The 127,419-nt window shown below is 36.4% G+C and overlaps 3 protein-coding genes across 3 annotated transcripts in view; 2 read left to right on the top strand and 1 right to left on the bottom strand.

Moving 5' to 3' along the window:
* The first annotated feature begins 8,459 nt into the window (after nucleotides 1–8,459).
* Nucleotides 8,460–44,163, top strand: LOC137401885 (PAN2-PAN3 deadenylation complex subunit pan3-like). Its single transcript, XM_068088358.1, has 15 exons — nucleotides 8,460–8,596; nucleotides 14,292–14,369; nucleotides 15,095–15,218; nucleotides 15,309–15,416; nucleotides 16,303–16,530; nucleotides 18,648–18,710; nucleotides 19,587–19,743; nucleotides 20,296–20,445; nucleotides 21,557–21,670; nucleotides 24,928–25,074; nucleotides 38,728–38,969; nucleotides 39,058–39,200; nucleotides 40,205–40,417; nucleotides 42,636–42,774; nucleotides 43,392–44,163. Exons 3-15 carry the CDS (start codon nucleotides 15,114–15,116, stop codon nucleotides 43,533–43,535), a joined length of 1,953 nt encoding a protein of 650 aa, XP_067944459.1. The 5' UTR covers nucleotides 8,460–8,596; nucleotides 14,292–14,369; nucleotides 15,095–15,113; the 3' UTR covers nucleotides 43,536–44,163.
* Nucleotides 44,164–47,461: 3,298 nt separating this feature from the next.
* Nucleotides 47,462–123,485, bottom strand: LOC137401884 (rho GTPase-activating protein 26-like). Its single transcript, XM_068088357.1, has 22 exons — nucleotides 123,227–123,485; nucleotides 107,227–107,322; nucleotides 103,096–103,157; nucleotides 100,773–100,844; nucleotides 100,389–100,493; nucleotides 96,007–96,117; nucleotides 91,329–91,371; nucleotides 89,799–89,860; nucleotides 85,097–85,159; nucleotides 84,850–84,925; nucleotides 83,385–83,494; nucleotides 82,039–82,136; nucleotides 78,922–79,036; nucleotides 78,477–78,618; nucleotides 78,226–78,375; nucleotides 75,755–75,860; nucleotides 67,514–67,673; nucleotides 67,115–67,421; nucleotides 62,072–62,266; nucleotides 58,967–59,042; nucleotides 48,561–48,679; nucleotides 47,462–48,362 (listed from the first exon to the last, which is right to left on the bottom strand). Exons 1-22 carry the CDS (start codon nucleotides 123,378–123,380, stop codon nucleotides 48,271–48,273), a joined length of 2,514 nt encoding a protein of 837 aa, XP_067944458.1. The 5' UTR covers nucleotides 123,381–123,485; the 3' UTR covers nucleotides 47,462–48,270.
* A 3,880-nt stretch (nucleotides 123,486–127,365) lies between these two features.
* The window catches only part of LOC137402551 (uncharacterized), a 1,981-nt gene continuing 1,927 nt past the window's right edge, over nucleotides 127,366–127,419 (top strand). The window contains exon 1 of the mRNA XM_068089054.1: nucleotides 127,366–127,419. This exon is cut by the window's right edge and continues 64 nt beyond it. Within this exon, the coding sequence (XP_067945155.1) occupies nucleotides 127,366–127,419 (54 nt within the window).

Here is a 127,419-nt window from a genome sequence, read left to right as displayed (position 1 = left end):
GAGGGGTTGTCAGAACGGCACATGAAGCAATCAATTACATGGGCCTGGTCGCTGCCCATGTAACTGTAGAAGATACTAAGAAGCAGCTGGCCTAGATGCAAATCACTGGCGGAAAACCACTACTCACTATGTACTATGCAATTGACCAAACCGAAGAGCTGACACAGAAGCAGTTGGAACTGAGAGGCCAAGAGCTCCTGCAGCTGCACCAAATTAAATCCTTCCTCAGGCTACAATCGAATGGAGTGCTAGAGACTTGGACTCCAGTACTCCATTCAATTGTGGCCTGTAGAACTATGGTCAGCCTCAAGAGTGCTTAGTTTAACCACGGGCCATCAGGGAGGCCATCGTCTGGCTGACTCACACCCTCGCTCACTCTGGGGTGGGAAGGAAAATCAGCCGGTTGTTGCTGACCTGGTACTGGCCAGGGATGACAGCCATGGTAGAAAAGCGGATCAGAAGCTATGAAATCTGCCAAGCGGCAAAACGTGGGACACCAAGATGGCCGGCAGCAGACATGAACTCAATGCTGGATGCCTTTGTCAGAAGGTGGCCATGGACTTAGTGGAGTTTATGTCAGAAACATTGAGAGGCAATAAGTGGATCCTGGTACTCATGGACCATTTCACAACATAGCAAGATGTCCCGGCCTTTTTGGAGACCACAGCTCTAGTGTGTTCAACAAATGGTTATTTTGTTGCATGGGCCTGCTGGAGCAGATCTACCCTGCCCAAGAGACAAAGTTTCAAAGTCTGCTGATGACCGAGCTGTGCCAACTTTGATGGGTGAAGAAAACTCACACAATACACCCTACTACTTCCAAGCCAATGGCATAGTCGAACTCTACAACAGAAAGTAGGGCGACTCCCTCTAAGCACCCCTACTGACCCAAGGTCACGAGGAGTGGGACAGATTGCTCCCTCAGCTGATGTGACTGTATCAAGGTACACTGCATTTGGCCACTGGACAGACAGCGAACATGCTGATGCTCGACCGGGAGTTGCACCTACCCAACCAGCTAGAGTTTATCTCACCACCTACCGAGGCCCAACCCTTGCATGAATATGTAGTGGAAATGCTGAAAAAGCTGGAGAAGGTGCAAACAATCTTACAGGAAGAACAGGTAGCCATCTGACAGGAGGACCAGAAAGAACGTCTGCTATATGCACCAGGAGACTGGGTTTGGTTCTTGAACAAGAGAAGAAAAAGTGGGATAGTCTTAAGCTACAGGCAACATTTTTGGAACCATACCAGGTCATGAAAGCATGGCCGAATTCCACTTGTTTAATAGAAGGCCACGGCAAGCCTCCAGTACAGAGTGAGAGCTAGCTGAAGCCTTTTCATGTTTGCTCGGAGGAGCTTAGATCACCATTGAACTCTGGAGAGGGCCTAACATGAAAAGGCCAGAGCCAAGAGGTTCGGGCTGAGTGTAAAGTCGAGCTAGAATTAGCAAGATGAAGAGCATAGGCATCCACCAAACCTGACTTTAGTAAAAAGGTCGAGGTCTGGCTGAAGGAGCTCTGAAAATAGCTAGAAGAACATAAGTGCTAAGTTCTGCGAGAACCCCTTCAGCCATTGAGTTTCTTGCCAGCCTAGTCTTTTACCCTGGAGCAAAAGACACCTATAGTCACCCAGCATAATCTTCCACTGGCTCAGCCTACTCGGTGACCCGACCGTTATGAGGAATAGGCGTGGCTATCAGCAGTGGCAACCAATCTGGCGAAGCACAAGTATAAGAATACAGAGGCCGAATATAAGAAGAAGGAAGCTGGAGAGATTCATTGCTTCTGCACTGGCCCAACACAGCTGTGACCCAGCTCTGTTTCAGAGGCACAGCAGTTTTCTTATTGCAGCTACAATTACCAACATACTTTCCTGCTATACTGTCAACATGGATAAATCAAGTGAGGTCACTCTTTTGCTGAAATGCTAAACCTATTAGAGTTTATGCACACAAGAAAAGAAGAGCGTTTGGTGGGCTTGTTGAGCTCGAATAAGGAGTCTCCGCCAGTTTGTGGGAGCACGGGCCCAGCTATCTCAGGTGACACAGAGTGCTATGGCCAGGTTGCCTCCTTGGGCAAATCTGTTTCACACAGAGACACTCAGGTTGAGTCTCGTCTGGTTGACACTCTGTCTGTAATAGATAAATCAATACCTGCTCGAATCGTAACCTTTAAAACGATGTTAAGTAGCCAGCCATCAAAGATACCCATGGGAATTTACAAGCGCCTCTAGTAGGTTGGAGGAAGTAGAGAGAGCTGAGTTGGCCAAGCTGACTCGCATCTTTAGTTTATCAAAGATCGAGCTTGTTCAGTTGCCAAGCCCTGCTCCCAAAACACTTCAGAACCTGTACATCAGATTGGAGAAACTACCCACAGAGCCGAGGAAAGGCATCATCTTTACCGAGCGCTATATCAGTGGTAATACATTGGATCAAGTAAATGAGGCCTTATGGGAGCCTAGCACCTATGTCGAGTCACCACCAATGCTTGCAGGAACCACTAGCACGTTATCCAGCACTTTGCCATCTGTGTGTGCCTTGCCAATATCAACATGTTTCGTGTGACCAAATCATGTCACACCAACGAACTTACACAGATGCTGAGTCCAAGGAACATGATCTAATTAGTTGCATGAGTCTGCTGCAAACCCTTTGTCGGGGCTAAAAATTGGTCGATTGACCTCGTGATAAGGCCATGCACTCCCACACTGAACATGGCTGACTGCGCCCTTAGAGAGCCAGTGGCCCAGTAAACTTTGGCAAGCCGGCTGACCCAAGTTTGACCAAAAAGATTGATACCTTAGCCCTAGCCAATTTGGGGAACCCATGTTGCTGTTGTACGGCTGAGCCCGCCTGGATTTCTATAGCCTTGAGCTTCCAGAGAGTCCCCTAGGAAGAGGCCTGCACAGGCCCAACCGGAGCCACCTTCGACCAAGCTGAGAACAGACCTAGCCACGAAGCCAGCTACATGGGCTGAGTCTCAGGCTGGCGATTGACTCACCTCCTCGGAGCTACCACAGCTTATAAACCTATCTATCACTAGCAGAAGGATAAAGCTTGCCTGCTGTTGAAGGACAGTTTGCACTAGCAGACATTGGCTCTCTGAACAGCTAGCTTGATTCAGGCTTGCTGGCTGAAAGGAGACAACCATGCTTTCACCGTGTCAGAAGTCTAATGCCTCAAGCACAGAGCCAGACAGCACCGGCTCTGGTCACCGCTACTCTCGCCTCTCAGTGCTGAGTGGACTGCCCCAAGGGCCTTCACTGGGGGAGAGTGTAACGGCATAGCGCTGTGACCAGGGCCAGTGAGGCCGATCAAGTGACCAATGCCACAGCCGAACCGAGTCTTATTATCACAGTAGGAGATTTGGCCACTGAAGAGCTGGCACTCCGCGCCCTGCTACACAAAGAGAACATTGTAGAAACAATAAAGAAAGGGGGAGCCTATCATACACATTTGATATAAAATGAACTGTTAATCCTTTCACTGGAGAAATGACATTTTTCATTTTTGGTCGAAGTTTATAAAGCCGTCTCCTAGTAACAATAAATAAGCATATGGAGTAAGTTCAAAATAATGTCGTCAAGATATATATCAATGAATTGCGATATTAAACAAATATCTGAAAAGCATTTATTTTTGCTACAAGCCAAACAAATTCCATGATTCCATGATTCCATGATTTTCATGATTCCATCGCAAGAATTTAAAAAGAAAAAACCACTTAGCAAGTAATTCAGCATTCAAAACGAAAAAATAAACTTATATTTGATTTTGCGTTTGACTGATCGATAAAATATTAATTTACATGATAGTAGCAATGTCAACTCTAAAAACTTTGAATATATGAAGACAAGTCATGGTTATGGTAGCGAGGAAGATGTTAATGCTATATCCACTTGTGCTGTTGTTGTGAATACTGCAAAGTGCTTCATAACTGCAAGTCCAATGTAAGCAACACCAGTACTACTAATACAGAGGATACTACCACTGAGAGATCAGAATATGACACATATATAATCACACAGGTTTTTAATAGTTGGAGAAATGTTCCTGACTTAGGTGGTGACAAGCCCTCATCGCTCTACAATTTTTCCTCTCACTCAGGGCTCAACTTTACACCACTTGCTGATACTCCAACATAAGAGTATTTTGATTACTTCTTCCTTCCTACTAAGCAAGGTACTTCTTATTGAGTAATTTGTAGAAGCTTATAGTAGCAGAATTAACAAGTATTACGAGTATACACATACAAAGATGGTAGTTCCGCAGCCACAGTCTAAACTGCATTTATAGAAAGTGTTAGAGTGTAGCGATGAAAGGCAATTACTTGACTGTGTCTAAACAAGAATTTTTGAAAAGCTTCAAACGAAGTAACTTATTTTAATAAAAAGCGTTTTATCCAAAATTGTCCAGTAAATATCAGCTCAAGCCATGTATGTCCATGGAATACCAACTTTTTTGAATTGCCAACAAAAAATTACTTGACTTTTAAACGTTTTTTGGAAACTTTTGCTCAGCAAAAAGGTTAACATACATGTATATTCAGGATAGCTAGGGCAGTCTCTCTGCGCGATTGTTTCCTGTTGCATACATTGATTTCATATAGTCTTGTGATTAACACACTCGGTGTATTTATTTTTGCATTTTTGTGGAGAGTAAAGGGAATTTACTGTTTTCTCTACTTTATATGTAGCATCTAGAGAGGAGTAAAAATACTACATGATATACGTGATGCTGATATGCATGTCACTTTTGCGGATGTCACTAAAGGGACCATCTCTCTCCCCCACCATGAACTTGAATTCTATCCAGCTGTCTCCCACATCAAAAGTTTTAGGTATTACCATTGCCCATCAACTCTTTGTAAAACAGCACTGCTTCAGTATAAGAAGTCTAACACAGCGATTCAATAGGCTGAAACCATTAATCTATTCTGGCCTCAACTGTGAAACTGCCAGGAGAATATTTACTCAAGTTATATTGCCAAAAGCACTTTATGGGGCCTCACTCTGGGACATCAATCCCAAAATCTTGCTCTACCTCCATACAACGAGCTCCTTTTAGGAGTCCGTTACAACCCACCTAGCGACTCCCTACACCTACTGATTAAATTAACATCTCTCCAATTAAACTATTATACATGAAGGAAAGAATGATGATTGTGAGAGGATTGGTAAAACCTAACCAATTGGATGAGCTCACTAACACCCAAAAAAAGCCCAATAATAGCAGCTATTATAACAGACATCAGAAAACTAATTCATCGTTCAGTGTAACTCAAAGACGTATCCCTAAATGATATATCAAAAATAAAAGTCAACAATTGTGTAAAAAAAGAATGAAAACGACAATGGACAGCTGTAATCAGAAAATGGAACATACCCATACGGCCTTCTCTCAAATCTACACTCCGATCATGTGTTTAAACAACCAATAAAACTGAACACCAAAAGAGAAAATCTTGGAGCTTTATGTGACCTGTTAACGGGCCAAAGCAGACTCCAATTATTCCAATTCAGACCAGGATTAGGTTACAGTCCAACTGCACTTGTTTAAAAGACGATGAATCCGCTCACTATAACCTCCATATTACAAAGATGCTAGATCTCATACACAGCCAACAGAAAATAGTTGGGACTCCATAATTGACTTCCTGCAAGTCACCCATTGTCTCATGTTCACATAACAACAGATGATAATATTATAGCCTTGGTCAGGCCTTAACTTGACCAACACTGACACTTTACGGCATCTAGGGTCATCTGACGTCAGGAAGAGACCAGTGCCGAAGAAATTTGCAGATACTGTCGACCCAAATACTCATGACAATTCTTGTCAAACGCCTAAGACAATCATGTCAAACACTCAATACAATCTTGATTATGGAAAATTTTGCCAAACAGTCAACATTGCCAAACATGAACAATCAAAATAAACACGTCCATTTTAATTGTATATTATATTATCTATTTTTTGCTATATAATATATTACAATCTATTCAGGTCAATATGTACTACAATCGGACTATACAATTTCATTTCATCTTTGCTTGCAAAAAGAGGCTTTTGTTTCATTGTTGTATATCAAATTTTATTTGATCTATAAAGAGTTCATCATCATCATCTACTATATAAACGGCAATCGTTGTCTGTCTGTCTGCGTGTGTATGTGTCCGCCTTATAGAGTACCGTACTTTTCGGACTATTAGCCAATACTAGGTATCTAGGGCGCATTAACGGGAATCTCCGGTTAGTACACGCCTTTATACATAACCTATTCATCGTTTTTACACAAAAATCAGGTCATCTCCGGTTAGAGCGTAGTAATTTACACGCAATTAATATTTACTGCCAACATGTACCGAGAAGGTCGCGTAAACGTTTGTTTCTTGAGGCCACTGGAAAAACGCATTTCTCACCTACTATATTTCCACATTGAAAAGGTAAGTGCTTCTTATTCAATGTTGTATTGTCTATAAATTGCCACACTTTCAATACATAACCCTTTCACTTGCATCCATGTACAAATTTAGCTATCGGCCTACTGCCAGCCATTTTGCCGATATTGCTTCATGATATTTTTTCAATTTGAAACTCCACCTAAAACGTTTGTTTTATCTGTGTAATCACAAAATTCTGAATCGGCTATAATGTTATCAACATAAGTAGTTATTTGTTTTCTAATTCGGACGCCTTTGATCAACTTACACAAAAATGTTCCTTTTTAAGTTGGAAATCCCCAAACAAAGATTAAAATATTAAACTTTAGGCTAATTTTATAGAGAAATCTTAAAACAACACTGTCACTACCATAAAAGTCTTAAAAACCGTTGGTTATGTTATCAACGAATAATAAAATTCAGTTACTAGCAATTGCTGGTAAAGTCGCAAAATGTATCTACGCGGTCAACCATAGAAAACGCATAAATGAGTCTACTTCAGTGAAAGGGTTGAAAACGTTAGATTTGCCACTGTTTGTGATAGTAAACATGTTCATTTCCTTCTGAGTTACTTTTTTTCCAGCTACGAGTACTACAGAACTACAGCTACTACAGAACTTGCACGGGCACTCCGAGGTTGCGATAGGCGACGGTGAGAAGAAAGCGAGCAGTGTATATTACAAAAAAGCACACCACCTCATTCAATTTTAGAAATGCTTGAAACAGTACAATGCCTTCCAAAAAGCCTACTGCCCAAACGCAAGAACAGATTGATTCCCGTAGAGAAAAAGACCAAATTCGCAAAGCAGCAGCTAGATGAGCAGAAACTGCAGAGAAAACACAGCTACGCCTGCAACGAAACTGCTACTGCAGCTGCTAGAAGTGCAGAAACTGCAGAGCAAACACAGCTACGCCTACAACGAAACAGAATAGCAGCTGCTAGAAGAGCAGAAACCGCTGAACAAACACAGGTACATCGAGAGCAGGCCAGAATAGATGCTGCAGCTGGTAGAAGTGCAGAGACTACTGAACCAACCCAGCAGCGACTCAAATGGCTCAGAGCAGCAGCTACATCGGCCAGACGTGCAAAAACCTCCGAGCAGATGCAGCGGCAACAAGAACATGATGCACTAGCAACAACAGCTGCTCGGCGAGCTGAATTTTCAGAACAGATGAAACGGCGACAACAGCAAGATGCACTAACTACAGCAGCTGCTACCAGGTGCCGTGTATGGACAGAAAACTTCGCACTTGACTACAGTCCTGCAACATAGTATAGGGCCGAATTTTTCTATGGGACGAATGTCCAAAAATGCTCCAGGTGTAATGCCTTACGTTGTAAAGGCGAGAGGCCATTTATGTAGTTTATATAGTAGATTTTATTGATAATAAATTTTATCAACACGACCACATTACTGCTGCACAGTTTGTATATACCATGTCAAAACACAGGCTATAGACTAAGAACTGGTGAGTCATGATTAGTGTTTCAAGCATGTAGAAGTCTCAATTCAATAAATGCTGGTGATAGCTAAGCAGTACAATAGCAAAATATTTTCTAGAATTTCTTAAAATATGTAAAACTTTTCAATACTGCCAGTTTGAAGAACTTCAGTTTGCCTAGCAATGTCAATTTCATTATCAGTTCTGTGTACAAAATTAGGACCATTCCGATTTGATTGTTTCGAGACTGATGCATTGTAGACTAGCTGTAAAACCCATTGCATATTTCCATTGGTCTTTCCAACATTATTGACATGTACAACTGCATATGTGTATGCAGTCAGATCAGCACAAAAATTTCAGTAGATTGCATATTTGGAGTTGTTTTACAGTATGAAAGACAACTCTCAATAAAACTATTGCTTTACGTAAATCTGTTCCCGAACACGGGTAATGCAGCTAGTACATTATAAAGCTACTACAAGAACAAAGACTTCAAGAGCAAATAACTCTCGATAGAGTAGTTCAAAGAAAACAATTCTTTCGGAGTTTTGCGCGCGCAAGCTGAGCGTTTCCTGTCAAGTCAAACGCTAACCTGGGAATTTCCACGAAACGTTTTTGCATCTTTTGTTGCAGATCGATGCACAAAATAAACTCAGATCTATACACGTTTGTTCAAAGAACAGTGCACTTATGTTTTAACGATGAAGTATGTTGTAGACGCTCATTTAGTACGCGCAACCTTATAAAGCATTGTGATTAATGTTGTATGATCGTAACTATTTCATTAGGTGCTGGTTGGATTTGAGTTGTTGTGAGGTGCATTTGTTAAAAAGCTGTTTTAATATAGCTCATATATGTATAAAAGCTTAGTCATCAGTTTAAAAAACAACTCTGGAAAAATACCAAACTACGGGTAAAACTCTGAATAACTTAAAATGCCTTAGACAAGTCGTTTCCACTTTATGATTAAAAAAAAGTAAAAATAAGAAGTATATCTGTCGTTTAGGGTTTGATATTGCGATTGAGAAAATTGCATACACAATTTTTAAGTTATGTCATTTGTTTGAAAATTTGTAGTTTTCAAATTAGTTATTTTATTGTGTTTATTAAATTTTATTAAGTTTTATTAAATTTATGTTTTTATGACTTACATTATTTTCAGCTCCAACAATGACTTTGTTCCACATCTTAAGGTTGGAAAGCTTTTCAAGCTATACCAAATGAGTAGGGCAAGTCATTCAGGATGTCATTTGCCTTCAAATCGATTTTAGCTTTTGGTAGTTGCAATATTTGGATTATTTTAATTTTTAGTAATTATCACTATCTATCCATAAAAAATGCAGCAATTAACAGCTAAACCTGCACCACCATATTTGTGAGCTCACTAAATATTCTTGAATGACAGAAAAAATAAATAGTAGTAATTTACACCAACTTTCAAGTTTTGTCGTAAAATTAATTAATGCACACATGTCAGCTGTATATTTGCATTTTGTGTAGCCATTAGGCCTACACAGGATTTGGTTGAATGGACAAAATATCGATATAATCTTAAATTTTTTTAGCTGTTAAATTATCTGTCCTGTTCCGAATGTGTGAACATATTAAATTGTAAACTTGCAGCTAACATAGTTTTGTGGAAGTACAAGTGGCTATTATTAAAAAATATTCGAAGTTTTATCACTCTTTAGTATCAGACTATACTATAAAGTTGCAAAAAGTGTTCAAAAGTAAACAAAATCACGATATTTTCTAGATTCTTTCTAACCGAGCTTGGGTACAAGCTTGATAACCGACAAAAACTAACAAAAATTGTGTTGCCTTTGATTTGCTGGCAAAGGCCCAGTTCTATGGTTTGGAAAAGAAGATGCATTACTATGCAAGCAGAAAGGTAAAACGATAATTTTACCCCTACACAAATAAAAGGGCAGAATTCTCTCTCTCCTTTATGCTGTTGCGTGACATTAAAACCTGTTAACTATAAATCAGTAGAACGTGAAATACTCGAGTTATGTCTGTGAACACCTTAAAACATTGAAAAAATCAATGATTATCAGCATAGCTATAAAGCGCAGGGAGGCTGTTAGTATTAACTACATGCACCAGCTAATTGTTGTTAGTTTTGCTACAAACATACCATCAATCCAAATTGGTGTTCAGTTCATATAAAGATTGTTCACAATTGAACATACTATTGACCACAGGATTGGTAAATATTTTAGAGCGGTAATTACTGCTAGGAAACTCATGGTAAAAACCATGTGAGAAACCTTATACCTTTAACAGATATAAAATATTAGGAAAAAAGACCTTGATATTTTCAACTGATATGAAATGCAGTGTGTAACCTTGATTGGTGAAATGGTGATACTACAAATAAGTCATTCAACATAGAATTTTTCTGTTTGTTTGATATTTAATGACACACTGCTGTTTATACAGAAAATTATTCTGGAAAAAGAGCAATATTGTGACAAACAGCAAAAGTATGAAATTGGCAATAAGACTTAGCTATGGTTCTCCAAGTTAGTAATCAATCTTTTAGATAAGGCTATGCACACTTATCTATTCCAAGCCGGGTATGGATTTCAAGCTGCGCAGCTTTAGACTACTTCCACACTAATTACTTCCACTGGCTAGCAACACCAATATTTGACCCAGAAGCCTAAAATCAAAAAGTGCTTTTTAGCTAACTCAAAAATTCAACCTAAATCATTAATAATCATTATGTAATAAGTCCAGCATGTTGTGAAAGACTAATATTAAGTCTAGCATGCTGTAAAAGACTAATATTAAGTCCAGCATGCTGGGAGAGACTAATATTAAGTCTAGCATGTTGTGAAAGACTAATGTTAAGTCCAGAATGTTATGAAAGACTAATATTAAGTCTAGCATGCTGTGAAAGACTAATATTAAGTCTAGCATGCTGTGAAAGACTAATGTTAAGTCTAGCATGCTGTAAAAGACTAATGTTAAGTCCAGCATGCTGCGAAAGGCTGATGTTATTTTATGTTTACATACCTACATTAAACCTTCCATCCGTAAACTTAAAGCAATCAACAGAAAACTTTGCGCCAGGTTAATTGGCACTAAATACGCCAGAATGACAGAAAAAATGCCTGCCAAAAACTTAAATGCTGACTTAAAATTTTTTGGCCACAGACATGTTTGTTGAAGAAGAGTTATCTGCTCATGGTAATAAGAGTAGACATTTATATTCTGTATATGTGTAGTTCCTGCACTAGCGTTTACTTACTTTTGAAAAGGATTTTTTCAAGTAAATACAAATTTCACAAATTGTTTCTACTTAAATGTAATCTATAGTTCTACGTGCAAGATGTTACATTGTTGATTTTACAGCTGTGCTGTTTTCATGTGGAAAAATAAACACGATGCCTCAAGCATCAAATTTTATTTAAACATCTGTGCTTAATGTTATCACCCGCACTTTAACTTGAAGTTTTTGGCATCTGGTTATTTCCCAGTGATGAAACATAGGGTTATCTTATTATTGTGTATTCATGTTAAGTTTATAAATCTAATTTGAGTCATTAAACCTTATGTATCAAAATCTGTTTCAAATGATTGACAGGAATTTTTTCAAATTATGTTGTTTGTTTCATTGTACTGTATGCATTGCTACATAAGCGATTAGTTCCCATATCGTTCTTTATTGTTCACGAGGAATATTAAAATTCCTCATCTGGTCCATTTATTGTTCACGTGTAGGAATATTCAAATTCCTCATCTGGTCCATTTATTGTTCACGTGTAGGAATATTAAAATTCCTCATCTGGTCCATTTATTTTAAGCTGGAGCATATAGTTCAGATCTACTGTGTGTTTAGAGCTGGCAAGTGCAGACTATTTTGTCGACCAATTGCTTCAAAACGGATTTCAAATGAAAATTAATTTCTATGTCCGGAAAAGTTAATAGATTTTTTTATTGGTGGCTTGTAGCACCGGAAGTTTTATTTTGACACGCGCTAGCTGCTTCATTTTAAAATCAATGGGAGCAAATCTACAAATCGTGACACCTTAAATAAGGTTGTAATTTATGCTAGAAAAATAATTTTGCTTATAAAAAATGGTATTGGGGAAGGTGATTGGTATTGTTGATTATATTAACAGCAAGTAAAGTTGGGAAAGCATCTATATCTTTGCCAGTCTGTTTAAACCTTTTTCGATTTCGATTTTAATAGTGGGCAGTTTACGCGTTCGCAGCCAACCAGTTGAAAGGAGCCCTGATAATCTTACTCTTGTACTCTTTTATCAGTAAAATTGTGGCATTGGTTAGATAGAGTTACTCAGACAGTTGAGCGACTAAATTTTGACTTGGGCACATTTAGTATCAAACTGATAAAATGTCACATATCTGCTTTGGCACTTGTTAGAAATTGATGCATCTGTTAAAGGAGTTTAATTGAGCTTTTTCCATATAAAAGTAAGGACCAACATGCATTGCAAAAAGAATTCTGTCCTCTATTTCTCATTTATAAAGATACCATCTTACTGTACTGCGTCCTATGCCTGCTAGCTATACCAACTTTTGGAACTACAAGCATTTTTAAGTTGGTTTCTTCTCTTAATGGTGTGTGTAATTTGTCTCATCAATTATTAGAAATATAACATTGAGCAACATGAAGATATGGTTATAAAGTTGATTGTGTCAAACAAAATAAATAAAAGCTCAGTTCCTACTCGTTAAGGTATGATGAGGCCCAAATGCGCAGTAGCACTGCAGCTAGTCGAGACGTAGGGCCCACAGGAATTGACACACTCAAACAGCAGGTCTAAATTAATCTAGGCTTAACAAATGGCTTTCAACATTAACTCTAAAACTAGTAAAGGCAGAGGTTTTTGCGTAAGTCTATTGGAAGGCTGTTCCATTGTGATGGGACACTGTTCGATTGTTTTTTTTACTTGAAGCAGTATAAAATAATGGTAAAGGTAGATGGGTTTCTAAAAATCTGGCTTTATAGTGAGAATCTTTTTTGTTTTGTTATCACTTGAAGAAAATTTTGATTGAGCTATCAAGAGAATTTTATACTGGTAAAGTATCAACAGGCAACACAAACGGCTGAACAAACAGGGACCGAGATGAAGTCAGAGGTGGTTTATTAAAGATTATGCGCATTAGACGTTTTTGTGATATTCATTTTTTTTAGATAGCAAAATTGCGCCATCAAAAACTGAACACGGGTCTGTTGTGTCGGTAACATTATAAGGATTCAGAAAGTTGATTTCACAACTAAATCAGTTTTCTTTGTAACCTGTTAATTAGAATTACAACCTAAAGTCATACCTCCACCTGTTGAAAGGGCAATATCACTATTAGTATACTAAGCTATACCTACAGCAGGCAAAAGTTCACATGAGGCATTGCACCTACAACAGGCAATGGCGAATCCAAGCCTTTTGCATGTAAAATTACACATACATCAGTTGAAAGCTAATAATGAGTATTAAAGCTACAAGCATTAACTTACAGTCGTGCATCTCAGAGTGCTCTCAAAAGCTTCTCACTCCTACAACCATAGTGGTTACTCAAGGTGTAGGCTTTACTTTCACAGACACAATATATTCGTCTAGCATTGCAGGATATTTATGATAAATTTAATTATCTACGCTTTCAATATAATATTTGTACTTATTCCACGTCCTAAAATTAATTTTTTCTGAATAGTTCTCATGTAGAATGTACAAGTATACATACTATAAAAAGCTTCCTGAGTAAACTATAGTAAATCCTCATAAGTCGCACATGTGCACCTAGAGTTTTGTTTAAAACTTTGGGGTGTGGCTTATACACGCTGGATACCTGTAATACAAAAAGCAACTTTCAAAGTTTGGGGTGCCACCTAGACATGGTGGCGGCTTATACACAATGATTTACATAAATTCATTTCCAGCTTTGCATTCAGTCAAGTAGGTGACTATCTACCTTTATGCTCCTGATGTATTCGTCAGGTTTTGTCTTGATAAATAATTTCTAACTCGGGTGTTTCTGCTTTATATAGTGCCCTGAAACCTTTGAGCATTAAAACATCCAACTGTATCATCGCTTATCAAAAAACCACGGTCTACTCTTTTAATGCCATTCCGTGTACACCTTTAGCCAATCTTTAGCTTTTGGATGTTTCACTATGTTGCAGGTTTCCTCGTCACCTGATTTGCTAGTAGCTCTTCCCTTCACAAACACTTTCTAGGCATTTTTTCGGTTTTGTCAGTTCTTTCAGACACCACTTATTGATTTTGATATTATTGATTATTGATATTATACACCGCTTATTGATTTTGATGGTTTACAAAACTGTTACTATGTTTCTGTTGCCAAAGCATGCAAAAATGTATTTTTATTAACGAGCAAGTCAATATCGGCAGTTCTTTCATATTTTCCAGACCACAAGTTCTTTTGCAAGCCGCGAGAGCTGCTGATTAGGAGGGAAGTATTGAAGAGTTCAGTTAACAGATGTTATGGTTTGTATTGATGCTTGTTATGTCTTCCATTAACAAATGTTAGTAATAGTTGTCATGCACTTAGTTAACATATGATAGGGTTATAGTAACAGTTATCTTAGCTATCAGATGTTAAAGTTAATATTGATAGTTAGTAGAACTAATGTTAATAGCTGTCATATCATGCCTTTGGTTAACAAAGGTTATATAATAATGATTTTCATTCTTGAGTTGAAGTCTTATCTGGACTAACACTTTAGCCATTCCTTTACCGAAGCACCTCATTAGCTCCTGAACATCAAGTTAATGTGTAGTTGTAGGTCAAATGGAAACAGATTACCTACATGTAACTGCTTGTTGCTGTTACTTGTTTGCATGTCCACTACCTCTTGTTTGTATCAGGCATTAGCAGTTGCTAAAAATCACTGCCTTTTTATCAGTGCTAAAGTCATCCCGTGATGTAGCTGCGTCAACACTTTCAAACTCTACTTGCTTGTATTAAATTAGTAATTACTAGTTTAGTGCCAAAGTAGTACAAACTATATTGGTAGTGTAGCTAAAAGCTTTCAAGGGAAGGTCAAGTAAGTTTAACTGCTGGTTTGGATAATTTTAATATTAGTATCCTAATATAGTGATGTTCTAGTTTTTATTTTAGTTAGTTTTTAGTGATATGCACCTACATATATGCTGTGATGTTGAGGCTGTGATTTTGAGGTTGTGATGTTGAAGCTATGCCATTTTGTTAGACTGGGCTCCATTCCCAAGATGTCCTACAACTTTAGCCCTTCCCCTGTCTTGCCCCATGGCTCAAATGCCATTGGATCAACTATCGCTCAACTTGCCATCAACACCAGCCCACTACTGAGTCAGGTATGATGCCCTTCTTGTTTGAATGAGTTAAGCATACTGCTGTCCAATGTATTGATCACAGTGAATCATCCAATTGCTGGTTTTTTGCAGAGTGATTTGAGTACAGCTGCTCACGAGTTTGTGCCAAAGTCAGGGCCTCTAAATCGAGGAATAGTCCCAGCCGCCCCACAGCTCAGTCGATCAGCTGGACCTGGCAAGGTGAGGCAATATGGGCTATCATTTTTACACCTAATAAAGTTTTCTTTTACCACATTCTACTTTGCTTGTTTTTATAAGGATTCTAGTTGTTAATATATTGACAATATTCAGTGTTATATTCACTCTAGGTTTTCATGTATTAGCAATAACTATTGTTTTAACCACCTTCTCTCATGAATTATTTTGTCAAAGCAACTTCAGTAGTTAGATACTGAAAGTAGTGTTGTCTCCTTTATTTGTATTCAGTCTACACCTTCATTTATAGTCAGTCTACACCTCTATTTATAGTCAGTCTACTCCTCTATTTATAGTCAGTCTACACCTCTATTTATAATCAGTCTACTCTTCTATTTATAGTCAGTCTACTCCTCTATTTATAGTCAGTCTACTCCTCTATTTATAATCAGTCTACTCCTCTATTTATAGTCAGTCTACTCCTCTATTTATAATCAGTCTACTCCTCTATTTATAGTCAGTTTACTCCTCTATTTATAGTCAGTCTACTCCTCTATTTATAGTCAGTTTACTCCTTTATTTATCATCAGTCTACACCTCTATTTATAATCAGTTTACTCCTCTATTTATAGTCAGTCTACTCCTCTATTTATAGTCAGTTTACTCCTCTATTTATAATCAGTTTACTCCTCTATTTATAATCAGTCTACTCCTCTATTTATAGTCAGTTTACTCCTCTATTTATAGTCAGTTTACTCCTCTATTTATAGTCAGTTTACTCCTCTATTTATCGTCAGTCTACTCCTCTATTTATAGTCAGTCTACTCCTCTATTTATAGTCAGTCTACTCCTCTATTTATAGTCAGTTTACTCCTCTATTTATCATCAGTCTACTCCTCTATTTATAGTCAGTCTACTCCTCTATTTGTAGTCAGTTTACTCTTTCTCACGGAGTCAGCCAAACTTTGCTCCTGGCTCTCCACAAGCAGGCCGTGGTCGAAGTAAGATTCAGACCTCACCGACCAGTCATATCTCTCCGAACCATCTGCCTCACTCTGTGGACACATCAGCTCCTTTTCAGCATCGTCGTCACAGAACAGATGCTTCACACGGAACTCTTCAAACCATGTCTACGCAAGCGGAACTCTTGCAGATGGAGGTGAGGCTGTATTAAAAGAATGTTTTTTCTTATTAGCTTTCATTTACTAGATGTGTTCTATTAGCATGGATTTACATGCTTCATCTTTGGAGCCTCAACTTACTAACTTTGACACGGTAATCTTGAATTTCTAGCTTTGTCGCACTAGCTATACGCTGATTGCCTTGACCCACTCGCTTTGACCTTTTTCTTAGATATAAATTTCAATGTTTGGCTGTCTGTCCATCTGTCTGTCCAGCTATAGGGATAAAGTTTTAAGAATGGGAAATATGCTGGGATAGCCATTTATTCAATACACTACACTGTCCAACTGGCTTTACCGTCGAATACATTTGGCACATAGTTAGAGAATATGCCCATCTTTCATGGCTTCACGTGAAACACTGCAGCTAGTGTTATGTGTAAAGCCATGCCAGAAGAAAAATCTGTGAAGCCATACCAGAAGAAAAATGCTTAACCTATAATTATAGCCAACAAGACTATTGCAATTAGTATAGATTTATAGTAGGCACTGCAGCCGTTATGGTATGAATTACACAGAAATAAACACAGTAAACAGAAATAGCGCAGTATATAGAAATAAACGAACACTTTCCTGTAAAAGTTGCTATGGTAGATGTTGCATGTGTTGATTAAAAGTAAGTTTTCTGTACAAATACTTTTTTTATCACTCGTGCAACGCCGGGCATTCACCTAGTATCTCTATATAATAGCTTTGTTTTACAAGTATTCACTAGTGGCGTTCAAAAGTTTAATTTCTTGACTTACTGCTCATAAATAAGCTAAGATTTTCCATTCAGGTGCCCGCTATGTCTACCTGAGTACCTGGCAGTTCATAGTACATGTCAGTTCAGAGTATATGACAGTTCAGAGTACATGACAGTTCAGAGTACATGACAGTTCAGAGTACATTACAGTTCAGAGTGCATGACAGTTCAGAGTGCATGACAGTTCAGAGTATATGTCAGTTCAGAGTATATGATAGTTTAGAGTGCATAACAGTTCAGAGTATATGACAGTTCAGAGTACATGACAGTTCAGAGTATATGACAGTTCAGAGTACATTACAGTTCAGAGTGCGTGACAGTTCAGAGTACATGGCAGTTCAAAGTACATGACAGTTCAGAGCGCATGACAGTTCAGAGTATATGACAGTTCAGAGTATATGATAGTTTAGTGTGCATGACAGTTCAGAGTACATGACCGTTCAGAGTACATGACAGTTCAGAGTATATGACAGTTCAGAGTACATAACAGTTCAGAATGCATGACAGTTCAGAGTGCATGACAGTTCAGAATACATGACAGTTCAGAGTACATGACAGTTCAGAGTGCATGACAGTTCAGAGTATATGACACTTCAGAGTATATGACAGTTTAGAGTGCAGGACAGTTCAGAGTATATGACAGTTCAGAGTATATGACAGTTTAGAGTGCAGGACAGTTCAGAGTATATGACAGTTCAGAGTACATGACAGTTCAGAGTATATGACAGTTCAGAGTACATTACAGTTCAGAGTGCATGACAGTTCAGAATACATGGCAGTTCAAAGTACATGACAGTTCAGAGTGCATGACAGTTCAGAGTATATGTCAGTTCAGAGTATATGATAGTTTAGAGTGCATAACAGTTCAGAGTATATGACAGTTCAGAGTATATGACAGTTCAGAGTACATGACGGTTCAGAGTACATGACAGTTCAGAGTATATGACAGTTCAGAGTATATGACAGTTTAGAGTGCATGACAGTTCAGAGTACATGACAGTTCAGAGTATATGACAGTTTAGAGTACATGACAGTTCAGAGTATATGACAGTTCAGAGTATATGACAGTTCAGAGTATATCACAGTTCAGAGTATATGACGGATCAGAGTATATGACAGTTCAGATTATATCACAGTTCAGAGTATATGACAGTTCAGAGTACATGACAGTTCAGAGTATATGACAGTTCAGAGTGCATGACAGTTCAGAGTATATGACAGTTCAGAGTATATGACAGTTCAGAGTACATGACAGTTCAGATAAGAAGGTTAACCCCGCTTGCTTTTGATATGAATGTTTCTACAGTTGGTGACCTTGGGCTAACGCATCAGCATTTCTTATTCTTGCAGGAGACCCTTGGCACAACTTACTTTTATCCCCAAGAAGACCCGATACAACCCGCCCTCCGACAGGTGATTGGTCTTATGTAAAGATGGTGCCTTATGTTTTACATTTAATGTTTTACATTTTTACATATCAACCTTACTCTCAGAATATTATTTTATAAGGTAATATTGATGACCTTACTCTGAGGGTAAAATCATCAATATTTACCTGCTCTGAGAGTAAGGTCTCTAATATTTACCTGATCTGATAGTAAGGTCTCTAATATTAACCTGATCTGAGAATAAGGTCTTTGATATTTACCTGCTCTGAGAGTAAGGTCTCTAATATTTACCTGCTCCTAATAGTAAGGTCTCTAATATTTACCCGATCTGGGAGTAAGTTCTCTAATAATAACCTGATCTTGGAGTAAGTTCTCTAATAATAACCTGATCTTGGAGTAAGTTCTCTAATATTAACCTTGCTCCGGGAGTAAGGTATTTGATATTTACCCTGTTCTGATAGTAAGGTCTCTAATATTTACCCTGCTCTAATAATAAGGTCTCTAATATTTATCTGCTCTGTGAGTAAGGTCCCCAATATTTACACTGCTCTGCTAGCAAAGTCTCTAATATTTACCTGCTCTGAGAGTAAGGGCTCTAATATTTAACTGCTCTGAGAGTAAGGGTTCTAATATTTACCTGCTCTGAGAGTAAGGGCTTTAATATTTACCTGATCTGGGAGTAAGGTCTCTAATATTAACCTGCTCAGAGAGCAAGGTCTCTGTTACCTTTTATTTTATTTTGTGGATTATCCGCTTTGCTTTCTCAATAAGCTGATATCTTTTGCATTAAATGTTATGGAAATAGTTTGTGTTACGATGTTATATGTTTGCTGTTAAAGATGAGTAAACATGGTTTCTCTCACCCAAGATAAGCTGCTCTCTACCAAAATGTTTGTTATAGACATTTCACAACTGCAGCGCCTACGTAGGCGCGCCAACGCACCTGGCTCACATGAAACAAAGCGCTGAGGTTTCAGGACTTTTTCTCAATGATGATATCAAGGCGAGCCTATTGGAAAGGCAAGGGGCTATCTTGGCTGAAGTCGAAGGTTACTCAGGTCTGTCTATGTTTGCATTAACTGCCCACATACCCTCTAGTACATAACCCTCTATTACATAACCCTCTAGTACATAACTCTCTAGTACATAACCCTCTATTACATAATCCTCTAGTACATAACCCTCTAGTACATAACCCTCTATTACATAACCCTCTAGTACATAACTCTCTAGTACATAACTCTCTAGTACATAACTCTCTAGTACATAACTCTCTAGTACATAACTCTCTAGTACATAACTCTCTAGTACATAACCCTCTAGTACATAACCCTCTAGTACATAACCCTCTAGTACATAACTCTCTAGTACATAACTCTCTAGTGCATAACCCTCTAGTACATAACCCTTTAGCACATAACCCTCTAGTACATAACTCTCTAGTACATAACTCTCTAGTACATAACTCTCTAGTACATAACTCTCTAGTACATAACTCTCTAGTACATAACCCTCTAGTACATAACCCTCTAGTACATAACCCTCTAGTACACTATAACACTAGATATTTGTTTACATGAATATTAATCATTATAAGGTTGTTCTTAAAGATTTACCAGCTGAGGTGGACAGCTACTGCCGGCTGGTGCCACTTGAAGCGACTCCTAGTGAGCTGAGAGACAACTACAACTATACCTGCTCTACATACAAAGCTGTTAATCGAAAAAATGGGCTCACATACTGCTTGCAAAGGATACACGGTGAGGTTTTCGTGTTGGTCACATTTTGTTATTCTTTCATGTTCGTTCCTTGGAATTATAATAGTCGAAGACTGTTTAACATCTTTATGAATATATATATATATAGTGTTAGACTGTTTAATATCCTTATGAATGTATATAGTGTAAAACTGTTTAACATCCTTATGAATGTATATAGTGTAAGACTGTTTAAAATCCTTATGAATGTATATATAGTGGAATAATGTCACTTCCATTATATATTTACACCAGGAGAATGCCCACCATTGCACGGGTATTAAAATTCAGCCTATTAACAGTGACAGGTAATTTAGTTGCTTGGTATTAGCATGACACATTGCTAATGGTTAATTTGAGTAAGCTAGTAATTTGAGTACATACTAATAAGAGCCATGTGAGCAAGCAGCAAATGACGTTGCGCTGTAGGCAGAGCGGTTGGCATATTTTCACCCACATAGCGACATGTATCACCTATTGAATCGATCGATCTCGCTTAGCTTAATTGCCTAGCGAGTGGGAGGTTCCAAGATCAAATCTTCTGCGTTATGGGTTCTTCATTCCAATGTTTTAGTAGTTATAGCTGCACAAACCGAAGTACACACACAAACTTTGGCATTTATATATATAGCTTGTGTGTTGATGTACTATCGTTCAGGTTGCCATATGACTTTCGGCTCTCTTTATTGCAAAAACAAAGGTACTTGAATGTGCTTCCGATCTTTTTAATCTCTAATTTTGAGCCACTTCTGCGTATTGCTCCTAGTTATTCCTGTAGTGTATACACTAAATTCTTTCAATAACTCATGAATATTACACTAAATTCTCTGGCAGCAACCAACAATTCTTGATAATATTGTGTTTATCGTATGTCATGCTGCCAGTTACTTTACCTCACTACAGACATTAACAAGCTTCTCATTTCATTCTCAGGACTTTAATGCTCTATAGATTTGCTTTTATCATCCGTTCTTCTGGTCATGAGGTTGAAGACCTTTGTCATCATTCATGCTTTTAATTCTTTGTCTCAGTGTTTTTCTTTGTTTACTGATTATCCATTCATATGATGATGAGAATGATGACTTGATGTTTTTATGTCTCCGCCACTTGACAGCCTTCAAGTTAACCAGCCAATCAATGGATACAATAGGAAAGTGGAAGGACATAGCTTCCCATGGAGTGGTCCAGCTTCGCCAGGTCTTCACCACGAAAGCCTTTGGTGACAATTGTAAGTACTTAGGGACTTCACTTAGGGACTTCACTTAGGGACTTCACTTAGGGACTTCACTTAGGGACTTCACTTAGGGACTTCACTTAGGGACTTCACTTAGGGACTTCACTTAGGGACTTCACTTAGGGACTTCACTTAGGGACTTCACTTAGGGACTTCACTTAGGGACTTCACTTAGGGACTTCACTTAGGGACTTCACTTAGGGACTTCACTTAGGGACTTCACTTAGGGACTTCACTTCGGGACTTCACTTAGGGACTTCACTCAGGGCCTTCACTCGGGGACTTCACTTGGGGACTTCACTTGGGGACTTTACTTAGGGACTTCACTTAGGGACTTCACTTAGGGACTTCACTTCGGGACTTCACTTAGGGACTTCACTTAGGGACTTCACTTAGGGCCTTCACTCAGGGCCTTCACTCAGGGACTTCACTTAGGGACTTCACTTGGGGACTTCACTTAGGGACTTCACTTAAGGACTTCACTTAGGGACTTCACATAGGGACTTCACATAGGGACTTCACTTAGGGACTTCACTTAGAAACTTCACTTGGGGACTTTACTTAGGGACTTCACTTAGGGACTTCACTTAGGGACTTCACTTAGGGACTTCACTTCGGGACTTCACTTAGGGACTTCACTTAGAGACTTCACTTAGGGCCTTCACTCAGGGCCTTCACTCAGGGACTTCACTTAGGGACTTCACTTAGGGACACTTAACTCCCCTTCATGGCCTAGAATGCAATATTCCTTCAAAATGCAATATTTTCCTTGCATCACGACAAAAACCACAAATTTACTTTTACAGTAATTGTTAAAAGTCTGTTCATTTTGTTTGCATGTTTCATGGGGTAACCAGGTTTAAATTTTGCTCTCGAGTCGCTGCCCAGTTGTTAATATGTTAACATGCAGCAGCATTGAATATGTCACCGCTCTTTAGGGAAAGGTAGTCGATATTCTACTAAGATGTCGTGTCTACTACTATGTCATGCGAGTTTACGTTCAGAATGAGGCGCAAGTCACCTGTAATTCTACTTTCTGTCCTGGTGTGATCAACACAAAACTACCATTCGCATATGGAGCGCTTGGACACGTTAACATGCCACCTCCTACTTAACATATCATGTGAATAGACTACTTAACAGAATAGTGTGAATAGAGTGTATTTTGGGCTGGTTCATTGCACCTACCGGTCATCTAGTTTGTGCACGAATGACTGCCCCCTCTTGCCTGACTCCATATGTGGCAACATAATGGTGTAGATCATTGCTTTTTATTTTATAAGGCAGTTGTGTTTAAAAAAAAAAATTAAACGTCAATGTTCCTTATAAGGCAGTTGTGCTTTCAAAACAAATATTAAACGTCGATGTTCCTTATAAGGCAGTTGTGCTTTCAAAACAAATATTAAACGTCAATGTTCCTTATAAGGCAGTTGTGTTTTCAAAACAAATATTAAACGTCAATGTTCCTTATAAGGCAGTTGTGTTTTCAAAACAAATATTAAACGTCAATGTTCCATATAAGGCAGTTGTGCTTTCAAAACAAATATTAAACGTCAATGTTCCTTATAAGGCAGTTGTGCTTTCAAAACAAATATTAAACGTCAATGTTCCTTATAAGGCAGTTGTGCTTTCAAAACAAATATTAAACGTCGATGTTCCTTATAAGGCAGTTGTGTTTTCAAAACAAATATTAAACGTCAATGTTCCTTATAAGGCAGTTGTGTTTTCAAAACAAATATGTTTTCAAACAAGAGCGGATAACTCCTTACCGGCCCAGCACTATTGTGTACCAACTGCATAGTGTTGGAGGGATCATCTGCACCAACTGTGCTGTTCAAAAGGTTATATTTTACTAACTGTCCACTACGGTTCACGCAATACGAATCGTCCATTACAAATTTCTCATTTCCAATCAATAGAGAAAATAAAAATTCGCAAGTCAGTTATTTTTCAAAAGAACCAAATATTGCCTAGTTTGCACGCGTGTTCTTTGAGCCTTTAGATATAAACATGATATGCGTTAGACATGATATAGCTATAGACATGATATGCATTAAATATGACATAGCTATAGACATGATATGCATTTGACATGATATAGCTATAGACATGATATGCATTAGACATGATATGCATTAGACATGATATAGCTATAGACATGATATGCATTAAATATGACATAGCTATAGACATGATATGCATTAGACATGATATAGCTATAGACATGATATGCATTAGATATGATATAGCTATTGACATGATATGCATTAGATATGATATAGCTATAGACATGATATGCATTAGATATGATATAGCTATAGACATGATATGCATTAGATATGATATAGCTATAGACATAATATGCATTAGACATGATATGCGTTAGATGTGATATAGCTATAGACATGATATGCATTAGATATGATATAGTTATAGACATAATATGCATTAGACATGATATAGCTATAGGCATGATATGCATTAGATGTGATATAGCTATAGACATGATATGCATTAGACATGATATAGCTATTGACATGATATGCATTAGATATGATATAGCTATAGACATGACATGATATGCATTAAATATGATATAGCTATAGACATGATATGCATTAGATATGATATAGCTATAGACATGATATGCATTAGATATGATATAGCTATAGACATGATATGCATTAGATATGATATAGCTATAGACATAATATGCATTAGACATGATATGCGTTAGATGTGATATAGCTATAGACATGATATGCATTAGATATGATATAGTTATAGACATAATATGCATTAGACATGATATAGCTATAGGCATGATATGCATTAGATGTGATATAGCTATAGACATGATATGCATTAGATATGATATAGCTATAGACATGATATGCATTAGATATGATATAGCTATAGACATGATATGCATTAGATATGATATAGCTATAGACATAATATGCATTAGACATGATATGCGTTAGATGTGATATAGCTATAGACATGATATGCATTAGATATGATATAGTTATAGACATAATATGCATTAGACATGATATAGCTATAGGCATGATATGCATTAGACATGATATAGCTATAGGCATGATATGCATTAGATGTGATATAGCTATAGACATGACATGCATTAGACATCATATAGCTATAGATGTGATATGCATTAGACATGATATAGCTAGTGCCTGTATGCGAGTGATATGGTGGAGTTAAATATATGCTTCATTTTCTTTTAGCTCTGGTGTTTGTCTATGACTTTCACCCGTGTTCTGAAGTGATGATATCAAAGCATTTAAACAATGCACTGCGGTCAAGTGCGAGCAATGGCTACTCAAACCCATACAATGTGAATGGAGCTGCTCGACCTTTCAGCGCCGGAAAAGGTTTCTCTATTAGTCATCCTTTTAAGAGCTAGACCTGGGTTAATTTTGCTGGCGCAAAATTAATTTCTGCCAGCTGACAAAAATGCTGAAAGCTGGGAAAAATGAAAAAAATTGGCAGTAATTGGCAATTATTATTTTGCATTATTGTACATAAATTTAATCCAATTATCATAATGCACGCAATAAGCTGAATAGTGCAGTGGTCTCCTGGTGTCCATTCATTCATGAAGTGAAAGTTTATAAATGCCTACTAAATTCGCCATAGCATGTTGTTACACTGCATTTGATATACTAGTTAGTTTGTGTGAGTCAATAGTAAAACATAATCAGTAATACAAGTTTTAAACTCAAGTCTGAGTGAATCTTTTAGAGTGAGAGCTCAAAGCATAGTGTATGTATTATTATTGGGCTTTGAAGTTTCAACTGATGACAAAAACATGGTAACTTGAACGCTGACTGGGGGTGTCTGCAAGTGAATGCAGACTGGGGGGGTGTGCAGGTTAATGCAGATTGGGGGTGTGTGCAGGTGAATTCAGACTGGGGGTGTGTGCAGGTGAATATTCTAACAACCTGAGTGAATGCTTGAATAATACAAATAAAGCATCCACTCATTATTGTTAGAATATTCGCCCCAAACAGACACGTCAAAGTCTCAGATAATGTAATGTGATGAAAATGTTATTGCATTGAATATAAAACTAGTTTGTGCCGATTTTTGCCAGATAGTTTTAGCCACCTGAATTTTTTGACAAATATATTTGTGGTTTATTAGAGCAATCACAAATTTACACTGACACTATGCATGTATTTTCATCAATACAAAGAGGGTGTTACATAATACATTACATAATACGATAAAAACTACATCACCCCTTGATTAATAAATCACAACCAGGGTAATCAGAAAATATTAATAGATTACATACTAGCATAACATACATGTATATCTGAACTGAAAATATAAATCGTCACAACACAAACACGGCTGCAGTAGTGTTCATAAAATTCTCCATATCTTTCTGGAGGTCACCTGTCTCTAATTGGCCTGGTATTGCCCACTCCAGTATTTGCATTGTCATTATCACTGTCACTCTCAGTATCCGAGTCTGCAGTTGTAAATATGCTTTCTTCAAGTCTAACATGCAAGCATCACTGCCTAAAGGTATAAACACACTAGGCGATATTTAGAGCGATATCGCGCTGCGCGGCGCTAGAATTCACCCAGCATGCTCATCCAGAGCGATAACGCTAGACTTTCTCTGCACAACTTTATCGCTAGCGAGATGCATTTCGATTGGTCGGATTTTACCAGAATGCAATTTTATGGCGGGTAATTATTTCTTATCTATGTTCGCCAACGTACAGCAGCGACAATTTGCTATTTTGTTAATATTGAAACATCTTCAGAACGAGCACTGAATTGTTCATAAAATTTAATAATAGCACTCCCAGTCCTGTGCACCATAACAAACAAAAATTACAAAAAAATCCAAGTTGAAAACCAATATTTGGAGTCAATCGTTGCACAGGTTGACCATCTTGAGAATAGTAAATAATTAATACATTAGGCCTGAATATAAAAAACCACTACAAAATAAAATACGTATAAAAATAGTGAAAAATATTACAGTTAAAAATGCAATAATCGTTTTTCTTATGTCTCCTTGTAGTGTAGGCAGTGTACAATCCGTGAAAGTGAGATAGGTTTAATAACAAATGCGTAAGTTGTTTACGTTGTCGCCTAGACGGCGCCATATTGACTGACCTAAATTTATTAACAACTCCGAAGAAACTAATGATACGGAATTTTATTGGCAGTTTGTGGGCGTGCCCATTATATCGCTTGCTAGTGAATCGCTCAAGTGTGTTTATGCACACGCTAGCGATATCTCCGCCCTCCTCATGACGCTCGCGATAAAATCGCCTAGTGTGTTTACACCTTAAAGATGTAGTTGCGTCAAAATTTAAGTTGATCTTAAAAGAAAGCATTTTTTTTTTCTCTATCAGTTGACATGTTGTTTGTTGTGTTACGCGATCGCATTGCCAAGATATTTGAAGATTAAAACCGAAAAAATCTGATCACCGTAAAAACGCTCAGGCCACAAAAACGTGCCCAGCCTCGCCAAAAATGATGTCACGCGTTTGGCAACCTCTCTCTATCTCTCGTATTCACATCGGCTATTTGCGATAAAAGTCTAGTCTTACGCGGCTCTATTGGCATATATCTTATTTTGTATTTGCTCGTGTTGGCTAGAATAAAATTTTAAATCCTGCTACAGATGCATTATTATGAATGTTTAAAAGGCCTCAAATAACGAAAATTGAAAGTTTGTTCTACTCACTTTCTCCAAATGTTGTGTAAACATTTGGGTACCGACTACCAATTCTACCGGTCTACGGTAATTCTGTCTAGTCACTTTATGTAGAACGCGGTCTTTGTATCAGCACAGTTATGCAGCTACCCATATAAACGATATACAGCCTCCCATAAGCCCCGCCCACATTATGTCGCCTATTACCTATTGCCTACGTACTAGTTTCTTACTAGTTATAAGCAAGCCACCTCTTTGAAAAGAATATAGACAGGGATAGAGTTTTAAGGATGAGAAGTCTGCTGCAAACTGGATTTGAACTCACATTCTCTAGTTCTGCGGACACCCATATACCATATCCGATTCACTACAATATTCTGCAAATCATGTTTTGCATTATCTTCAACAATATTATTTTATTATATAATTTTTACAAGCAAAAATATTTTCATCTCGGCATAAAGCTTTTATTAAAAATATTCATCAAGTCGTGGCCACTCACATAGTATTAGCTGATACAATAAGACAAATTCATCTACTGCAACAAACTCAAACAAAACATCATCCAGCACGCATTCAAGTCTCGCTTTCTCCTTTATGGCAGTTTCCACACAATGACAAAGCTTCTTCGGCTGGTGGGACGACATAAACATTCTGTAATCAGTAAAACAAGTAAATGTAAACAAAGTAGATGCAATAAATATGTCATTCATAGATATGTCATTCTAAAGCGTATCTATTGACAGCTTCCAAATCGGGAGTTAAATAGATTGCGAGTGTAATTTTAAAAACGAATAAACATTTAATAAAGGCACAAGTACGCCAAGCCAACGATTCGAAGCTTTGGTTCTGGAAATTAAAGATTTGCAATGATCAATCGATTTTACCCACTTCATACAAGTGAAAATAATTTGTAATCATGACTCTAATTTACCAAAGAAAATTCGAAAAAAATATTATAGCTAGGTAAAACGGCAGATAAGCTATGAAACGATGATTGGAGATAGCAAAGAATTATCATTTTATTAATTAGTATATGTATTTATGACTATAAAAAATATTACATTTACTAAAGTATAGAAGACTAAGTTAATTTACCTCCATTCTGTCTTCTTCTGCAGCAAAACGCTGCTGACGCCTGTCAGCTTTGGCCATAGGCTGTCTACTCTAATCTTTTACTAAAAGTTGCTCAGATAACTCTGAGTAGCGGTCGCTCGAACTTGAAGCCATTTTAAAACTATGTATAACTTAGTAATTGTTGAAACGCGTTGAATCAGTAATGAGAATTAATTCTCTAGCGATGAGACTCTTCGAGACCACAGACAACGCGTTTTACGAGTGATAACATTTATTACGGCCTATATAAAAATTTCGCACGCATGATTGGTTAACGAATCGACCTCATATTTATCGCTTGTGGTTTCGTTTCAGATAACAAGCTTGTGACGTCACGAAATAGCCACCCGCTGGAACGTGAGCTTTTTAAAAGAGGGCCTCATTCAAACGCATATATCTCTGGACAGGGTTGGTCTACAAAGACAATAATGGCATCAAATTGTAGCTGATGTTTTAGCCTTTTATGGGTCCTAATTTCATTTTTGACGCAACTACATCTTTAACTTACGCCACTTGCGGAGTTTATCTTGGCATACTGCGGTGTCCAAACCAGGATGACTGCTGACATACCCATTCGGTTCTCTGCTATAATCCATTACAGGTCATACCTTTGTCTCTTTGTTAGGTTGTGTAGCTGCCAACAATGGAATAATGCCAGTTACAGGTCCATGAAGCGCTTCTCGGTGTGGCTGCAGCCATCCATTGTCTATCCATTGCATAACCTGTTTTTTATGTTCTTCTCTGACGATATCATTTATAGCGTATTCTCCACATATATTGGACAATATAGGCTCTCTACTTAACCATTTCCAAGCAACTGTCCACTTGTGACCATCAAATTGTGCTTTAAAGTCTCTATCATCTATAACTATCGGGGCTGCTTGTCATCATTATGACTGACAGGACTAGCTTTGTTACGTAGCATCACGCCAACTGTTCCTAACTGTCTTGGTCTAAAAAATACACCTCTATTTTTATCTATAGATGCCCCGCCTAGCTTTGCAATGCCATCCATTCCTAGCATCATCTGGCAACCACTTACTAGCTTCGGAGCAATCATACACTGAACCGTAATTTTACAAGAGTGATCCAGTTCTATGTCAAGAGTTGCCTCACCCTTGCATGTAGTGATATGTCCATTTAACATCATTATTTGTCGCTGAGGACCTTTCGGCAGCAATCCTAACTGCTGTCCCCACCGTTGTTGTTAGAGATGCCCCGATTCTAAATTCGCCAGCCGATTCAGATACCGATCCGATATACCGATTCTTATTGAAAAATAATCCGATTCAGATACCGATTCAGATCTTTTGCGTTGCATAGACACTTGTTCATTTTATTTTAGAACATATAAATATTAGAACTGCACAATGGTTGTGTTAATTAAATGATTAACACAATCAATACAAATACACAATTAACTGAGTAGAGCCAATTGCTCTTCAAATAAAATGCAACAGGGGTGATGATCATGAAGTGGCTCCTTACTTCCTTTGTATTGTTTAATATATAACATTACCATAGCAAGTTACTAACATTCAATTTACAGACAAATAAATATTATGACAAGCAACACTTCCTTACCAATTAAATACAACCACAATTATTTTACACTCAACTATGAAGACACTAAGTGAGTCACTAACATAAAACTTGTTTTTACAATGACGCAAGCACTGTGCCGATATAGTTGCGAGCGGCCATTTTGTTAGAACACGTTTCTAGGTAATAGCGATAAAAGCAAAAGTACTATATAATATCTTAGTCTATTTTGTTAGTAATTTTAATATTTATGTAAAATATAAATGACTTTTTATTTAAAAAAAAAATCACAATAATATTTCAGCTTTAGAATGTTAGTAACATATGATTGATATTTTATTGGGACATAAAAGCGGAAAAGTGTTTTCTAAACTAGATAGCGCAGTTTCATGTTGTTGGAAGCATAAACAAGAAAGTGAAGTGCAATATATGCTAGAAAGAATTTGCTTACCACCCCAGCACATCATCACTGAGATATCATCTAACCAATTCTCACCCTATCGCTCGGAAATCATCAACAGCAGACAATCAGCCACCGCAACTAATCCTCGAGTCATTTAACTAGAGCCTCAACTCTCGGCTGGCTTAGTTATAGACTTGCACAGACTATTTTCATACTCATAATAATTATTAAATTATAAATTTTGTTCATTGTACATAATATGTGCTCATGTTAACAATAAATGTATCAAATATTATTTACATGTCGCTGAATCATTTGTTTTCGAATATGCAGGCTGTTGCTAGATTAATTCGAAGTTTAATGGAAGATTAACTGGTTGAGAGTTCAGAGCAGTTATTAATTTTTTATTAATTTTTGTAATCGTTGTCCAGCTCTAATAAATATTAATGTTTTTGTTTGTATTTATTTATGAAAGAAAATATATATATTCACATAATGACATACCATGCATGTAGTAACAAAATAGTTTATTTTTAATTATTTGTAATTAGTAATAGTAATTAATGTTCGTAACTTCGTGGTACAACCCTCTCTCTCTACAAATTTAGAGCAAATCAATGTTTTTTTTATAATTGTTAATGATTCGAGTCTTTCAGTGAGAAGTCTCTTTCTCCTATCCCTATCGATGTAGCCAGTTGTACTGAAAAGGGACTCGCTTGCCACAGATGATGGCGGACAAGATAAATATCGATAAGCCACTGGTGCTATTTTAGGAAACCTGCTTTGATTCTGGTTCCAAAACTCAAGTGGGTGGAAACGGAACTCGTTACTACCATTATCAATTGCTAGCACATCTTCATCAAGATACGTACGGAGTTCTCTCTGGACTGCACAGTCTGAGTTATCCTGTTCATCTTTCTTTTCTGCTTTCTTAGATTGTATCACTTTATGTAAGGAGCTCCACATGCTAAACCTCTGCCGCTTCTCTTGAGGTTGGTCACAGCTTTTGTCAGAACTATTTTTATCGGCAATGCTCACTGCTTCAGTGACATTTGGCTTCTTTTCACTCATTGTTAAAGACATGATCTCATCTGTGGCCAACTCTACAGCAAGCGCATCCAAAAATTCTGCTTTGAATCTTGGATCCAACAAGGTAGCGACAATGTATGTTCGGTTAGAATATGCTGGCTGAAACCTGCTTGCCAATTTTTTTGCCATTATTTCTTTTGCAGCCTGAACTACACTGCCACTTTCTTGGTTCTCAAGTTCAAGTTTCAAAATCTCAATAAACGGAATGACCTGAGATACTGATGAGCTGTTGTGACTAAACTCCTTAGTTGTTCGCTGGAATGGTTCTAGCATGCGTAAGAGATTTTCTGCAATGATCCAGTCACTGTTAAGGAGATGTACAGGAAGCCCATACTCGGAATCATAGCCAACTAATGCTTTCTTCTGCTCAATCATTCTACTAATCATATTGTACGTCGAGTCCCACCGAGTGGCAACATCTTGCACCATTTTGTGAATGGGACAATTATAAGTTTTCTGCATCTCTTCAAGGCGGTCGTTAGCCAAAGATGAGTGGCGGAAGTGGCCAGAAACTCGTCTCATCTTAGCAACAGTGTCCATTATATCATCTTGTGCCTTCAACCCTTCTTCCACAACTAGCTGCAGTGTATGTATGGCGCAAGGTACTCCAGGTAGTTTAGCCTTCCTCAAACCTGCCTTTACATTTGCTCCGTTGTCAGTTACAACAGCGTGTACTTGATGAGTAGCGATGTTCCACTCATTCAGAAACCCTAGCAATGCTTCGCTTATTGCATCTCCTGTGTGGCTACCTTCAAAGCTCCGAACATTCAAAATCCTTGGCTTGTTAATGGCATCAGTCTTACTTGGAAGTTGGAAATGAGCTGTTAAAGAAATCATCGATCCCTCACCGTTATCTCTCGACCAGATATCAGTAGTAAAACTGATATACCCATTCGATTCAAGCAATTCTGAAATCATATTTTGTAGTTTATGTTGAATTTCAGCATACATGTTTGGTATTTCCTTCTCAGTGAAGAAAGTCCTGCCAGGTATTTTGTATCTAGGCAAAGCTTCGGCCATCAATAATTTGAATCCCTCCTTTTCAACCATTGAAATTGGTTGGTCATCACAAGCAATCATTTTTCCAACTAATCTGTTAAACTTTACAGCATCTTTAGAATCAGAGCCCCACGATTTGACTGCAAGAAAAGCTTCAGTAATTTTCGGTTGTTTGCTAGTAGTACTAGTAACTGCAGCCTGAGATTTCATTGCTTGCCCAGCCTTTTCCTTCTGTTGAGCACAAATAAGTGACTGATACAAGCGAAAATGTTTTCTTTTTAAATGGTTAGAAAGGTTTGTAGTATTAAAGTTCTTCTTGTCAGTACCTCCCCTACTAACAAGCTGTGCACACTCTAAACACTTTGCCATTGATGGCTCATCTGAATCAATTTCAAAATATTCCCAAACTTTACTTCTTAAACTCTTTTCTGTTTCTGATTTAGCCATAATTCTGCAAAAAAAAACAAACTAAAAAGTAAAAATAAAAAAAATTAAAAAAAGAAACAAGCTGAAAAGATAAATGTACACCTGGCACTAGCGATATTTGGTTTGTTTGGTATATGCACTTGTGGCACTAAAGAGAGGGGATAAGTAGTAATAGAATTAATACTATTTGGCAGTACAGTTTTGGTCTGGATGTTTAAAAAAGGAAGTAAACTTACTCAATTATATGATATATCTGTTTGACTGCACACAGGCGCTGCTGGCATTGTTGTTGTTTGTGTTAACCAAGACAAAAACGTTAGCAGCACCTGTGAATGAACATGGTTTTCGTTTCAACTTTTTCACTACTGCATTAAATTCGCTATTCCGACCTAATTAATTCAAACTAATTTTCAAAAATTATCTACAAGAAAAGTATAAGTTGTTTAGTGAATCCAACTCGTGCAAAATTTCCGGCGCTCTCTTTGCATTGAAAGAACGCAGTTAGTTTGTTATTGCCATGACGATAGCAATTTGGTTTTTCCGTTTTGAAAAATGATAAGAAATGGAAATACTTAGTAAAACAGATTTTCAATTGATTGCACGTGATTAGCAACAAGGTTGTTTCGTTGGAGACTAAATTTGATTGGTTTAGCTAATGTGTAAGCTTTGTGATAAAAAGAAAAGTGAAATGCTATTGATAAGCTGACATATTGGCTCACGGTCTGTAATTCTACTACTGCAAAAGCCTATACACCGGCTTATAGTAGCGAAAGAGTTAATTTATAGTAAGACCTGCAATAGTTTACTCACAAGGACTAGTTTATTAAATGATCTGTAAGACCATAATTATTTAGACAAACTTCAAAAGTTAATGTGTAAATCAATATAATAAAAAAGAGAAACAAATAAACAAGCTACCGTATGTATCGGCAGGATAAAGAGAGATGTGTAGCTTTATGCGTCGGCTGCTTAAACTACTTTCGTTGTGCTAGTGAACAGAAATATTACACTGAATTCATGTTTCATTTCTTTGTTATCCTGTTCGTGATTGGCTACAATAAATCCCATCGCTGTAATTGGGAAATACCACACTTTGTAATCACGTCCTAACTAAAAGCAGAAAGGCTCCTCGGCTGCGTCGATGATTATCGTGTTATAGATATAAAATAAATAGTGTGACAGGCTCGGGATGTATTAGGTAAGAGTAAGGAACTTGTAGCTAATGATTTTTATTAGTGTAGCAGGCTAAAATACTGTTGTCAGTTAAATAGTTGATCTGTAAAAAGTATCGGAAGGTTCAGATCTTTTAAGAAAAGATCGGCCGATACCGATTCAGATACTTAACACCCATATCGGCACCGATACCGATTCCGATACCAAAATCGGGGCAACTCTAGTTGTTGTATAATTAATTGCTCACATCCGCTATCAACCAACGCTTCTATCTTCGTACCTTTTACCCATACATAAACAAATGGTAGCACCGAGTTTTTTACATCGGGGGAAGAGCCGGTGCATACACTTCTCCACTGGCATTTCCCTGCATCTGAAAACAGTTTTTCTGGATGTGACCAAGTTTATTACACCGGTAGCACCTGACCTCACTGCGCTGCCAATGCTGCCTTTTTTCTCAGCAGCACATGAGGTAGTTTCACCATTTCCTGCAGTTATCATCATGCGGGCCCTGTTCACTAATTCCGAGAGAGCCATATCTTCTACAGAATCAATCAATTTTAGTTGTGTAGCCACTTCTGTAGGTAATCCTGCCATGAATGCACATTTAAGCAATGGGTCAGGTTCTGATTGTCCTATCAAAGTTGTTAAACATTTGAGATCTGCCAGATATACATCTACAGCTTCACCATCTCTTAAAGCTCGGTTTTGCAGCTGAATATAAGCACTGAACTTGCCTACACAAAAAGCTGTCAACAAAGCTGCCTTTAGTTTAGGGTAGTCTTCCTTGATATGATCTTCTAAATGTTTATAAACGGCAAATGCTGCTCCTGACAAGAATAGTGGTAAGAATGGTGTGAGATCGTCCACTTTTTGAAGCTTGGCCACAAACTCTAGCTTGTCCACCCAGACACTGAAGTCACCTCTTTTACCATCCTCATATGTCTTGATGAGCTCGGATACCTTCATTGACATTTCTAGTGTAGTTTAGAGCCGAAATAGCTTGTGGTTTATTAGAGCAATCACCAATTTACACCTTGACACTATGCATGTATTTTTACCAATGCTGGCTTGAAGGATTAGTTCTAGCTACATGACAAAGGGGGTGTTGCATAATACATTGCATAATACAATGCAAACTACAATATTAAATACAAATCAACTTCACCAAAAGTTGATTTGTATTTAATATATTGCACCATTTGCCATTCTAACTTTCAAACTACATATCATGAGAAAAGTATTTTGTGTCGTTGAGATAATTTAGGAGAAAATAAGAACAACTGTAAAGGTTTTCAAACATTGTCAAACAACTGCAACTTTCAAACTTCATATCACAAGGAAAATGTTTTGTGCAGGTCATAAATTAAAAAAGTTAAACAACTATAAAAGGGTTTAGATATAAATGTGAAATCATTAGCAAGTAATAGCTAAATTAAGTCTGTTTTGCTACGATTACAATCAAAGGTGATTTGGCAATAATACAATTAATATGAACTGAGAAAACAAAATAAAAATCCTGAATATGTTGAATTAATAATATTAGTTCTTGCATAGAAGTGTGGGTTTATAAAAATGGTTACTGTTCCACCAGAAGCTATCCATAAAAACTTCGAATTCGATGATACTGGTACAAACGTGAAAATGAGATATCGTACTGTTTTTGTCTGACCGACCGGAGAGAGAATGTTGAAGCTCTTCTTATAAATGCCCGCATAAGAATTGGCCTTGACATCATATATAGTAATTGAACCTTACGAAAAGTATTTCTTAACAGGGGCATCGTAACGGGTTGGTGCAGTGTTAAAATAATTAGCACTCTTAGTTACAGTATATCGAATATGATAACCTCTTAGATTATTACGTCTTGTATGACTCAGTGGTAGATCGCCTCTCGATACAGGTACAAATGTAAAAATGAGATATCGTACTGACTTTGACCAAACGGAGAGAGAATGTCGAGGCTTTGCCCACGGAGAAAATATAAGTGTCTGCGTGTGAAGAATTGGCATTGACCCCAGATATAGTAATTAAACCTTACAAAAAATATTTCTTTGCAGGGGCATCATAACGCATGAGCGCAATGCTAAAATAATAGCTATAGCTGGAAAATCACATCCACAGGCGAATACATAAATACACACACAAACTTTGAGAAATATATACAGGCAAACACGGATAACTCGCCCACGGATCGCTCGAACACATGGTTAATTCGAATGGATTTGTTTGGTTCATTCTTACGCAGTGATAAATTGCTTTAGATAACTCGAACTTAGCATCATTAACTCAAACAGTTTTTTGCCCAACGGCTTCCGAGACGGTTATTATTATTTTAAAATATCATTTTATTCTAAGCCATAGAGATAAACCTCAACTTTTAGTAGTTCTTAGGCATGATTATTACCACCATCGGCAAAATATTTTCGCTAACGATTTTTCTAAAGGTTTGGAAAAGATCTAATTTTACTAGGCATCCGCTTTGCGATGGCCTCTCGAAAGCAAAGGGAAAGCGTGAAAACCTTCGGATAAACTTAAAAAGAAAAACCGGCAAAATTGATCTTAGTTAAAACGCTCGGAAGAAAAAAGTTTTTTTTTGAGCATTTTAACAGCGATCAAATTTTGCCAATTTTAACCTGAAAACGTCCTGGCAGTCACATTACCTAAAACAACAAACAAATCTCAAGTGATAGAATAATATCTATACTTTTTGGTAAAATTTTTTAAAACTGCATGCAAGGCCCTTTAACTTGCAACAAGAGCAATCTATGCTTTTACTTTATGTATAGTTTGTATATGTACATGTATCTACTGATAAATACATGCATGTGACGTGACAGTGCTCTGATAAATTGAATGCTCTGATAACTCGAACACTTTCGCTCGGTCCTGTGAAGTTTGAGTTATACACGTTTGACTGTTTATAGATATACATGTATACATGTATATATAAGCATATACTGTAATCTCTTAAATTGAACACCATGGCATTCAATTTTTCAACCCTTCCTCTGTTGCGGCGGTCAATTGGAGGCGGTGTTCAAATAGAGGCTGGTGGTGTATTTTTCAAATGGCTCGTCAGAATTTTCAGAAGATAAATTTAGCCCTATTACGGGCGAAGCGAATGTCGCCTATATTTAGCTCTGTTTTTTCCGTGGAGCGATATTAAACCTTTTTGATGCAATAAATCTGCTAACTTACCTCTAACTTGTCAAAGATCTCTTAATAAATTTGCATCGAGAAATCGAAAAATATCTCTACCAGTCGATATCTATTGCTTGAAATTGTCCTGCGATGCTATTATAGCCTGTGTCTTTGCAATTTGTTAGCATTTTCAATTTTTATTTCATTATAACTTTAGAGAAATATTTTTATTTTGTGTGTATATTTAATAATGTTGCATCAAAGCTCATTGCATTCATTAACATGTTTGCTACAGTTTGCAGCCAAAGCTAACTTTTTATGTGCAATAGAAGTGGAGTTATGTGCAACAATCCATTGTAAGCCGTGAATGACAGTCGCAAGGATGCTATTAAATAGCATATCATAAATCTGCATATTTATAAGTTATACAATAATAATCTATCAAATGATACAAATATATATTTATGACCAAGTGACATAAACGAATCATACTTATATTACATGCAGAAACAAAAATTGATGTTTTTAAAGCCAAAATATTTCCATCGTTTGCTCGAATACCTGCATTCTGATTGTTGCTTTCGATGGAATCAACATCTTCTAGTTGTCCAATATCTTTCACAGTATTTTCTGGCCACAACTCTTCTTCTGCACTGCTGAACTAGTTGATATTAGCTTCCAAACAATTTAGTAGCTGAGCAAAACTTAAACGCGCTGCATTTAGCGCTAATGTAATGCGTAAAAGTTTGCTCGGTTTAACGTAACCCTTCGGTAAATCTCACGAACCGGTTTTATATGCATGTATTTTGAAGTATTAGGACCACGTTAAGCAGAAAACTATACTAGCCTGAGACCATTATTAATTATTGCTATGATGTTGCTTTCAAAGTTTTAACGAAAAAAGCGAAAAGCTTTAGAATTGGACAAGAGACTTGATTATTATTGATATAAACCATTCATTATTAGTACGATTTCGTGAACACTTTTACTGATCAGTTGATATTATGGGCTCGTAAAGATCAGATAATGACAAAGTGGCGGTCAAATGGAGGTGGCGTTCAATTGGAGTGGTGATCTATTTTTCAACCATCCTCTCAGGGTGACGATCAATTGGAGGTGGCGTTCAAATAGAGGTTTTACGGTATATATGTATTTACATATATGTATTTATTTATGTATATATATTTCTAGAATGGCAATTAGCATGCTGATAAAAAGTTGTAATGTCTGCGAGCAAGTGCAGGTTCCCATTTGGCTTGCGATTTGGTTCCCATTTGGCTCTGGTGTATGGAGAGTAATAAAATTTTATAACATCATATAAAGCAGGTGCAAGTCTTTTTTTTACAGAAAGTACGCCATGGTTCTTTTCTTCATAGCAAGCATCAGATTTTTTGCATAAAACTGTTAGTTGTCATTCAACTGGCGTAGTCTCTGTTTGATATTGCGCAGCTGGCTCACGAAAAGCTATTCGAGGTCAAGTGGCTGAGACAACACTTTGGACATATGCTGTGCAGCTTATCAACGCATTGCGCACCATTCACCACCACAACCTCTCGGCTAATGGCCTTTCCAGCAACAGCATTCTCCTCACCTACAAGGACAGATTGAGAATCAACCGTCTTGGAATGCTTGATGTAATTGCGTATGACCCCAAACTTGTCAATTCTCCACTGACCATTCAGCACCTACAGGTAAGTCGGGATAGTCATGCCGGGCACTCTCTTCTAGCGCTGTCCATCACCGCAGAGTTACCTTGTGTACCTCGTCTTTCTGTTGCAGAAGAAGGACTTGCAGAGTCTAGGCTTGATTTTGCTAGCGCTCAGCTGTAATTCTCACCTCGCATTCAGACCCGAGCACCTGTCACAGTCCCTCAGTATATTGTCTAGCACCAGCTACTCTCTGGCATTCATCAAGCTTGTCAAGTCAGTTTTTATCATTCCATTTATATCTGTGTGATTTTCTGGACACACATCTCCTGGATGTGTATTTATATGTACACAAACACAGCTCTAGTAGTGTCTTTTCTATATGTATGTACGTATGTACGTACGTATTTATTTATTTGGTCAGACACCTTGTATAAATTCTTTTTCACATATTTTAGCACAAAATTCTTTTTCTGTAATTTCTATATACATGGACACGCAACTTCTATATATGACACGCAACTCCTGTAGTGCTATCTTCATATACTTAGGCACACAACTCTTACAGTGTCATTTCAGTATACACGCACACACAATTTCCGTAATATTAATTTTATATGCTTCAACGCATAACTACAGGAGTTTAATTTTTGTACACGAGGCGCAAAAAAAATCTGCCATGTTATTTATATTTGCTTGGCCTCACAACTCCCACGTCAACACAACTCCCATGTCATTTGTGTATGCAATAAAATCTCAGCTTTCAAGTTAATCCGTCCAATTCTTTAATTTTGTAGGAATGAGTTGCAATATGTTGAAGCAGATATTCTTAGAAGAGTACATTGTATTTCGTTTAATTTGCTCCTGAGCCCTAAAAAGAATAGTTTTCATAAGTACATGTAGCAGTAGAAAACTGCATTATATAAAATTGTGAAAATTTAAATGTAAAAACCTAAATTATATGTAAAATTGTAATTTAAAAGGAATTTATTGTCATTTACCTTAGAGGTATGTAAACAGAAGTCTAGGCTTGGCAATGCTTAGGTTAGCTGATAGAATGAGTGATAAATACATAGAGTGTAAGATGCTTTGAGTGTGATTATCTACCTTTAATATAAGGAGGTACGTGTTTAAGCTTTGAGTATCTACTTTAACAGTTTTATAGCGATGTTTGAGTCATCTTCTCACTTTCTTGAACAAACTTTAAATAGGATACTATTTTGAAGCTCCACATGAGCTTGTCATGCTCTGAAAATCTGATTGGAACGCTTTTATCGTAGGTGCTTACTGTCTGCAGTTGACCTGCTCTCTGGCAGCACCTCCACACTTCAAGTGGACGATCTACTGCCGCTAGTCAGTGCACAGCTTTTCACTGAGCTAAACTCACAGTTGGTCCGGTATGATGTCCTTGAGAGTGAGCTGAGCAAATCAGTAGAAAACGGACGTCTGTTCAGGCTGCAGGCAAAGCTCAACACTATTTTGGAAAGGGCAGAGTCAGTATGCAACATCTGCTTTTGCCTGATATGTACCGTAAATCCTCGGGTAGAAACCGCCACTGTGTATAGGGGGTATACCTAACATGTACCGTAAATCCTTGTGTATAAACTGCCACCGTGTATAGGCGGTATACCTAACATGTACCGTAAATCCTCGGGTATAAACCACCACCATGTATAGGCGGTATACCTAACATGTACCGTAAATCCTTGTGTATAAACTGCCACCGTGTATAGGAGGTATACCTAACATGTACCATAAATCCTCGGGTATAAACCGCCACCATGTATAGGGGGTATACCAAACATGTACCGTAAATCCTCGGGCATAAACTGCCACCGTGTATAGGCGGTATACCTAACATGTACCGCAAATCCTCGGGTATAAACTGCCATCGTGTATAGGGGGTATACCTAACATGTACCGCAAATCCTCGGGTATAAACTGCCACCGTGTATAGGCGGTATACCTAACATGTACCGCAAATCCTCGGGGATAAACTGCCACCGTGTATAGGGGGTGTACCTAACATGTACTGTAAATCCTCGGGCATAAACTGCCACAGTGTATAGGCGGTATACCTAACATTGAAGGTTGTTAAAGGTAAACGGGTATACAGGTAAGTCGAACCCACCGTTTTTCCATTCGTTTAACACATTTAGTTTAATCTAGCTGTGTGAGTCGTTTACCAAGTGCGCTGACTCTGTCTGTCATCACACGCACACACACACACACGTGTTGACTGGCGAGGTGGCAATCGAACAATGAGTGTTCTCAAATTACTGTACACCAAACAAATACCAAATCAGTGGACACCTGTTGTAAAACATGTCATCGAGAAGGGCAAAATATTCCACTACGTGTAATTTAAAATTTTGAATGCAACTTTAGAAACTACCAACCGAAATGTTGCCGAAGTTTTTGTATCAATGAAAAGCAAGAAATGAATGAAATCAAGCGCTTGAGATGCTTGATGACAGTGACCACGCCCAATGACTTCGTTTCATGAGTACAAGGACTGGTTATTGCCTAGCATCTTATCGGTGAATAAATTATTTTTAGCATTTACTCATTCTAAAAGGTACCTTAGCTTTGAGCGTAGTGTGAAGTTTACAGATATAATTTGTAGACTGTGTGTATAAGTCGCACCCCAAACTGCACGATGATTTATAGTAATTAAAATTAAACATATAGCATGTTTATTGTGAATATGTATCATTATAGAGTAGACACGTCTACAGTGTAAATAATCCGTTCCAAGAACTTTTACGTTATACAAACCGTAAAATACATGTAAATTGAATAGTCTAATTTATCATCTTAGAACAGACTGAGTCTGTACTACTGTGTACTTGGTCATCTTTACTAGTATGACTCAGTGTTAGTAACAGTCTGTACTACTGTGTACTTGGTCATCTTTACTAGTATGACTCTGTGTTAGTAACAGTCTGTACTACTGTGTACTTGGTCATCTTTACTAGTATGACTGAGTGTTAGTAACAGTCTGTACTACTGTGTACTTGGTCATCTTTACTAGTATGACTGAGTGTTAGTAACAGTCTGTACTACTGTGTACTTGGTCATCTTTACTAGTATGACTGAGTGTTAGTAATAGTCTGTACTACTGTGTACTTGGTCATCTTTACTAGTATGACTGAGTGTTAGTAACAGTCTGTACTACTGTGTACTTGGTCATCTTTACTAGTATGACTCAGTATTAGTAACAGTCTGTACTACTGTGTACTTGGTCATCTTTACTAGTATGACTCAGTATTAGTAACAGTCTGTACTACTGTGTACTTGGTCATCTTTACTAGTATGACTCAGTGTTAGTAACAGTCTGTACTACTGTGTACGTGGTCATCTTTACTAGTATGACTCTGTGTTAGTAACAGTCTGTACTACTGTGTACTTGGTCATCTTTACTAGTATGACTCAATGTTAGTAACAGTCTGTACTACTGTGTACTTGGTCATCTTTACTAGTATGACTCAGTGTTAGTAACAGTCTGTACTACTGTGTACTTGGTCATCTTTACTAGTATGACTCTGTGTTAGTAACAGTCTGTACTACTGTGTACTTGGTCATCTTTACTAGTATGACTGAGTGTTAGTAACAGTTTGTACTACTGTGTACTTGGTCATCTTTACTAGTATGACTCAATGTTAGTAACAGTCTGTACTACTGTGTACTTGGAATTTTTGTGCTCTGCAGTCTGAACATGGATGGCCAGTGGAGCGAGACAGGTGACAGGTACATCCTCAAACTGTTCCGAGACTATGTTTATCATCAGACCGGGGAGAATGGGGCACCATGGGTTGACATGGCGCATGTGGTTACTGCACTGAATAAGGTCGGAGTTGCTGAAATCTTTACAAGTTCTCTTTGTTCACATATAAATACTCAATATTTTTGTAGCGGTGCGAGCGTGTTTCTCTAAACATAAGGTTATGGTAGTTTTGGTATGCAAATATTTGTTGGAAGACGAAGGAAAAATAACGATGTTGATGAACTCTGGAAAAAAATGATGCCTTACAAGTCTCAAGTGTTAGTCATTAACTATAACACAAGTTGGTAAACTATTTTCATATACTTTTGAAATGCTCGAAAATATCTCTCAGTTGATGAATTTGAAAGGTTGTATTTCAGAATGGAAGGTAGATCTTCAGTTATAGCCTTATTTCTATCAGTTGAAAGGTTTTAGTTCAGAGTTAAGGTTAGTCATACTGTTAGAGGGCCTGTTAGGGGGCGTTAGATTTTGCCAGGTTTATAGAGTTCCCTTATGTCTCGAGGCTCACTAAGGAGTCAACAGGATGCAAAAGGAGTTTGAAGAACTTGCGACTTTAATACATGGAATACCATTGAGAGTAGAAACCTCCAGCGCTTTCAAATAATTTTTTTAACTTGGAGTTTGGTTTGTAGACGTATATGTAGATGTAGATTGGCTAATAGTACAGCAACCTTTTATAGCTTGATGCGGGCGTGCAAGAGAAACTCTGCCTCACTTCATCTGATGAAACGGCTGTTATCGTCGTCTCGTATGCCGAGCTCAAGAGGTGCTATGAGTCAGCGTTTGGTGATATACTCGAGGCAAATTTCACCACCTACAACTAGTAACCACCGTATCTCAAATGTTCAGCATTTAATGAATTATCGGATAATTTGTATCGGCCAGTATTCTGGGCTGCAATACCTTAGAGACTCATACTGTAATATTGCTATTTGTTTATGTTCAGATTTTTTTACTTCTTTTGTAAATCTGGTACAAAAGAAAGGGTTACACTATTAACTGTCTTTAACATTTGCTCTCCGTCGCTGATTGCCTTATATTTCTTCACGGTAGAGCACTGGATCTCAGGCTGGCATGACCACCTTTCCTTTCGTTATTCCTATCTATTTGCTAGACAAACTTCATTCACAGTTACATAGTTTTTGATAATTTTTTATTTAGCTATGAAGATGACCTGTCAAATTTGTAGATTGATGGATGGTCTTTACTCCAAAGCGTGGCATCGGAGTACCATTAGTACCAGCTTACAAAAATATTGTAATTATTTGCCACTTTATGCTTTTCTATTGCAAGTATTTTTTGCATATCAAATATTCTTTGTTATATTTGCTAGTAGTTTATATTGTAAGTATAAGAATATTTAGGTTGCAATATTGTAGCTTTTTGTCCCTCTATTCTGTACAGAAGGAAACTGTGGAGGTCTATTGAATAAATGATAGTACTATTACAAAAGGGTTTTCATTGCCATCCGCATTGTATACACAGTGTTTACAATGTCCTGACTCTCAATGTAAAACTCACAATGTATACACAGTGTATACATCGTGAGTTTTCGAGCACCATCACGGAGCAAAGCATTTTGGGTGTCAGCTTTCCGGAAAAAGGCTCCATAATATTTGGTCAGGATCAATAAAATGTGGGAAGGTGAGCTAGGATGGGCAACATAGAAGGTAGGCCAAGCGCAGGCGAGTGAAGCTCGCATTCTGCTCATGCTAACAATATTGTGAAGACAGCTTTCGAAATATTGCATTAGCTACTAATGGCGCAATTGCAATGCTTATATTTTGAGTAACTACAATAAGGATTCATTTGTAAAATCATTGGACTGTTTCGGGAGTCTAAGCTTAATGCAAAGTGTTTTATAAATGACTGATATAGATTGAAGTTTGTGTCGTATTCTGATCTGGACAATCATACGCACTGTTTGAAAAACAAACAATTGTTAGTGCCTGTTTGGTGAAAATTTGTTCCATAATGACTTGGTAGTAAAGGTCACAAAATCAATTCCATCAACCTTTCCCGGCTAGTTATGTTAGTAACACTTTCAGTGCAAAATACTTTTCAGACTGCAGCTAGTTGATCAGATCACTCATGTGATTTCCCTGGTAATTACTCAGCAAAGAATGCTGCCTACCTAATTTTTATTGCACAGATTTGCCAAATTGTGGATGTAAGAAATCTTAAGAGTCAAAGGTATAACTTGAGAGCTTTTTAACAATAATTATATGTTTTAAGGCAAAAATTGATGATAAAAAATTGTTAAGCCAAGGATTCACGCAATTGTTTTTGTTGTACTATTATGCTATATAGCTAAAAGCTTTCATAGCTATGAGAAAGCTAACTGATTTGCTTATTGCGTTAATCTTGGGTGTTCTAATTTAACTTCACTTTCCAATGACTTGGTTGAAGGTTATGCAATACGGCTTTTGCCCAATCTCTAAAGTCGGTCCCATCAATCGACATGTTACATAGGGAAAGCTAGCGGAAGAATTACGCCCAAAGGATAGACGACATTTTCACCACTTATTTGAAATTATTATGAGACATTGCTATCTCTGAAATTCGAGAATATCGCTGATGGAAATCAACCTGTTCAAGCACCAATCTAGCGAAGATAACCTCCACCAATGATTGATCCACCAGGTAACGTTGATTTCTCAGAGCCTAGTAAATGACCTAGTAAATGGACAAGGTGGAGAGCTAGATGGCCAGAGATGCTAGTAGAATAATTGAACATTTTGACAGGGAACAGATAAATATCCTAGCATATTCTCTCGGAGAATAGGCTGAAGATGTTATTACATCATCCTTGTTGGCATTCATAAAAACACACATGACGACATGCTGGCAGCGTTTGATGGCTATTTCGGTATCAGAACCAATATCATTGTCGAAAGAACCATATTTAACAAACCCACTCACAAAGGAGATGGAATGGACGTGAAAAGAATAGGTGGAATAGTTGTTGAGATTGATGACGACCAACTCAGCAATAAACTACAGTCCGAACCAAATCTCGCATTGGCTAATGCAGTGCAATTTAGTAGAAGGTATGAAGCTGCGAAAAAACTTCATTGGTACAATGCAATGTACAATAGTATCGTACATCCTATTACGACTACGATGGAAAGCATGAGATCCAACCACAGCAAACCAAAACATAATAAACATTATAGTAGCCAAAACAAATATCTAAGTTCGAGGAAAAGCAAGCAAAATGTAACAGATTTAAAGTTCTAATGCTTTTAATGATGTGAATGCCTCAAAAAATTTGAGCAAATGAAATTAAGATTATTATACATATATTTATACTAGTTGTGCCCTCCAGCGTTGCCCGTGTAATAGAAGAGTCTTTGGACAGAAAGTTGATTTGTATTTAACATATATCAACATTTGCCATTATAACTTTCAAAGTACATATCATGAGAGAAGTGTGTCGTGTAGATGAAATAAATTAAGAGAAAAATAAAAACAACTGTAAAGGTTTTAAAACTTTGTCAAACAACTGTACCTTTCAAGCTAGTAGCCTGGCATATTGTCAATGGAAAACTCCACTAAGCTAGTTAATAAGGTTAGGCTTCCAATGACGGTAAGCCATGACTTTGAGTCTGTATTGTTGTCTAGCTCAGCTGTTCTAATAATAGCTATAGCTGGATTTCCGACGAACACACGGACTTTGAGAAATATATATATGCATATATATTTGTTGGATATTGTTTCCAACCTTTGAATTTTGTTGGAAATTCAAAGGTTGGAAACTTTTATCGGCTTGATCTAATCGTCAAGTCGTAATCTGATCATGTGACCCTATACTTCGCAAATATTTTTTTTCAGCACTTTTCGATTATCACAGGTGACCAACAGGCTCGTCTTGATTATCAGACAAGGATATGTACTCCTTCGAGCTAAGGTTAAAAATTAAATGAATTTTTATGGTAAGTTATAAGATATCACTGCTAAAAGTGACAGCATTACAATGACAATATAATAGACGCGTAAGAACAATAGACAGGGTTTTATTGAATGCGTGAAGTATATTTGTGAAAATATTTCGACGAATAAGGTTGCATGAAAGTGTAAGTTTTGAAAAGAGAATCCAGACTACGGCGGTCTTGTGTGGCTGCAATTAACTGTTCGTTTTTGAGCTTTGGAAACTTATAATCACATTTCTACATATTTTGCACCTACAACACAGCAAAGTAAGACATGGTGAATCTTTTGATATCAAATAACTGTAATGTGAATTTTGTTGCAAGTCAACCTTTAAGACAATTCACACAATGCTTTGAAACTACAAAACTTAATGTCGGTGATCAAGTACGTGACCTTGACAAGTAGTGTAAAGAAACTGCTAATTCCCTTCACAAGGATGCAAAATAAATAAACACAGCTTGCGTCTAATCACCAGAATAATATTCTGGTATATATATATTATACATATTTTATATCAAATATATATATGAATACATGAAGCCAATGTATGTGCATACAATGAACAATCATGTACAATGAGCCTGCACTATAGCTCTGCTCAATAATAGCATTCCTCTTCTTTTTATATCGATTGTTCTGCGACAGGCCCTGCCCTTTATTTTTGTTCGTCGCTCAGTCAACTGAGCCGGCTTCAAGCAGTGACCAAGCCGTCTCCTATGGTAGAAAGGCTTGGTGATGCTAGTAGCTTTAGGGTCAGTCTCTCTAGTTCTGGTCACGGCGCTTTGCCATAACAGTAAGTTCAACTTGATTCAGCGGGTAAGGGATGTCACATAATATATTTAGATGAAAACTCTTCACTCTATAAACCTTTGGGGGCATAATATAATTGTTTTCATGAATATAAATTACTGTAATTTATTAACACTTTGAGCAGACTACTGAAACGTTGGTAAAAAAATACTTATTTACATAGAAAGATGAGTGAGGAAAAGGCGAATCCAATAAATCGAACACCATTTAGTTATTTTTACTCCAACTACAAGTACGCAATGAGAAATTGGATAAAAGATGTTTAAATAGGTTACAAGTGGAACGAATAAAAACTGATGTGCAATAATTGAATGGAAGTCCCAGAGTATTCTCTATTAACCACATACAAATCCAATTGGGACTACAGGACAATGCTAGAAAAGAAATAATAAATTCATACATAAGACAGATACCTAGACTAAAGCCAGGAAAATTATGAAACAAAATGACAATAGTTATAGAATTGAGATAAAATAATACAGCAAATCTAATAACTAAATTCAATGTCCCATTCATTTAATAACTTGATTGTCAGATATATCATAAAGAGATTTTTAGGGCTTTTTGCCCGCTCAACTCAATTGTGATATTTGGTCAGCTCATGTAATATCATTTAGAGGAGCCTCTCTACGGTATTGTTACAAATCCCGACAATACAGAGAAGAATTAGTCTATAGTCCTCAGAGAGCTAATGCGAGCTACTCTACGAGTCGTATCCGGTTGAGATATTCTAAGGAGTCATCTGCTCTGCGAGGAGCAACTAATGTAGTATGAATATTTGCGTGTTGGGTGAGCATAACATATTTTATTAGAGTTTCAGTTCAAATATTCAATATAGTTAGCTGGTAAGAGTCCAGTCTTTCCTCTCAGAGTTCCTTCCAGCCACCCAGGCTCTCGTGATTCTCGCACTGAAACAAGAAGAGTTGTATCAGGCTCAAATAACATATTGCCAGGGATAGCCGATGTTAAGCAATCTCTACACGTTTTAGATGATGAGGTGTGGACCGCTGTATCCACGCCTAGCAAGATGCCGGAGTACTAAATGGGGAAATAACCAGCTGCTACAGGTTCCAACTAAAGCTGATACTAAGAAACCTGCGACTCACCATTATATATTATCTCATTAGGTTCAAAAGACAGTTCAGAGTCATTCTCTGCATCACAAGCGTAAAGTGTCCGCACACGCCGCTCCATCATGGAAGCTCCTGGCCCAGGAACACTTGACCTACAGACACGACAGACCCGTGTCTACATTTAGTAATTAGAAATAGGGTTGAGGGCAGTTCAAAACCCTCAATGCTCAAATGTTCAAAATCGAGAACCTTCCAAAATTCAATGTGAGCTAGCTACATTGGGAAGAAAGCTTGGAATAAATTCAAGGCTCACTTCAGAACACACATCAAAGCCCTACAACCAACTGTTACAAACATCAATGACGATGATTATTATTAAATATTATACCATTTCTGTATAGCAATGAGGAAAATAGCATAAAATAGCAAATGAAACATTTAGTCAAATGAAAAATTGAATAGCTCATCTCAAATCCACATGTGTAACTAAAATAATAATATTTCATTTATTTCTAATACATAAGCTGAGCTTGGCCATAAATTTTAGTGTCAGACTCGGCGTGACATACTAACAATTTTAACGCATTTTGGAGTATTTCGCGGTGCGTAACTGTAAAACTAGCATTGTTTTGCCAACAGAAATCAGTTTAAAATGTATTGATTATAGTGTGGTATGAGTGTTTATGGTATGAATAACTTACTACTAATTGATTATAGTGTGGTATAAGTGTTTATGGTATGAATAACTTACTACTAATTGATTATAGTGTGGTATAAGTGTTTATGGTATGAATAACTTACTACTAATTGATTATAGTGTGGTATGAGTGTTTATGGTATGAATAACTTACTATTAATTGATTATAGTGTTGTGGTATGAGTGTTTATGGTATGAATAACTTACTACTAATTGATTATGGTGTGGTATGAGTGTTTATGGTATGAATAACTTACTATTAATTGATTATAGTGTGGTATAAGTGTTTATGGTATGAATAACTTACTACTAATTGATTATAGTGTGGTATGAGTGTTTATGGTATGAATAACTTACTACTAATTGTAAAAACAACTCATCATTTTTACGAGGTGGCTTATGATAATAATTATGTGAACCGTCTGCGAAATAGTGTTGAGAATGGCCCTGAACAGTCCATCTCACAGACATAATAGAAATTTGGGCACTGACTTTAAAGAAGGTTGACATATTTTGGAAAGTTACCTTGTTTGATTTAACCCTATAATACTAAAATAAAAAAAACTAGATGGTTTCATTTGAATGGAGAGAATTAGCATGTGATTAATCACTCAGAAATCAGAAACGAAGATATCGTTGTTCACAGGAACGAAGTTATGGTTCTTGTGAACAATTTATTTAGCGAGTAGAAGTGTGCAATCCATTTTTCAAATCATCGAGTCTGAACTGAAAAGTAAAACTATTATCTACTGGGAAAGACCTTATTTGTATTCACGAAAGTATGCATATATTTATGATACTTGATTTTGTCCAACATGAGCATGACAGTGCTATATGAATTAATTCTAACTGCAGCATCCTAAACCTGAACTAATAACAGACACCTGCTGAGAATGTCATAAAACCTGACAAACGGTAATTCTGGTGTCAGAGTATCAGTAAAACATCAAATATGTTTGATTTGGAGAACCAAAAGAGATAAAAAGTTAGCCAACCAGCACAGGTATATGTTCTGACAGTCGACTGTGTGACCATGCAATAAGACAAATGCCTCACTTCCAGATCAGTCAATCGGCATGAAATTCTACGCAGACACTCTTAAGATCTCCAATTGAAGACCTTCAACACTATGATGGCCATTTGCAAGAATGTGCTAAATAGAATAACAATTATCTGCTAATGGATAAGCGTACTCTGAAACTGCATGATCTAATGCTCTAGGCAGAGACAGATGAGTGCACAACACAATATTGCAAGTCTGTACTCAGCAGAAATGTGGAGTATAACAACACTAGCAGCAAAAAACCCGGAGAGGCTGGTTGTACAAACACAACTGCATCGAACAGAATATCCAAAGGAATGTTTGTCTGAATAAACTACTAAATATTTAATAGAACATAGAGTAATAAACTATTAGATACTCTCTGATAGTATATAGAGTAATAAACTATTAGATACTCTCTGATAGTATATAGAGTAATAAACTATTAGATACTCTCTGATAGTATATAAAGTGATAAACTATTAGATACTCTCTGATAGTATATAGAGTGATAAACTATTAGATACTCTCTGATAGTATATAGAGTAATAAACTATTAGATACTCTCTGATAGTATTTAGAGTAATAAACTATTAGACACTCTCTGATAGTATATAGAGTGATGAACTATTAGATACTCTCTGATAGTATATAGAGTGATAAACTATTAGATACTCTCTGATAGTATATAGAGTAATAAACTATTAGATACTCTCTGATAGTATATAGAGTGATAAACTATTAGATACTCTCTGATAGTATATAGAGTGATAAACTATTAGATACTCTCTGATCGTATATAGAGTAATAAACTATTAGATACTCTCTGATAGTATATAGAGTAATAAACTATTAGATACTCTCTGATAGTATATAGAGTAATAAACTATTAGATACTCTTTGATAGTATATAGAGTAATAAACTATTAGATACTCTCTGATAGTATATAGAGTGATAAACTATTAGATACTCTCTGATAGTATATAGAGTGATAAACTATTAGATACTCTCTGATAGTATATAGAGTGATAAACTATTAGATACTCTCTGATAGTATATAGAGTGATAAACTATTAGATACTCTCTGATAGTATATAGAGTAATAAACTATTAGATACTCTTTGATAGTATATAGAGTAATAAACTATTAGATACTCTCTGATAGTATATAAAGTGATAAACTATTAGATACTCTCTGATAGTATATAGAGTGATAAACTATTAGATACTCTCTGATAGTATATAGAGTGATAAACTATTAGATACTCTCTGATAGTATATAGAGTGATAAACTATTAGATACTCTCTGATAGTATATAGAGTAATAAACTATTAGATACTCTCTGATAGTATATAGAGTGATAAACTATTAGATACTCTCTGATAGTATATAGAGTGATAAACTATTAGATACTCTCTGATAGTATATAGAGTGATAAACTATTAGATACTCTCTGATAGTATATAGAGTGATAAACTATTAGATACTCTCTGATAGTATATAGAGTGATAAACTATTAGATACTCTCTGATAGTATATAGAGTAATAAACTATTAGATACTCTCTGATAGTATATAGAGTGATAAACTATTACATACTCTCTGATAGTATATAGAGTGATAAACTATTAGATACTCTCTGATAGTATATAGAGTGATAAACTATTAGATACTCTCTGATAGTATATAGAGTAATAAACTATTAGATACTCTCTGATAGTATATAGAGTAATAAACTATTAGATACTCTCTGATAGTATATAGAGTAATAAACTATTAGATACTCTCTGATAGTATATAGAGTGATAAACTGTCAAATACACTCAGATATTATATTGAGTGGAAAGTGACAAAACAGATCTGATCAAGTGAGTTGTCTTATATGGCGTACAACAATTAGACACAAGCATTAGATGGCCAAAGGAGAAAAGCGAACAAGTTATGGAAACCTTACTTCACATATCTCGATTTAGACCGAGAGGAGGAGCGTGTCACACCCCTCAATAACTTGGAGAGGGATTTCGGACCGTGTGACAAATGCAGACTGTCACTATTAAACAGAATATGAGCGAGGGTCACAGCTCCCAAAAGCATTTGACACTGAAAATTTGTTTTAACATACCAGTATTTCCAGTGATGTATCATAATATATTAATGGAACAACATTGTACACCTAAGTCCAATAGCAAATGAGCCAATCAAATGCTAGCATATGCCTGTAACGCCTGTAAGAAAAATCTAGAGCATTTGTACTTCAAAAAATGTTTAACACTAGCACCTACCCTATGATTATCGTAAGTGACCCTTAAATACAACTTCAGTAATACTAAATAAGCCAATTAAATGTTACACTTTCCAAAATAGATTGCAGCAGTTTACAATAGTCTTGCCATAATAATAACTAAAATTCTTCGAAAACTATTGATTCCATCCACAAAATGACAATTTGTAGGTTCAGTCCTCAAAATACAGACATTCTGAGAATAAGTTTGATATAAACATTTTAATCTTCATGTGTGTGTTTTTACTTCATATCAAACAAAACAACATTTAAACTCTCTTACAAAAGTAATGGCAAGGGAGTTATCTCTCTGTCTAGTCATCCAAGGTAGTCTCATTCATGTCTCAACTAAATTCCTACCAAAATTGGTTGAAGGAGAGAAGTGGCTAACATGTGTATGACAGTCGTCACCAATTTATATTATTGAACTGTATTTAGCATGAAGAGAACTAATGGTCAAAAATGATAATTCGCACCACGGTATTTTATTGAAGGCTAAATCCTGATAAATGATTTTTTCACATTACAAATTGGAACATGACAATTGTTTTCACCTTACAGTACGAATCTTATTTCACCGTGCAAATTCAACAAAATTTTCGCCGGAGTTGAAATTTGGTAGTCGGTGTGCATATTCCATTCGTCAAAATAATGCTGCTCGCCGAAAATATTTTCACAACGCCTGAAAGAGACACGATGACCGATTTCTCTTAGTTCAGCCATTTTCGTGTGTAAAATGGTAATGTTTTCCCTTTAAAGGTTGACTTGCAACAAAATTCACATTGCAGTTATTTGGTATCAAAAGGTTCACCATGTCTTACTCTGCTGTGTTGTAGGCGTAAAATATGTGGAAATGTGATTACAAGCTCTTCAAAGTTCAAAAACGAACAGTTAATCGCAACCATCACGAAAACGCCGCAGATTGAAATCTCTTTATTTCGATGACATACTCAAACATTCTGGTTATTGTTTTTGATCACGTGAAATTGAAGCCCAATAAAAGGCACAATATAAAACATCTCGTAGCACTAGTTTATGACAAACACTTCGGGTTCTACTGAAAAGCCCATATCGAATATAGATGCTCGCTATGTTACAGTTTTGTTTCGGCTTGGTATAATCATCTAATGGTAATCTGATCATGTGACCCATACTTCCTGCCAAACAGCTGAACAATTTCTGCAGCATTTTTCCACTATCACAGATGACCAACAGGTTCATCATGTTTATTAGATAATGTTATGCACTGCTTCGAGTTGAGGTTAAACAATTAAACGAATCTTTACGGTAGGTTTTGAAATATCAGTGCTCAAAGTGACAGCATCACAATGTTGATGAAAAAGACGCGTAAGGACAATAGACACGGTTTTATTGAATGCGTCAAGTATATTTGTGAAAATATTTCGACAAATGAGGTTGCATGAAAGTGTAAGCAGAAGCCATCGTTTTTCAACTATGTCCCATTTGAGCTGTTTTGGAAAGGGATTCCAACCTATGGCGTTTTCGTGATGGCTGCGATTAACTGTTCATTTTAAAGCTTTGAAGAGCTTGTTATCACATGCCCACATATTTTGCACCTACAACACAGCAGAGTAAGACATGATGAGTCTTTTGATACTAAATAACTGTAATGCGAATTTGGTTGCAAGTCAACCTTTAAAACTGGTAGCAAAGTTGGAATTGCGATCCTTTCAAAAAAGAAAGATTCAGTGGTCAGACAACTTCTCTTAACCTGCTAACAAAAATCTGCTTCATTACAAAAACAGCATTGTTTAGGCTTTTTTGCCGAATTAGGTTAAAAAAGGTTTTAATGAGATCGGCTAAAACTATATTAAACACGAAGCCAGAAACTAATAGGTGGTAAAAATTTAGTTATAAAAGTTGAAATTTAGTAAAATAGATAAAAATACATACTAAAATAGCTTTGTGTTTAGAAAGCCAAACTTATTTAAAGGTTGACTTGCAATAAAATTCACATTACAGTTATTTGGTATCAAAAGATTCACCATGTCTTACTTTGCTGTGTTGTAGGTGCAAAATATGTGGGAATGTGATTACAAGCTCTTAAAAGCTAAAAAACGAACAGTTAATCGCAGCCACACAAGACCGCTATAGTTTGGATTCGCTTTCCAAAACGGCTCAAATGGGAAGCACTTGTTACAGGATGGTTTCGGTTTACACTTTCACGCAATCTCATTCGTCAAAATATTCTCACAAATACACTTCACGCATTCAATAAAACCATGTCTATTGTTCTTACGCGTCTAATTTATCGTCATTGTAATGCTTTCACTTTTAGCACAGATATCTTATAACTTACCGTAAAAAATCGTTAAACTTTTCAACCTTAGCTCGAATGAGTACATACCATTGTCTGATAATCATGACCAGCCTGTTGGTTACCTGTGATAATCGAAAAGTGCTGCAAAAATTATTTCCAAAGTATTGGGTCACATGATCAGATTACGACTTGACGATTAGTCCAAGCTGAAACAAAACTGTAAAGTAGTGAGCATCTATATTTGATCAGACAAAGTACAAGGCAAAGACAGTCCGATATCCCATTTTTACATTTGTATCAGTATCGAGAGGCACCAGTATCGTCTTATTCAAAGTTTTGATGGATGGGTAACTTTTTTTATACACACAATTCTGTTAATTCAAGATTCATGATTTCTATTCTGTTTTCTCAGTTCATGTTACCATTGTCATTGTATCATTACCAAATCATCTTCTATTGTAATCGTAGCAAAACAGACTTAATTTAGCTATTGTGTGTGTATGTCCAGCTATAGCTGGACATACACACACAATAGCGAAAAGACACACACAATGCGAATGCGAAGACGGTAAGAATGCGAAAACTAGTCTGCCAGTTGGCAACACTAAATTGAACTAAAATCATATAATTGTATATCAAATAATTCTTTATTGTAATCGTAGCAAAACAGACTATATTTAACTATTACTAGCTAATGATTTCACATTTACATTTATACACCTTTACAGTTTTATTTTTCCTAATAATTCATTTCAACAAAACACTTCTTTCATGATATGAAATCGCATGCCAGTGTTGGCATGCCATTTACTGTGGAACCTCAGATCTCGAACGCTTCAGTTTTAGACTAACTTGGTTTTTGCCCAAGAAATGCGAGATTTGTTCGTCTCGGATCTAGAACATAAATTTTCAACTCCGGTTTTCATGCTCTGGTTTTTAACCCAACCGGAGCATGCGCAATTGAATTAAACGTTCAGAATAGCTCCAGAAACAGCATGTTTATACGTTTAACGATGTTGTTATGAGCCACTTTCGGAAGGTTCTCAAACAAAGGGAAATTTTCATAAATTCTTTACAAAAAGGAAAGAACAATTTGGTATGACATCTCCTCTACCGAAGAGATTTGCTAGAGAGATAACCCCTTCCGTCGAGTTACTCAAATTGTTTTGGAGGAAGATTCTCCTTCAAAGATGTGATGTAAACGTGCCATTGCTGTTTATATTTTATTTTTCACACGATTTTTGATGTAACTTTCCTGCATTTTGTGGTATTGTATCTTAACCTTTAATGTTTTTGGTGTTTTAAGCGCAAAACATACAAAATGTTTACTTTTTGTTTTCTGTTTTCATCATCATAAATAGAAAACCTTTTATTGAAGTTAAACATGATCTATATCAACCCACTTTTGTTTTCGATCTTGAACAACTCAGTTTTTGGAACAACCTTCTGCAAAGGATTAGGTTTGAGTATCGAAGTTCCACTGTACCGTAAGTCCTTATGCTCAAGCTGCGCGGCTTGTCGTTAGACGCGGCTTCTGGTTCAAGGTCATAGGCCGCGGCTAAGGCCTATATTTTAAAACTTACGTGGGGCTCAAGACGGCTTCTCGATAAATGCTGTCTCTGCTCAGTTCCGCACTATAACCATAGAATCGCAGTCATGATACACTTTTATGTACGGCGTTTTGGCGACCTACTCGTTTATTTTCAAGGTCATGTTTATGGAATACTTTAGACTAAAGAAGAATTTATCGCTCATGTTTAACTCACCACAGTCATAGGTCATTCATTCTTGACCGGCATCTTTTCATAAACGTGAAGCTCTCTAACAGCACAATAAAAATCTAGCTGAGACATGGCAAGTAAGTTCTTGATGCAAGGGTTTAGGAATTTTAATTCGAACTTGGAAGTAAAAGAAAATTCTTTTCACGTGTAGGTACTGTACTGGTGTAGTCTGTTTTCTTATTTAAGAGGACGGGGGTATAGTGAAAACCGTCTCAACACTCTCGCTCCCGAAGGGGTCAAGGACGACAAAACCTGTCATTAGCAGCGGTTTGTGGGCATATGCGGCTTGTTGGAGGATTATTTTTTCTTTCGTGAGTCATCTGTTTTTGAGCACAAGACGCGCGGCTTGAGCATGAGGACTTACGGTATATACATATAGGCCACAATAGTGGCAGCATGGCCACTATTATATATGTTATATATATATTATATATACGGTTCCCGATCTCAGAAACCATGGTTAAGTCGCAAATCACGAAGTTGAGTTATCTGACTTTGAAGCTGCACTAACTGAATTTATAGTATTGATAGCGATTTTTGCAGCACGTGCTTCCGAACCAATCAAAGAGTGATCTTTCTGAATCTGAAGTCAGTTAAGCCAATAAAAGTCTACAACCCTCGGAAAACCCTCTTAAAACCATTGCTACGCTAAACAGGAAGTACCAAAAAATGGTGTTCGATAAAAGTAATCTTTTTATCGGACACCATTTTTTGCCGATTTTAAAGATAACTCTGACATTTTGGACTCTTTTAATGAGTACTTAGTATTCCAACTGATGCCAAAAGCAGTGAAAGTAAAGGGGATGACGATGATTTTTTCCTAACGATTTTTATAAGTTTATTATAGGATTCAATTGAAAGAATAACTATTCGATTTTATAAGATTATTATAAGACTTAATGAGAAGAATAATTATTCGATTTTACAAGATCGGAGAATAATTATAGTGTCCAATGGTGTGCAATATTTGACTGTTATTATTTTTCTAAAGATTTTGTTAGTGATACTACGGCTGTGCCCAAAATCGCGATACTGCCCAACCGTTTTTAGTATTTGCAAAATTAAGAGCAACTAACACATTTTATAATAGATATACCGCTATTTCTATGACAGCCAGCTAAAATCTGTTTAGATTTTTTAAACAGCATAATATTTTGTATATAAACAGAGAAATCTAGATGAATATCACAACTTTTTAATATTGGCAGCTATGTTTTGAAATGTAAACAAAATTGTGCATTGGTTTTCTTTTCTCAAACTCGAAGACCATTTTTCTCAGAACTATGTTTTTTGCACTAATGGTGAACGTGCATTCAGTTTATTGACCATAAAATCTGCTGTAATTAAGCTAAAATCAAATTTTTTTTGCAAAATAACAGAACGTTTTGCAAAATAACTGAGAATTATCTCCTTCTGCTAGTGTAGATAACTCCAAATCTTACACACCCGACTCATATACAGTGAAACTCGGATAAATCGCCCTCGGATATATCGAACACATGGTTAACTCGAATGGATTTGCTTGGTCCCTTCCCACGCAATGATAAATGGCTTTAGATAACTCGACCGAAACTCCATTAACTCGAACAGTTTTTTGCCAAACGGCTACCGAGACGGTTGTTACTATCGCTTTAGAATATCACTTTATTCCAAGCCATAGAAATAAACATCGACTTTTAGTAGTTCTTAGGCCTCGTTATTACCAACATCTACAAATATTTTCATTAACAACTTTTATAAAGGTTTGCAAAAATCCAATTTTACCAAACATCCGCTTAGCGATAAGCCCTCCGAAAGCAAGAAAAGCGAGGTAAAATTTGGATAACTTTAAAGTAATATCGGCAAAATTGATAATGGGTTTTTAATAGTAAAGCAGTTTTGTAATAACTGACTTACTGCAAAATTGATCGTGGTTAAAGGGCTCGGTAAAAAAATACGTATGTATTTTTTCTGAGCGTTTTAACCGCGATCAAGTTTTGCCAATTTTAATCTGAGAACGTCCTGGCAATCACATCCCCTAAAGCAACAAACAAATCTCAAGTGATAGAAAAATATCTATACTTTCTGATTAAAAATATTTAAAACTTCACACGAGAGACCCTTTAACTTGCAACAAGCAATCTATGCTTTTGATTTATATATAGTTTATATATGTACATGTATCTACTGATAAATACGTGCACTTATGACTGTCCTGATAACTTGAACGCTCTAATAACTCGAACACTTTTGCTCGGTACCTTGAAGTTTGAGTTATCCGTGTTTCACTGTATTTAGAAGCTACAATCATACATTCTCTAAAAAACCTAATGATTATGCAGGCAACTCCTGCTCTAGAGCTGATTGGAATACTTACATAGGGGGATTCGAAGAACGTGCGGCACCAGTCACTCCTCCACCATAGCTTTTAGACATGCCACCCCGAGAAGGATCTGCAATGAGAATCAAAGATTTGAAGAAACCGAACTAGAGAAATCCCTAAAGACATTTGCATTTTCCTTTAAAGATGGGATTGCGTCCAAAAGGTCGATAAAATGAAATCAAGGCCAATAAAAGGCTAAAACATCAGCTACAATTTGATGTCATTTTTGTCTTTGTAGACTAACCCTGTCCAGAGATGTAAGCGTTTGAATGGGGCCATCTTTTAAAACGCTCAGATTCGAGCGGGTGCTTCATTCGTGACGTAACGAGTGATACGTGTGAAACGAGGCCACGAGCGATGAATATAAGATCTCTTCTTTAGCCAATAATCAGCACAAAATTTTTATATAGGTCGTAATAAATGTTACCGCTCGTAAAACGCGTTGTTTGTGATCTCGAAGTTAAGGTTTTACTCAGTTACTAGAGCACACATAAGACATCGATATTCACTGACTCAACTGACATCGTTACTTTACTGAATTACTCCATCGACACGTTTTAATGACGAGGAACAGAATTATAACAATGCTTCCTGCAAAGGTGACCCTAGTTTTTTGAGCATCAGGTAGTTAAAGTTTGGAGCAGACAGCGTTCGGTTCGAGCTGATAGGCGTCACAGCGTTATGCTGCAGAGAAAGATAGGAGAATGGAGGTAAATTTATCTTTAACTTTGAGTCTCATACATGATACATATATATATATATATATATATATATATATATATATATGAAGTTTATTAAAAACTACAGGTTAAAATCATTACTACTATTAGTTTCATGCAATCGTGTTGCAATCTTCAGGTAGAAGATTGCAACACGATTGCATGAAACTAATAGTAGTAATGATTTTAACCTGTAGTTTTTAATAAACTTCATACACAGCTCTAATTGACTCAATTATTGAGCACTTTACTTTACAGTGTAAACCACATATACTATATATATATATATATATATATACTGTTGTTAAAAACTACAGGTTAAAATCATTACTACTATTAGTTTCATGCAATCGTGTTGCAATCTTCAGGTAGAAGATTGCAACACGATTGCATGAAACTAATAGTAGTAATGATTTTAACCTGTAGTTTTTAATAAACTTCATACACAGCTCTAATTGACTCAATTATTGAGCACTTTACTTTACAGTGTAAACCACATATACTATATATATATATATATATATATATACTGTTGTTTACATTGAGATTATAATTCCCTGTTTGAGACTAGAATGTAACTTTCTGTGCACGCATTAGGATGCATGATTAGGATGCGCAGTGATTTCTTGCTACAAAATAAACAATGTTGATTAATCTATAGCATCTAGCAACATAATGGCTTAGATTGATGAACAACTACTGATTGATGAAATATACTAAAGGTTATAATTTAAGTACCCATGAATACATTTACTAATTATTAAAATTATAACTTTTTGCTATCACCAATTATCGTTTCATAACTTTTTTATCGTTTCACCTAGCTATAATATTTGCTTCAAATTTTCATTGGTAGTTTTAGCTGGTAAATTAGATTCATGATTAGGATTTATGTTCAATTCTCACTAGCAGAAAGTGAGGAAAATCGATTGATCAATGCTCATCATTAGCTCCTAAAAACAAAGCTTCGAATTGTTGGCTTGGCGCACTTATGTTTTTGTTAAACATTTATTCATTTTTAAAATTACACTCGCAATCTATCAAACTCCCAATTTGAAAGCTTTCAGTAGATACGCATTAGAACGACATATCTATGAATGACATATATTTCTTACATTTGTTTTATTGATTACAGGATGTTTATCTGGTGCCACCAGCTGAGCAGCTGTGAGTCTGGAAACTGCCATAAATGGGAAAGGGAGACATGAATGTGTGCTGCACAAACCATGATATGTTTTGTTTGAGTTTTGCTGCAGTAGATGAATTAGTCCTATTGTATAAGCTAAAACTATGTGAGTGGCCACGACTTCAATGGATATCTTTAATAAAAGCTTCATGCCAAGATGAAAATCTTTTGGCTTGTAAAAAGTATTTGATAAAATAATATGGTTGAAGACAATGCAAAACATGATTTGCAGAACATATTGAATACATCATAGCCCTGTTGCCATCTGTGCTGAAATCCTGTCTGATAGATGGATTTATGAAGTGTAATCAGAGCTGTATTGACAGGTACTTTTGCATAGCTCGACCATTTGTTTAGTACATACTTGCATCAACTAATCAAATGTGACCAGTGAATTTTTTTCCACATGAAACCATTAATCACTCGAAAACGTTAACTTTGCATGACTTTTTAGGGATGCAGTTGGTTTCGCCATATATTCGAACATACTCTTTTCAAAGATGCAGCTTACATAGTTTACTTAGTAACTAGTTTCCGGTGTGGGTAGCGACAAAATTGCGCCAATACTAAGACCTTATTCTACTTAATTTGCTTGACATAATTACTGTAGACTGGTAAAATTGGTAGTCAGTACTCAAATGTTTACACAGAATTTAGAGGAAGTTGACAAGGAATATGACAAGTTTATAATTTCCCATTATTTCAGGCGTTTGAGAAAATTCATAATAATGTATCTGTAGCTGGAGTTAAAATTTTATTCTAGCCAACATGAGCAAATACACAATAAAATATATGCCAATAGAGCCAGGTAGGACTAGACTTTCATCGCAATAGCCGATGTGAATACGGAAAGATAGAGACAGATTGCTTCACTATATACATCATTTTGGTCAAGTCTGGGCACATCTTTTTTCTCTGAGCATTTTACCGCGATCAATTTTTGTTGATTTTAGTCTTCAAATATCTTGACAATGAGATTGCCTAACACAACAAACAACATATCAACTGATAGACAAAAATGCTTTTAAAAATCGACCAGAATTTGATGCAATCACATCTTTAAGGAAAGGGCAGAGCATGCCAAGTTATAGCATTAAATGACTAAATCATGTTTGAACCCAAACAGGTAGGTTACCAATCAAGCACACGCAAACATAGAATATACGAATACGACAAGCACAATCAGCAACCTACTTGTATCCGAAGCGCATGTAGCGACATTGCTATGGTTCCTGAACCCGGTATTGGCATAGATAGGATTATTGCTGTAGCCTGGTTTCTTTACTGGGGTGGAACTCGGAGGATAATTGCTAGCCAATCGCCCAACAGGTTGTGATTTGCTAGCATACAAATCTTGTCTAGTTGCATTGTGCAGTTTTGGGTCAAAGCCTAAAATATATACAGTTACTACAAGGTGCGAGTTGAACTTTAAAATAAGGTGATTACAGAATGGGTTCATCAAGGCAACTCGCTAAGAGACTTGGATAAAGACACCTTCCATGTTGTAATAGACTTGGATAACCGATGAGTATTTGTTCACAATGCACAAATACATTACTGGTTGTTTCCTAAAAGCCAAGGGTCTTGGAATTACGTTGAAAGTAAGTCGAGATATGTATTTCCACAAGTTTTCATTAGCGTTAACGTCTTATTCATAATTTGTAAGGTGAGATACCACAGATGTGCTGGTGAGATGTGCACAGCCACCACCAACATCCACCAACCACTGCAAAAATCCTAACACCAACTTCAACAGGCTGGATCAGGTTCAAGAAGCGAGAGTTAATGAGGCAAGAAAGATGAAAGCTGTGATGCAGAAAAAACAGCGGATACAAAGTGGATTCAAGGTGCGATTATTATGGTTGGATTAATATTTGACTGTAGCTGCCCCTATTTTGCTTGAAGCCTAAGCAGCCTTCTGTCCAAGCCTTCTGTCCCAGGCTACCTCAGTATTACTGCTGTTAGCTCGCTGGCTGCTGCGACCAGTCTAGAGACGTGTTTAGAGGTCTGGCTACACACTGGCTAAATGGGTCACCGTGGCTACACACTCTGAACCTACCAAATAATACGTTGTCGAAAAATAAATTTACCAATATGAATTGGCTCCGATTGCATAAACGCCAGAATGTCCTTGCTAGATTTCTATGACTAGTCACTAGGAGAAACGTTACACATCGGTGAAAACAGCCAAGTATAAAAACATTTTAACTTGGTTTCAAAAGATTTAATAACCTGGCAAAGCATCTGAAAGGTTTCACTAACAGTTCCAATTTACACTAGTGGCCATCATCCATATATGTGACAAGAATGTTGTCATCGCCAATTGAAATTAAATCTCTAATAAAATTAACTTGTGCTGGAAATTAGTGCAAAGGAATCAGGATTTTATTTGTTGGAATAAGCTATTTCAGCTGATCCCGTGTTAGTCAGTTTCATCGATGTAGACCAATATGATATCTTCGACACAGGTGCCGTTGGTGAAGGTGTTGCCAGACCTTTACAGCGTCTAGTGTTTAACTTCAGGCTAAATGAGATCTCCAGACTGGTTAGTGAAAAAAAAATGTACATGCATGTAGACAACAGGCGTTAGTATTAGGAAGGAGAGGCTAGCAACCAATGAAAAGATCATCTCATTTGTCTGACATCCCCAAGTATTCTCATCAATTTTTCTGACAAAACTGAGAAAAATGATGTTTTGCAGCTGTCCAGAAAATTTGACAACTCATTAATTTTGTTGAATACAATACTGAAATGAAAAATCATCGAGATAATTCACTCCTGAAAAGTCGCAAACCGATCAAGCTTGTAAAACAAATGAGAGTTGAGAGGCAGTCATAATACACCTACAATGTGTATAGCGGAGAGAGTTACCGGATGCACTGTATCTCTGCTAGAGCTGGTACCAAATGCTTTCCTAGCAGCTTGCAGCCACTACCAATCATTAATTCGAGTTGCTAGTAAGTAGAACATGACAAGACAACTGCCAGTGACTAGTTTACTAGCAACTGCCATTTATGACCAGAAATTGGAGGGATGCAAGAGGCCAGCCAGCAGTTGGCCAGTGTTCAGAGAGAGCCTGTAAAATGAAACATAAATCGGCATGTACAACTGCGTGAAAAGGATTACAAAGAGAGTTTATAACTGACAGTTTTAATAGTGAAAATGAAGTTACTGCTATCCAGCAAACAGATCAGCCGTTGCAGCGGAGCAAAGATATAGAAAATGAAAGCCAAATGCTAGTTAAGTTTGGGTAGCCCCATAGACAGGCATATACCCGCGTAAGCTAGAGAACTATATGTAAAAGTTGTAAGAGGAAGCTTTGATACTCCTCTGACTCTGACAAGCAGACAACACATAGAGTATTCAGAGTTCAGGCGCTGAGTTCAGGGGACAAACTGAACACTCAGTCAAACATACTTATCATCAGCTCAACATACGAAATTCCCAACTTAAGATTTAACATTTGAGGAAATGACTGATACTTGGGTGTATGACTGATACTTGGGTGTACGACTGATACTTGGGTGTACGACTGATACTTGGGTGTACGACTGATACTTGGGTGCACGACTGATACTTGGGTGTACGACTGATACTTGGATGCACGACTGATACTTGGGTGTACGACTGATACTTGGGTGTATGACTGATACTTGGATGCACGACTGATACTTGGGTGTACGACTGATACTTGGGTGTATGACTGATACTTGGGTGTACGACTGATACTTGGGTGTACGACTGATACTTGGGTGCACGACTGATACTTGGGTGTACGACTGATACTTGGATGCACGACTGATACTTGGGTGTACGACTGATACTTGGGTGTACGACTGATACTTGGGTGTACGACTGATACTTGGGTGTACGACTGATACTTGGGTGTACGACTGATACTTGGGTGTACGACTGATACTTGGGTGTACGACTGATACTTGGGTGTACGACTGATACTTAGGTGTACGACTGATACTTGGGTGTATGACTGATACTTGGGTGTATGACTGATACTTGGGTGTATGACTAATACTTAGGTGTATGACTGATACTTGGGTGTATGACTGATACTTGGGTGTATGACTGATACTTGGGTGTATGACTGATACTTGGGTGTATGACTAATACTTGGGTGTATGACTGATACTTGGGTGTATAACGTGCGGACCTTTTTTGAAACAGTCAGAGGAAGAAGCTGATGAAAATGGAAAATAAACACAAACTGTATAAAGTAAAATAGGTTAGATTTCAGCTAGTGAAGGGAAGAGTAGCTGAATACCTCCAAGGCTACTTCTGAAGCTAGGCATTACACTAATCGTCTTGTGTCTCCGATGCATATGCATCTAGGGTGCGCGTGAAATTGCTCGGAGATCCGGTATGTCTGCTTAGAATATTGCAAGCAGAGGCTGTGCTTGTTTTCACAGCATTGTTCATTAGCAATACGATCTTGGTTGGTCATGTCTAAGTCCAGCTGTGAAAGAATTTCGACGAGAGAAGACAATGCCCAGTTGCCTGTCATTCCTGTCACCACCAGTGGCCTTTATTGAGAATTGAACCCAGCCTGGTGTTTGTAGGTCAAGCGCTTTAAACTACGAGGCTACGGCTGTTCAAAGTATCTAATAAGGAACTACCTGACACGTTTGGCTGATGAGATCACAGTGTAATTTTATAAGTGAACTCTTAACAACATATGATGGTTTTAAGAACACTGGGCAGATCCTGGAACAAAGTAGTCTCATACACAACATTAGATTGTACAGTGATAAGTCTAATAAGTAGACATTAAAAAAATAGATCACAATGAACAAAGGCCAGCAGAAACAGAGGTGGGCATGAACAAGGTCAACGGAAAGAATCAATCGCATTTTCGTACTGAAACGAATGGGTGGTGGCAACAGCCTAGAATGACGAGAAATGTACAAAGATACAAAGATGTAATTCCATAAAATACTACCTGTGAAGTTGTGAGCAATATATTGAGTTGAAGACTTCAACTGCTGTGAACTATATATTGGGATATGGGCTAAGCATAGATGGTATATTCAACCAGTGATAGATGGTATACTTAACTAGTGATAAAAGGTATATTCAACTAGTGATAAATGATATATTAAACTAGTGATAGATGGTATATTCAACTAGTGACAGGTGGTATACTCAACTAGTGATAGATGATGTATTCAACTAGTGATAGATGATATATTCAACTAGTGATAGATGATATATTCAACTAATGATAAATGGTATATTCAACTAGTGATAGATGTATATTCAACTAGTGATAGATGGTATATTCAACTAGGGATAAATGGTATATTAAACTAGTGATAGATGTATATTCAACTAATGATAGATGATATATTTAACCAGTGATAAATGATACATTCAACTAGTGATAGATGATATATTCAACTAGTGATAGATGGTATATTCACCTAGGGATAAATGGTATATTAAACTAGTGATAGATGTATATTCAACTAATGATAGATGGTATATTCAACTAGTGATAGATGGTATATTCAACTAGTGATAGATGGTATATTAAACTAGTGATAGATGATATATTCAACTAGTGATAGATGGTATATTCAACTAGGGATAAATGGTATATTAAACTAGTGATAGATGATATAATCAACTAGTGATAGATGATATATTCAACTAGTGATAGATGGTATATTCAACTAGGGATAAATGGTATATTAAACTAGTGATAGATGTATATTCAACTAATGATAGATGATATATTCAACTAGTGATAGATGGTATATTCAACTAGTGATAGATGGTATATTCAACTAGGGATAAATGGTATATTAAACTAGTAATAGATGGTATATTCAACTAATGATAGATGATATATTTAACCAGTGATAAATGATACATTCAACTAGTGATAGATGATATATTCAACTAGTGATAGATGGTATATTCATCTAGGGATAAATGGTATATTAAACTAGTGATAGATGTATATTCAACTAATGATAGATGGTATATTCAACTAATGATAGATGATATATTTAACCAGTGATAAATGATATATTCAACTAATGATAGATGATATATTACCACCAATCGATGGTAATATTGATCAAGAAGTGAGTGAGGCTGACTGGAGGCAGAAATGTAAAAGCTTTCACAAACATGCACCATTATGACACCATTATGACACCGTTACTACTGAATGGTGTCACCAGCTAGCATCTCACTACATATATATTCCATACTCACTTATTGGTCGGCCACTCTCTGGACTGACTAGTCGGTTGTCTATCGCTCTGGTTACCATACCACCAGTGGTTCTGTAAGCCGGAGCCACCGACTGTTCTGGTTTAGAAGGAGGCATAGTCTGTGTAGGATTTATAGAGTTAGGAACGTTAGCATAGACGCTACTAGCTCTGTAACTTGGTCTATGTTTACCATATGTGTTGTCCTCCGAGAAGTGTTTAGCCACTGCAGCGACCTTATTTTGTTCTAGCCTCAACTTGGGCGAGTCATTGGATACACCGTTGGTGACAGGTGGAGCTTGGGAGAATATCTGAAAACATGACCAGCCAATACATTGTTATCACACAAAACTCAGATACAAAAACTCACAAACTGAAACACTGCAAAGCGAGAGCTACTTGCCTTATCAAAATTCTCTATTAATAGTTCAATGACGAGGTTATTAAACTTGATATCCATTATGGCTGCCACCGTCTCTTCCTCGGGCCTCAGCAGCGTTGGCCCAAAGCAGACAGCTAAATTGGATACACTCATCTTGTTTTGGCTGGACTCGGCTGCGACGCTACATGACAAAAAGCGAATGACAATAGAGAGAGCATGAATATAGCGAAGAGCGATAAAATGAACAGCATATAGAACTAACTTACATTCGGACAAAATACTTATCTTTGAGGATGTGACAAGTATTTAACCAATCACTGTAAAGCATTACAACAGCTAAACCAATCAATGTAAAGCATTACAACACACAACAACTTTTTCTGTTCCGCTGATCTCTTCCGTGGTGTAACCCTCCACTTGCCGTGTGGGAAGCTGCGCCATCGACTCCACTACCAAATCAGTGCTTAATAAACATTTGCTTTCTCCAATGAATAAGGGTTAAACCTAACTGTCACGTACAACTTTTATCGTATTTTCTAGGTAAATCCGATTCCGATTTTGTACTCAAAATAAAGATTGGTCCACTCACCTTCAAAGTCATTAAAGCTTTTTTAAAGCATTTCGATATCTGTCTGGAAAACAACACAATCGGCATAACAAGCTCCGCCCATAAATATGTGACGAAACCTAGCTTTTTCAGGAACGGAAGTTAGGGATGTTTAGTTCGATTTAGAATAATAGAGATGGGTGTCTTAAAACCCATTATTATCTAAATCCAGCCTGTAAAATAATCTCAGTCTTTTATGGAAGGTATATAAACTATTTAAAATTGCTCATAGCTTGTTGCATGATGTTTAAATAGGCTGAACGCCGAGAAAAATGAGCTCAAAAAGCGCGGTTTTATCACAAGCTAGTGTAGTTATCACGCTTTTTTGAGCTCAGTTTTAAATACGCAATGTTAAATAGCTTATTTACCTTTCAGAAAGGACTAGATTATTTTTACGGCTGAATTTAGATAATAATGGATTTTAAAACCCCCATCTCGATTATTCTAAATCGATCTAAACATCCCTAATTTCCATTCCTAAAAAGCTAAGTTATGTCAAGTATTTATGGGCGGAGCTTGTTGTGCCGATCGTGTTGTTTTTGAAACCGATATTAAAACACTGTAAAAAAGCCTTCATTACTCTGAAAGTTAGTAAACCAATCTTTATTTTGAGTACAAAATCGGAATCAATGTGTCTGATTCACCTAAAAAAATATGATAAAAGTTGTACGTGACAGTTATGGTTTAAATCACTGATGCATGACAACTTAAAATTTATGCTATTATTATTTTTTATTATCAATAAAATAATAATTCTAATGTTGATAGTAATAATAGTTCCTAGTGAACTATTTTATTATCAACATGATAATAAAATGGTCCACTAAAAAAATGATTCAAAACAGATCTTCAGATCTTCTCACCAGAAATATGTAAGAAAATGGTTCATACTTTTCATAACTACAATTCCATTTTAGACATTTATAGTGATCTGACTGCTAAAATGTTTCAAGATTAAAATAAAAAAACTTGATTGCGGTTAAAAGCCTCAGAAGAAAAATATGTGCCCAGACTTCTCCAAAATAGCATCAGTAGTCGAGCCCATTGTTCGTAAATGATAAATATATAATATTATAAACTGTCTTGTCGGCATCGAGTACTAATATCTTTACACAGCATTTAGTGTGAAAAATCGGATAATTTTTAGCCAGGAAAACCTACCTTTTAAACTATTTGAAACATAATTATGTAGAAATTTAACTGAAGCTTCATCTGAACCTTTATTTGAACAATCAAAAGTAAATACAAAATATAATACACGTCAATAGAGACGCGTAGCCGATGGAACGCAATAGCCGATGTCATAATAAGACGGACAAACAGGAAACATGACCACTCACATCACATTTGGAAACGCATTTTTCTTTTAACTGCGATCAAGTTTTGTTAAATTAATCTAGAAACATGCTGGCAGTCAGATCACATCAGACATGAAAAACAATAGCAAATGATACAAAATACTGATACTTTCTCATAGAATGTACTAAAGGTTTGTGCAAGTTCATTTCAAAGAGAGCATTCAAACACAATTAGTGCTACTTCAAGCGCTTTGACCAATAATTATGTCCTGACAAAAAATAATTCTCGGAAAACATTTACATACATGTTTCCATCTCGAGCTCTCATCTGTTAAAGATGTGATTGCACCGTAGAAGTAACTCAAGTCAGATTAAAATATAAATATAATATAAAATATAAGGCTAAAACATCAGCCACAATTTGATCATTTTTGTCTTTGTAGACTAGCCTTGTCCAAAGATATAACTGTTTGAATGAGATCCTTTTTTGGAACACGCAGATTCGAGCGGGTGGTTTTATCGTGTCGTATATAATCAGCATATATAGAAAGAGTACGTGAGTGATAAATACCGTATGCTATATCTTCTTTAGTCAATCAACAGCATGAAATTTTTACATAGGTCATAATAAATGTTATCGCTAGCGAACTCGTTGTCTGTGATATCCCAGATTCTTGCCATTATGGAATTTACAGATGTACTGAATCCCGCACGCTGAATCGATATGTTTTATTGACGAACAACAAAATTGTAACAATGCTTCAAGTTCCAGCGAAGGTGACTCAGAGTTTTCTGAGCATCAGGTTGTTAAAGATTGAGGCAGACAGCCTAAGGTTGGAGCTGACAGGCGTCAGCAGCGTTATGCTGCAGAGGAAGATGGGAGAATGGAGGTAAATCTATCTTTAAATTTTATTCTATGTATATACTAAACTAAAGGTTATAATTTTACTACTCATGAATACATTTACTAATTATTAAAATTATAACTTTTTGCTATCACCAACGATCGTTTCACAACTTTTTTTATCGTGTCACCTAGCTATATTATTTGCTTCAAATTTTCTTTGGCAGTTTCAGCTAGTAACTTCGATTTATGATTAGAATTTATGTTCACGTCTCACTTGTAGAAAGTGAGGAAAATCGATTGATCAATGCTCATCTTTAACTCCCAGAAACAAAGCTTCGAATTGTTGGCTTGGCGCACTTATGTTTTTGTTAAACATTTATTCATTTTGCAAAGATGCATCTTACACTCTCAATTTATCAAACTCCCAAATTGAAAGCTTTCAGTAGATACACGTTAGAACGACATATCGATGGATGACATATATTTATTCCATTTGATTTATTGATTACAGGATGTTTATATGGCGCCACCAGTAGAGCAGTGGTGTCAGTGTGGAAACTGTCATGCGTGAGGAAAGACCGACATGAATGTGTGCTACAAAAACCATGATATGTGACATTCTGTTTCTCAGACTGGTCTCAAGTGGGTTGCAGAAGTGCAAGAGATTACAGACCTTATAAAACCAGGTCCATTGAGAGTGGCCTATTATAATTACCAACACTATCATGGTAAGTTTTGTAGCTAATAGGATTTTCCTGCTGCTAATTTTACTAGATGTCATATAATTTCCAAGCGAAATTCAATAAGTTATCCAAAGATAATAAAAGTTTAATATTTTGTTAGTACCCAAGTATTGAGATGTGGAGAGTCTAAAACCATCTGAAAGGCTGAAGATGTAAAACTTGGTATGTGAAGACAGAGGAAGTCATGCACCTACAGATCATTGGTATTTTGGACATACCCAGAAGGACTTATAAGAGCAGAGTAGTGATCACTACCAACCTGCATATACAATATAGTGAGAGCTACTTATCTTAAAACCAAAGATGAGGAGGATTATCTAGATGCGATACATACAGAGTTTGAGTTTACCACAGTAGAGTAGATTTCCCTATTATATGAGCTGAAACTATGTGAGTGGCCACGACTTGGCTGGATGTTTTTAATGAAAACATTTTGCTCGAGATGGAACTTTTTGGCTTGTAAAAATTATATAATGAAATAATGTTAAAAATAATGCAAAACATGATTTGCAGAACATATTGAATACATATTAGTCCCGTTGCTACCTGTAACAAAATGATGTCTGATAGATGGGTTTATGAAGTGTAATCAGATCTGTATTGACAGGTACTTTTGTATAGCTCGACTAGATTCCAACTGACAAAATATTAAGAGCTACTCGAAAAACTCTATGCTGTACACTACTAAGGGAAAACAGGTGAGTCCACATAATAAACCGCCAACCAGGTGCAGGAAGAAAGTTAGTAAACCCTTGTCTGGCGAAGGGCTCTATTAACCCTTTGCTAAACAAGTTTATTTTCAGAGTTGAATCAGTAGGTTAATTGATTTAAAAGAAATTGACATTGGTTAGGGTTCACTATTTTGGTCAACTCAAAAAATCCTCTGTTTTGAAACTTTCTGCAAATTGATACTATTAATTACTAGATAACGTTGACTACACATGACTTTTTTATACCGGTAGATGCAGTTGGTTTCGCCATATATTTCAACATATTCTTTTGTAAATGCAGCTTGCTTACTTTTATTTAGTAGCTAGTTTCCAGTGTGGGTAACAACTGAGAGCTTCGCCGATACAAAGCCCCGATGAACTACATGTAAGTTTACTTGACGACTTACAATTACCATAGACTGACAGAATCGTAGTCGGTACTCATTTGTTTACACAGCATTTAGAGAAAAATAATGGGACAAATTTCAATTACCTTGTTTGAGACATTTGAGACACCTATAGCAATATATATACATATGTATATATATATACAGCTAGATTAAAAATTTTAATCCGCCAATCATGAGCAAATATAAATTAAAATATATGCTAATAGAGCCGTGTATTACTTGACTTTGACGTCAATAGCATATGAGCGTCAATAGCATATGAGCGAGAAACAGGCAGTCTCGCGGCTATATACATCATTTTGGGTAAGTCTGGGCACATATTTTTTTTCTGAGCGTTTTAACCGTGATAAAGTTATGTTGCTTTTAATCTTGAACCATCATAGCAGCCAGGCCACTTCGAACATCATAAACAATTGCAAATGATAGAATAATTAATACCTATACTCTCTGATGGAGACAACTAAAATTTTCTGCAAGTACATCTTTAATGATTGCAAATACATCTTTAAAGAACAAACAAGTCAGCCGAGACATTCTGGCCAAAGACTCTGGTTTGCTTCACACTAAGCGTTGGTCAAACCCTTTCAAATTACAACCACCCCTCAACATACTAATTACAACCACCCCTCAGCATACTAATTACAACCATCCCTCAACATACTAATTACAACCACCCCTCAACATACTAATTACAATCACCCCTCAGAATACTAATTACAACCACCCCTCAACATACTAATTACAACCACCCCTCAGCATACTAATTACAACCACCTCTCAACATACTAATTACAACCACCCCTCAACATACTAATTACAACCACCCCTCAACATACTAATTACAACCACCCCTCAACATACTAATTACAACCACCCCTCAACATACTAATTACAACCACCCCTCAGCATACTAATTACAACCACCCCTCAGCATACTAATTACAACCACCCCTCAACATACTAATTACAACCACTCCTCAACATACTAATTACAACCACCCCTCAACATACTAATTACAACCACCCCTCAACATACTTATTTAATCTGTTTCAAGGTTTCTTGATGTCGAACCATTATAAGTTGGAATGAATATTATTATAAGAGCAAACTGTATTTCATTGAATTGACTTGTCAGCTCAAAGACTCAACAGTGAAAATTTCGAGTAATTTATAAAGCACTAAAACAACGGCGCTATGTAAAAATATATAACAAACTAAGTTAAATGGAAGAAACTAAATAAAATAACAATTACCAATGAAAAATATTCTTATGGTCATTTTTCATTTATACAGGAAAGAGGTAGACGGAGATAGTCTTGTAGTTACAGATGACTCGGTAGATGATAAATGCATACTCTAACTACAATATTTTGAACAACTTTGCACATCAGACGCCGGAGACTGTTGGTTCTAATTTCTGTACAACTCTTCCATCGGATGTTGAAACATATGTATTGTAATCCGAAGTTACGGTTTGGACTAGGCGCTACCGTGTCTACCTTCGGTATGTTACATATACGCATTCGGTAGTTTGTACGGCAGTCTTGCGCTAGTCTAGACTCGGTTAATAACAATAGAGGGAGAGTTAGGAAAGAATTTGTTGAACATCGGCTTGTTTTTCATAATGGATATTTTTTGTTTTCAACCTAAATTGGGTAAATGGTAGAAAAGAGCTAGCCGGAGGCTTATTTAATCTGCACGGCTAGGAAACTTAATGCCTGAAAGCCTTTTACTTGAACATCTAATTTTCAGGCACACTCTTTTACCGACAGTATCTTGCCTTTTAACTCGTTTGTATAAGTGCCGAGTATAGGTAAGGAAGTGTAGAAAAAGTAAACTTCATATAAAATTGAAATTGTTAATTATTTTTTAAAGCATTTATATTTAGCAAATACTCTTACAGGCACTTTGGCAGTGTTCAGCTTTCAATATGTATATTTCTTAGTTTGTGAGTCCGTGTATGTCTAGCTATAGCTATTAAAATCTTGGAATTGAAAGTTCACTTTCTGATGGATTAGAACTAACAGAGATTGCAACCGCAAGTTTTAAATCCAGTACTCTACCACTGAGCTACACAAAGTGTATTGATCATATAGATTATTATATACCATATCGCATATGCACACATGATCATGCAATAAATGACATACTATTTACGATAATATATGATTTACGTTAAGATGCCCTGTTATAGAATATTTTTCGCCTACCTTTAGGAAACACGATGCTTCTTCATTAATTTTTCAACAGGGTGAATTTTTTCTGCAACACGATATCAACAATACTTTCTGTCAAAATTAAAATTTGGCGACTTGTGGACTGATCATATGCGTTATTAAAAGATATACGTTGCTCGCCATTGCGAGTTCAGCGGTATCCATTATGGTAACTACATATTCGCAAACGGATAATAAACGGAAATGATAAAACTTTAGATACAAGTTTGAAGTTACTAAGGTTAACATATTATTTTGTTACTATTTTTTAATGATGATTATTTTTACCAGGAGGGGATTGCATTGGATAATTATGGTTAGTTTCTATACTACTCTATGCACGTCTATGGCCTACGATATTTACACATGCCAACACTGGCATGCCAATTTTCGCATGCTAACATTGAAATGAACTAAAATCATATAATTGCATGCCAAAGAATTGTTCCTTGTACTCATAGCAAAAAAGACTATATTTAGCCATTGCTTGCTAATGATTTCACATTTACATTTAAACACCTTTACATTTTTATTTTGCCTCGTAAGTTTTTTCATTGAAACACTTCTTTCTAGTTATGAAATTTAAAACTTACAGTTGTTTGAAAAAGGTTGAAAACCTTTACAGTTGTTTTATTTTTTTTTCAAGTCATTTGAGCTGCACAAAAATACTTCTCTCATGATATGAAACCAAAAAGTTACGATGGTAAATGTTGTATATGTTAAATAAAAACCAATTTTCTGTCCAAACATTTTTTTATTACCCAGGCAATGACGGATAGTTGAGCTGGTATGGGTATAAAATACTGCAGGAAAGTTTAGGAAGGTGTGTATCTATCACACTAGTGTTCTTATTCATGTCATTTATCTATCACACTAGTGTTCATATTCATGTCATGTATCTATCACACTGATGTTCATATTCATATCATGTATCCATCACAGCGATGTTCTTATGTCCAGTCAGTCACCCATCGGCCCTACATCCAAACAACATTTAGTATGACTAGGTTTGTAAGGCCTATAATTTTGAACCTGGGACTGAACCATGCACATCTGCAGGATTGACTAACTAAAAGTGCTCGGCGAGAGCAAAGTTATAAACTTGAGCAAAATCCCTTAAGAATGTAACAGTATGTGGACATTGTGAATAATAAGTGAATATTGAGCGTTCTTGACGTACTAGACTTTAAAAAAATTGAATGGTTCAAAAAGCTCAAGCGCAGTCAGGGAAGGGAGGCCCTTGCAATTAAGTGTGTGGAAAGAGGACTGTGGCTAATTAACTAAATCTTGGGAAAGAGGACTACGGCTTCGGAATCAAGTCTTTGAAAATATTACTATGGCTTCAGAATCAAGTCTTTGAAAAGAAGACTATGGCTACTGAATCAAGTCTTTGTAAGGAGAACTATGGCTCCTGAATTAGATCTACTCACTTTTTCAGGTGACCAGTAATGAGTTTAGCCAGACGGTAATTGTCAGGTGGAAGACTCTGTACAACCTGCCCGATTTCTTCAACTCTTTTCTCTTTGTCTTCCAACTCTGAAAAATTCTCCTTAATATACACCAGATATGAACTTACAGTATGTCCAATTGGAGATACAGTACATGTTCAACTTTATTATGGAGAGTAGAATCTTTGTTAACCCTCTTGCTGCCAAACGAGTGATCAAGGGAATGGGTATCCTACCAGACCAGTGATCAAAAGTATGACTATACTGTCAGATGAGTGATCATAACCAAAATATTGCCAAAATCCCTCTCATAACGCCTGAAAGAGTTGCGCTGCTTGCTCATGCTCTATCTCAGCTCAGCGTTATTCATTAAGTTATAGTGAAAACGAAACAGAAAACAGTTACATGATAAAATTTTAGCCGATGATGTTTGGAGTTTGCTTTGATAAAATACGTACTAAAACTTAGCTTTAAGTCTTTATGTACATGTTTAGTAAGCTAAATTAATGTAAGTTAAATTCAATGTTTGTATTATACGTTTGTCTCGAAGGTAAGAACTCCCTACAGTACGCACCGCACGTAGAACATCGTAATGTTACATTTTCTTGCAGAACATAACCACTGAATACATGAAAGTTACTGTAGGTAATTGTAGTCACTAAAGTTAACATATTACATTTTTATATGTACGGTACACATAGAAAATTTTGATGATATGTACTGGGAGGTATTTGCATTAGATAATTACTATGGGTTTCGGATTACTCAGGTCTTTTATGCCCAGCTCTTTCTCTACAATGTCTCAAAATCTCAATATAAACATACTGATTCACAGTAGTACCCTGTGGTAAGTACTCATGCTGTACTATTCCATGAATATCAAAAAACGCTATCAACATGGTCTTTACACCTGACCGAGACATCTTCCGCCTCTTTTGGTCTTGGGGAGCCTGGAGACTTCTACTGGCTACTTTGGAAGTTAGTCTCTGTGTCATAACCATACACCCAAGACTCATCTCCAGTTATTATCTTTGAAAGAAAGTTTTTATCATTCCTTAAAGCTTCCTTGAAATCATTGCAAGCATGCATCCTGAGCTCCTTTTGATCATCAGTTAGCAAGCGTGGCACGAACTTTGCTGCGACTCTTTTCATGTTTAAATCGTCAGTTAACTCTTTGAACAGTTTTAAAACCAGTCGCCTCTCCAGATATCTCTCTAATGGTTAAACGACGATCTGCCATGACTAGTGACCTCACACTGTCGATTGACGAACAAGTTCTTGTCAAGGCTGGTCTGCCAGACCTCGCATCATCTCCAGTGCTGTCTCTACCTTTACGAAAACATTTGTGCCACTCAAAAACTGGTGTTTTCTTTAGAGCAGCATCTCCAAAAGGAATATTCAACATTTCAACTGTCTGAGTACTTGTTTTCCCTAATTTCACACAAAAATTAATGCAAACACGCTGTTCCGATTGATTAAACATCACATTAAATTTGTTACAAAATCGCCGGAGGCACCTGACAGACCTTGACATATCACCGGCTCACGCAACGTCATAGCAATGTGAAATTTTGTGACAACACTCTAGAGGTGTTTCCCGGCAAACGCTGCAATGGGTTTTTCTATTGTGCAAATATGCAAGTGTATACAGCTCCTTTTGGATATCCAGATAACTTTTGGATAAGACTTCATACAGCGGAACCTCGCCATACGATTTTAATTTGTTCTAGTGTTGACATTGTAAGGCGGAAATGTCGTATAGAGGGCTATAGAAACCCATAGTAATTATCTAATGTAAATACCCCTGGTAAAAATCACCAAAATTTTATAGACGTATTGTATATATTAAAAATTAGTAACAAAATAATATGTTAGCCTTAGTAACTATTAGTTACCTACAGTAATTTTAGTGTGTTTAGTAGATTTAGTGGTTATGATCTGCAATAAAATTTAGCATTACAATGTTCTATGTGCAATACATACAATAGAGAGTCCTTACCTTCGAGAGAGACATATAACATAAATGTTGAACTTAACTTAAATGAATTTAGCTTACTAAACACAAATAAGAAGGCTTAATGCTAAGTTTTAGTATGTATTTTACCAAGCTTCAGCTTCGTCATCGGTGAATGGTTTATCACCTACCATTTTCGGGTTTCATTTTCACTATAACTAAAAATGCTGAACTGAGATAGTGAGCGAGCATCATATCTCTTTCAGGCGTTATGGGAGGGATTTCGACAAATAGCATCTCAGCATCTTCGCTATTCCGACATATTTAGCACACCGGGTGCCAAACTTTAACTTCAAGAGAAACTTTTGTCTATAAAGTACGGAGAGAAAATGTCGTATGGCGAGGACGAAAACTTGGTGCTCCACATCGTAAAGTGAACAAACCGTATAAAAGGGTAATCGTAGCTGGAGGGCACACTGTACATCCTAATTAAACTTACTTGCAGCAGATATGAGTTTGTGGTGTAATCTATAGGTCATGAGAGGCTCAGACAAATTTCTAAAATAGTTTTTCAAGGAGCTTGTGATGGTCTTTACTTCAAACTCAGATGCAGGGTCTGACAGGTTGAGCTTGTCTATTCTCTTAGCATCTGTACAGAAAAGGGATAGGTGGTATAATCAATAAGGGATAGGTGGAATATTCAACTAGGGATAAATGGTATATTCAACTAGTGATAGGTGATCAACGTACCTATTCCTTGCTGCATGAGCCTGCTGACCTTTGAACTCACACCAACCACTCTGTAGAGTCCTTGGTCTGTGATTCCTCTAGTCTCTACTGCATCTATGCACTTGTGAACAAATGCAAACCCTACCTCATCTATACTGTACTCCTACAACAGACCTACTTGTACACAATATTAACATAAAACAGGTCTATGTATATTCTGTATATTACTAATAATCGCGGCGTAATGTGCCAACAGCGACATTTTAAACTAACCTCGACATTTTAAACTAACCTCGCCATATCATCAACTACCTAATGAGCTAGTTGCATGCCTTTGACTATTTGATAATGCCAGACTACTGGTGTGTGCTTCAATTATACTATACATGAGTAAAGCCTGAACATGGAGAATAAACTCAGATTGTGGCCTACTGGAGAAAAAGAAAGACATGCTACATGTATGTACCTGACTGTCCTTGTTGATGACTGGCTGGAAATACACAGGCTCTTTTCCATCCATAGCCTCCAACCAGTGCCTCCTATCCTCATCGCTAAGAGCTTGCAAGGTCATGAGGCTAGGTCTAAAAAAAGACAATGAGTAAAATATAGCGGATGAAGTGGATAAAGCAGCATCACCCACTTCCAATTCGCAAAATCCTTTGCAACAAAAAAATGCAAGTACTAAAGCAGTATCAATGGCCCGACAAAGTACACTCACATACGCAATAATACAAAGTACACTCACATACCTAGTAATACAAAGTACACTTACATAACTAGTAATTCAAAGTACACTCACATACCTAGTAATACAAAGTACACTTACATACCTAGTAATACAAAGTACACTCACATACCTAGTAATACAAAGTACACTCCCACACCTAGTAATACAAAGTACACTCACATACCTAGTAATACAAAGTACACTCACATACCTAGTAATACAAAGTACACTTACATAACTAGTAATTCAAAGTACACTCACATACCTAGTAATACAAAGTACACTCCCACACCTAGTAATACAAAGTACACTCACATACCTAGTAATACAAAGTACACTCACATACCTAGTAATACAAAGTACACTCACATACCTAGTAATACAAAGTACACTCACATACCTAGTAATACAAAGTACACTCACATACCTAGTAATACAAAGTACACTCACATACCTAGTAATACAAAGTACACTCACATACCTAGTAATACAAAGTACACTCACATACCTAGTAATACAAAGTACACTCACATACCTAGTAATACAAAGTACACTCACATACCTAGTAATACAAAGTACACTCCCACACCTAGTAATACAAAGTACACTCACATACCTAGTAATACAAAGTACACTTACATAACTAGTAATTCAAAGTACACTCACATACCTAGTAATACAAAGTACACTTACATACCTAGTAATACAAAGTACACTCACATACCTAGTAATACAAAGTACACTCCCACACCTAGTAATACAAAGTACACTCACATACCTAGTAATACAAAGTACACTTACATACCTAGTAATACAAAGTACACTCACATACCTAGTAATACAAAATACACTCACATAGTTAGTATTGTAAAACTCGTTTTGCAAGTAATGTCAAGCAGAGCAACCTGCTTAGAAATGTTAAGTGAATTTGCCTGGCTAGTATAGTGCACCCCTAGGTTACGACGTCCTTGTTAGTGAATTTGCCTGGCTAGTATAGTGCACCCCTAGGTTACGACGTACTTGTTAGTGAATTTGCCTGGCTAGTATAGTGCACCCCTAGGTTACGACGTCCTTGTTAGTGAATTTGCCTGGCTAGTATAGTGCACCCCTAGGTTACGACGTCCTTGTTTCACTATTCTTCCGCCTTACGATGTGGAACATGATATTTTTCTGTCCTACCTCAAACGACATTTTTTCGCTATACGATATTTAAAAGAATGTCTCTCGAAATTTAACTTTTGCGGTCGGTATGCTGAATACGTCGGAATAACGAAGATGCCGACATGCTATTCGTCCTAAACCTCCCCACAACCCCTAGAAGAGATATGATACTTGTTCGCTCCTAGTTTAGCATTATTTGTAATAAGATGTAAGTTATAGTGAAAACAAAACTAGAAACAGGTAATAAAGATTAGGATGATGACAAAATTAAAGTTTAGTTTAGTAAAATACATACTAAAACTTAGCTTTAAGTGCTTCAAGTGCTTCAAGTGCATGCGTTTTGTAAGATAAATTAAAATAGATTAAATTCAAAGATTACGTGATACATGTCTCGGAAGTAAGAGCTCCATACGGTATGTACTGTACATAGTAATGCTACAACTTATGCAGATTACAACCACCAAATACGCAAAAGTTACTGTAGGGGAGTATAGTTACTAAGGTTAATATGCTATTTAATTACTAATGTTTAATATGTACACTACGTATATAAAGGTATGATGTTGTTACCAAGGGGTGTTTGCATTAGATAATTACTATGGGTTTCTACACCCTTCCATTTTGGCCTTAAGATGCCAACACCGGAACGAATTAGTGTCGTATGGCGCGGTGCGCTGTACTGTCAAATTAACTACACTAACAAGCGATACAAATAACCGCTTTGCCTAACTATGTCAGACAAATCAAACTGTTCAATATACCGTAAAACCTCCATTTGAACGCCATTGCACTGAATTTTTCAACCCTTCCTCTATAGCTGCGTTTTATTAGAGGACGTTCAGATAGAAGGTGGGGCTGTATTTCTGGACTAGCTTGTCCAAATTTCAGAAAAACAAATTTAAACTTTTTTCAAGAGAAGCTGTGCTAATGTTGCCTATATTTCTCACTCTCCTTGGGGCAGAACAAGTTTAATGCTGTCGACCTCAGCATTTTAACAAATTGTATTCATATATGTCGAAGTATCAGGCTGAGTTAAACGAGGCACTACTCGGAGTAAACAATAATAGACTAATACGGCTATTAATAAACGGCTATTAATAATTTTGGTTGGGTCGCGTTCAACGTTTTAAAGACAAAACTGTAACACTTTGGAGTTGAAAAACAAACTTCAATACGCACAACAGTGGCTGCTATTGCATCGTATGGTATTCCTGAAAAGTATTCCCGTCGTTCATCAGAAAGTTTTTAAGTTTTCAGGTGAGATTGTAAACCACATAATGGACAAATCTGAAGACCGTGTGTCAGATTTAGACCTTAATGACTTTGAATCAGAGTGTAGTTCTGATGATTGCGACAATCGATCATCTCAGGTACACCGTCACTAAAATCGTGGCAACCACCACAGCAACGACAAAATAATTAATTGTTATTGATGTAACCGTGTCATTATTAGTACTATTTTGTGGGCACTTTTCTACTGATCACTTGCCATTATTGGTTCATAAAGATCAAAGATAGTCAAAGTGGCGGTCAAATAGAGGTTGTGTTTAATTAAAGAGTGGAGCTATACTGTTCAGCCCTTCTCCTATAACGGTGTTCTATTAGGAGTGGTGTTAAAATTAGGGTGGCGTTCAATTAGAGGTTTGATGGCAACTATGTAAACTAACTTAGCCTAATAAAGTAAAGGGAACCAACCTGTCTTTAATAGCAATATCAAAACAGAATCTTCTATCTATAGCATCTGTTGCTTTCCTGGTACATGAGTCAAGTACCATGGTGTCTGGAGTCAAGTTCTATAAAAACAGTAACCATAGCCAGCAATCGTTCAAGCTGGATGCGAATACCTACGTGATGTAGGAGGTGATAACAAACAGTATGTAATGTAGGTGATAACAAGCACTATGTAATGTGGGTGATATCAAACAGTATGTAATGTAGGAGGTGATAACAAACAGTATGTAATGTAGGAGGTGATAACAAACAGTATGTAATGTAGGTGATAACAAGCACTATGTAATGTGGGAGGTGATATCAAACAGTATGTAATGTAGGAGGTGATAACAAACAGTATGTAATGTAGGAGGTGATAACAAACAGTATGTAATGTAGGAGGTGATATCAAACAGTATGTAATGTAGGAGGTGATAACAAACAGTATGTAATGTAGGAGGTGATATCAAACAGTATGTAATGTAGGAGGTGATAACAAACAGTATGTAATGTAGGAGATGATAACAAACAGTATGTAATGTAGGAGGTGATAACAAACAGTATGTAATGTAGGAAGTGATAACAAACAGTATGTAATGTAGGAGGTGATAACAAACAGTATGTAATGTAGGAGGTGATAACAAACAGTGTGTAATGTAGGAGGTGATAACAAACAGTATGTAATGTAGGAGGTGATATCAAACAGTATGTAATGTAGGAGGTGATAACAAACAGTATGTAATGTAGGAGGTGATAACAGACAGTATGTAATGTAGGAGGTGATAACAAACAGTATGTAATGTAGGAGGTGATATCAAACAGTATGTAATGTAGGAGATGATAACAAACAGTATGTAATGTAGGAGGTGATAACAGACAGTATGTAATGTAGGAGGTGATATCAAACAGTATGTAATGTAGGAAGTGATAACAAACAGTATGTAATGTAGGAAGTGATAACAAACAGTATGTAATGTAGGAGGTGATAACAAACAGTATGTAATGTAGGAGGTGATAACAAACAGTATGTAATATAGGAGGTGATAACAAACAGTATGTAATGTAGGAGGTGATAACAAACAGTATGTAATGTAGGAGGTGATAACAAACAGTATGTAATGTAGGAGGTGATAACAAACAGTATGTAATGTAGGAGGTGATAACAAACAGTATGTAATGTAGGAGGTGATAACAAACAGTATGTAATGTAGGAGGTGATAACAGACAGTATGTAATGTAGGAAGTGATAACAAACAGTATGTAATGTAGGTGATAACAAACAGTATGTAATGTAGGAGAGCTATGTAAAGAAAGCATCAACGAGAGCTTACCAGCTTTCCAGGGTTGCTTGTTGTTTGGTGAAAAGGTATCATCGTGAATATCTTGGCTTCTTTTTGATATGAGCAGAAATATTTGTTCCAACTAATGGTTCCTAAGGCTTCTACAGACAGTGTAAGTAACTCTAACAGGATAGCTAGGAAAAGTGTTAGCAATTTTACTTACCATTAATAATACTAAATACAAGTGATACTTTTTCATGCCTCCGATGGAATACGACTCATTTAAGATCAGAAATGGAAAGAAAAAAGTTCAATGATCTAATAATGGAAGCAAAAAAACTTTAAGACCAATAAAACTCTAAACTCTAATACTCTAATATACACCCTAAGACCCTCGAATGGCGGATGGAGACAAGACCTAGGACTCTCCAATGGCAGATAGAGACAATACTTAAGACTCTCTAATGGCAGATAGAGACAAGACCTAAGACTCTCTAATGGCGGATAGAGAAAATACTTAAGACTCTCTAATGGCGGATAGAGACAATACTTAAGACTCTCTAATGGCAGATAGAGACAAGACCTAAGACTCTCTAATGGCAGATAGAGACAAGACCTAAGACTCTCTAATGGCAGATAGAGACAAGACCTAAGACTCTCTAATGGCGGATAGAGACAATACTTAAGACTCTCTAATGGCGGATGGAGACGAGACCTAAGACCATACGGTTAAAGGTTTCTCAAAATTTTTTTGATAGAAATTTCCAGTTTGCCACTTTTTGTAAAAACTGCATGTAGCTTAAGGCTATTCAAGAGCTTTTGGAACCAGAAGTTTGAGTTGTATTTTAGCCCTTTTGCTGCCTGTGGGTTGGGAGAAGGGGTAAGAGCTTCAACTAGAAATTTGAATCTACAAGTTCTAAGAAGCATTGGCCTATTTAATTGAACAGCAAACAGAAACTGCTTTAAACAACTTGAAACTTATGATACAGTTTTAACATATTGACAAATTTTATTTAACTATTATGGAAGTAGTCGCACACTAACAATTCCATTAGAGATGTTAATTCATCTCCCCAAGAGCTTTATCAAATTTTCTTTAGCACAAATAAGCTTCTTCTATAATCACCTAAAACGCAACTGGAATTCAAAATAAAAAACTTATCAGCTGTTTAAATGCCACTGTATTGAGATTAAAACTACAATAACTGTAATAATAAGTATAATAATCGGACACGTTCTAACGGCTTCCGTTAAAGGTCAGCTTTTCTTGTAGTTAGTTTATATGAATGCAACAAGAACTTGACTCAGCAAAAAGTCGATGCATTCATAGATATATCATTCATAGATGTAACGTTCATAAATGTAATTTTAAAACTGCTTCTTGACTCTGTAAATACTGAATAAAACTGAATAATCAACAAGGAGATAAAACAATGTCTTTCTAGTCTTTAGCAAATGGTAAAACAAGCACAGTTACGCATTGTTTTTCATTGTTACTCATGACTGACCCACTTACTTTTTTCCATAGTATAGAGATAGCCTTGTCTAGTAAACATCTTGTTGCCTGTGCTTGACACTTCTTCAGCTGATTTCTAGACAGATAGACAAACAACAGATGCTAAGTTAACATAGTTTAAGTAGCAGGTATGAGCAGCAAGTATTTTAATTATACATAACTAAGGAGACTAAAGCACTAGTATTGCTACAACCCTAAAAACAGCATGAGTAACAATCTTTTTGTGGAAAATAGAGCACTGTCTCACCTCCAACATTTTTGTCATGAGTTGAGTGACTTCAGACCTTGTTGACTCAAAGTTATCTCGGGTCTACAAAATATCAGTGCTTGAAATGCATGAGTTCAACCAGTCTCTTGATAAAATCCAACTTACAATCTCATGTTATTGATGAACTATTGTTAGGTAATACAAATATCACATAAATTAGGAATAAGCTATAAAGCACCAGACCTCTAACATAAGATGTAGGTGATAATTAAAACAATGACTCATCATTACACATGTAACTTGAAAATATGTGATTATATAGTCAAACCATTATTATAAGTAGAGTTGATGTTACAGGTATTGCACCCTTATTCAATCCATTATTATACGTAGAGTTGATATTACAGTTATTGCACCCTTATTCAAGTCCTCAGCTTTTCTGTGAATGATGAGCGAAGTAAAGTTTTATTCGACTTCTAATAATTGTAAAAAGCAAATTAATAGACACATTTGATGATGGCTCCAGAGAGTCTAAGCGTCATTGCAAGATCACCATTGCCTGTATCAAGATGTTGCCTATATCAAGATACAGGCAATCTATCTTGATATATATGCGATATATCAAATATATATTGCGATATCTTGCAATATTTTACTCTGATGATACTAGTACAGGTAACATTTTACTCTGATGATACTAGTAAAGGTAACATTTTACTCTGATGATACTAGTAAAAGCAACATTTTACTCGGATGATACTAGTAAAAGCAACATTTTACTCTGATGATACTAATAAAGGGAATATTTTACTCTGATGATACTAATAAAGGTATCATTTTACTCTGATGATACTAGTAAAAGCAACATTTTACTCTGATGATACTAATAAAGGGAATATTTTACTCTGATGATACTAATAAAGGGAATATTTTACTCTGATGATACTAATAAAGGTAACATTTTACTCTGATGATACTAGTAAAGGTATCATTTTACTCTGATGATACTAGTAAAAGCAACATTATGCTCGGATGATACTAGTAAAGGTAACATTTTACTCTGATGATACTAGTAAAGGTAACATTTTACTCTGATGATACTAGTAAAGGTAACATTTTACTCTGATGACACTAGTAAATGTAACATTTTACTCTGATGATACTAGTTAATGCAACATTTTACTCCGACGATACTAGTAAAGGTATCATTTTACTCTGATGATACTAGTAAAAGTATCATTTTACTCTGATGATACTAGTGAAGGTATCATTTTACTCTGATGATACTAGTAAAGGTATCATTTTACTCTGATGATACTAGTAAAGGTAAAATTTTACTCTGATGATACTAGTAAAGGTAACATTTTACTCTGATGATACTAGTAAAGGTAACATTTTACTCTGATGACACTAGTAAATGTAACATTTTACTCTGATGATACTAGTTAATGCAACATTTTACTCCGACGATACTAGTAAAGGTATCATTTTACTCTGATGATACTAGTAAAAGTATCATTTTACTCTGATGATACTAGTGAAGGTATCATTTTACTCTGATGATACTAGTAAAGGTAACATTTTACTCTGATGATACTAGTAAAGGTATCATTTTACTCTGATGACACTAGTAAAGGTATCATTTTACTCTGATGATACTAGTAAAGGTATCATTTTATTCTGATGACACTAGTGAAGGTAACATTTTACTTCGATGATACTAGTGAAGGTAACATTTTACTCCGATGACACTAGTAAAGGTAACATTTTACTCTGATGACACTAGTAAAGGTAACATTTTACTCTGATGACACTAGTGAAGGTAACATTTTACTCTGATGATACTAGTAAAGGTAAAATTTTACTCTGATGATACTAGTAAAGGTAACATTTTACTGCGATGATACTAGTTAAGGTATCATTTTACTCTGATGACACTAGTGAAGGTAACATTTCACTTCGATGATACTAGTGAAGGTAACAATTTACTTTGATGACACTAGTAAAGGTAACATTTTACTCTGATGATACTAGTAAATGTAACATTTTACTCTGATGATACTAGTCAAGGTAACATTTTACTTTGATGATACTAGTAAAGGTAACATTTTACTCTGATGATACTAGTAAAGGTAACATTTTACTCTAATGATACTAGTAAAGGTATCATTTTACTTTGATGATACTAGTAAAGGTATCATTTTACTCTGATGATACTAGTGAAAGCAACATTATGCTCTGATGATACTAGTGAAGGTAACATTTTACTCTGATGATACTAGTAAAGGTAACATTTCACTTCGATGATACTAGTGAAGGTAACAATTTACTTTGATGACACTAGTAAAGGTAACATTTTACTCTGATGATACTAGTAAAGGTATCATTTTACTCTGATGATACTAGTAAAGGTATCATTTTATTTTGATGACACTAGTGAAGGTAACATTTTACTCCGATGACACTAGTAAAGGTAACATTTTACTCTGATGACACTAGTAAAGGTAACATTTTACTCTGATGATACTAGTAAAGGTAACATTTTACTCTGATGACACTAGAAAATGTAACATTTTACTCAGATGATACTAGTAAAGGTAACATTTTACTCGGATGATACTAGTAAAGGTAACATTTTACTCGGATGATACTAGTAAAGGTAACATTTTACTGCGATGATACTAGTTAAGGTATCATTTTACTCTGATGACACTAGTGAAGGTAACATTTCACTTCGATGATACTAGTGAAGGTAACAATTTACTTTGATGACACTAGTAAAGGTAACATTTTACTCTGATGATACTAGTAAATGTAACATTTTACTCTGATGATACTAGTCAAGGTAACATTTTACTTTGATGATACTAGTAAAGGTAACATTTTACTCTGATGATACTAGTAAAGGTAACATTTTACTCTAATGATACTAGTAAAGGTATCATTTTACTTTGATGATACTAGTAAAGGTATCATTTTACTCTGATGATACTAGTGAAAGCAACATTATGCTCTGATGATACTAGTGAAGGTAACATTTTACTCTGATGATACTAGTAAAGGTAACATTTCACTTCGATGATACTAGTGAAGGTAACAATTTACTTTGATGACACTAGTAAAGGTAACATTTTACTCTGATGATACTAGTAAAGGTATCATTTTACTCTGATGATACTAGTAAAGGTATCATTTTATTTTGATGACACTAGTGAAGGTAACATTTTACTCCGATGACACTAGTAAAGGTAACATTTTACTCTGATGACACTAGTAAAGGTAACATTTTACTCTGATGATACTAGTAAAGGTAACATTTTACTCTGATGACACTAGAAAATGTAACATTTTACTCAGATGATACTAGTAAAGGTAACATTTTACTCGGATGATACTAGTAAAGGTAACATTTTACTCGGATGATACTAGTAAAGGTAACATTTTACTCGGATGATACTAGTAAAGGTAACATTTTACTCGGATGATACTAGTAAAGGTAACATTTTACTCCGATGACACTAGTGAAGGGTAACATTTTACTCTGATGACACTAGTAAAGGTATCATTTTACTCCGATGATACTAGTAAAGGAATATTTGTATTCTCCAAACTAACTATAACCCGAAGGCATAGATATTTTTAAGAATTCTTTAAAACAAAAATCTAGCTTTGTTGCGCAGTTACTTGAGGTGCAGCCTTGATGGCTGGTACTGAGAAGAGAAGCCATGAACTGTTAGATTAGCTGGCCAATCAAGCATGGTTACAGACTAGTGGAAGTTCATAAGTTTAGAGCATTTTTAAGAGCATGGGCTTGATGATGTGACTCACATAAGAGGTGTTTGATAAGCTGAAACCATCGCATGCCTAAGTTTATCAAAGTCTATGCCAGTAACCCTGCCAGTGAGTCAGCGAGCTAAATAAACTTCAGTAAAAATCAATACTAAACGCGTATAAGAGGTGAATAGCAGCGATACTGTGAGACAGTGAGGATGTCAATCCCCATGAGGTTAGCTACAAAACTGGTTGAAGAATCCAGCTCGGCATATCTGAAAACCCGGCAAGGATGTCAGTTATAAGAAGGAAAATGTACATACAAAATATTGCTGTACCTCTATGGTAATACATACTAAGTATCGCTGCACCTTTATGGCAATAAACACTAAGTATTGCTGCATCTCTATGGTAATACATACTAAGTATTGCTGCATCTCTATGGTAATAAACACTGAGTATTGCTGCACCTCTATGGTAATAAACACTGAGTATTGCTGCACCTCTATAGTAATAAACACTGAGTATTACTGCACCTTTATGGCAATAAACACTGAGTATTGCTGCATCTCTATGGTAATACATACTAAGTATTGCTGCATCTCTATGGTAATAAACACTGAGTATTGCTGCACCTCTATGGTAATAAACACTGAGTATTGCTGCACCTCTATAGTAATAAACACTGAGTATTACTGCACCTTTATGGCAATAAACACTGAGTATTGCAGCATCTCTATGGTAATAAACACTGAGTATTGCTGCATCTCTATGGTAATAAATACTAAGTATTGCTGCATCTCTATGGTAATAAACACTGAGTATTGCTGCACCTCTATGGTAATAAACACTGAGTATTGCTGCACCTCTATAGTAATAAACACTGAGTATTGCTGCACCTCTATGGTAATAAACACTAAGTATTGCTGCACCTTTAAGTCAATAAATACTGAAGGTAAAATTCGCCCACCTTGCTTAGCTTTTGCCCAAGTTCCATCATGTATGGCTGCATTTCCTCACCCGTTTCATGCCCTGCATCGCGTGAATAAGTTGACTTATTTTAAACCTATGACTAGCATATGTAAGATACAACAGATGAATTAAACTAGGAGAGACAATATTTACATATGCATACAGTATCATGCCATTAACCTCGCATGACCTTGTCCTTCTGATAAAACACACTGATCAGAGGTAATAAATACATCAACAACAAGCCATGAATACAAAAACACAAACTACCCACTCTTTGGTCATAAGATTAACTCATTCGAGTTGTCTACATATTCTTATATGGTCAAACTGTGACTTGTGAGGAGTCCAATTGAAGAGTTTTTATTTACAAGCCAGGATTTGAGCTAACGTTTTGTTAGTTATATGAAGTCATGGAAACTATATACGAGACATGACACTATAATTATGAGCCATTGTTTCGAATGATGCTGACACTATAATTATGACCCATTGTTTGGAGGGGTGCTAACACTATATATATGAGACATTGTTTCGAGGAATGCTGACACTATATATATGATCAATTGTTTCAAGGGATGCTGACACTATACATATGAGTCACTGTTTCGAAGGATGCTGACACTATACATATGATCCATTGTTTCGAGGGATGCTGATACTATATATATGATCCATTGTTTCGAGGAATGCTGACACTATATTTATGATCAATTGTTTGGAGGAATGCTAACACTATATACATGATCCATTGTTTTGAGGGATGCTGACACTATATATATGATCCATTGTTTTGAGGGATGCTGACACTATACATATGATCCATTGTTTTGAGGGATGCTGACACTATATATATGATCCATTGTTTCGAGAGATGCTGACACTACACATATGACCCATTGTTTCGAGGGATGCTGACGCTATATATATGATCCATTGTTTTGAGGGATGCTGATACTATATATATGATCCATTGTTTCGAGGAATGCTGACACTATATATATGATCAATTGTTTCGAGGAATGCTGACACTATATATATGATCCATTGTTTCGAGGAATGCTGACACTATATATATGATCCATTGTTTGGAGGAATGCTGACACTATATATATGAGACATTATTTCGAGGAATGCTGACACTATATATATGATCCATTGTTTTGAGGGATGCTGAAACTATATATATGATCCATTGTTTTGAGGGATGCTGACACTATATATATATGACACATTGTTTCGAGGAATGCTGACACTATATATATGACCTATTGTTTCGAGGAATGCTGACACTATTTATATGATCAATTGTTTTGAGGGATGATGACACTATACAGTGTATATATGGCGTGCGACCAATGAAACTTTATGTAGATATTTATTTTCACTCTTATATGATATCCCTACTCATATATTATACAATATGGTCATATTTATATTCACTTTCATATATCTCTTCTCATATATTATACAATATGGTCACATTTGACAAGTTTCTACACTTATTAATAATATACGATGCACTCACCTTGATGATAAAACGTTTTCCATCCATACATAAAAGCCAGTAACTGAAAAAGAGCAGCACATTGGTCAGTTTTGCATTTGAACAACAGTTTACAGCAGACAGGCAGCTGTACACGAAAATAAAAAAGAAATCAACTGAAGCTAGTCAGTTTGCCTAATAACCTAACCATGGCATTAGGCACAAAGCGCCTTGCTGAAGTTGGTTTGTATCGTATTATGAATAGCAGCCAACACAACTGTTAACTGTCACAAACACAACTAAGCGAAGAAAAGGGATGTGCTAGCGTGACATAATGCTCATTTCATAAATCAATATGTAAGCAAGTGACCAGGTTTCCTCCTACAGAAAGAAAACACTTTCTCCTATTTGAAAATATTTGATGAATTAATAAACTAGAAATTCCACTGTCATACAGCCCACGACCAAAGTGATAATGGAAAAAAGAAAGGGTACTGTTGGTTGTTGAAAAAGTAGTTCTCAGCAGGAATTGACAGAGTATAGTGTAAATGAGACTTGTTTGAAATAGAAATGTTCTAGAAATAGCTTGAAAAGCTTGGTTTAATACAATAATAAATCACACCTAATCACACAAAAAATCACACCTAATCTACTACTATCTCAAACCTGTTTTACAACGATAAAAAATATTAATTTAAGCTGTAGGCCTAACCTACTGTAATGTATGTATTTTACCAACAACGATAAGGAAATATGTTTATTATAACTCTGAAATGCAAAAGTAGAAGTAAAATGGCAAGCTACTGTGTACTATACACAGTTTGAAAGTTGGTTGCGTTGAATGTAGAATGGTTTTGATAGCGATCGTTAACAGAAAGCAAGTATGAGCGTTCACGCGCCTGAAAGTTCTCTGCAAACTGCAGCAACTAAAATAAAAAATGTTCTTGTCATAAAGGGGCGTTGTAGTTCGGCCCTAGCTTGTACATAAGTTGTAAATATTTTCGGCTAAAGTTTTAAATAATGAAACCTTCGGTGATTGGACAAAAAACATAGGCTGATAAACTGTGTACCGCAATTTCGTACCTGTAATTCGGTCTATGCCTCAAACGGTCTACGTTCATTACAGAAACCTTCGAATAAATTCGATTACATGTAAACAATGCCATAGACTGGTGAAATGAGCATGGGTTTCTGGTGAAATGCGCACTGCTAAATAGTTCTACTATCTGCCACACGGCTTTATTGGCGTATCATAGGCCGGTCTTAACTTTTATTAAACCAAGCTTTTCAAGCGTTTTGTGGCAATTTTCGTCCAAATTAATCTGTCTATTTGTGTATAATCCGATCAGATGGGTAAGTTTTAAGATAATGCCGACGGTTTACAAAGACTTGGTAACATATTTAAATAGGTTTAAATGTGTTTTGTATCGTTATTATACTTTAACGACTCTACAAAACGATGGTTAAATTTGTTGATGAGATTTCAAAACAAGGGTTCGTCTCATTGTTGATGAATAATTTTTGTAAGTTGTGTGCACATGCATTTATCATAAAAACTCCCAAACTTCGCATCCGCTCGTTTGGTCGTGGGATTAGCCAGGTATTAACAATTAATTAGTAAGTATCAACACTGAGGTCTTATGATATATGAACAACACTGAGGTCTCATGATATATGAACAGCACTGAGGTCTCGTGATATACCCTACAGGATGAATTTATTCGCGGAGTTGAATTTCGCGAAAATTGCCATTTCATGCATATTCGCGGATTAATTTATTCACGGCTGAAAACTGTCACTGTCTATGAAGAGTTAATTCTATGACGTCTAGCAATAAAATTAACCCTACGCATGCGCACATTGCGTGTTTCATTTTCCATTTAGCTTACAACTACGGGTCGATCATGCTAAGTTATAAATTTTTTGCTGCGTTCAGAGGTTTTCACAAATATTCATAGATTTGGAGGCCTTTGATGAACCAACAATTTGTGGTAAGTAATGAATTTTTTCAAAACCATTTACTAAATTAGTTGAATTTTACTTTGGTTCTTCGGTAAAACGCAATATTTATTTTTCCATCTCTACCGCTTCATTATTTGTTTTAGTGTGAGAGAGATTTTTCATCATACACGCAAGCACAATGACTGCAAGGGTGGTATATGTCATTCTTAGAAGATCACCAATCATTCAGGGAGGTCTGGAAATTGAGGTAGAAGTGACCGCAGCTACTTACGAGGAGAATATATCTGTTTTAAAAAAGGAACAAAAACGCCTTTACGAGCACAAATCTTTGGCCAACCGGCAGAACTTTGCAATAGTGAGCCACGAGGAGAGTTCTGATGATAACTTCTTTACCAGCCATGTAGTAGCGAGATAATCGCCTTCAACACCTACCCAAGACAGTGACAGAGCTGCTATTACCAAAATAACTAGTCAGAAAGCACCATTACTAGTGCTGCACGATATCTTTGCATGTACATTCGATTATTTGGTCTCAAAATATATCGAATATCGAAAAATATCGAACATTGGAGTTGTCTTCTTTTGATATATAGTGTTAGACTTTAACATGAACGATATGAGAAGATATTGGTTAATATTGGTTGAAAAACAGGAGTTGTCACCTCGTTACAATAAAGAGAATAGACAACTCCATTTTTGGAAAATAAAATCAGCCGATATTTCGATAAAATATCGGCTTCGATATTCATATCGACTTGAAAACTGACCAAATAAAACATCGTCCACTGAAATATATCGTCATATCGAATTATATCGTGTTATCGTGCAGCACTAACCATTACACGCTAGTATTTACATGTCAAGAGTACCAGTTTAATTTTATTGCTAGACAACCGTCATATGGACTAAACTGTTTATATTTACTCAATTCATCGTTTGTAAAATTTTATTTGTATTTGAAATATTTTATTTGTACACTCAAGTTTGTAATAAATTATAATATACCTATACATGAAATAAAATATATAATTTAATCATGTTTGCTGCAGCGATATCAAGGAGTTGTTGTCGATGAAGGGGTCTAGGTTGACTAGTTGCTTCTCTGCCAATATTCCTGCCTTGATGAATATTACTACTTGTCTCTAGTTTTCAAATTGGAGTAGGTTGTTTCATTCTCAATCTGCAGTAAACACAAAAATGAAAAAATATTAATAAGTGTTAAGGAAGCACAAAAACAATAGCGGAAGTATTTAATGAAAGTGATCAGTTTTTAAACAAACAAATTAACTAATGCAGTTAATTATGGAAAAACGTATCTGCACTGCAAATCAAATACATACCATAATGTCCAGATCAGAATCATGATCATCAACAACTTCGTTATTAGAGATTGATGGAGTTGATTTCAATGTAAAAAGACAAGGAGAGCTTTTTTGCGATGATGAAGCCATGCCGAATAACTTGTGAAAACCTTGAATAATTTTGTAAAGTTTGATGCAATGGCAATAAAACTTGAAGCCTGGCAATGATTTTAAAGAAGTTTTGGAACTCGGCTACGTTTAGTACTTCTGCCTAACGGCTATTTTTGCGATGACGCCATTCTGCATATTTTGTGACAACCTTGAATAATTTTGTAAAGAAATGTGATGCATTGGCAATGGTGTTAACTCCAAGCCCAGGCAATAATTTTAAAAATGTTTTGGAACTCAATTACGTTTAGTATTTATATTAAAAACTAGCCTAGCAGCTAGTTTTTAATTTGATGCAGTAGTTATTCTCCCTTGTGATTAAAAATAGAACTAATTATTCATGGAATTTAATAATTCGCGGAATTGACTGTTCGCGAAATCGCGAATTTTTATAACCAACGAATATTTTCATCCTGTAGGGTATGAACAACACTGAGGTCTCATGTCATATGAACAACACTAAGGTCTCATGATATATGAACAACACTGAGGTCTCATGATATATGAACAGCACTGAGGTCTCATGATATGTGAACAACACTGAGGTCTAATGATATATGAACAGCACTAAGGTCTCATGATATATGAACAGCACTGAGGTCTCATGATATGTGAAAAGCACTAAGGTACCGTGTTGTATAATGATATGTGAACAACTATAAGGTCTGACATTATAGGAACAACTCTGATGCCACAAGTTGTATGGAACAAGTTAAAAGATGGCAAGGATATAAACAAACATACCCATATTTATATTGTAGTTTCTTACCCTCTAGTCTCATACTAATATTCTCAGGCTAGAGAAACCAATAAAATCCTCGGGATAGAGAAATAAAATTTAAACACGCAGTTTGCCATAACAGGTTAAGGGGCACAGACTATGAGAAAAAGTATAAAATGCAGACTGCTGAAACGAACTGGGGGAACAAGCTTTAAGGACGCAGGCCATAATGTGAGTTAAAAGACAAAGTATAGAAACAAGTCAAAGAAGACGTTAAATGTTACAGGTTAAAGGTTACAGGTTAAAGGTTACAGGTTACAGAGAAGATGTAAGAATACTGACTGCATAAATCTAGATACCAAACTAGTCTAATTTTTTATAATTCACTTTGTCATAATTGCCTGGTACCTCTAGTGCTTTCAGTAATGTGTTGAGAGTACAGGTTTTCCATCGCAGAAGGGATAGATAAAATGGTGCATTACAATAAAAATGATATATAAACTGCTTTTACAGCATCTGCCATTCCTAAAACTTACTATTCCTAAATCTTACTGCAGTTGGCACTTACAATTTCAACAAATTCAAATTTCTTCCTATCCTGTACCTCCTGTAGCGTCTTCACATAGGTCATGGCTTCGCGGTGGAACACTCTTTTTTCAGCCTCAATTGTTGTGTCTGACTGAATGGATATGAAAAGTGCTTATGAGCCATAGAGAGCACCTTTGATCATCTGCACGAGATTGTCTGCTGGTTGACTTTAAAGTCTAAACACCATAGCTGATACGAGTTTTACACCTCTGAACTTGAGCTGGCTTTAATAAGACATTAACCTAAATATATCTGGTTAGAAAATGCGTGCGTAATTTCGCAGGAACTAGTACCACCAAACTTCAACATACTATCAGCTTTGCTACGAATTTTGCTACATATGAAGTAAAAGTTGAGCCTATATATTGCCGAGCCTGAATTCCTTTTCTCATGTTTTAAAATAAGGTAACAACCGGAATCTCCTGCTAATGATTATTACAGTGAACCATCAAGATACGATTTTAATCCGTTCCCGGGTTGGTATCGTATGGTGAAAAAAGAGTATGGAGAGGTAAAGAAACCATAGTATGATAGTAATTATATAATGCAAGCATCCCCTGGTGAAACTTATCAAAATTCATAAAAGTACTATACATAATAAAAATTAGTAACAAAATAGCACGTTAAACTTAGTAGCTATAGTTACCTACAGTAACTTCAGTATATTTATTATGATCTGCATTAAAATGTAATGTTGCAATGTGCTATGTGCAGTACGTACCGTAGAAAGTCCTTACCTTCAAGACAGACAAATGTATACGTTTAACGTTGAATTCACTTAAAATAAGTTTAGCTAACTAAACACACAATTGAAGCTAAGTTTTAGTATGTATTTTTGATTATTTTACTGAATTTAGACTTTTTGTCACTAAAAGTTGATTATCTCTTAGTTTCTGGCTTCGTTTTCAATATACTTTTAGCGGTTCTCATTAAAACCTTTTTCAATCTAATTTGGCGAAATAGCCCGAATGATGCTGCTTTCGTAATGAAGTTTGTAGAGTGTTATTAGCAGGATAAGGGAAGTTGTCTGACTACTGACCTTCCGTGTGAAGGGATCGCAACCCCAACTTTGCTACTGACTAAAGGTTTACTTGCAACAAAATTCACATTACAGTTATTTGGTATCAAAAGGTTTACCACGTCTTACTCTGCTGTGTTGTAGGTGCAAATATGTAGAAAGGTGATGACAAGCTCTTAAAAGCTCAAAAACGAACAGTTGATCGCAGCCATCACAAACACGCCGTAGTTTGGATTTTCTTTATTTCGATGACGTTCTCAAACATTTTGGGTATTGTTTTGACATGTGATGTTATCACGTAAAATTAAAGGCCAACAAAAGGCTCAATATAAACTGTCTCGTAGCACTAGTTTATGACAAACACTTCGTGTTCTACTGGACAGCCCGTATCAAATATAGATGCTTGCTACTTTACAGTTTCATTTCAGCCAGGTCTAATCATCTAGTCATAATCTGATCATGTGACCCATATTTTCCGCCAAATGGCGCGAACAATTTCTGCAGCATCTTTCAACTATCACAGGTGACCAACAGGCTCTTCATGTTTATCAGAGGATGATATGCACACCCTCGAGCTAAGGTTGAAAATTTGAACTGATTTTTAGGCTAGGTTTTGAGATATCAATACTCAAAGTGACAGCATTACGATGACAATAAAATAGACGCGTAAGGACAATAGACATGGTTTTACTGAATGGGTTAAGTTTATTTGTAAAAATATTTTGACAAATGAGGTTGCGTGAAAGTGTAAACAAAAGCACATCATGTTCAACTACATCACATTTGAGCCGTTTTGAGAGGAATTTCAACCTATGGCGTTTTCGTGATGGTTGCAGTTAACTGTTAATTTTTGAACTTTTAACTCATTCGCACCCGACTAATTTCTAGGCGATTAGCCCCAGATACCACTTATTTTTCAGAAAGTTGCCGTAATTCAAATTACTACTACAAGAGACAGACTTGAGATAGTTATTTTCATTCAAGTTTGACAAGAACCAGCCGAATCTCCTCTTTCAAATTATATTACATTCATATAGACAACTCATATCAGAAAATTTCCAATTTTGAAAAATTGTCTTCTGCTGAAACAAAGTTAGATTTGCACCATAAAAATTGCAAAATATACAAAGTTTGACTAAAATTACTTATTTATTACATACAATACATAGTTAGGAATATTATTTATACATATGAAGTTAATCATAAACATGAAAATCATGAAACTAATTTCGAACTTTTCCTCGCAAGTATTATCTTTCAAACAAAAGCGTAGCCAATATAACTCAAATAAAACGTCATGAAAATGTTTCAAATAATAAAAATATGTTCAATAACTCTGTTCTTGACTTTCCAGACTTGATAGACAGCTTTAAGAATCAATATGATCCTATCGAAACTGAATGATAACGTTAGTCTGACTACGGCTGACAGCCTGAAAAGTGCATTTTTATTCGAGCATAGCGACTCAAATTGGCAAAATTAAAAGTTAAAAAAAACTTTGGAACGTTAAAAATAATGTTTTAATTTGATTTATGCAGTCTTTCAATGTCTTACCATATCTGAATCTGCATATTTACTTCTGGAATTTAAAAAAATTGATCGTGAATGATAAAATTTCAAGCAGGCACGATGATTTCCGGTTTTGGTAGATATAGAGATGGGTGTACTAATTTGGTTATAACTTTTGCCAGAGACGTCATTGAGCCATATTTTAAAGTTTGTCTGATTGGCCAGAGAGTTTTCTTTCTAACTAATCAAAAATATTCTCTTACAATTTAAAAATAACAATGCAAGGAGTTGGTAAATTTGAGACGCGAGTTAACTCGCGTTGGGTGCCTAGCAACGTTATAAATACGCGAGTTAACTCGCGTATTTATAACGTTGGCACCTTATAACTCGCTCATTATAACTCGCACCAAACGCGAGGGTGCGAATGAGTTGAGAGGTTGAAATCACACTCCCACATATTTGGTTTAGTGATGGCGGCGATTAACTGTTTGTTTTGGAGCTTTTAAGAGCTTGTAATCACATTTCCACATATTTGGCACCTGCAACACAACAGAGTAAAACATGGTAAACTTTTTGATACCAAATAACTGTAATGTGAATTTTGTTGCAAGTCAACCTTTAAACGAAAAATATTACCATTTTACACACGAAAATTGCTGAACTGAGAGAAATCCATCCCCATGTCTCTTTCAGGCGCTGTGAAAATGTTTTCAGCGAACAGCATTTTGGTGTCTTTGTTATTTTGAGGTATGTAATAAGCACATCGACTGCCAAATTTGAACTCAGGCAAAAATTTTGTTGAATTCGTATGGTAAATAAGACTTGTATGGCGAGGTGAAAAAATCATCATGTTCCACTTCGTAAGGTGAAAAATTCATATATCAGGATAATCGTATGTTGAGAATGCACTTACTTTATTAATTTAATTTAATTTTTACAAATATATTAGGTTTGTACTTTTAGCTTTTTACATAATATTATACAATGCACTTGTTGCAATGCTAAATGCGCTTCTGTGAAATATTTAATATTGGCTATTGAATTCAGGAATGGATTTAACAAAATGCAAAGTATTTTGAGATGAATGTTTGATGCAGCATTTGCAGCTTTAGCATAGTAAGCAAAGTGGGAACAAGGTAACTTTGTATGCTAGTTTGGCTCTGACTAATCAAACCGTCTGCGATGTCCATATTGTTGTGTCTAAACTGTCTATAACTAACCTCGAATACAATCAACGGTCATGTTGTTGTGTCTAAACTGTCTATAACTGACCTAGAATACAATCAACAGTCATATTGTTGGTCTAAACTGTCTATAACTAGCCTAGAATTCAATCCACAGTCATATTGTTGTGTCTAAACTGTCTATAACTGACCTAGAATTCAATCAACAGTCATCTCGTTGCGTATAAACTGTCTATAACTAACCTAGAATACAATCAACAGTCATATTGTTGCGTCTAAACTGTCTATAACTAACCTAGAATTCAATCAACAGTCATATTGTTGTGTCTAAACTGTCTATAACTGAGCTAGAATACAATGGTGCAAATGTGCTTCCCAGTCAAACCAATTAATAAAAGACATCCTGACCATCGTTACCTGTGAGGCATTAAAGGGAAAAATGACTGTTTATACCTATTCAAGACCACCCTCAGTTTGTAACGGCGTTTCTTAGGAAGTCTTCATCATACATCTGTAGAAGCGCAGGTAGCTGCCTTGATGAATCAAACCCAATCAAGTTTTTTTAAATGTTGACTCTAATAATTTTGGTAGATAACGTGCGCAACTACGAGATGGGAAACACAACAGAAGAAGACAACTAAATCTAACTACCTCTTGCAATTGGCCTTCAGCCGACTTTGCTGGCTTTAGGGCCAAGTGTTTCTCAATGGCTGCGCAGTACTGTTTTGTTGTCTTCTCAAATCTTTTTCTTTCATCCTAAAAGGTAGAAAAGAAGACTTTGGACAACTTCATAAAATGCTAGAGCGATTTAAAGTATATGATAATAATAGTGAGAGTGGACGAGGGACTTGGCCATGCTATGGAAGGGACGAGGGACTAGGACTATGGACTATAGACTATGGACGAGGGACTTGGCCATGCTATGGAAGGACAGAGTATGGTTGATGGCAAAAAAAAAGAAAAATGCTGAGAAAAGCATCTCAAATAGACCTTTCATGATCATTAGCAGTACAAAACGGTAGCCATTTTTATTACCTTGGCTGGCACAAGATGGCCTTTTCGGAATTCCTCCAACTTGTCGACAAATGTCTCTTTTATTTTTTCCATCTAAAGAAAGCAATAAAAACATGTACAATGTCAACAGAATAAGTAAAAAGATGCAAAGAACATGAATGCGCTACAATCAAAATTTATATGCAAGTTTGACTGCTAGACAAACTCAATTGATAGAGTAATTTGCATAGTAGATTAGCACTAATATAAAGTGTGATAGGAGGTTGTGCAGTAAAGATGTGAGAAAAGGTTACGTAGTAGAGGTGAGAGAAGAGGTTACGTAGTAGAGGTGTGAGATGAGGTTACGCAGCAGATATGTGAGAGGAGGTCACGCAGTAGAGGTGTGAGAGGAGGTTCCACAGTAGAAGTGTGAGAGGAGGTTACGCAGTAGAGGTGTGAGAGGAGGTTACGCAGTAGAGGTGTGAGAAGAGGTTCCACAGTAGAGGTGTGAGAGGAGGTTCCACAGTAGAAGTGTGAGAGGAGGTTCCACAGTAGAAGTGTGAGAGGAGGTTACGCAGTAGAGGTGTGAGAGGAGATTATGCAGTAAAGGTGAGAGAAGAGGTTACGTAGTAGAAGTGTGAGAAGAGGTTCCACAGTAGAGGCGTGAGAGGAGGTTACACAGTAGAGGTGTGAGAGAAGGTTACACAGTAGAGATGAGAGAAGAGGTTACGTAGTAGAGGTGAGAGAAGAGGTTACGTAGTAGAAGTGTGAGAAGAGGTTCCACAGTAGAGGCGTGAGAGGAGGTTACACAGTAGAGGTGTGAGAGAAGGTTACACAGTAGAGGTGTGAGAGGAGATTCCACAGTAGAGGTGTGAGAGGAGGTTACACAGTAGAGGTGTGAGAGGAGGTTACGTAGTAGAGGTGTGAGGGGAGGTTACGCAGTAGAAATGTAAGAGGAGGTTACACAGTGGAGATGTAAGAGGAGGTTCCACAGTAGAGGTGTCAGAGGAGGTTCCACAGTAGAGGTGTGAGAGGAGGTTACACAGTAGAGGTGTGAGAGGAGGTGACGCAGTGGAGGTGTGAGAGGAGGTGACGCAGTGGAGGTGTGAGAAGAGATTACACAGTAGAGGTGTGAGAGGAGGTTACACAGTAGAGGTGTGAGAGGAGGTTACACAGTAGAGGTGTGAGAGGAGGTTACATAGTAGAGGTGTGAGGGGAGGTTACACAGTAGAGGTGTGAGAGGAGGTTCCACAGTAGAAGTGTGAGAGGAGGTACCACAGTAGAGGTGTGAGAGGAGGTTACACAGTAGAGGTGTGAGAGGAGATTCCACAGTAGAGGTGTGAGAGGAGATTACACAGTAGAGGTGTGAGAGGAGGCTCCACAGTAGAAGTGTGAGAAGAGGTTCCACAGTATAGGTGTGAGAGGAGGCTCCACAGTAGAGGTGTGAGAGGAGATTCCACAGTAGAGGTGTGAGAGGAGGTTACACAGTAGAGGTGTGAGAGGAGGCTCCACAGTAGAGGTGTGAGAGGAGGTGACGCAGTGGAGGTGTGAGAGGAGGTGACGCAGTGGAGGTGTGAGAAGAGATTACACAGTAGAGGTGTGAGAGGAGGTTACACAGTAGAGGTGTGAGAGGAGGTTACACAGTAGAGGTGTGAGAGGAGGTTACATAGTAGAGGTGTGAGGGGAGGTTACACAGTAGAGGTGTGAGAGGAGGTTCCACAGTAGAAGTGTGAGAGGAGGTACCACAGTAGAGGTGTGAGAGGAGGTTACACAGTAGAGGTGTGAGAGGAGATTCCACAGTAGAGGTGTGAGAGGAGATTACACAGTAGAGGTGTGAGAGGAGGCTCCACAGTAGAAGTGTGAGAAGAGGTTCCACAGTATAGGTGTGAGAGGAGGCTCCACAGTAGAGGTGTGAGAGGAGATTCCACAGTAGAGGTGTGAGAGGAGGTTACACAGTAGAGGTGTGAGAGGAGGCTCCACAGTAGAGGTGTGAGTGGAGGTGACGCAGTGGAGGTGTGAGAAAAGATTACGCAGTAGAGGTGTAAGAGGAGGTTCCGCAGTAGAGGTGTGAGGGTTTACACAGTAGAGGTGTAAAAGGAAGTTACACAGTAGAGGTGTGAGAAGAGGTTCCACAGTGGAGATGTGAGAGGAGGTTCAACAGTAGAGGTGTGAGAGGAAGTTCCACAGTAGAGGTATGAAAGGAGGTTTCCCAGTAGAGGTATGAGAGGAGGTGCCACAGTAAAGGTGTGAGAGGAGGTTCTACAGCTAAGGGGCTGCATAAAGAAGTGGTAAGTAAATATTCTGTATATCAACGCCAAATGAATAATGCAGATTAACACTAGATCAATATGGGAAAGGCTCTCACCATTGTGTCACGAGCATCTTCTATACTCCTAATCGTCTCCCCAAAGCTTCTGAGTGATTTACCTAAAACAGACAGGGTGACAATTGCCTACACTATATCCAAGCAGTCTTGGTAACAGAGAAAATATGAAGACATATTAAAGTAGAGACATTACTGCTGGTCACAACCTTTATCCTCATATCTATCCACTAGACTGTCTATCCTCTATCATATTTATCAAGTAGTCCTGCGACTATCTTTACTCTATCATATTTATCAAGTAGTCCTGCGACTATCTATACTCCATCATATTTATCAAGTAGTCCTGTGACTATCTATACTCTATCATATTTATCAAGTAGTCTTATGACTATCTATACACTATCATATTTATCAAGTAGTCCTGTGACTATCTATACTCTATCATATTTATCAAGCAGTCCTGTGACTATCTATACTCTATCATATTTATCAAGTAGTCTTATGACTATCTATACTCTATCATATTTATCAAGTAGTCCTGTTACTATCTTTACTCTATCATATTTGATACACACGCACACTGCCTTCCCGTCACATTCAGAGTGAGCAGACAAGTGAAGAATAATCAGATGTAGAAAACAAGTACCATGGGTAGCAGAATTGCCAGGAGTATTTGCCTTTTATAATACTACTTGAGAGAAAATGAGCTAGTCGTTTGCCAAGTTATCGATGGAGAACGATGTTGTTAGGGCTATGTAAGGATTAGCACCGTCGCCTCGAACTTGCAACGAATTTTTCACCGAATGGAATAGATTTAGGTTTGCTTGCAACAATGGGTTCTGGTCTAACGGCATTCAACTTAGCAGACCAATTTTCTACTAGGAGTTAACAGAAACAAATCAATATATTTCTAAGAGTATAGAGCAAGATCAAGAGCGTGCTAGAACAGAAACAGATCATTAACCTAGTAGGAGTATAGACAGATCAATAGCCTAATAGGAGTATAGATAGTGGTATTGACACAAATCAATCATCTAATAGGGGTATGGACACAGATCAATCATCTGCTAAGGGTATAGACATATCAATAATCTGCTTGGGGTATGGACACAGATCAATCATCTACTAGGGGTATGGACACACATCAATCATCTGCTAGGGGTATAGACACAGATCAATCATCTGCTAGGGGTATAGACACATCAATCATCTGCTAGGGGTATAGACACAGATCAATCATCTACTAGGGGTATGGACACACATCAATCATCTGCTAGGGGTATAGACACAGATCAATCATCTGCTAGGGGTATAGACAGATCAATCATCTGCTAGGGGAATGGACACAGATCAATCATCTACTAGGGGTATAGACAGATCAATCATCTGTTAGGGGTATAGACATAGATCAATCATCTACTAGGGGTATAGACAGATCAATCATCTGTTAGGGGTATAGACATAGATCAATCATCTACTAGGGGTATGGACACAGATCAATCATCTACTAGGGGTATAGACAGATCAATCATCTGCTAGGGGTATGGACAAAGATCAATCATCTACTAGGGGTATAGACAGATCAATCATCTACTAGGGGTATGGACACAGATCAATCATCTACTAGGGGTATAGACACAGATCAATCATCTACTAGGGGTATAGACAGATCAATCATCTGTTAGGGGTATAGACATAGATCAATCATCTACTAGGGGTATAGACAGATCAATCATCTGTTAGGGGTATAGACATAGATCAATCATCTACTAGGGGTATGGACACAGATCAATCATCTACTAGGGGTATAGACAGATCAATCATCTGCTAGGGGTATGGACAAAGATCAATCATCTACTAGGGGTATAGACAGATCAATCATCTACTAGGGGTATGGACAAAGATCAATCATCTACTAGGGGTATAGACACATCAATCATCTGCTAGGGGTATGAACACAGATCAATCATCTACTAGGGGTATAGACACATCAATCATCTGCTAGGGGTATGGACACAGATCAATCATCTACTGGGGTATAGACACATAAATAATCTGTAAGGGCATGGACACAGATCAATAACTTGTTAGGAGCATAGAGAGACATAATACCAGATGGTAAAATACATCTACAAACAGTTGATAAAATCCTGGCTTTAAAACTAACTACAGTGAAACATGGATAACTCGCCCACGGATAGCTCGAACACATGGTTAATTCGAACGATTTCTTTGGTCCGTTCCCACGTAATGATAAATTGCTATAGATAACCCGAACTCAACACTGTTAACTCGAACTGTTTTTTGCCCAACGGCTACCGAAACGGTTGTTATCGCTTTAGAAAATCACTTTATTCCAAGCCATAGAGGTAAACCTCAACTTTTCGTAATTCATAAGCGTCGTTATTACCACCATCGGCAAAATATTTTTGTCAACGACTTTTCTAAAGGTTTGGTGAAATTTGATTTATACCAAACATCCGCTTATATTAGCGATATTATATTAGCGATCGCCCTTCGGAAGCAAGGTAAAGTGAGGTAATCTTTGCATAAACTTCAAAAAAAATCGGCAAAATTGATCGTGGGTAAAACGCTCAAAAGAAAAAGATGTCTTTTCTTTTGAGCATTTCAACGACGATCAAGTTTTGCCAATGTCAATCTAAAAAACGTCCCGGCAATAACATCACCTCAAACAACAAACCAATCTCAAGTGATAAAAAAATCTCTATACTTTTTGATAAAAACGTTTTAAACTTTACATTAGAAGCATTTAATTTCAAACAAGCCATTTGTGCTTTTGATTTATATTATAGTTTGTATATGTACATGTATCTACTAACAAATAAGTAAATACATGGACTTGTGACAGTGCTCTGATAACTTGAACGCTCTGATAATTTGAACACTTTCGCTCAGTCCCGTGAAGTTCGAGTTATCCATGTTTGACTGTACTTGAGGTAGTTTTGAAACTCAATTACATAAATAACTAAATAGCATGCTCAATTTACAACAATAATGGCCTATAGATCTCACATATTTGTACATATACCTATATATCTTTAACTATATACCTATACATCTCAGTGTTGGTTTGATTTTTTGTTGGTCTTTTTGTTTTCATCCGTGTGTCCAGTTACAGCAATTAAAATCTAACAATGAAAAATCCGTATTGCACTGGATTTGATGTCGGAACCTCCAGATCTTGAGGCGACTAACCAAACCATTAGACTAGGTGTACAACTGAGCATAGATAATGGTCAAGATATTCATTACATCGGTTAAAATACTCACGCTTAAAGCTGTACACTATTATGGTTGACAGTTATGCGTAACACAATGATTATTAAGCTGTCTGTAAACACAACAATTGTTTTAGTAAATGTCAGCTGACCTTTATTAGCGTACTAAGTAAATTACTCAAATTCATTGTGTAATTATCTTATGACCAGTGTAATTATTTTATGACCCACGCAACACCAGGCATTCACCTAGTGTATATATAACAATCTTAATGTTTGTCCGTCTGTTTGTCAGCATGTCCAGTTATAGCGATAGTTTTAGAAATGAAAAATCCACATTGTACTGGATTGGAACTTGGAAACTCCAGCTCTGCGGACAAGGGATTTATGGATACATACCTATTACACATGCTAATCTTTCATGGCTTCATGTATAACACTGCAGCTAGCCTTATGCGTGAAGCATGCCAGAAAAAAAATGTGCCCATACGTGAAAAAAATGCTTAACCTCGCATGGCCTGCAATACTATTGCAATCAGTACAGGTCTGTAGTAGGCACTGCAGCATGAATTACACAGAAATAAACACAGTACACAAAAATAAACAAAAAACCTTTATTTATAACCTTCTTTATTACTAGTGCAATACCTGGCATTCAGTAGTATTACATAAACATGATAAATGGCATTCTTTGGGAAAATACTGCTTTCTGTTTTGCCAAATTCGATTGCACTAGCTTAGAGTAATCCAGCATTTGTGTCATGGACATATCCCATGTGTAAAATATACCAAACTAAATATAAACAGCTGTTGCTATTATATAATAATAATCAGTACCAATACATGTAACTGCTAGGCTGAGCTGAGTGTTAGTTACTTTGAGTTAGTTATGTGTTTACAGAATTGTAGAGAACAGGAAAAATCTGCTTACTAATTGTTATCTCTTCATCAGTCTGTTGTGATCCAATCGTTTCAAACTTGAAATCAACAAGAGTTTGAGCAAATGCCCGTTGACATTTTGCATAATCTGAAAGAAAACAGGATGTGATATCATCAGAAGGTGGATATAATACAAGTGAACATGGCTTGAGACGAGAAGAGGTGAGCCTAAAAGGTCACACCACCACCCCGGAGCAAAGCCGAGCATGTGATTACAAGCTCTTAAAAGCTCAAAAATAGCTCATAAAGATTCGCAAACGGATATGTGATAAAAGTTTTGTTAAAAGTTTGAAGTTTACTAAAATACATACTAAAACTTCCTTAAAGTATGTGTTTAGTAAACTAAATTCATTTAAGTTAGATTCAGCGTTTATATTACACGTCTGTCTCGAAAGTAAGAACTCTCCACGTAGTACATTGTAATGTTATATTATCTTGCAGATCATAACCAATAAATGCACTAAAGTTATTGTAAGTAACTATAGTTACTAAGGTTAGTATATTGTTTTGTTACTATTTTTAATGATGATTCTTACCAGGAGGTGATTGCATTAGATAATGACTATGTGTTTTATACTAGTCTATGTACGTATATAGCCTACGATATTTTCGCATGCCAACACTGAAATGAACTGAAATCATTGTATGATTTCAGTTCGCTCAAAAATTATTTCTTATACAATCGTACAATTGTATAAGAAATAATTTTTGAATGTAATCGTAGTGAAAGAGATTATATTTAGCCATTACTCTTTAATTATTTCACATTTGCAATTAAACACCTTTACATTTTTATATTTCCTTTTAATTTATTTCAACGAAACACTTCTTTCAAGTTATGAAATTTTAATCTTATAGTTGTTTGAAAACATTTTGTTGTTTTATTTATTTTTAATTTAATTGCCCTGCACAAAACCTTTTCCTCATGATATGAAGTTTGAAAGTTACAGTTTTTTGACAAAGTTTGAAAAACTACAGTTGTTTTTATTTTCTCTCTCAATTTACTTCAACACTACACAAAACACTTCTCTCGTGATATGTAGTTTGAAAGTTAGAATGGCAAATGTTGTTGTAAGTTAAATACAAATCAATTTTCTGTACAGACTTTTTTATTACCCGGGTAACGCTGGATAGCACAGCTAGCATTATAGTAAAGAAGAGTATTAGTATTTCACTATAAATAAAAATACGTAGAACATTAATATTTAATATTACTATATATATACTATATCTATAATTATCAGTGTTTGTCCGTCAGTTGTCTGCTGTTAGTGTGTCCAGGTATAGGAATAAAGTTTTAGGAATGAAAAACCGCTTCGCACTGCATTTCAATTCGGGAACCCCAGTTCTGCAAACAGTCATGGTACACAATGCTACACAGCTAACTTGCCACACTATGGAATAATGGTGCACATACTTATTACATCTGCCAATCCTCAATGCCGATTGGGTAAAATACTCATGCTTCATCTAGCGCTCTTGAACTAATTTACTAAAAGAAAAATTTTACTAGTAGAAAAATACGGACCCGGACTTTCCCGAAATGCTATTAATATCAAGTATATTGTATAAAGTGAAGGTAACCAAACCTATGGCACGCACAGAAATTGGTCTTCATAGAAAATTTAGAATGGTGAATGCTATATATGCTTATTAAAAAGAAATTTTCTGTAGTCTTTTTGTTACTTTTTGCAACGCCAGGCATTCCCCTAGTGACTATATATATTAAACTATAAATAATTATACTCGATGTCATATAGCTTCAACCGGCAATAATCTTCTCGAATCTAAGCTTACTAGAAACCTTCCCATGAAAACTGTCATCAAAACTTTAAATTGTCAATGTTTTGACTTGAATGTCGGAATTCATGGTAACAGGTCTGTGAACTACATTGTTAGTTAACATACCTTAAAATTTCGAGTTGATGCTACATATATTTCATTTGTATAAAGCTAACAGTCTAAATACAATATAGCAACCATAAATAGCAATTCCCTAACTAGCAACCCAGGGAATTATGATGCGAGTAGTTTTATAACTAATTGTATGGATAACTACGGACATCAACATAGGGCACCCCATGTCAGATGTTAGTAATTTTGAGGATCGCTTGAGATAGGGTGGTGTGAGTTGCCCAGGCGCACTTAATGTAACAACTGTATATCTACATGCCAATAGTATGACATTGCCTCAAAGCTTTCTTCGGTTTAGCTCTGTCCAGCCTTGTTTATACAGATGAAACAGTATCATTATATAATTATTTTGATCAAGGTTTTGAAGGCTTCTCAGAACGCTGTCTGAATTAGTGAACAGTGTCAACCAAGCTTTTAAATTATATAATTCTTCTATTATCCAGTCTCTAATCTTTTAATTTTTGTTGTTGAAAAATTCATGTCTATTGTATGTTGCTTTCTATTGATACAAGCAACTTTATATAGCTATTGCAATAGCTCAAAAATTAGCCAAGTTTAAAATGTTTTGAATTTTTGTATCACGTACATCCAAATACTTTGAAAACAGCATATGCAAAGCTTCTTATGTTAGCTGCATTACATCTATAAAATTGCTTGAGGTTTATATTTTTGCTCATATTAAGTACTACAAAGTACAACAATTCTTCCCACTGCACATCTTTTGAGGTCTTGTGTTTGAGGTGTAACTCCAGAAAAAAGATGAAAAGCTATAAAAATTTATGTCAATTATAGTTTGGTAATTAAAATAAGCAATGCTTGTTTTCAAATAGCTAGTTAACCCTTTCACTGCCATGCATGTACAAATTTAGCTATTAGCCTCGTGCCAGCCAATTTACCGAAAATTGCCGATATTGCTTCATAATATATTTACAATATTTTTTTCAATTTCAAACTCTATCTGGAAAATTTTTTGTAACATTTTATTTTGCCAACATTTTAACTAACACTGCTATGCAAAAAAATTCAATGAATCTATATTTTATGCGATGAAAAAGCTATGTGAAGCGAACGCTACGAAGCTAAGACGATCCTTCAACAATGTTCCTTACTCTGACAAAACTATTACTTTCACCCCTATCAGAGTGACTGCTGATACTTCAATTATCTGTATAATCACGAAAATCTAAATCTGAATTGGCTATAACGTCATGAAAATAAGTAATTACCTGTTTTCTGACTTGCACAGTACTTAATGAACTCCCACAAAAATTGTTAGTTTTCAAGTTAGTAGTTTTCAAGCAAAAGTTTAAAATTGCTTCGTTATTTTAGGCTAATTTTATAAAGATATCTTCGGACAACGTTGTCAATATAATGAAAGTCATATAGACCATGGGTTATGTTGTCAATGAATAGTAAAATGAAGTAACTACGCAATTTCTGGGAAAGTCGCAATTATGCGTCTACAGCACTCGACCATAGAAAACGCATTTATGCGTTTATGGCATCGAAAGGGTTAAATTGCTTAATAAAAACTACTGGTATTCCAGTGAAACATTGAAAGACGGCACTCTGGTATTCCCATGGAACAACGGAACATTGTGTGATTTCATGGACCAACTAGCAGCCATTGCCAGTGCAAATAAACTCATGAGTATGATGAGAACCCGCGATGATATTATAACCTGCGCCCTGCCTTGCAATTTGTTGGGGCTTTCAATTTCTTATTTCATTCTAAATTTGAAGGGAGAATTCCATTTTATATCTATATGTAACAATGTTGCATAAAAGCTCATTACACTCATTGATATGTTTGCTACAGTTAACAGCCAAAACTGGCTTTTTATGCGCAACAGAAAAAGGGTTATGAGCGCCGAACCATTGTAAGCCGAGTAAATATAACCGCAAGGATGCTATCAAATAACAAGTTATAAATCTGCAAATTTATAAGTATATAATAATAATAGTTTATCAAATGGTACAAATATATATATATATATATATATATATATATATATATATATATATATATATATATATATATATATATATATATATATATATATATATATATATGCAACTGCAAGAACAAGTGAATTAAACAGACCATACCGATAATACATAAAAAAAAATTAAAATTGTTGAACATAAAACATTTGCATCGATTGTTTGGCCAGTTGCGTTCTGATTTTTGCTTTCGTTTGAAATGATTTCTGGTTGTTTAATAACTTCCACAATGTCGTCTGACCGGAACTGTTCTTCTGCACTGCTGAACTAGTCGATAGTGTCCAAATAATTTTTTAGCTAAGCAAAACTTTTAAGCGTCGCACTTCACACAAATAATGATATACTTTTAGCCCTATGGACATAAACGAGGCACAACATTTTGTCTAAAACTAGTCATTCACATATACCATCATAAATGTAACCATGGTAAGTTTTCCACATACGTCGAAGCATCAAGACTGTGTTAAACAATGAGCTATACTATTAGACTAATACGTACAGTTATTAATTATTTCTATGGTGATGCTTCCAAAGTTTTAACGAAAAAACTGGAAAGCTTTGAAGTTGGAAAACAGGCTTCGATATGAACAGAAACAACAAAAGAATTAATGGTTATCGATGTAACCAAGTCAGTATTAGTACGATTTTGTGGACACTTTTTTACTATCACTTGATATTATGTGTTCGTAAAGATCAAAGAATGTCATAGTGGCGGTCAAACAAAGGCCGGCGTTCAATTAAAGGGTGGCGCTCTATTTTTCAACTCTTCTCCTATAGTGGGGGTCAAATAGAGCAGGCAGTCAAATAAAGGTGGCGTTCAATTAGAGGTTTTACGGCATGTGACAAACAGTAACACTGAAATGGCCACGTGTTGAGAAGCACCAAATGCAATCATTCACCTACCAAAGCAATCAGAGTGAATTGCACTTATGTAAGAAATTCCTTAATCCTATATTTAATATATAATATAACATTAAGGAATGCCACCCGCTGGTAGCCCACATCCCTATTAATATCAACTAACTCAATAAACAGCTCTCTGGCCTGTCTACGCGATTCGGAAATACACCTTTACCAGTCGACCCTTAAAAAAACTGGTTATGGCCAGACATGATGATAATTACCTGGTAACTATATCAGATTTCTTTTAAAGGATAATAGCTAATGAAATGAATGAAAGGGTAGTTTACAAATATTTCTGAAGAACTTAGCAATGTCAATGTGCTTCTGCAATTGCTTAATAGACAAAATGAAGCAAAACATATTTAAAGTCTGATCAAGTGTTATCAATATTTCCAAACTTTTCCTACACACAGACAACCTAGTCAAACCCTGTTTTACACAGTCATCCCCGTCAAACCTTGATTCATACAGTCAACCCAGTCAAACCCTGATTTACAGTCAACCCAGTCAAACCCTGATATACAGTCAACCCAGTCAAACCCTGATTTACAGGCAACCCCTAATTAACACTGCCAACCCAGTCAAACCCTAATTTACACTGTCAACCCAGTCAAACCCTGATTTACAGTCAACCTGGTCAAACCCTGATTGACAGTCAACCCAGTCAAACCTTGATTTACACAGACAAACCTAGATTTACAATGTCAACACGTTTGAACGCCATCAAAAGTTTGAATATTAATAAGTATTGGAATACTATTAAATATTTGAATACTGTTTAACATTTGAATACTATTAAATATTTGAATACTGTTTAACATTTGAATACTTTATTTTTTGTTTTAAAATCCTGAACTTCAAGACTTAGAGTTAGATTTGTAGGTTTTGTAACCCTGGTATGCAAAACCTACAAAACTATTTAGTAACTATCAGAAAGAAGGTGTAACATTACTATGCACAGAACTGTAGGGAGGTCTTACCTTGGAGACAGACGTAGTGGCTAATGGCGGTGTGAGAGAGACTTGACAGCAACGCATTCGGTATACTAGACATTTGTAGACACTACGTAACATAAACTGTGAATTTAACTTAAATTAATTACCACTAAGTATGCACATACCGCTAAGTTTTAATCTTTTACTAGACCTAACTCTAATTTTGTCTTCGTATTAATTTCGTTATAATCTTTTTTTCAAATTTGGCGCTGTTTGCCTTGCTTTCACTATAAATTTTAGCCGGTCTTTCTAAAAATTTCAAATTGATTCAATAAAAAAGGCTGAACCATGCTCTCGCATACTTGGCCACTTTGCGGCTGCATAGAGAACCAGCTTGGATTTCAAAGTTTTATAGTATCTCAAGGTAGAAACTTGCATAAAATTTGGCTCGTATGTCAATTTTCTTGTAGGTTGGGGCACTCCTATGTCGACGTATGACTATACATGTATTAGTGCCTCTACCTAGGGACTGTCTATTTTCTGTATAGGCTAGTCCAACCCCAAGTCTACCTGTCTTTAACAAAATCTCTTTTTCTTAGTTCAATTTCTTACATATAGTCAAGTTGTTTACCGAGTTGTTGATATTCAGTTTTACCTAGGCTTAAAGGTTGACTTGCAACAAAATTCACATTATAGTTATTTGGTATCAAAAGATTCACCATGTCTTACTCTGTTGTGTTGTAGGTGCAAAATATGTGGAAATGTGATTACAAGCTCTTAAAAGCTCAAAAACGAAAAGCCGCCGTAGATTGGAATCTGTTTATTTCTCTGACGTAGTCATTACATTCGGTTATTGTCTTGTCACGTGATGTTCTCACGTGAATTGAAAGGCCAATAAAAAGCTCAATATAAAACTTATCGTAGCACTAGTTTATGACAAACACTTCGGGTTTTACCGAAGACCCCGTATCAAATATAGATGCTTGCTACTTTGCAGTTTTGTTTCGGCTTGATCTCATCGTCAAGTCGTAATCTGATCATGTGACCCAATACTTCGCAAATAATTTCTGCAGCACTTTTCGATTATCACAGGACACCAACAAGCTCGTCTTGATTATCAGACAATGATATGTACTCCTTCGAGCTAAGGTTAAAATATTAAACGAATTTTTACAGTAAGTTATAAGATATCAGTGCTAAAAGTGACAGCATTACAATGACGATAAAACAGACGCGTAAGAACAATAGACATGGTTTTATTGAATGCGTGAAGTATATTTGTGAAAATATTTCGACGAATGAGGTTGCATGAAAGTGTAAAAAGAAACCATCTTGTAACAACTACGTCCCATTTGAGCCGTTTTGGAAAAAGAATCCAAACTATGGCGGTCGCGTGTGGCTGCGATTAACTGTTCGTTTTTTAGCTTTCAAGAACTTGTAATCACATTCCCACATATTTTGCACCTACAACACAACAGAGTAAGACATGGTGAATCTTTTGATACTAAATAACTGTAATGGGAATTTTGTTGCAAGTCAACCTTTAAGTAGCGCACATGTTTCCAGTTGCTATTATAATTTTCATTTGCTATTATAATTACATAAAATGTTTATCCTTAGATTTTTGAGCTGTAAAAATAAAACTGAACCGAGATTGGTAAGATCAACTATTTCAACCAATCACAGATGCGCTGGTTTTATCTGCCCAGCTACACCAACACGTTACTTTTAAAACAACACATGGACGAGGTGGTCTCTACATATCACTTATTCCTTGGGTATGCAACCAACTCACTTTATTGATGTGTGTAGTGAGGCTATATGATATTGAATGTAATCTATGCTGTGTAAACGCTGCGACCAGTTATAGCAGTTAAAATCTAGCGATGAAAAATATGCTTGGTACTGGATTTGATCTCAGCACCTCCAGATCTAGAGGCACAAACTTAACCACCAAGCTAAACGGAATGCAATGGATTTTTGGGAAATAGTCATTAAATTGGTTGAGATACTCGCGCTTGCTTGGGGTTGATAACTAGCACTGTTGACCGTCACGTGTAACGATTGTTAAGCTGGCCCAAAACAAAGGTATTGTTTTAATAAAGATTTTAGTATAGATCTAGCTTTTCACTCTAATTACTAGTTCTAGTTACTCAAATTCATTAGCCAATTATTCAATTACCACAGGACATTCGGCTAGTCTTTATCGAAAATCAACTAAACAAGCTGATTACAATGTATGTTTACTTGATTTCTCATGCATGCACAAACGAGGCAAAACAAGCCAATTGGGTTCTTCTAAAGCCTAGTTTCCAAATACGTCGCAAAGCACCGGCGACAGCACCGCAGGCTATTAGCGCCGAGGACCGCCGGTAGTTGCCGGCAGCAACGCAGTAGTTTAGCGCTGTTCAAATTTCGCAAAAGGCCGCAGGCAAAACCTTCCCGAAATGCACTGTACAGGTGAAGGTCACCATTATAGAAGCGAACATTTGATTTGATTACACGATTATGTTTAGCTATGCAGCTTTGTATGTGAACAGATGCTGCCGAGCCTAGCGTCGCAAGCGTTTTGCTGCGCAAGTTACCGCCGAAGTCTCGCAATCGATATGGGAACCAGGCTTTAGCGATTGAGAAAGTAATCGCGTGGCCAAATAGAATCATACCAACCACATCATATCCTTTCAGAAACATACAAACTTTGTCACATGCGGCAATTACATGGGCAAGGAAGATAACAGCTAATGCATAAAAAGTGACAAGTGCCTGACTCCGTATCACTCCTATCCTGTGTGCAAGGTTGATAATGTGACCTTTTTAGATACAGCGGACAGAGTCATATCACAGTTGACTTACGGAAGTCCATCTCACCTTTATCTATATAACTATTCAAATGAAGGCCACCAAAGGTGATGACACAACAAAGCTGGGATATTTAAGGCTCTGAAGTAGGAGGGATCACTGTATTAATTATCTACAGCAGCACTACATTTAAATCTTACTCTAGGTATAATAGTAGTAATAGCAGTAATGGTAATAGTAATAGTAGCAGTAATAGTCCCACGACCAAACGAGCAAAGCAAAGTTTGAGAGTTTTTATGATAAATTCATGTGCACACAACTTACAAAAATTATTCATCAACAACGTCGCAAACCCTTGTATCGAAATCTCATCAACAAATTTAACCATTTTTTTGTAGAGTCGTTAAAGTATAATAACGATACAAAACACATATAAGCCTATTTAAATATGTTACCAAGTCTTTGTAAATTGTCGACAGTATCTTAAAACTTACCCATCTTATCGGATTATACACAAATAGACAGATAAATTTGGCCGAAAATCGTCATTAAAACTGGCCAAGCCTTACTTTTATCAAAATTTAGACCGGCAAACGAAACGCCGAGTGACAGAGAATAGAACCATTAAGTCGTGCGCATTTCACGAAAAAATAACGTGCACATTTCACCAGTCTATAGCATTGTCGAATTGCCGAATGTTTCTGTAATTAACGTAGAAGTACAGAAATCGTTTCTTTTTTGCCGATTTCAAAGTAACTGACATTTTGGAAACTTTTGAGTACTTTGGTATTCTAACTGATGTCCAAAGCAGTGCAAGTAAAGGAAATGACGATGATATTTTTTTCTAATGATGCTTATGAGATTATTACAATATTTAATTATAAGTTTGGATGACTATTGAAGTGTTATAGAGACACTAACAACATCGATGATGGGCAATATGTTACTGTTATTATTTTTTCTAAATAGTTTTGTTAAATAGATTTTCTAAAAATCTATATAAATATCACAACTTCTTGATATTGTTAGCTATGACGTTTTGAAATGTAAACAAAATTGTGCATTGGTTTTCTATTATTACTGTATTACTATATTAATAATATCGGTTATTCTAATAATATCAGTGCATTTTACTTCTAATATTGCATTTCTCCTATTGCAGGGAGAGAGATATAAACATATAATCCTTTCCTTTCATTATTGCTGTTTGTTGTATATAATAACACCCACACCCAGTACATTACAGCTACCATTGTAGTTATCCTATTGCACTGCAGTGCCATTTGACTGCTAATATTGCATTTCTCAACCATCAGTACCCTTTCTTTTTTCTAATATCACTTTGGTCGTGGGCTCTATGACAGGGGAATTTCTAGTAGTAGTAATAGCATTAGTAGGAATAGTATTAGTAGTAATAGTAGTAGTAATAGCAGTAGTAATAGTAATAGTGGTGTAGTAATAATACCAGTCTTTGGGGCAGTAATAGCAATAGAGGTAGCAGTCTTTGGGGCAATAATAGCAATAGAGGTAGCAGCAGTTGTATTTGTACTACAACCGGAAGAACCACTAGTAAAAGTAGTAATGGAGAAGACTGCTGGATAACTGCAAACTAATCATGCATGTCATACACATTCCGTGAAATATTTAATATAGCAGAGACAGATCTCTTGACACTATTGTTCATTCTTTTATTGAAAAAGTGTATCCATACGGAAGGTAGCCTCAGCTTACGCACTGGCAGTAGTTGATGACAGCTGTGACAATGAAAAAGCCATTGTATTAGTAAGGTAGCTGGGAATAGACCATGGAATGCTCTGCATAACTAAATGCGGAAGCATAACCCTTTTGAACTGATCAAAGATTATCTTCACCTAATCAAAAAGTCCACAAAACTGCTGTAGTTTACCCTGCTCCTATTCATGCATAGATGACATATAGGATAGAGGAAAATGTTCAACCATGCCAAACACTTCCATCTGTATTATAAGTAATACATTACACCCAACAGGGACCAATGTGAATGAGGCTTCAGTAAGCTCACTTTTAACAATGCCAAACAGACTGAGCTTGAATAGGCTTACAAAGCATATTGCCATTGCTGATTATTGCAATCTGCAAATGACTAAATCTTGTAAAAAAAATTCCTTTCCTCGCACTACATTGGATCAATAAAATCAGTTACTTTCACAAGGGTTCTCCCCAGAAAGAGTGATCTAGTGGAGAAAAGTTTCAAGCCGGAGCAGAAATTATCAATTGTTCTCTCGTATAAATTGATCGTAGCTATGAACCTCAGTGCTATGAGCCTTTATAAAACATTGTTATACATGTATATACTAATCGATCAATAATAATAATCACAAAATCAATACTAATCAAGACACAATACTAATCAAGACACAAAAATTTGTGATTACATAGACATTGAAATCTTTTAAATACTTTACAAATTATCATTATAGCAACTGATTTTCAGCTTGGGTTAACACGATATACCCTTCAGGATGAAAATATTCGATGGTTATAAAAATTTGCGATTTCGCGAACAGCTAATTCCGAGAATTATTAAATTCCTATAACTATATTAAACTATATTAATAATATTAGTTATTCTAATAATATCTGTGCATTTTACTTCTAATATTGCATTTCTCCTATTGCAGGGAGAGAGATATAAACATATAATCTTTTCCTTTCATTATTGCTGTTTGTTGTATATAATAACACCCAGTACATTACAGCTACCATTGCAGTTATCCTATTGCACTGCAGTGCCATTTGACTGCTAATATTGCATTTCTCAACCATCAGTACCCTTTCTTTTTTTCCTATATCACTTTGGTCGTGGGCTGTATGACAGTGGAATTTCTAGTTATTTTAATTGAATAGTTGCTTCAATTCCTAATATTACTTATATCCATATTCCAATATCACTTGGTTATATCTGTTAATGGATGCCTTCCATGCTTTGGTCGACCTAAAAAGTGTTGACTTATCGTCTGTAACATAGCGCTGCATTTAGTAAATTTTTTGTGACGAGAAAGTAAAATAATCTATAAAATATGTTTAGTTTGAATACCACTTTCAACATATTTTTATAAAAAAATATTTGGGAAAAATTGTTTTCTCAAAATCCCAGCTGTATATTGGCATATAACCTCGCTCTATTAGTTAAAGATACTTGTTTGGCTAAGGAAAAACAAATGTAACCAAATAATGTACTTTTTTCATATTTAACTTTACAACACAATTTCTCCAAACGGTACTATCAAAGATGTCTGTAGATATAAAGATTCAAACAGTTGTAACTAAGCAGCATTTTTTGTCAATAGAATCAGCAGAAACTTACTATAAAGCTGTAATAAAATCCCAAACCTCTACATAACTCATGATTTGTCAGAAACTATCACATATTGATTTGTACACAAGTGTCGAACATGAACTAGATATTTTTGCCTCCATTAGCTATGAATACTTTGCTGGCTACTCTTGCTGGCAAAACAGTATTTACTGGCAGACAAATGAACAAATAGCTTACTTGATCAGGACTTCTAACCGATGATTGGAATTTTCATTAGTAATATCAAGTGCAACTCCAGTAATTCAATTACTGGTGCAGTAGCTAATGAAGGGGCTCTGGTATTTATGGGGGCAAGGAAGCCTTCATCCTTCATCATCACATCCAACAATAAGAATAACAGCAAGAAGAGATGTGGCCACTTTGTTTTTTCATACCAAAATTGATACAACCAAAAATAACACCAGATATCAAGCATAAGTATTTCCAACTTGAAGGACACAGCCTCGGTCTTTTTATAAGCTAATATTATCAGCACAACCACATAGATTTTATTCAAACAGGTTGTACTTCTGTACAAACTAAATGTACAGAGACATCCGAGAATGCATTGTAAACCCTATCATTATTACATTACTAGTACCACTGTGTTACCTCTATGAATGATACTAGTACCACTGTATTATCTCTATGACTACAACTATTACCACTGTGTTACCTCTATGACAGCAACTAGTACCACTGTGTTGCCTCTGACTGCTACAAGTAAAACAGTGCTCTCTCTATGACTACTACTAGTACCGCTGTGTTACCTCTATGACTGCTACTAGTACTACTGTGTTACATCTATGACTGCTACTTGTACCACTGTGTTACCTCTATGACAGCAACTAGTACCACTGTGTTGCCTCTGACTGCTACAAATAAAACAGTGCTCTCTCTATGACTACTACTAGTACCACTGAGTTACCTCTATGACTGCTACTTGTACCACTGTGTTACCTCTATGACAGCAACTAGTACCACTGTGTTGCCTCTGACTGCTACAAATAAAACAGTGCTCTCTCTATGACTACTACTAGTACCACTGAGTTACCTCTATGACTGCTACTTGTACCACTGTGTTACCTCTATGACAGCAACTAGTACCACTGTGTTGCCTCTGACTGCTACAAGTAAAACAGTGCTCTCTCTATGACTACTACTAGTACCACTGTGTTACCTCTATGACTGCTACTTGTACCACTGTGTTACCTCTATGGCAGCAACTAGTACCACTGTGTTGCCTCTGACTGATACAAGTAAAACAGTGCTCCCTATACTACTACTACTAGTACCACTAAGTTACCTCTATGAATGCCATTAATACCACTGAATTACCTCTATGACTGCTACTAGTATGTATGATATTAGTAGCACTGCTACTACACCTACTACGTTATGTGATTGCAATCAGAAAGACATAACTACAAATACCACCCAAGCGTTGGGAATCTAAAATAATAACTTAATGCTTGCCATGCTTAACAATGTGCTTGGAGAGTGCTAAAAACTTTTTTATGGGGTAATCTTCAAATCAATACACCATTTACAGCATTGATTGCATATCATTGAAAAGCAGCATGGAGAGACTAACTCCAAGTTTGTGGATACTTGCAAGTCTGGTCAATGATAGATATTTTTTCACGTGACCACTTCTGCGATGCAAATACAGAATTCAAAAGCGCCTAAGGTATGTTTGAAAATATTCAGCAAGTTCACTGTGAACTTGCTGAATATTTTCAAGCTTAAACCATAACTGTCACGTATAACTTTTATCGTATTTTCTAGGTAAATCAGACACGCTGATTCCGATTTTGTACTCAAAATAAAGATTGGTCCACTAACTTTTAGAGTATTGAAGGTTTTTTACAGCGTTTTAATATCGGTCTCGAAAAACAACACAATCGGCATAACAAGCTCCGCTCATAAATATGTGACGAAACCTAGCTTTTTTCAGGAACGGAAGTTAGGGATGTTTAGTCCGATTTAGAATAATAGAGATGGGTGTCTTAAAACCCGTTATTAACTTAATCCAGCGTGCAAAATAATCTGTCTTTTATAAAAGGTAAATAAACTATTTAAAATTGCTCGTAGCTTGTTACATGATATTTAAATGGGCTGAACGCCAAGAAAAATGAGCTCAAAAAAGCGCGACTTTATCACAAGCTAGCATTGTTATCCCACTTTTTTGAGCTCATTTTTAAATATGCAATGTTAAATAGCTTATTTACTTTTCAGAAAAGAGATTATTTTTAAGACTGAATTTAGATAATGATGGATTTTAAAACACCCATCTCTGTTATTCTAGATCGGTCTAAACATTCCTAAATTCCGTTCCTAAAAAGCTAGGTTAAATCACGTATTTATGAGCGGAGCTTGTTGTGCCGATCGTGATGTTTTTGAGACCGACATTAAAACACTGTAAAAAAAGCCTTCAATACTCTGAAAGTTAGTGGACCAATCTTTATTTTGAGTACAAAATCGGAATCAGCGTGTCTGATTTACCTAGTAAATACAATAAAAGTTGTGCGTGACAGTTATGGTTTAACGTGGGTTCACATAGACCACATCTGAGTGCTCCATGTTAAGATAACTGCACAGTGAATCTTGACATAAGAAGTTAGTGTTGTACACATTCAATTTTTATGCGTTTACAGTCAAGCTGCTAGCTCTAATATCCAAGTACCATGAGATGTTGACCCACAACTGCATCGTAATTGTTTTTGACATGTATACAATGTAAAATTTGAGCGGGTGTTTGTCTCCACAAATGAAATAATTTCTAACATATGACACTCAACGTGTTTCAAAATACTTGTGTTTTGTAAATCAAGGCAAATGTCAAAAATTGTCCTTACATTTTGGTTTGACATTGAGCAAATAATAAAAATCAATGGTTTATGCCTTTCTCTTTTAGGTTTCAACGCATAGTTCTCAAGAAGACAACTGGAAAAGTTGTAGTAGCAGTAAAAACAGGAGCAACCAGCACCAACACTCTGCTGAAGGAGTCGGCTAAAACATAACTTATGAAAGTATGAGTAGCCCGAAAAGCACTCAGTGGCGCTGTTGTTAGTCCCACTTTAGCTTCTTGAAAGAAGTAAAGAATGCATAAGAGAAAGCTTTTATCCATATCAATGTCCCCAACATAACATACTGCTTGACCAAAAACGGTGGCAAAGGAGAGTCGTGGCACAAATCCTGAAATGACTCGAGGTCGCGAGCAACCCAGCAGAGAGGCAAGTTTTGCTGGACATATTTGAAGCAGTGCACATTCAAAATGGGGCACGGTAAAGAGGATGAGAGATAGACAGAGCACTAACATAGTACATCGTAAACCAGAAAGTACATGGATCAACGTCAACAAAAGACAGTCTACAGCTATGTTGTGGAGATTGAAGATATCCATACATTCAAATGTAGCTCGCTAGTGTCTTGAGATTTGGAAATGAATTGTGACCTATCTGTGTAGTAACATATCAGGATGCCAGAAGACTGGAGGAGGCCTGATTTTTGATAGACCAATCCAAATTAACTAGGTCAAGAAATCAGACATGTTATATAAATCCATCAAATGGAACTAAAAAGGCAGTCAGAGTTTGAGAGCGACAAAGTGAAGACTTTTTGAATATTGGTGAACGTGGCACAATAAATGCCTAAAACCATATTCGTCCTTCTGAACTCCGGCAATTATCTTACGACTGCCCATGCAATATCTAATCAGAACATTTGTAATTGATTTATATTTATTACGGTTGTTGTACCCAGAAGCGTCTCTAACGGCCTTTAATAGCTTATATTGTTATCAAAGGTTTGTGGAACAGACACCACACTTACACACTTCGTACATTAAACGGCGTTGAATACAATATGCTTGAACAAAATTGAATAGGTTAGCTTGATAGACAAAATATACACTATTAGAGTTTGTTCTCCGAATAGACAACGATGGTTCTCCTTAGTAATAATGGATGCAGACGAGGCTATAATATGATAACTACATTGCTACCAAAGATTAGCTGATAAATAACAAAAATGACCAAAATGTTAAATGACTTAAATAAGCATGAGCCCGATCATGTATGGGCTATTGAAAAACTCACTTTTAGCAGCACTTATCAATTCCTTGCCTTCTTGAATTAACTTTTTGATAACCTTATTAGTGTTGTCAAGTTCTTTCTCGTGTGCGTTTAGTCGTTCTCGAAAGTGTGGACTGTCTAACAGACAATCACTAAATTCAAGAGTCTGCAAAACCATCGCTTCAATTTCACGCAAAATTCAGCTTTTATGGGAAATGCGCGACTAACATTTTGACACAGTTTTAGTGCGAGAGTGGAACAGAAACCGTAGGCGGTTGTACTAAATGACTTAGCAGCAATTTTTGGAACGTATAGAGGTCAAAGTGCCGTCAAACGCCTCCCAAGACTTCGGGATTTAACACACGCTATATGATAGAGTTTTCGTATCAATGAAAGGATAGACAACTTCGATAATTATAATATACTGTCTCAAGTTAATGAATGTAAATACATGTATATACTGTATATGGTTCAAGGCATTTAGTGCAATTACCAAAAGAGTATGTAAAAAACTAATAAACTTGACTATAGAAAATAAAAATAGACTGGTAACACTAGCGAAGGCTTTTTTCCACACACCTTAAACTTTTCTTTAAACTGGAGTCAGTCAGTCAGTCAGTCAGTCAGTCAGTCAGTCAGTCAGTCAGTCAGTCAGTCAGTTAGTTAGTTAGTTATTTAGTTAGTTAACTTTCTATTTTAAACAACCAACAAAAAAGAAAAAGTATAAATTTACTCTATCTTCAGGCCTAATATTACATATGAATAATAAAATAAATTAATATTTCTAGTCACATATGTACATATATTATTTCATGAGTATATTTATGTAGCACTATATAATTGTATTGGCTTTACGTAAAAGAGTTTTAATAGTATAGACGTTCTGTTGTGGCGATAAATTTAATAACAGTGTCCCATTTCATAGTGTTTGGATGTATTTGTTGTCGAGGAATATTATAGCCTGAGCATTGGTAGAGGTAGTGTATACTAGTTTCGTTTTCCAACAAACATGTGCATGTAGGTTTATAGGTTGCTCCAATGGTATACTGGAATAGTTGCAGTTTGCTATGACCAGTTAGCGGATCACGCAGTGCAGCAAGTGCTTTCCTTTCTGTCTCTAGAGGCATTGGGTTATTGAATAAAGGGTCTACTGGGAGAGTTGCAATTAGGCCTAGTGAGCAATTCCTATTAATTATTTGCATCTTTCATCTTCTCAGCTATTCTAATTTTGTAAGATCGTTAATGTTTGTTTTACTGAGTTCTTTAAAGTCAATATTATCGACTTCTACATTTCTGGGGATTAACTTCTTGATATCAGCTTTTAATGCTTTTATCAGTGAGCTGTGAGGAGAAGCGGTAATGATGTGCGACATATCTGATTTAACCAGACACCGCATTATTTGTAGCCTTTTTTTTGTCATTTGAATATTTATCGGGGTATCACAATAATAACGTTTAATGATTCTAAAGATGGATTTAAATGAGTTCCAAGAAGGAGTTTGAGGTGAGGATGCTGTGAGACTTTTTCAGTCAAGTTCCAAAGAAAACATGCATATAGAGCCTTGGGAATAATTGCATGAGTGAGAATCTTTTTTGCTGTTTGACAGCTCATTCCTGAATACAGAAACAGTTTTAACATGTTCATTTTTGTATTCAACGACTTAACGCTGTTGCTAATCTGTTTCTTAAATTCTAGACCCTTATTTACCTAGATTCCAAGTACTTTTGTGGAGTCTACAATTTTAATGTTCTCGTTTCCCATGCCTGGGGGTTGAAGATGACCATGGAAAACTACTAATTCTGTTTTTTGGTAATTAATTTTTAATTTCCGTTTTGTCATCCATTATTTGATAATAGTGCAATTTTTGTTGCATGTGTCTTGGAGCTCTAATGACGAATGGTCTGACATCAGTATGGTACAATCGTCAGCAAATTGCAGACCAGTGCCTTCTACTTGTAGCAGCATATCACATATGTATATAATGGGAAGCAATGGAGACAAAACACTGCCTTGTGGAAGTCGTATTGTACATTTGTGTGGTGTGTGTATATAGTTGTTTACCTTCAGGTGAATATTTCTTGTGGTGAGAAATGATTCAACGGTTCTCAAGAAGGCACCAGAGACCCCAAAGACAGCTAATCTACATATCATCCCTTGATGCCATACAGTATCAAAGGCATTTTGAAGGTTTAAGAAAATGGCTGCAGAGTGTTGCTTCTTTTTAAGGCATTGTTGTGTTTCTGATATCAGTTCAAGAAGGAACATCAATGTTCTTCTGCTTTTTCTGAAGCCAAATTGTGAGTTTGGTAATAATATATTATTTTCTATGTTATCTCTTAATCTTTGTTTTAGAATCTTTTTTAGTGTTTTTCCCACATGGGAGCTGATGGTTATGAGACGGTATGATCTTACATCAGTGTTTACCGGTTTTCTCAAGGAAAACCGGTTACCATCTGCTTTACCGGTTTTCCTAAAGAATATTACTAAGTTTGACTTGTTCCATGGCTATATTTGTTTGTTGAGAACAGCGTTGAATAAGCAGTGTAAAGCTATGAGAAGAAATGGACTCAATTGTTTTAGCATCTTTGGGTGAATGCCATCGAAGTCTGCATCGAAGAATGCCATCGATGATTTCAGCTTTCTAAGAGCTTTTAAACTGGAGTAAAAGCTTTTGTTAATTGGAGTGAAATTTCTGGCATTTTTAGATGGAGTTTGCATATTATTATCAAATTGATGTAAAATGTTGCAAAATAATGTTATTTGCTTTTATCAGTTATTATATTTAACAACCCCCACAAATAAATTCAATCTATCCCAAAATTTTCTTAATGTCAAAACCATTTACCGCATCCAATAATCAAATGAACTATCAATCGAGAAGTAAATGCATTGCTTCATCAAAAAATCTGCATACTCTCCATTTAATCACTAATGTGCGAAAACAAGCCGGCCTATTGTTAGCTGGCGTACTGCAATCCAATGAATCAATGATATAGATTATAATGCCATATGATTCCATATTATCTATACAGTATTACTATATATTTACACATCTATATATAAATCTTAAAGTGTTTCTGTGGTGTGTGTGTGTGTGCGTGCGTGCGTGCGTGCGTGCGTGTGTGTGTGTGTGTGTGTGTGCGTGCGTGCGTGTGTGTACTTTGGAATGTCCGGCTATAACTATTAAAATCTTGAAATTAAAAGCTCACATTCTGTTAGATTTGAACTCACAAAGATTGCAAACGCAGGTTTGTAACCCAATTATCTAACTGTGAGATATTATGTAGATATTCCCGGCTTCCTAGTGATTAACCGGTAACACGAGGCTGGCTTTCAAGGAAAGCCAAGGCTGGTTTTGATGGAAAGCCAGGATTTTAAAAATCTAGTTGTTAACAGGAAAGCCGAGGAACTAACAGGTCTCGCTATATAAACACGCGTTAAACAGATGCTTGGCAGAAGCCTCAGCGAGAAAGCAAGTGAGCTGATCGTCTGTATTGCCGCGCTTCTACTGACAAGCAATCTGCACTTGAGATCGGGCTTGATAGTCCATCGAGTAGCAGCAAGGCTGCTGATTTGGTTTGCCTATGGGTTAACAGTAGGGACTGCCGTGAGATTAGTGACAGCATTTTGCTGTGGATGTGTATCGCCGTGATGGTGAAGGCTGGTAGCAAAGGAGAGGTTGGGGTGTTTTCGTAACAGCTTGGTGCTGCGCAGCAATATCCTTGTTGTATTGCTGACAAGCTAATTCAGCCTTTGTCAGAGCTCTGGAAGCCAAGTTGCCAACTTAGCTGGCGGCTGTACCTAAGAGTATTGCCTCAGGGAGTGAGGCACCTGCTGATGCTGGTTTTTCAGGTGCATGTGCACAGGCACCTGCTTCGATGTGGTTAGAAGCTGGTGTTTTGGCCCGTATTTTCAATCAGGCTCGTGAGCCAAATTTGGATCGGCTGAGCCAGCAGTTGCTCCAATTCACCGGCGAGGGGCCAGTGGAGGTGTCTGCGTGGATTGTTGACTATGAGCAATAATGTGCTCTAAAAAAGTCGCGCCTGTGGAACTCTTCCCATATATGCTGCAAGGCGAGGCTGCCCGGCTACACAGCCGTAAGATGACGGAAGGGGCCTCCAGCTAGAAGGTTGTAAAGGCTGCACTGGAAGCCGAGTATGCCATGCTTCGACAGAAAACATGGAGACAATTTGTCAACTGCCAGTTTGGCACTGGT

The sequence above is a fragment of the Watersipora subatra genome, chromosome 8 (genome assembly GCF_963576615.1).
Source record: "Watersipora subatra chromosome 8, tzWatSuba1.1, whole genome shotgun sequence".
NCBI lineage: Eukaryota > Metazoa > Bryozoa > Gymnolaemata > Cheilostomatida > Watersiporidae > Watersipora > Watersipora subatra.
This window is presented reverse-complemented; position numbering and strand designations above follow the sequence as displayed.

Coding starts and splice junctions, on each gene's coding strand:
- LOC137401884 (XM_068088357.1), bottom strand. CDS start 123,380: ATGGTTTTGCAGACTCTTGAATTTAGTGATTGTCTGTTAGACAGTCCA. Junction 100,494..100,772: donor GCCATCTTGTGCCAGCCAAG/GTAATAAAAATG, acceptor TCTACCTTTTAG/GATGAAAGAAAAAGATTTGA. Junction 96,118..100,388: donor CTGAAGGCCAATTGCAAGAG/GTAGTTAGATTT, acceptor ATATCCATTCAG/TCAGACACAACAATTGAGGC.
- LOC137401885 (XM_068088358.1), top strand. CDS start 15,114: ATGTCCTACAACTTTAGCCCTTCCCCTGTCTTGCCCCATGGCTCAAAT. Junction 15,417..16,302: donor GATCAGCTGGACCTGGCAAG/GTGAGGCAATAT, acceptor CTCTATTTGTAG/TCAGTTTACTCTTTCTCACG. Junction 18,711..19,586: donor TACAACCCGCCCTCCGACAG/GTGATTGGTCTT, acceptor TGTTTGTTATAG/ACATTTCACAACTGCAGCGC.